Source organism: Blennius ocellaris (genome assembly GCF_963422515.1).
Source record: "Blennius ocellaris genome assembly, chromosome: 18".
Lineage (NCBI taxonomy): Eukaryota > Metazoa > Chordata > Actinopteri > Blenniiformes > Blenniidae > Blennius > Blennius ocellaris.
Genome location: NC_137667.1, coordinates 18,009,685 through 18,153,863, shown reverse-complemented (window position 1 = coordinate 18,153,863; position 144,179 = coordinate 18,009,685). Strand labels below are relative to the sequence as shown.

The 144,179-nt window shown below is 41.8% G+C and overlaps 4 protein-coding genes across 6 annotated transcripts; 3 read left to right on the top strand and 1 right to left on the bottom strand.

Moving 5' to 3' along the window:
- Positions 1 to 12,026: 12,026 nt before the first annotated feature.
- LOC308143574 (uncharacterized protein) lies at positions 12,027 to 16,379 on the top strand (the record flags this gene model as incomplete). Its single annotated transcript, XM_080514436.1, has 3 exons — positions 12,027 to 12,162; positions 14,809 to 15,084; positions 15,745 to 16,379. 3 exons carry the CDS (start codon positions 12,027 to 12,029, stop codon positions 16,377 to 16,379), a joined length of 1,047 nt encoding a protein of 348 aa, XP_080370562.1.
- A 7,394-nt stretch (positions 16,380 to 23,773) lies between these two features.
- Positions 23,774 to 74,091, top strand: pex7 (peroxisomal biogenesis factor 7). Its single transcript, XM_080514195.1, has 11 exons — positions 23,774 to 23,866; positions 24,834 to 25,023; positions 25,723 to 25,780; positions 25,938 to 26,088; positions 26,555 to 26,632; positions 26,720 to 26,828; positions 43,675 to 43,781; positions 44,333 to 44,446; positions 47,059 to 47,114; positions 59,558 to 59,657; positions 72,448 to 74,091. The coding sequence occupies exons 2-11, from the start codon at positions 24,918 to 24,920 to the stop codon at positions 72,529 to 72,531; spliced, it is 963 nt and encodes a 320-aa protein (XP_080370321.1). The 5' UTR covers positions 23,774 to 23,866; positions 24,834 to 24,917; the 3' UTR covers positions 72,532 to 74,091.
- A 10,788-nt stretch (positions 74,092 to 84,879) lies between these two features.
- Positions 84,880 to 97,479, top strand: slc35d3 (solute carrier family 35 member D3; the record flags this gene model as incomplete). The annotated part of the gene is made up of 4 exons (XM_080514094.1): positions 84,880 to 85,104; positions 88,402 to 88,612; positions 96,493 to 96,650; positions 96,736 to 97,479. The coding sequence occupies 4 exons, from the start codon at positions 84,880 to 84,882 to the stop codon at positions 97,477 to 97,479; spliced, it is 1,338 nt and encodes a 445-aa protein (XP_080370220.1).
- Positions 97,480 to 115,482: 18,003 nt separating this feature from the next.
- On the bottom strand, positions 115,483 to 125,342 carry txlnba (taxilin beta a). 3 transcript variants are annotated; one of them, XM_080513703.1, is made up of 9 exons: positions 125,242 to 125,342; positions 121,424 to 121,640; positions 121,159 to 121,341; positions 120,445 to 120,639; positions 120,136 to 120,255; positions 118,940 to 119,014; positions 117,232 to 117,324; positions 116,813 to 116,908; positions 115,483 to 116,696 (listed from the first exon to the last, which is right to left on the bottom strand). In XM_080513703.1, exons 2-9 carry the CDS (start codon positions 121,628 to 121,630, stop codon positions 115,752 to 115,754), a joined length of 1,914 nt encoding a protein of 637 aa, XP_080369829.1. In that variant the 5' UTR covers positions 121,631 to 121,640; positions 125,242 to 125,342; the 3' UTR covers positions 115,483 to 115,751. The 3 variants fall into 3 exon arrangements, with proteins under 3 accessions (XP_080369829.1, XP_080369831.1, XP_080369830.1); XM_080513705.1 differs by lacking the exon at positions 118,940 to 119,014 and adding an exon at positions 118,818 to 118,892; XM_080513704.1 differs by lacking the exon at positions 125,242 to 125,342 and adding an exon at positions 123,150 to 123,286.
- Positions 125,343 to 144,179: the final 18,837 nt, after the last annotated feature.

Sequence of the window (144,179 nt, the reverse complement as noted above, 5' to 3'; positions counted from 1 at the left end):
AAGCCGTCCAGAACCGGATCTCGAATCACTTCAGACTGAAAAGTGGTCCAGAAAGGACTCCAAGAATAGTCCTTAAACCAGCCTAAAATCAATCTCAGAAACATCAAAGCCAGCTGAAAAATTCATGTAGGAATTTCCAGATTAAGTGAAAAACCAGCCCAAAGACGAGTCTAGAAACAGTCTCTATAAAAGCACCGCTGAAACTAGCATAAAACCAAGCTGATCTTAAAACCAGGCCAGAGACCAGTTTAGAACCCATCAGCATGGATATAAATATTGATTTTTATTTCTGTGTTTGCCTCATGTTGCACAGCAACAACATGGCTTGACTAAAAAGGTGAATGATATGATTTTACACATAATGAAGCTTAAACATGTACACCAATTAATCGAGGGCCCAGTTCGTTCCCCTGACGAGTGCCTCTGCTAACTGGAAGCCAACTTGTTCTCTCCCAAACAGTCTCATGTGGTCAAATGGCTCGTAGACTTCAGGGTTAGATGTGACCACGTCGGTACTTCAGTGAAGAAACACGCAATTGTTTGAAATAAAACAGCGAGCCGGAGCGTGTTTGAATCTCAGCCTGAGAATCTGACTTCAGGGACCAAACCAAACAATCGGTGTCGTGCTGCTCGCCTCTTGAGTCAACAAACACACCGACAGCCACACACACACACACACACACACACACACACACACACACACACACACACACACACACACACACACACACACACACACACACACACACACACACACACACACACCGGCTGCTGTGCCCGCTTCCTTGCATTCTGCCCTGAGAGCTGCAGCTCGCCCTGCGTTCCACATCTCTGATTAATTACCACTAAATCACCAGCAGTCACGACACCATTGGCCATTTTTTTTTGAGAGAGTCCTTCACTCTCTTCCTCCTTTTCTCCTACTTCCCTCCTTCTTCTGTGGTATTTCTGATGGCCCTCTCCTCCTCCTCCTCCTCCTCCTCCTCCTCCTCCTCCCATTGTTTTGGTATAAACTGAAAGACTGCTCCTTCACTGGCATTCAACTTGTGCTTCTCAAAATGCATGCTGTCAAGTTAAGAGCATAATTGGATCAATTCAGCCGGAATGACAACCTTGGCTGATGAAAAGCTGCTTTGTGGGCGTGGCCCAGGCGTGCGTGCCTTACGTCATGTTCATGGACACGTACGTACGTGTCTCATCGCTTTAATACCGATGCATGAAATCAGTGTGTGTGCAGTCACTTTTCTCCCTCAGTCACAGAGCACAAGAGGAAGGGTGTGTGGCTGTGAAAAGTCACATCTTTAAAGTCATTCACATTTTTAATGTTCCTGCTAAAATGCTGCAACATTGGTGAAAAGTTAACTTGGAGAAGACCCTTTTTACAGACACAAAATTTAGAGAGACAGAAAACAAAAAAGGATTTTTATTGTCAAAGAAATCTTTCTCTTTTCGGTTCATTTGTGCAGAAATGTTCCATGTTGAAAACAAGAAGGAGGGTATCTATTAAGAGATTCTGAGCTTTTTATTAAAGCTGCTTGGATTTTTATAGGAAGAAAACAAGAAGAGTAGAGTTTTCCTCTTTCATAGTGAAGATACTTCAGCTACTTCAAAATCTACAGAAAGAGGAAACATCAAACAACATGGCAGGAGTATTGAGCGTCTCTGTAAATATACAGAAATGGAACAAAAACACACTTTAACAGAGTATTTTTAGATCATCGTCTATACAAATGTACACAAATTTACCAGAAAGAGTTCAGAGTTTTGGAGTATCTCAATACGTTAGTGAAAAATGCACAGGAAGATAATATGGAAAGAGAACATTTTAAAAGAGTTTAGAGGGTTTCATTTCATCAGCTGCAGGATTTTTCGGGAAAAAAATCGTAAATTCTAATTCTCAAATACATTTTACTGTCTACTCCCGCTTACTTAGGAGAGAAAACGTGAACGTTTCTGGTGAAAGTCAGAGAGTTTAGTGCAGCTGCTTTAAAAATATAAGAGTACATTTTGACGTAGAAGAAGAACTCATCAGAAGGTAAGCCGAGGCAATCGAGGCCAAAGACAGACCATAATATTAAAATATGATGTAAAAACAATGCAGCTAATTAGTGTAGCCTCCTGATTAAATACACTGGTTGTGTGTGTGTGTGTGTGTGTGTGTGTGTGTGTGTGTGTGTGTGTGTGTGTGTGTGTGTGTGTGTGTGTGTGTGTGTGTGTGTGTGTGTGTGTGTGTGTGTGTAACGGAGAGTGACAGGCGTAGGCTCTGCTACAATAAGAGCCTGTGTGTCTGCAGCAGGGGGCAGGAAGCACCCAGCGGGGCAGAAAGAGGGCAGAGAGGGGCACGGAGTCAGGTCAAACACCCTGGGAGAGCCAGCCTGGGAAGAAACATGGGAAAACTAGTGGAGGAGGAGGAGGAGGAGGAGGAATCATCAGTTCCCCCTAAATTTCTGAAGCCATTAAATGCACCGTTATGAAAGAAAGACACATAACTATCTGAAAAACAAGTTTTAGGCCTGAAGATCTTCATGTTGTCCTGAAAGAAATGTGATGTCGCTGAGTTATGAAAAAAAAATTAAAAATTGGAATTAACTGCAGGGACTAAGTCACCTAGTGGTGACCGGTCACTGCAGTCGGTTGTGTTTTTTGTCAAATAAAATTCAATGAGCATACAGGATTATTCACATATTTTTCACTGAAGGTGATTTTTGTCACCTGGGCTTGAAAAGTAGCATCACTTAAGTCTCTGCAGCTGAAAGCCAGTCGGTTTGTCCTGTTGGTTTAAGGCTTGATGAAGTAAAATGAAATATAAATACATGTACACACTGGCATGCAAATGTGCTTATATACAGTACACATGTAAACAAACGTACATACGTAGGTGGATTTCAATGTAGACACACACATGGATGGATGGATGGATTTTACTTTGTGTAAAGTGTGTGTGTGTGTGTGTCTGTGTGTGTGTGTGTCTGTGTGTGTGTGTGTGTGTGTGTGTGTGTGTGTGTGTGTGTGTGTGTGTGTGTGTGTGTGTGTGTGTGTGTGTGTGTGTGCTATGTGTACACACGTTGCAATGAACACAAACCTTTGGCATTCTTTTCAGTTCTTTCTTTCTTTCTTTCTTTCTTTCTTTCTTTGGATTTGTATGACGAATGCCACCATAAACCACGAGGAGCAAAATACTAATTAAACCAATGACATTGTTGTTGTTGTTGTTGTTGTGCATGTTTTCAAGAGTTCAGACATTTGTATCCAGGGTTTGCTGCATCCACCCTCCACCCTGGCCTCCTCCTGTTAACTCTGCAGATCCGCATTCATTTATTTCATGAATCAAACAGGAGGCAGCAGTAACGTGAACACATGGAGAGTTTTAATTCCACTCCTGATACACGTGGAGATGGCATGATGGAGGTCCGTTGCGGCTGCTTGCGGCTGAATCGCGGAGATAATCTTGGGTAAGCCTCCTCCAGAGGCTCGACCAGATCAGATCTGAGGGCGACTATCGTGATGTGTGATCTCTGATGACCGGTCCCACTGGTAAACTCCAGCAACACAATGACCGCCTCTCAAGCGGCTACAAAGAATAACACTCTTTCACAGCGGGAACACACAATTATCCTTTTCTCTCTCCGTCCAGCGTGCTCACTGCCTCTAACGCTCCACGTCTTCCTTTCTTTCATCGGTCAGGATGTTAATTCACTTAAAAGTACAACTTCTTTACACACAAAGAAATCCCCTTCAGTCTCTCTGCGAGTGCTAAACACCATCAAAGCTCGTCTCATGATCCGTATTTATAGAAATGTATGGGAAAGGAAGCAATGGGGCTTTAAGGCTGTAAAAGTCAGATTTTGTGTGCTCTGCGCCCCGCAGTCCTTCCTCAAGGCCTTTTTAACCGACAGCAACCAGAAAGAAGCACTAATCAGCAATTCCTAATGGTTCAAAATTGATCTCCATCACATCACAAGTTCTTTTCTGTTTTTAAAGTGTGTCATGAAGGAAAAGAGCGGAAAAGGTTTCCCATTAAAGGATCACGAGAGGAGACAAAACGATTCCCTGCAATCTGTATATTTATCATTCTTGGGGGTGAAAAAAGTGCCTTACAGTCCAGAAAACACAGTAAACCTAACAGGTTCCTGAAAACTTTAGTATCTGTTATCTCAAATCACACTATAATGAATTATGAGATAAACCTGGTTTGGAAAAGACTGTCTGTGGTGCATCAAATATGAAAGATTTAGTTTATCCGTCATTTAGGCCCGGTGTACGTGACAGGGTTTAAACGGTTTAGAGGGTTCAAGTGTAAAACGTTCCTTACATTTTGGGTTTCCATTTCCATGACAATAAGACTCTGAGCCACTGACAGTAACTTCAAATAAAGTCAGATTAAATGTTGTGTGCCTGCCGCTCGCTGCTATAGCATCCCCTCCGTTTTGTGTTTTTCACCAAAACCCCCTCCATTTTAACTCGACAGTTATTCACAGTTTTTTGCAAATTTTCCAAATAAAAACACTTTGTTCATTCGTTGAGCACACTATTACCACATTTTCTGCACGTTTGGATGTGCTTTTGGTGTTCCCGGTCCTGCTTTCACAAACATGCTGTCGGCTTTGACTGGCAAATTTGTCACCGTTTTTTTTTTTTTGCGATTTTAGCAAAAACGGTTTGCTAAACCTTTAACATAAGTCAAAACACACTGGTCCTGAATTTATGCACATTTTTATGTAATTTTATGTGCAGGAGTAGTTAGAAATTCCCCTCTTAAAAATGCAGATGCACAGAATTATAATATTTTGGGGGAGTCATTTAAAGGGGAAGGGTTGCTTGTAGGCCCATGTCTGGTTTCTCCAGTTCATTTTGTGCAGGTTGTAATTGTCCACCTCAGTCCGGCCTGCAGGTCACTTCCACTAATGTTTCCGAGGCCACCATGTTCTTGGAATGCAGAATCAATCGTAACACCAGTGATTGAATGCACCAGAATTACATTTGCCAACTCAAAAGAAATGTCAAATCCACGAGTCACTGATACAGTTTGGACTCCTCATGGTGTACGTCGGCTTCAGGGTTCTTTGTTTCACACTGACCTTCCGTCTAGATTTGACGACCCTATCTGAGGGGTTAATGATGGGCTCCCGAAAAACATCGGCTGAGAGTCGAACAGATTGTCGCAGATTCGGTTCAGTCGACATCTCTGACTGATCAAAAAACAGTTCTACAAGTTCTCCATTCTGGGAAACTGGAAGAGAAGTAATGCCTTCACTGCAACTATTGGAAGTAAGAGTAGAGATTACACTCGGGTTTCTCTGCAAGTCTAAAAGTGTACATGTGAGGTTAATCGCTGACTTTGAATAGTTCGTATGTGTGAATATGAGAGTCTGCCCACTGTGGTGACTGGAGATGTGTTCAGGGTGTTTCCTGCCTTCACCAATACTCTGCTGTGATCACATACTGCATTTCGTAAGCCCAAGTTAAGTAAAGCCATTTTAGGGCCCCGTTTCCATGACAACGTTTCATGTGAAAACACATCGTTTTCGCATGTTCGTTTCAGAAGTGGCAACATTTTAGAAAAGATGTCCGTTTACACAGAAATGTCAGAAATGCTGAAAAGTATGTCGTCAGCATGCAAGGACACGAGTCGGCGCTGTTGTTTGTTTTGTAATGAAACCACACACACGAGGACACTCGTATGGAGAGACGATGAAGTTGGATCACTATTCTCAACTATATTCTCAGGAGAACGTGGACGAGGAGTCATGACACTCTGGAGACTGACTGCCATTGTTCTTACTGTCCATCGACTGAGCATGTGCAGAACAACTATTTACTATGGCCACAGTGTCCATGTACAGTAGCAGCGTTATTAGAAAAGCTGTAATTTCCCAGTTTCCAAAAATCCACCTTGGGAGCGTTTTTCAAAAAGTTTCAGTGGCTCCAAGCGCCGTTGTCGTGTAAACAGACCCCAAAACTTTCGTAAAGTTTGCCGTTTTCACTGGAACATGTAAACAGGGCCTTATTTGGATCATTACGGTAAATTGGAATCAAGTGTGCACTGACAACATGCTTTCAATTTGAAAATCTCTCCACATTTGAATGTAAGTTCCTGTCTAATCATTCCCAGAATAATTTGATGTTGTTTTGTCCTCCGATTCCAAACATGCTATACCCCCCCCCCCCCTAATTGCTCTGCAGCCACTTAGAAGTCTCTAATACTTTAGTGAATATTTGTGCTGCATTTTTCTAAAGCGACAATATTTTATGCTGCACTGTGTCTTCAACTCTTTTATTACATTTGCTTTAAATTCTGTTATTGTTGATGTTCAGTATTTTTGAATTGTTGCTAAAATGTGATCTACAAAGTAAGTTGTGTTGTGTTGTCTGTACATTAGAAAACTGAAACACACATCTTTCTGGTCATTCACACCACTAAAAATCAAACACATTAAAATCAGAGAAAGAGGAGGCGAAAAAAGAAATGTAATTTTGTGTAATTGTTATAGTTTGATTCATTTAAGTTGATGTTTCAACAATTTTTACTTGAATGTCTTTCAAAACATTTCCTGATTATCCATCAACCTACATACATTTGTAATTAATAATATTCTGATAATACTGATGCTATTTAATCTATCTTCTGCTCAGACTTCAAACTGTTTCTTTAATCACCATAAAGAGGATTCATGTTGACATAAAACATGAAGTGTTGCACTGGTCCTTGTTTCTAAGAATCTGACTTCTGGTCACATTAAAATATTATTGACGCAGAGGGGACTTTCCCAACAGCTAACACACACACACACACACACACACACACACACACACACACACACACACACACACACACACACACCGATAAAGCGCTGGGAGAGCTGGGGGAGTCGGGGATCAGCTGACCATGTGTGTGTGAGTGCGTGAGTCGTTCGTGGACATGGGCGAGCAGGTCTTTCCCACACCCACGTTCTCTCTTTAGAAAGTGCCACAAATGTCAACACACACATACATACGGTCGCACGCACACACAGACGCACAAGCACGCATACACGCAGGCTGCGGCCCCCATCGGAGGAACGTGTGAGGTCGGGGGTCACAATGAGCCGGGTCACGTTCCTGAAGAGGCGAATGTCTGCTGCAGGCAGCAGAACCAGGCGGGTGGACAGATTATTCTGAGCTGCATTAAAGTTCTCGTGTTTCTCTGCGTATTTAACAACATATTCAGACAGAGAAACATGCAAGCGTATCCAAGCGGGGGCGTTTCTCGACCCCCTGGGGGCCCGAGGCAAGAAGGACTATGGGTTCTCTCGGCCCCAGAATAATGATGAATGAAGTCCAGGATGAGAGATCAGTAAAGAAATACTTTATTAAATAATTAACATATAAGATAAATATTTCAAACTTGACACACAATTTTTAAATGCCAGAAAAACAAACAACTGAAATGTGCAAGATTTTAAGTATGATTAAAAATGCAACCAAGCAAAAAAACAACAACAAGGAATTGAAGTGGAAAGTAAGAACTGTGATACCTTGGTCTTATAGCTATAGTCCACTTGTAGTGCAATGTTTTTTCTTAAAACTGCTGTTTACAGGCCTTGGCTTCTGCAAATTCAGCCACAATATCTTCCATATCTCAGGACCTCTGAACATCTGTCTCTATGGAAACCAGTGCTGGTCCTGTGAGCCTCTCCTGGAACAACGGCAAGACTTATCACATAACCGTGGAAGCAAAGCTGGACTTCTTCTTAATATAAAGCTGTTAAAATTGGTGTAAAGTAAGAATAAATATGTGCTCTAAGTTTGTCACACCACAGAGGTGTGTTGTTACTGTCAAATTTGAAAGATTAATATATACATATATACACACTTTATGAATGTGTTTAGAAAAAAAATTCTGAATTCACTTTACACAGATTTAAATGTGTGTGTATGTGTGTGTGTGTGTGTGTGTGTGTGTGTGCGTTCTTGTCATGTGTGTGCCATGTGCCGCTTTATGTCACGGTTTGTGTCTTCTGTGTGCACTTAAACATCAAATGACCTCTCAGGGCTGAAAGATATCGCTTTTTTTACATCACATGCAACCATGTGAATTATTTATCATTTATCTGCAGAATTGTGACGTGAACGCTGCCTCATGAAGTTAGTCGTTAATTTAACGTTGCTACTCTGGCAGTGATGCGTCTGTCGCTGATCACTGTCATTTCTAATATTAATTTCTAGGGTCTTTACATGTGTTTTGTAGCCTTCTCTTTCCAGTTTGCTGCAAGTTGGTGAGGATTTCTTGCTGTCATGCATTCAAATCGCCTTAAATGTTTTGGAACTTTTAAAGAAACTCTTTAAAAAAGGAAGTATCGAAATCAGTTGCTATTTTTCATACAATGCATATCACTACTGCAGAGTGGGCCCCTTAAACTAGAATAATTCTAGTCAAAACCTTTGTGCATCATCAATTCTTCCATTTTTATTGAAATTTAAAGCTTTAAAACATTAATATAATATATACAAATGGTTTAAAAGATTTGAAGATTTCTTTTGCAAAAAAAAATGGTGCAATATCTGCATTTTTTTTTCAAGGTAAAATTAACATATAATGTAATTTCTAAACTGAAAATCCAAACAAAAACGGGTAACATTTTACTATTATTTTACAGGACCAACGGTGATTATTCACTGTGGCGTCCATTCAGAAGCAACACTCTAAACCAAGTTAAATGTAACAAGCAGCCCAGGAGAGGGAGGTCTGTGTGTCTGGGTCCAAGTCAAGAGGGGAGTGTGTAATTTTATCTCTTCTGCCTGGCAGTGACCCATTTCTCAGCCTCGTCTGGGATTCTGTCTGCATATCTGGTGTGTGCGTGCTTGTCTTACTCATGTTGTGTTCACAGACTCACAGATGTGAGGATTTGCCTGCATTTCATGCTCAATTATTACATCTTCAAAGATGTAGACTGACTTTAAATCTCCAGGAAATGACTATAAGTCAATGTACTGTGGTGAAGCGTCCTTGTACTCCCCCGTTTTCAAGACGCTATACTAACAATTTGGGTGTTTCTTGTACATTACTGCAAGTGGTAACTCGGAAACTTGGAAACATGCTTTTGCTGTGAATTTTTCCTTCATCTCTGCAGCAGTTTTCTACCTCACTTCTCTCCAGCTCACAGTGACGTTACTCACCCAACATCTCCAGTTTGTGTGTTTTGGTTTCAAGGATTTCCGGCTGCTGCCCACTTTTTCCTCTCTGACCTCTAAAGACTCTATTTTTAGACTTTTGCAGCCTTTGACCCCCCAGCGGCTTCATTTAGGCCTGTAAACAGTCTGGGAAACTGACAGGGGTTTCCCCCCAACTAGTTGCAGATAGCTCAGAAAATAAAGACGTTAGGGCTATTTTTCTTTTCTTCTTCTCATCAATGCGAAAACTTTTCAAGTAAAGACGACAATATTGTAGCTGTATGTCTGGACAAACAGATAACTGAACATTCTGAATGAATAGCACAAAAACTGAACGCAAAGCTGTGCCACTACACAGTGGAACAAGATGCCCGACGTGTTCCGCCATCAAGGGCTTTAAAACAGACATTAAGAAACATGTGGAACGTGTTGGTTGATCCATGACCCGATGGAACGATTACATCTCTGGCTTGTTCTGGGAGCATCTTCACGTTTACAACAAGTGGAATGCTTAATCAGTCCATAAACAGCGGAACTACAGCAAATTGTGTTTTCTGCATTTAATCCATCCCTAAAAAGCAGTGGGCAGCTTGTCAGTCATTTCATTTTATGGCAGGGATAAGTCAGGGTAATTAAGTTTTTTACTGTTGTTTAATGTCTCAGTATGCGTCTCTCTGTGTTAAACATTGTCCTGTGAATGTCTTGTGTGTAAATTGTCTTCTTCTTGCCACAGGACTGCAGATGTGAATTAGCCTCCAGCTAAATCTGATACAATGTATCAAAAGGCAACATTTATGTTAAATTGTACAAGGTCCCTTTTAAATAAATTAATAAATAAATGAAATGAAATGACTGACAAGCTGCCCACTGCTTTTTAGGGATGGATTAAATGCAGAAAACACAATTTGCTGTAGTTCCGCAGTTTATGGACTGATGAAGCATTCCACTTGTCGTGAACGTGAAGATGCTCCCAGAACAATCCAGAGATGTAATCGCTCCATCGGGTCATGGATTGACCTCTGGGTTTGTCCCGGTTCCTGGTAAACCTCATGGGAAGTGAGCAGAGGGCATCCTAGTTAGAGACCCGAACCATCGCAACGCAATGTAATGTATATATAAAGCTATATAAGCTTTGTCGTGACAATAATGTAATACTGGCCAATAATGGGATAAATGTTTCCGTTTTAAACGTAATAAAGCCAATAATAACTCAAATTTTCATTTGCTTGAGAATTTCCCAGTGACATCATGAGAGCCGGTCAAGCAGAGCAATGAAATCAAGATCTGTGTTATTGTCAAGGATAAAGCTTCAGTCTCAGTATTAATAATGGGCATCAGTAGTCATTTTTACTTTTGTATTAGATTACATTTCAGAACCTGTGCTTTTCAACTTTTACTTTTAATCAGAATCAGAATATTTTCATCATTGTGCTAAAAGAACAACATAATTAACTACCATCCCACTGAGTGTGAAATAAAAACACTAAAGGAAGTGATGAAGAGCATTTGTAGAGTAAATAAAAAAGAAGCAAAAAAAGATAAAAACAAGAAATGTCCAAATGTGTGTTTTTGTGAGTGTGTTTCTAAGAGGACCATAGATTGTACAATTTGAATTATTGCACATTGTAAACATTGCATTGTATGTGTTGCACATATGAGTGAGGGAAGGTCACCCTTCTGTTTATGACGTTGAATCAGTACTTTTACTTCTACTAAAGTCTTTTTTAAATGTAACTCTCCATCTACTCGAATAAATCACGTACATATTTTACAAAGTTTGTGTAAAAAGAGAAGAGCCAGCATGCCAACGAGTTTCTGAGTATCTGAGTTTGAGACTTTGTTGCCTCCTAGAGGATCATCGGCACACTTACATCAGTCACTACTTCAATGTTACTGTAGGTTGATGAGACTCAGGGGTTTAAAATGAGGTAACACACAGTCCATTCAATTTTGTGAGCATACAGCATAACGGGAAGTGGCAGAATCATCCTGGATGTTTTGTCATAGACTCTTTTTTTGTCTCTATTTGCAACCTCATTGCTGCTCTTCCCCATCAAGAAGCCTCAGCGCTTATCTCTGTGTCTCTGCTGTGTACACAGGAGCGGTAAGCAAATTCTTCTGCACCTCTGCTTCATTAAAACAAAAACAAACAATAAAACAACATCTCAAGAAGTCACAAGTTGACACAGCTCTGCGTATTTTTAGGAGATGCTGCTGTCGACTCTTTGTATCAGTAGCTTCTTCAAAACAACGTATTACATCTGCATACATGTGTGCATTACACTGTAATTGCTCCATATAGCTTTAACAAAAATGCACGACAACAAACAACTTCTTATATTTTTGTTGTACAGCAGACAATATATCAAAGACACTCTTGTTTTAAAATCTATAATTTGCAGTTAAAATATATAAGTTAAGTTGAAATTTCAAAACAATGATTTTAAATTACCTGTGTGTTTGTATGTCTTTATTTTTCTAAAACATAAAAGTGAGCTTTGTTCTAAATGTGAGTTTTTCCAAGTCTGTCTTTATTATTGCAGACACAGGTCCATATATAAAAAAACAAAAAAGAACATACTGAAAGTTAATTCATAAACTAGATAACTATTGATGAATAAAGTATCATAAACAGGTTGCAGTAGATATTGTAAACATAAACGCCTATTAAATCTTCATGAGAATCACTTAAAATAAATGATTAAATAAAGCGAACATTAAAACAAAAACAAGAGTGTGGGATTCGTTCTGTTTATTCAAATAAGTTGTGACGCGCCGGAACCGGAAGTCCCCCCAGCTCTCCGTGTTGTCCCCTGTGGTTTATCCGCAATCTGCTGTCAAGCGGCCGTTGCTTCGGCTCCGGGACTGAAACAGCGATGAACATGGAGTATAAACTCATCATGGCCGTGTCCGGCTTCCCGAGCCTGTACGACTCCAACTCGCTGACCTACCGGGACCTGAACATGCGCAGCGACGCGTGGAGGCAAGTGGCGGAGCTGGTGGGGGTCCCCGGTGAGTGCCTCCGGTTCTTACTGAACAAATACCAAACTGTCGCGTTAGGAACCACCGGGAGCTGACCCGAATCACTCACATGGAGCAGATATTGAGAAATATTCGATAAATATAGATTTCCCAACATTTTATCAACAAAGAGAGAAGATCAAAACAGTCCGTCGCTCAATATCTTCCCCAGTGGTCTTCCTCCACGAAGCTTATTGGTTCCACTCTGTGGTTGGATTTGTTTTGGCATCACTCTGGGTCAATTTGTGTCTTTAATGGCTTTTCATTCCTCTATATACTAGTTACTTTTGTGGCCTAGCTTGTGTTGAATTGGTTTATGTCCATATTTTATCGTGTTGTTCATTGTGGTGCTTTACTTTAACTTTGTTATTTTGTCTCAATAAGGTTGTTTTGCATCCATCCATAAATCCATTTGTGTATTTTTGGATTTTTTGTATTTTATCTGGTTATCTGGACGTCTCTCTCCATCACTTTATGGGCTTGTTTGTTAGTTTTGTGTATTTTTCAGTTTTTATATGCACTACTATTTTGTGTGTTATCTGCCTTGATTTATTTATGTTTTAAAATTAAATATCACTTCATTGGCAATTCAAGGCCCTTGTCTACACAACAACATCTTTACTGAAAACAAAACATCGGTTACATTTTGTGGGTCTGTTTACACTGTAATGGTTTTCGGAGTCACTGAAGATTCAGATTCCGTCTCCTTGGAAACGGGGGGGGGGGGGGGGGGGGGGGGGCGCAGGTTTTCTGAAATACTGCACATGTGTACTACATATGTAGTAAATAATTTTTCTGCACATGTGCGGGTAAATGGACAATAACAACAATGTGTTGTCATTTGAAACGTATAAACAGGGTCTTCATTTTTTGTTGTTTTGTGTCTCTAAGTTCTTTTAGTTTTATTTTTGATGCTTCCTGTTTGTTGTTATGGTTACTCTGTATGCTGTTGGATATTTTTCCATTCTCCTCAGCTGTCCTTTCTGTTTTCTGCCTCATCTTTTGGTTTTGAGTTTGGATGCATATATATCAGATACTGGCTCAATACCAGGCATGAGTACTTATAAAACTGCCACAACGCCGGTACCACTTTACGGCAGTGTGCAGTGAGGAGTGCACTGCTTGCCCAAAGTCGTTTAAACTAGGGAAGCACCGATCTATGTTTTTTCACTTCCGATTCGATCATGATACCTGAATTTAGATGTCTGCCAATACCAATACTATTCCGATACCAGAGCTCAATTTGCTTTAATATTATTATTATCATTATTGTTGATTTTATATGAGATAATAAACTCCTCTCTACAGTAAAGTATGGCATGTACCAATGTATGCACGTATTCTCTCTGAAGACAACTTGAGGTTAGTAGAAGGTCAGAAAAGGAAGCAGTACAAACTATTCTTGTTCCATTTGGACAACGTGGGCTGTGCGTGATGTCATCATCTCATGATAAATTTGTTATATCTTTAAAACCTCAGAATCACTTTATTAATCTGGAGAAATTATTTATCAACACAGCACAAACTACAATTTTTCCAGTTCTAACGCAACTTCCTAAAGGTGTGAATTGCCTGCTACCATGAAGGAGCAGCTTTTCATTGTTTTGATGCCGCGGTCAACGCCATTCTGTTTGGCGAGCTGCCGTTTTAAAATGTTGACGTCTGGCGGCAGGGAGCCGCTTGCCTGTACAACAGCTTTGCAAACATTGCACGTTGCTTTGCAGTGTTTTGAGCGTAAAATTCATCCAAACAGCGTGTTTGGATGAATGACATGTCATGAAACGTTGGATAGCACCGTGCTACAATGTTAGCCTGCTCGCTAGCTGCAAACTGTGGAATAGATTTCCTAACTCATTACTCGGCATCTCATTCAGATCCGCCTCCGTTCAGGAAATCCTTTCCACAGTTTGGAGCCAGCGAGCAGAGCAGCCGGCAGGGAAACGCTGTCGAGTCATTTCAGCAACAGTAAAGCAGACGAGGCTTCATGGATCAGAAATCTCTGGGGGTTGGATCGGAAATTTCCGATCCGTGGATGAGGTTGGTAATTCTGGATCAGATTGGCCTCATTGCAAGTCTAAAATGGCTTTGAGCAAACTATGTGCTATTTTTTTGTCCCTCATTTTCGAAAATTGATAGTCTAAGTGACGGTTGGAGACTCGCTGCCTAAAAATGCTCTGAAATGGAGCTGCTGCTACTTAAACTGGCTTTAGCAGCCAAAACACTTCCTGTGTTTAGTCTGTTCCAACGAGGGCATTTCACATTTACACAACATTTTGTCTTTCTAAGCCTCTTATTTTTATCTCTATACATTTCTATTCTGTTAATATCTATCTCCTACACACACTTTCCTGAGCTCTGTGTGTCTCTCTCTACCTTTCTTCATTTTCTTCTACTTGTCTATCGATCTATAAAGAGGTCCTAATATAGCAATAGCCAGGCTTTATTGCAGTCTTTGAAAAGTCAATAGAAAACGGAAATTGTGAGTACATCAACCAATCAGAATGAAAAGGATGGAGAATAGAGGGAGACCCCCTCTGAGGGGGGGGGGGGGGCACATGGTGGCACATAACTCTGAATAAATCTATCCAATCTACTTGAATGACCTGAAGAACATCATTGTGTTGGGTGTCCGCTCAGAATCGGAGTGCAGGAGGAAGTGGAAGACGCTCAGAGACCAGCACCGGCGGGAGCGGCAGCGGGAGAAGGAGAGGCGAGAGAGCGGGATCGGGCTCCTCAACTACCGCCCCTGGAGATACTCGTCCATCCTGGCCTTCCTCAATCCGTTCATCGACGCCCGGGCGGCCGGCACCAACGGCTGGGCGCTGGACGCGCAGCCCTCCCACCTCCACGCCACCGAGCTGGTGGGCTGCAGCACGACCACGGACACGAGGAGCGACGACGACGAGAGCTACGGTGAATCAACGACGCTGAATGTCTGGCTTTAGAAAAAACGACGAATGCAGAGGGGGAACGAAGACAAGACTTTAATTAAAAGTCATATTCCACAGCTTTTCAACACTGTCTCATGGTCTCACTGGTCCTAAAACATTGGATTCAAAGTTTATTTGTCCCAATCCAGGTTTTCCTCCATTTGAATATTGGATCATAGGAGTTGCATTCAGAATCTGCTGTGTCTGTGTGAGCTGCACTGGCTCCGCCCACACATGCCCATCTTGAGAAGAGGAAGTACTTCCTCTCGTGGTGCCATGTGCCAGAGTAGAGACGCCCAATTGTGGGAGGAGTCAAAGGGAGGGCCTACCTTGATTGTGATTGGCTAAACCCCTGATGACACTATATAGGACTTGATTTCTGATTGGCTGGTTGGAGCAACATACTTAAAAAAAAAAAAAAACAAGCCAGGGCGAGAGAGAGGACACACTTTCTTGACTTCTGGGTATCAATCCAGATGTGGGGACAATTACTGTTGGAAAAATAGTAATAGAAAGTAAATTTAGCATAATATGACCTCTTTATTTTCACCAGACGTTTTCAAGTGAAAATAGAAAAAAAAAATAGCTGTTATGAAAAGAAGATGAAATAAGAGCTGACAATGTGAACGTTGTCGTCCTTCAGGCTTCGCAGTGGCAGACGCCACCACAACGTCCTCCGACTTCACCCACAGGAAGCGGTCGTCCTCTGGGCACTTGGACGCGTTCAGACTGAAAGAGGCGAAGCTGGAGGTGAACTCTGACGACAGCACCCCCGCCGACGAGAGCCCGCAGCAGCACGGCAACATGAAGGACCTGCTGGAGACCGTGCTGCACTCCGTCACCTCGCTGGCCTCGTCGCTGGCCTCCTCCCACTCCTCCGGCCAGCCGCCGCAGCAGCAGCAGCCGCCGTCGTCGTCGTCGTGGAACTCGCTGCGGCTGAAGATGGAGCAGCAGGAGGAGGCGAAGCAGGTGGTCCTGTCGGACGAGGAGGAGGACGACGAGGTGGAGGAGGTGATGGAGGCTGAGTGCCGCCCGGACTCCCCGACCCGGCCCAGCTGGGCGAAGAAGAGGGGTGTGGAGGCGCTGCTGGAGGAGTTCCTGCGGCGGGCGGAGGCGCGGGACGCCCAGAGCGTGGAGCAGAGGGACGATGTGACGATGTTCTTGCTCAGCCTGGCGCCGGCCATGAGGCGGCTCGCGCCCGAGAAGCAGTCGTGGCTCCGGACCAAGATGCAGCAGCTCCTGCACGAGGCCCAGTTTGGCAGCAGTGCGGGTTTTTAACCCCTCCTACAACATTTCACGTTTTTATGACATTATTTTGTACAAAAGACTAAAGAATTTCAACCTAGAAGACTCTGGGTCATATTTTAGGTCATACCTGGAGAATATTGTGTGCTAACTTCTTTTTGTGCAGTTTTTAATAAAAACAAACATCCTGGTGCTGAAATTCCTTGTTTTAATGGAGAAGAGGTGCACAGGTCCAGATATACACAATACACACTGGATTCATGAGTGAGAGAATGATTACATTTGAAATAAGCTGTTATAAATCAAATGTAGGCACAGTCCCTTGACAGATATTAAGAATTGTGTATTATGTGTAATCGAATATACCTATAAAGAAGTTATATGAAGAAATATTTATGTTGTTCATTATCAGAATCAGTGGGAGGAAGATGCTCTATAATCTGGATGTTAGCTGACGTTACATCACATGCATGAGCATTTCCAGAAAGGTTGGGACAATCTGTCAAATGTACATAAAGGTAGAAATCCACGTAATCAAAACTCCGTTACCATCTGAAGATATCACAAAGACCACAAATGAAATTGTTGAAAATGCCAACGCATTTGAAAGTCGTTTAATTTCAAAATCACTACCAATAATGTCGAAAACACCCAAGAGAAACAATAACAACATATACTGAACAAAAATATCAACGCAGCACTTTTATTTTTGCTCCCATTTTTGGTGAGCTGAACTCAAAGATGTAAAACATTTTCTCGATACACAAAAGTCCCATTTCTCTCAAGTATTGTTTACAAATCTGTCTAAATCTGTTAGTGAGCATTTCTCCTTTGCCGAGATAATCCACCCCACCTCACAGGTGTGCCACAATAAAAGAATCAATCTCCGAAATGTCAGAAAAAATGTTCAAGTAAGTGTGATTTCGACCTCATTTCAACATTGTAAACTATAGTGTCACGTAAAACACACAAGTATCTGTATTGGAAAATGGAGTTACAAAGAAAATAATTTGCTTAAAGCTGATGTAAAACCTCATGCATCTCATTGGAACCACTTTACACCACAATTGAGATCAGAAGTGATCAGGGCGGAGCTGTTGGCATGTTTTTGGGTCTGTGAGCAGGTTCAACTGTTATAAAGGTGTTTGAAGTTTGAAAACAAAGAGTGGAGCCGTCACCAATCACAGGAAGTTAAAACACAAGGAGCTTTACAGTTTTATTTGACTCATCTGATCAACTCTTGTCACTTTATCTTAATGTGGCTCCATGTTTTCATGAGGTTTTTAAATTATGCTGTAAATTACACTCACATTATTGAGTCGTTTACTTTTCTGCTTTATGTTGCTGTGAAATCATAAATTCAGTCATTTCTGATGTTATCATTATTCTTGTAACATGTTTGGCTTTAAAGTGACTGAACCTTCTAATATTAAACGCTTTTTCCATCTCTAGAATGGACGGTGTTAAATATGAGACGCTGGACCCTTCCCAGATCCTCCAGTTCCTCCGGAGGAGCATGTGTTTACATTGTTGTTTTTAAAACATGTATTATTTAAGTTGCTCTCAGTTTACTAACTCCAGTTTTAATTTCCGAGATGTTTCAATGGTTTAACACAGTAACAACACTGAAACTCCAAATACAATCTAGTTTTAACCAGCAGAGTGGGTAAAGCAACATTTCACACTGTGTTTTCAGAGTTCAATTTGTTGCATGTCACTACATTTTAAACATTAATCTTACACTGAATTATCCTGTAGCATTAGTTGTTGGTCCAGCTATTGAATTGTGGTTTATGTTCATTAGAAATGTTCCCAGTTGTGTTGATATTTACTGCTGTGAAATCATAAATTCAGTCATTTCTGATGTTAACTATTAGTTTCAGTGTTTCTACCAGTATTCTTGTAACATGTTTGTCTTTAAAGTGACTTTACTTCAAGCTCTGAGTCACTGCACAGCTAGAAAACCTGTTTATTGAGTCTCAGTGAGGCCTGAGTGTGAATCACGTTAAGAGTTAACACCATAACATCCTATTACATGTTGATTTGTTTGAAATCTTCCTGAATACTTGCTCTGAACATTTGTTGTTGGTGCCTGCAGAAAATGAAAGCGCTCCCACCAGAATGATGAGGACACCCCCTACATTAAAAAACCAGCCAACACCTTCATGCTATTCTTGAAAGAGCAGAGGCCTGTTGTAGCAGAGGAGCTGGGCCTCACAGGGAGCGCTGCTGTGAACATTTGTTTTTAGTGCCTGCAGAAAACGAAAGCGTGGCACTAACAATGGAGATGTGGGGCCATATATAAAGAAACCTCAGAACGCCAATATGCTTTTCTTGAAAGAGCAGAGGCCCCTCGTAGCAGCAGAGCTGGGCCTGACAGGGAGCGCCACTATAAACACTGAAGTAGGAAAGAGGGCAAGTTGTCTGCTCCTACATGTTGGAGATACAAATTCATTACTCATGTTTAGAAGCTGGCTTGTCTTTGTGTGTGACAATGTGTTGTCATCTGTCCACAGTGGAAGTCATTGTCACGAGAGCAGCAGGAGAAATACTATGAGGCAGCGAGGGCCGAAGCCCAGCTCCACCAATTGCAACATCCGGGCTGGTCGACCTCAAATAACTATGTATGAACTCTCTCCTCACCTTAAACTCATTAATGTTCACAGGACGTCACTAAAACTGCTCAAAAGTTTGTTTAAAAAAAAAAATCAACTTAGTTATTAATGTATTTTCTGTTTTTAGGGGAGGAAGAGGCCACGGAAACGTGGTCAGAGCAGGATCGAGGGGGAAAACGCCTCACAGGCACAAAGCCCAGTCGTTTCCCCCTCCTGTGTTTACATGGACCACTTGGGCCAAGTTCATTTCCTCCAGTTCCCCCAGACATAGTTGCCCGCTTCCGCCTCAGAACAAACACCTGTAAATAAATACAAATTAAAAAAACAAAAATCACTCTCATTCTATCATTTTTTTTAATTGCCATATGAGGAGTAGCATTATTTTATATTTTATTGTGGCGGGCACCTGGACGGAGGTTCTTGCAATGGAGTGGGTGTGTCGGTGACGGGGAGGTGTTAAAAGAGGACGTCCAGTCACGCAGGTGAAAATGTTTGACAGGTGAACTGTCCTGCCGCTGGAGGCAATAAAGGAAAGCAGACTGGACTCCTTCCTTCCTCCTTGTTTCCTCATTTACTTTCCTATTTTCAGAGTCATATTCCACAGCTTTTCAACACTGTCTCATGGTCTCACTGGTCCTAAAACACTGGATTCAAAGTTTATTTGCCCCAATCCAGGTTTTCCTCCATTTGAATATTGGATCATAGGAGTTGCATTCAGAATCTGCTGTCTGTGTGAGCTGCACTGGCTCCGCCCACACATGCCCATCTTTCATCACTAAAACTGCTCAAAAGGTGTTACATTTTTTTTTTTTTTTTTTTTAAATCATCTTGCGTTATTGAAGTATTTTCGTTTTTTAGGTGAAAAAAGACCACGACGGAGAGGTGCCACCAAGAATCAGGCTCTAAACCCTTCACAACTGCCTGTTAACTCCACCTACTACTGGATGAACAACTTTGGACAAATTCACCACGTCCAGCCCTGGTTCACCCCGACAGACTGGACTGCTCCCTGCCGCCCCACAGCAACCATTAGCAAAGAAATAAAAATGGCAAAAAAAACCACCATCATTCTATCATTTGTTTTTATAACCACACGGTGAGTCGCATTAATTTATATTTTATATTCATTGTTTTAACCTGATGATTGTTGATGCTTAGTAGCAGAATAAAACTCAGAAGTCCACAACAGTAGATAAACTTTAGTTTCTGGTTTTGCTTCTAGTGTATTTCTACTAAGAGTCGTCGCTTCAGCTTCACTGAAGAAGTTTTCACTTCTACTTTCCTATTTTAATTTGAATGCAGCATAATTTTGCTTGGTAAACAACCTTCATACATCTGGGATAAACCTTGGGTCAGCAGGAAGTTCATTTGAATTCTTTCAATTTCAGTAGGAATGGTCTAATTTAGAATTGAATGGGAATCACAATAAAGCCATGATGACTCCTGGTATTTGTCCCGGGACGCCAGCCGGCCAGTTGACCACCGGGAACGTCGTATTTCCAGTTAATATTTATATTCATAAAAGTCATTCTCTCTCTCTCTCTCCCACCCACCAGGAGCGCGCTCAGTCCCACTCAGTCCGGTGCAGATGTTGGTGCGTCGCAGCACATGCAGCGTGTCATTCTGTTGAAGTGAAGCGCCTCCATCCTCCTCCCTTCGTCCTCGTCCATCGTCTCTCCATCAACCTCCACCCTTCTCCTCCTCTGGCACTGCGCAGGACTCAATGTCTCCAAGCACCTGCTTGGATCTCATGGACGCGATTTGTCCCCTTTGTTCCTTTTACGCACCGTCTTGGAACATGATGTCCCGGTGTTTTTCCTCCGGAGGCAGTTGAAGTCAGTGGAGGGAAGCCAGGTCGGGAGCAGAAACGTCCCTCTGCGGGAGCACCGGAGGCGAGAGGGAACTCTTATAGGAGGTCACTTATTTGTGCCTTCAAGGAGATATGAGGATCCTTCTGTGAGGAAACGCAGAGAGAAGAGATGGAAGAGCGCTGAAAAAAATACAACAATGTGGCTATATGGTTAGGATTCAACTATTTGCATTACTTAAGCACTGTGAAGTAGGAGAGAACAGGTGTCAGTGGAAAAAACTGAATAAATACCCAACTATTGAGTAAATTATGACTTTCATCGTTATTGTATTTTTTGTAGTTGTTGCAATAAACCAACTTCAACTATATTCAAACTGTGTCTTTCATGGTGAAAGGGAGTATTCTACACTCCAAGGAGTGTCAATTCAATACGATTTACACATAAGAATGAGCAAACGTTCTCCTCAAGACACACAATAGGAAAGTAAACACACTCCCTAATTTTGCCAGATTATTAATATTGAGTGAGGGATCCTCTCTGGGCTGTTTACAGTAAAATCGTGGGGGTGATTATTTAATTACATCAACAGTGGCAAGCTGTTTTGGAAACAATTCTGAGAGTGTTTCATTTTTAATGAGCTTCCAGTTCCAGCCATTATGAGTATTTCTCCCCAAAACTAGGATAACGTCAAGGTTGTGTTTCAGTTAGTCCTACAAGGAAACAAAGAGATTTTCTCTATATTGTGTGATGATAAATGAGCTGAACAATGGTATAACCAGTTATTAATTATTATTTTATTTACGACTTTGACATTTGGATCAATTATCAGATCAAGCTCTGACAAAACATACAAATGTTACTAATTCTGGTCTATGGAGCCGATGTTAAAACAACTGTGTCCGTTGCAGTGGCGTTTCTAGATGTAAATACTTGGTGGAGCAAGATTTTATTTCAGGTTTAGTGACAGCACTGAATTCCAAAGTAAAGTGGGTGCACCACATTTTAGCCACAACATTAAAACAACCATATAGGCACGTATCCAGTAACAATATTGAGCCTTGGAGATCTGATAAAAAAAAAGGAAAAGAAAGGCTTTGACAGGATTTGAACCAGGTCATGCAGTTTCAAAGTAAAGGTTCGACCACTACACCACCACTAGTAAAACTATTGACTTGTGGGAATCTTACAAAGACTGTATCATTGCTTCAGTCAATTCAACCTTCAGTTTCTTAGCTAAATTAAGTGCAACACTCATACTAGTAAATAATCAACCTAATTAATGTGGATTCTAAACTGTTTGTTAGCATGAGCTGCTAACAAGCTGGTGTTTGCGACGACTCGCTCTGGTTCTGTGAAGCAGTGTCTTAATCAGCACCAGCCAATCAGCTCTGAGCTTCTAATGACGTTGTTAGTCGGGCTTCAAGACCCACGAGGCATCAAAATCACGTGATCTGAATGAATGGCGCCACAGCCTGATCATGCGCACTTACACTTTACACGCCACATGGTGAGAGGGGCTAGCGGGAGCTAGCTCCACTCGTTCAACCATCGGTGAGGATCAGGAGAAAACAAAAATCCTGAAGCAGCAAGAAGACACCAATAACCATGCAGTACTGTCCTCACACTAATTATTGGATTATATAGTATTATATGGAAAGTTTCTTTCACGGCCGCTAATCCCTCCTGCAGAGACCGCTGGAGGCTAATTAGCCTGTTACAGCACGTGCGCAACTCTCTCCCTCCTTTCCTCTTCCATCCCTTGCAAACAAACATGGCAACCCGCAGTGCTATGACTCGCGGTCAGTATTCTAGTTTTATTGTCCATATCAGTAGTTTAATAGTTGAGACTCACCCCTGATAGCACCCGATGCGTTATCAGACCACGTAGGTGTCGGGTGCTCTCCATTTTCATGGTCACAGCTCTTCTCTCTGCACACGTCTGTGGGGTTTCATTTATATAATCAAGCAACAGCGCCCTCCCATGGCCCGGCAGACTAACTACATAGTTGTTCCCGTGTCCGCTACTGCAGTGTAAACACGCTCCTTTTTTTTTTTTTTTTTTTAACAGATTAGGTGTTGTCACGTGAAACGTTGTCTTGAACTTTGATTAATTTAAAAGGGTGGGGGCTCATTGCAATTTTAAGGTTTATTGATGACAATGGTCGGTTTCAATTCTTTTGTGTTACCTGAACGCAGGTTGGCCTGTGATTGGCTGAGAGTGGAGAAGGGTGGGGGTCAGGTTTGTGCTTGCTTGCATGCACTGCTGCTTGAGTCTGTCTCAGTTTGGAGGAGAATGGAGGAGCAGTTGGTTCTGTTTAATAATAAAGCAGCTTTGCAGGCAAGAAACTCGTCTTGTGACACTATAACAGTAAATGCAGAGTGACTTGGAGAAGTAACTTTAATCTGATTACTGGTTTGGAAATAGTAATGCGTTAGATTACTCGTTCCTGAAAAAAGTGGTCATGTGAGAGTAATACCTTACTAAGTAACGCGATACCGGCTTCACTGGTTGAAAATGTCAGTGCATTTGAAGGTTGTTTTATTTTGAAATCGGTACCAATGACGTATTTCCCAAAATAGTGGAAAACAACCAATTCATAACAACATATTTGTTATCATTTATTGTACATGACTGGATAAAATGATTGCTGAACCCCTGAATAAATTGAAAATTTAATCTTTAGCTCAAAAAAATAGATCAACCAGTGAATCCTGCTTTTTTTATTGTCATAATTTCTTACAACTAAACGGTAACAAAACAGAACGGAAGTTCTAAAAAAACGATCAAAATAGACCCCTCTTTTGTCCTCTTTGTACACAGCGAATCATTTCTCTTAGAAACACTGCCATCTCGCGGCCACTCTCCATGTTGACTTAACATCCGGGTTCCTGAGTCAGCTGATCAAAACACGGAAGTGAAATGATGTGAAACAGCGTGAGCAGACAGAAGAGACTTATTCGGATAAATATTCACTTTGTGGATCTATAAACACTCTTCCTGCGTCTCTTGACAATTGAAAGGGACGTGGCGCTGTGAAAGTGACTTTCTGCTTCCAGTAATCGTCACATTTTAACCCTTTTCAGTGGAATATTGGTAATTTTTCTTCTCCATTAATATTGAACTTTGTCATATTATCGTTACCATAATGTCTGAATATCTATTTAATCTCCCAGTTCAATAAATGTGGAGAACTTGTATACTTTTAATAGCTTACATTTTTTTTCTAAATGATTCTATCACATCTGTGAGATGAAGTGAAGTCAAAAGTGATTTTAGACATTCCAGACCTTTTACATTTAGGCTAAGATTACAGAAAGAGTAATAATAAGCCAACTAATCATTCATCCTGGTTAGAACTGTAGTGTGAAAATTGTTTAAAAACTTTAAGAATTGTTGAATATTTGGCGTCTTATGCATTTTTCTGCCAGGTATTTGCCAGAAAATACCAGATACATTAAAAACTACTCAAGACAATGTAGTGAAGCTTGATCCAGGTTAGCAGGTGAAGCAGAAAGTCCTTATTTAATAGCTAAAATCAGGAAAAATGGCAGTGTTGCCGTTTATTTAGTCTGTATGCCAGGGCCGTCAGGGTGACTTTTGAAAACATGCATGATGGAAAACTTATAGGAGAAGGTTTTTTTATGGGGATACGTCGCTGTGTTTTGCACCAGAAGGTGTCAATAAAATTGGCTTTATGTTGAGATTGTTGTCATTCTCGATAGTAATTGTTTGCTTTTGTGAAAAGATGTGTGAACTAAAAATATGTTTAACACCTCTGCTGTAGATCTTGTCTGTCTTTTTCCAGAATAACAAAAATACTCAACTGACATTTATTTAATCTGGTTTAAATTATTGTTTTAAAGCTTGATAAAAAAAAGTGTGATCCAATGTATTTTTCCACAATGGAGTTCCAATACTGCTTAAAAACGAAAAAACACGAGAAATCTGGTCAAGCTTGTATGAGCTCCAGTTCCTTGAGTCCTAATCTGAATGAAACTAATGTAGAAGCTGAATGTGTATTTGAAACAAATGTTCTGTTTTTGTGATCTTGCTACTTTAGGACTCTCCTGTCTTGAGGACACAGAAGAGACGGTGCTGCGTTGGTGACCCGGACGGGCTGCAGGTGCTGCTGCAGTTGACCACGATGAAGGTTTTCCGCAGTCCGGCCCGTCATGGTTATGCCGTGGAAGTTTCCCCGTTCCTACCCAACAGATTGGCCTGCGCGGCTTCGCAGTACTACGGGATAACAGGTCAGTGACCGGCCGCAGCTGGACGAGACACGAGAAGAGGTAGATAGATAGATAGATAGATAGATACTTTAATGATCTCCAAGAGAAATTCACAACTACGTCAGAACTACGGTGGCTCAGACGGCTCAGCACAGCGCACGGCTTCTGAAACACGTGTTGTAACTTTGAAGGTTCACGGCAAAATTCACAACAGGCGTTTGATCCATGAATAAATGTCCAGGTTCACTTCGTATTAAACAGTTCTCCTCTTCATGCGGTTCACATTTTGACGTCATGAGTCAACAATGGCGACGTTCTCAGATGGAAGAGTCTGAGCTCAGAGCGTCATCAGCAGGTTGAAAACCTTCCACTCTCGTTGGTCATTCCTTCATTAATTGTTTGAGGAGAGGAACTCATCACTGAGCGCTTCAATTGAAAAGCAATGATGATGGCATATCACTGTGAAATGACATTTTAAAATGTTCCATAAATTTCACCCAAAAGCAAAATGTCCTGAATGTTTGTGAGAATTTGTTCTGCCTTTATTTTTTTTGTTTTTTTTGTGATGTAGTTTTGTCATGGTGTGGACATCACGCTCATTTCTTTGATCAGTGGTTTAACGAATCAGAGTGAAGGAGCTTCATGAGGAACTCTTCCTGTGCGTGTGTGTGTGTGTGTGTGTGTGTGTGTGTGTGTGTGTGTGTGTGTGTGTGTGTGCAGGCTGCGGCACGCTGCTGGTGCTGGATCAGACGGAGACCGGCGTGGAGCCGGTGAGAAGGTAAACGTCTTGAACGTCTGCGGTCTGACCTTCACTTTTTCTTGGAAGATTCTGGATTCAACAAGTCAATCTGCCGTTTTTCTTTTAGTCAAATGTTTGAGAAGAGACAATGTGTGTCGTGACTTTTGCATCCTTGTCTTGCGTTCGCGGTCGTCAGCTGGCAGTGGGGCGACGGTCTGTTCGACGTGGCGTGGAGCGAAGTCAACGAGCACGTGCTGGTGGCCGGCGGCGGCGACGGCAGCCTGCAGCTGTGGGACACGGCCAATCAGGACGCTCCGCTGAGGGTGGCCAAGGAGCACACGCAGGAGGTCACACACACACACACACACACACACACACACACACACACACACACACACTAAATGTTTTTAGGCAATGTAAATCAATTCAGTAGTCATGATTTAGATTTAATTGTTTTTTTTTTTTTGCTGTTGTTAGTTATTTTATCATGTTATTCCTCTTATTGACCTTTTTTTGTATAAAAAAAATGTTTTTCATCTAATTTTAAAATGCTCAGTATTTGTTTAACTATTTTATAAAAAGTAATTTCATATTTTATTCAATTGTTTGCTTTTTTTAAATCATTTTGCTTGTCGCCACAAAAGGATTGAAACTTCACTGCAGTTTTATTTGTTCTGAATTGTAATGCTCTTTATTATTCACTGCGTCTCTTCACTCCTCGTTTTGATCCCGTTTCCTCTCCTGCTGCGTCTCGCCGCCACCCTGCCAGTTGAATCCAGTCTGACTGAACTGACCCGACTCGTTCTGGTGCAGGTGTACGCGGTGGACTGGAGTCAGACCCGAGGAGAAAACCTCATCGTCTCTGGATCGTGGGATCAAACCGCCAAAGTGGTCAGATCCTCTTTCTGTCGCTTTTTATCCGTCCCGTTCGATTCCCTCACATCTCAACAGGGTCTCCTGGTTTCTCTCCCCCCCCAGTGGGAGCCGACGCTCGGCCGGTCGCTGGCCACGCTCAGGGGTCATGAGGGAGTCGTCTACAGCGCCATCTGGTCTCCACATATCCCAGGATGCTTCGCTTCTGCCTCAGGTGAGTCCTCACGTGCTCTTCAGATGGGATTCCATTCACATCTTGAATTATTTTACTCCCCTCTAAGATCTACATCTTGATTTTCAATTCAGACTCATTGAAGTTTTTACTTCGCTGGTGTTTTTTAAAGACATTCCTGCTAATTGGAATTCAACCTATAATCGTCACTTTTGAATCTAATATTGTAATTTATTTCGCAATTATGAAGAAAAGCATTACAAAAAAATCCACTGAAGTCTCATGGCAAGTGAAAAATAATGATAAAAAAAAAACATGGACTTTTGAGGGCCTACTTTAAAATTTGGTTTTAGAAGAGTTTAGATAATTTTTTATTTGTCACATACACATACAAGTAAAGCAGTTGATAGCAGTGACTGTCCACCTGGCTGCATGAAGGTGAAACAATGTCAAACTGTGCACAATAAACAGATTACAGAAGAAAAACACAAACCACCAACAAAACCAGACAAATTCAACTCAACTTTATTTTAAAGCAATTTAAAACAACTACAGCCGAACCAAAGTGCTGCACACAACTAAAGGCAAAGCGACACGTGTTTTAGTTGGTGGAGTATTGAAATATTTTATTGAATGAAAATTTGAGTTGATTCAATTGATGTGATCGTATGAAAACCACGTGGAGCCACCACACTGGGGCTGTGGAGTGTGTTGACATGCTTCTGCCGCAAGGGGGCGGTGTGGCAGTGTTACTGTGGCGCTTCAACCCGTGCAAGTTCCAGTTTAAATCCAAGCCTCAGGTGACCATACTGCATGCAACTTTACTTTCTAAACAGTGAAACTTGGGGGCGAAATCAAATTTTCGTGTTCAAAGTTGTTGAAATGTCATTAATAAATTCTCAATTTTGTTTCCTTTTGACTGCAAGTTTGTGAAGAGTTCTGTAAAAACAATATCCGAAGAAATTTCGGGATGCACAAATTGTGGTAATCAGAATCGGAATCAATTGTGGTAATCGGTAATCGGAATCATCTCCTCTGCCTTTGTTTTTATTTTCTAACTTTATCAGAGGGGGGCGGAGCCGATCAGATTGTCGCTGGACGGGCCCAGCAGCAGCTGTCTTCAGTTTGTGGAGCACACTGCCAACAACTCGCCTAATGACTTTAGGTTAATTGGTTTGCGGGAGCGAGCGGAAATCTCCGATCAGATTTTATAAGCCGGGAAGACGTTAAGCTCCTGTTGCCCTCGGGGGGGCAGTTCTGGTTCTGGCAGTGGGAACCCTGCAGCAAAGAATATTGTCATACATTTGCCCATTTTTAAGGCAATAAACCCAATAACTTGTAATGAAAATGTAAAAAAATACAACCATGATTAAGAGGGTGATCAATACATATAAGAAAATTGCACCAAAATTGCAAAGAAATCTTATATGAATTATATGAATGAATTTCAGAACAAGTAAACAGAAAAAAATACAATCAAATATGTATATCAATGACAAGCTAACGCAACTAAGACAACGACTAAAATATATTGGAAATTAGTTAATAAACAATTCTGATTGAGTTAAATATTTAATGTCATCACTGATTCCTGCAAAGCCTTTACTTTGCTTGTAACTTCCTGGTTTCTTCTGCCCGAGCAGATTGGAACCAGCGACATTCTCACCGTGAGTGTACAAGTTTTTGAACTGTTATAATGACTCAGAAAGAAAACTTCACCTGAATGTTTTCAAGGAATTAAACCTAAAAGTTAGTTTTGATGAATGGGGAAAGACAACATCCTGCATTTGTAGCGTTGCACTGGTTGAAGGTTTTTGTACATAATGTATGCAAATGTTTTCAGGAGATATTTTTTAATGCCGTTGAGCTGCAAATGTTTTCATATTGAAAACTTGAACTCTACAGCAACAGACTCAACATTTATATCAGAGGCATAAACAGCTTGAATTTCTCGTGTGTCGTCATCCTGACATATAAATAGAGGGGAATCTGAAAGACTGAGTTAGTTACTTACTTATTTACTTAGTTAATGATTTATTTACTCATTTACTTACTTAGTGAATTACGTATTTACTTACTGAGTTACTTACAAATTTACTTGCTCACTGATTCACAAACTTACTTCTTGATATACTAGATTATTTAGTTATTTACTTGCTCATCTATTTACTAATTTACTTACTGATTAATTACTCTGATTTACTTTTTTCCCGTCAGTGTAAATAAAGGTTGATTTGAAAGTGGGCTCCTCAGATCCCCGTGCAGATCAGACTCTAAGTGAGCTCCGACACGACACCATTGACCCCTTATATGAGCCCCTTACTTTATTACTTGATTACTTATTCAAACATTTACTTTATTTGTGTAGTTATCGATTTACATATTTACCTATTTGCTTACTTATTTAATTATTTACTTACTTATTTAGGAATTTAGCAATTTACCAGCTTACTGCTTTACTTATTTATTTACTTATTCCATGATTTAATGTCTTATTTACTTTTTTGTTTACTTATTTGCCAATTGACTTATTGACTTATTCATTTACTTGTTTGCATAGTTACTGATTCACAGATTTTTGTATTTACTGACTGATTTAGCTGTTTATGTATTTACTTATTGATTTACTTACTTACTTAGTGATATACTTATTTCCTTACTTATTTCCTTACTGAATTACTGATTAAAACAAAAAGTACCTATTCATTTACTTGTTCCCTTACTTATTTGCATTGTTGATCATTTCTGTATTTCATTATTTACTTACTTGGAGATTTCCTTATTTACCAACTAACTTACTAATTTGCTTATTTACTTGCTGATTTATTCATGTAAGTTCTCCATCAGTGACTCGATTACTAATTTGGTTACCTATTTAATTAGTTACTTATTTACTGAGTGGGTCTATGGTGGTTGTGGTTCCTGACTTAGTGGTTAGTTTATTGGTTAGTGGGTTAGTTAATTGCTCACTTCCCCACGTGTCCCAACTTGTTTGTGCTTGTTTGTTCAGATCCGAGTCGAAATGAGGGAATACTTTTAATAGTAAACTATCTGACTTTTAACGTCTTAATATTACTGATTTCACACGTGAGGAAGTACCACAGCAGCATTGATTTAAGACGCTAAAGTGCATTAATGAGACTGTGCAAAGGCCACATGTTAGTGTTTTTGTCCTGGTCACTGTATTTAGCTTTTTTTAATGACGCGACGCCTCATTACATTTGATTGGTAGATGCAGACAGTGTCAGGCTCATGAGTCAGCCTTTAGTTGTGGTGCAGAAAAACAAGCGGAAAGTAAAGTCTTCCAAACTACTAATCTGTGAAGCGTAGGAAGAGCCGCTCCTGCCGAACGGTTTATTTAAGGTGCTGCTCGTTGCAGCAGCCCGAGGTTCAGGTCTGGAGCGGCTCCGGCTGACCAGAAGTGATGCGACACCAGAACAAAGCCGCCTCGTTGTTTATCTGCCAATCTATCTCCAGGTCCAGGTAGTTAGGCTGAGCACCGTTTGCCTTGTTTTATTTAGCCTCTCAACCCCCCGGGGGCCCAGTCGGACTTTATTTCACCTCAGCGAAAACCTCCTGCAATCGTGTCAAGTGGCAGATCACACGGGAACGAGCAGAAGTCAACTTCTTCGCTTCTGCTTGTGGAAAGCAAGAGTTGAAGGGATGAATCCACAGAAATGGGCAAAAGTCAGCTTTAGTTGAAAACGCAGGAGAAACCTGATTTAGAAAACCATTAAATATTTCCAGTGCACCTGAGCTGATGACTGATGCAGCATCGAGAATAGAATGAAGTAGAAAAGAACTTTAATGATCCTTTACAGGAAATTAGTTTGTGTCAGCAGCTCAAATAACACAAGACACTCAGTAACAACAAAAAAAGACCCCAAAAAAAGCATTGGATTTATGTACTTATATATTTTTAAAGTCATTACAGATCGGAAACAGTCAAGATTTGTAAGAATTATGTTCTTATATAACAAATATTAAAATTTATGGAAGAAATGCCAAATTCTGTCTATGTGTGTGTAAATTCAACAGTGATTTGGACTTATAAGAGTTCGATTTCAAACATCACAGTCTGTCAGATTTTCCACACACGCACGCACACACGCACGCACACACACGCACACACACACCTCAGTTAAATATGTGTTTGTGTTTGTTCCATGGTAGCAGGTAGAGTCTGGTTAAATAATTGATAGCAGCCAGAGACAAAGGCCCAGTGTACACACACACACACACACACACACACACACACACACACACACACACACACACACACACACACACACACACACACACACACACACACACACACACACACACACACACACACACACACACACACACTGCCGACACCATTCTGTTGCTGTCCACCTCGGTGTGAGTTGGTGTCGTTTCCTCGGGGAAAGTTTATTTTGGCCGAAGCAGAACTGTAGCTCCTCCTCTACTTCCAGTCACGACTGACAAACAGCAGCAGGTTTAACCTTGGCGGCACAGAAAGTTCTATTTTCTACTGTTAGACTTTCAAACATATGCCAAAGAACACGTTATATACTGTCAATTATTATGTTATTACACATATTCCATCGTTATTAGCAGAAAGCATCCTACTTTAACACGATGTGATTATACCACAAACTGTTTGCGATCCAAAATATGACATATTTTCATAAAAAAGTAATTCTTAATTTAAAAAATAGCCTTTGGGATTTGGAAGTTTTATAAGCGAATCATCCGTAACAGCAAACCACCTTCATCTTTTCTAATGTCCGTGTGTGGTTTCATTACAAAAGCCACTAGTGGCCCGACATCGTCAACGTTTCCTACGTAGTCTTTTAGAATCTTGCGTATCTGAATGGTGTCTGACTAACATCCTGGTGAAACCCAGTTTATAAGACATGTGACCAAAGGGAATGAAGATGAATCAAGAGCTTTCTCATAACAGTCCACCTTCCATCAAGCTCTCTCTCACTCTTTCTCACACAATCGGAGGTTTTAAAGCGCCCGTGGAGGTGATGGCACCCCGTCTGTGGGGTCGGTGTTGATGGAGGGTCTGGCATCAGAGCGCCGCTGCAGGCTCGGTCCGAGCGGTAATGAGAAGACGGCCAGTGATCGATAGAGAGACGGGAGAGCGGAGCATCCTGTGATAACCACACGGTTTGGGGTTTTTTTCTGAGTCAGTAAACCGTGATGAGTCGCTACGACACGGGTTGTTTCACTTCAGCAAAGAGAATCAAGTACATTGTTGATTTGGCTATTTTGAAAACAAAAACAAATCTTTTTTTTTCCCCGTTCAAACATTAGCTTGTCGTTTTGGATAGGACACAGTCGAGACCGATGACAAGAACAGAGCTGGTTTTTCAATTTGTCGATATGTTGAAATGGAAAGGAAAGACATCAAAATGTAAAAAAATGTGCGAAGATGATTATATTTGCAATTTCATTATATTCCAGTCAATTGTGAGAATTATGAGTATAAGTTGCACTTTCTTTCCATAATGTTAAATGGTAAATGACGCTTTTTTTCCACACGCATCCACACACAAATGAAGGCGTGCCACTGCAAGGAGCTCAGTCCATCCATTTTGGGGTTCGGTGTCTTGCTCATGGACACTTGGACAGTGGGAGATGGGGAATCGCACCAGCAACTGTGTGAATCAGAGATGAGATATAAATAGATTTCAGTGGCTCCGGGCACCTTTGCCGTGTAAACGGACACCCAAAATCCAACAAAGATTTTTCGTCTTCACGGGGCCTCAGATGCGTAGAAATGATTGAAAACGATGTCCGTGATATTATCGCCAGTCGCCTCGGAGAACGATCGAGCTGTAGGATTATGATGCACATCCTCAAACTGCCGGATCATTAATGAGCCGAGCCTCTCGGGGGTTAATTGTTGCATCCCTCTTCGTTTTGTCCATCTCATGTTCTCCGTCAGCACTTAGAAAGCTCCCTGGGACACTAAAGTGGAACTGAGTTGTCATTGATGTTTCTGTTTTAACTGTTTCTACCATGATGAATGTGTGAAACCATGATATGTGTGGAGTGTGGTGTCATCTCCATGTCTCATTTTGAACATTTAGAAGGCAGTTACTTGAGTGGCCGGTGAAAATCTTTGTGGTTGAGTCTTAAATGAACAATGAATATTTATGGCTTTTGTTGTGGGTTTTGACGTCTGCATATTTGTAGTGTGACTCGTGTATTTGTGTTCTGACTTTTATATTTGTGCGGGGATTATTTCAATTTCTGTTGTGGCTTTAGTGTATTCATTTTGTAGGTTTCGTTGTGTTTATGTTGTGGCTTTTTGAATTCCTGTCTTGGCGTTTGCATTTCTGCTGTGGCAAGTGTATTTGAGTTGTGACTTTTCTATTATGTTGGGGCTTTTGTGCATTCATTTAGTGACTTCTGTGTTTTTGCATTGACTTTATTTAAAAATGGATTTTTGTGTATTTGTGTTGTGGCCTTTGTGTATTCATTTAGTGACTTTTGTGTTGTGTTTTGACTTTTTTTAATCTTATTGTGGCTTTTTGTATTTATGTTTTGCTTTTTGTGTGTTCTTGTTGTGTATTTTTGGTTGTTGTGACTTTTACATTCATTTTGTGGCTTTTTATATTTGTGTCATGCCTATTGTACTTTTTTGTTTTGGCTTTTTTTGTATTCTCATTATTTCCTTTGATTTTGCGTTGGGATGTTTGTATTTGTCTATTTTTGTTGTGGCTTTTGCATTTGCAATGTTGCTTTTGTTTTTGTCTTGTTGTCAAATTCTAGTATTTGTATTTATATTTTGTCATTTACAGTGTTGTTGTTACCTTTCACGCTCTTCTTGTGTCGACATGACCCCTCTGGGCCGCCATACTTGAAGGCCCAACGCGACCGTCGCCCCTTCATCCCGACTCTGAACTTTCTTTGCACAACTCTATCCTCTCCACTCACACAACATACAAGCTGAAATGTTGCAGTTTAACAGCAGTGACGAGGCTCCTGTTCACATTGGAGCCGGCGATTAAACAGTTCCATTTCCAGGAAGCAATCAGAGTCCAGCAGTGCTGCTGTGAGGTGGATAGAACAAGATGGTGCCCAATGGCTGAGACTAATCTGAGTCTGGTGCACAAACAGGGAACGCTGCGCACATTGCAGGTTCTTTGAGGTTGAGGTGAAAACACATTATATAAGTGAAATTACTTCCACTGGTTTGAATTTCTACATTATCAAAGACACTAAAATATTTTCTTTAATTCTGAGGCTGTGTTTGCAGCGTTTTGAAGTGAAAACGGAGAACTTTCGTTGCGTTTCGGTTGTCCGTTTTACATGACAAAGGGGCCGGATGCAGTGAAAACGCAGGTTTTTGAATACGGCTCCCGATGTGGAACTTTTCGAAAACACACTGCATGGAAATGGGAGACAACATAACTTTTTGAAAATACTCCGACTCCGTCTCTGTGTAGACGGCAGAAACTCTAAATAGCTCTTCTGCACATGTGTGAGTCGGTGAACAAAAACAAAAAGTGTCATGACTCCCAGTTGACTTGGTGATTTTATAGTTGCGAATCACCAGTAATTGTCAATGTTTATAGCGTATATCTCTACGTGCAGGCAAGTGGTTTCATTACAAAAACAAACCACAGCACCCACTCATGACCCTGTATGAAAACAAAAATTTTTTTCAGTGTTGTTGCAATTTTGTTATAAACATATATCATTGTTTTAAAAACTTTGCGGCGCTAACCTGAAACTTTCTGCGACAAAAGATGCATTTTCACTTGAAACATTTCCATGCAAGCCGACGTTTATGGATTCTTTTTGCACCTCTTGTGGTCGGATAGAACTGAGGTTAATAAGATTTACTTTTTACAACAAATATTCATACATGCATGAATTACTGGACATCCTGGTTCCATTCTGGAAATTGCAATTCTGAAATTGCTTTGTTGCCTGTAATGTCAGCTGTCTTTATGGAGCCGCAGGGTGAACCTGAAGGAGAAGCCGGTTCGACGTTTTCCAGTTAGATAGATAGATAGAAAGATACATTAATGAGACTATTACATGCTTTGTGACTTGTGTTTGTGATGTTGACCTCCATTCAAAGCTTTTAACCTGGCAGAATGAAAAGTTAGTACAAGTTTGGCTGAAATTTTTGCTGAAAATGGTCTCATGAGATTAAAAAAAACCATCATGATTAGTTTTTGGTTCCCCAGCGACCACAGAAAAAGTGTCCCATTTATACACAAAGAAAAAAATCCCAATGTAAAAAACCACGGAACGTCCCAAATGTCATTTGAAGCCTCTTTGAGGTTCAAACACCAGTTTCAGGAAATTACTTTTATGCACTTGTGATTGCTCAGAGTTTGAAGGAGGTTTTCCAATCAAAGCTAAACAAAATGGCTTTCGAAGTCGGGGAACACTTAATCACAGAACAGCAGATCTGCTCCTCTCTCCTTCAGTACATTCATACAGTCGAGGAGCATCCCAAAAACAAATGAGTGTAATTGAAAACTCTGTTGGTTTCTGTTTTTTTTGTTTTGTTTATTTCTTCAGTCATATATTCTGCTCTGGGATATCTCCGAGGCATGTGAATCTCCATCGCTGAGAAACGATTCGATACGCACCTCGACACACTCCCAGCGATACCATACATTAGCGATTCATTGAATCCCCTGGCGATCCGATGCGATCCGATATGAGCCTGTTCCCGATTCGATACGATTTGATAGTTGATATATTTGATATACAATTTGACACAATGCGATTTGGTACAATACGATTCAAAATGATGCAAAGAAATTATACCAGAAATTTTCTGAATAAAAAAAAAAATCGATGCAACTGTGCATTTTACCGATGCAGGCACGCAGTGACCGATGATGTACCTCGATTTCACCCGGAAATTGTACTGATGCACAGTGAAGGAACCGATTGCACTCGCATTGTATCACAATACTGATTCATATCGATTAATCTCCACATGCTTAATATCTACACATCCAGTACACATATTGAAAAGATTGAAAGAAATGCAATAACTTGGAATTTTAAAGTGATGAGAATGAACGAAAACTGCGATTAATGTGGATGAAATAACCAAGATTGTGTGATTAACTGAAAATTCAGATTTGAATTTGTTTATTTGGAAAAACAAATCTCAAACCACAAAAAAAACTTGCCATTATCTGCCAACATGTTGGTGTTTAACACGGATCATTACTGCAATACTTATTTAATATTTTCCTGCGTTCATCTGACATTAAAGTTAAAAGCTTCAGTTTGTGGCTTCATACCATCTGAATCCAGCTTCAGTGCAGCCTGAGCTCCCAAATTGAGGAATTTCATCAAATTCAAAGAAAAAAGAACAGCAATCAAGAAGATCAAGACAAACAGAGCCGTAAACACGAGGTTGTGGATGAATGGAAAGCGGATTCATAGCAAGTAGAAGTAGAAGACACTGAATTGGATCTGCAGGGAGAAGGGACACCGAAACAGACCCACACTGACGTTGGAGGTGGGAACCTCACATGGCGCCGAGCCAAACGGGCGGGGGGGCAAGGAAGCAGCGATGAGGACGAGAAACATGAGAGGACGCGAGGAAGAGAAGCAGCGATGAACGTGGGAAACCCCGATAAGCTTATCAGAATGAAACGTCATCTGCCCTCCTGCTTTTCCCCTTCCTATCTCCGGCTTTCTCACTCTCCCGTGCTTCAAAGTCACAAGTGGCAGTCGCCCCTCATGCTCACTGCTAAATGCCACCAGAGGGGAGGCTTCCGTGTGGAGATAAGCCGGCAGTTTCCCACCGAGAGCTCACACTAGCTTGCGCTGTTTCGCATCTCATTATCGTTCATCCATCTATCTTTAAGACCCACCAGGACTCTTAACGTCACTTTTGAACTGCCCCGACACAATGACAGGACTTTTGTGTGGTGGCGCGTTCCTGGCAGAAAGTAACCGAGGCCGCCGTGGAAGCGATTATGGCATTTAGATCTCAAAGCTCACATGTGTGTTGAAGCTTTTAACAGAAATAATGGGACCAAAAAATGCTGAAATGAGACATTTTACAGAGTAGAACACAGTCAGAGGTTTGCTGGCAATATGTGTCTTGATTTTACCGAAAGAGGCAGTTACTCCACATAGTCCAAGATAACGAGTCTCATCAACAAGTTTCTCCACTTTATTGAAGATAAAGGCTTCAGAGAGTCAACGCAATATGTTGAGTCTGAATACACAGCTCAATTTTTACTGTTGTCGTTCCGTATTTTCCTTTTCTTTTTTCTTTTTTTACACTAGTCGACTCATCTTAAATTGAAATTTGTTGAATATTTGTATTTGTGAGCCCATTCCTGGATATTGTCACCTTCTATCTCCTCTTTATCTTCCTCTATTCCTTAAAGCAGGGGTGTTGAACACGTTTCAGTTCAGGGGCTACGTATGGCGTGTTTCCACAGCACAAAAAGTGCAGGGACGGGACGGAACGATACGGAGCAGTCAGGCAAAGTGTAACCGGAGCCAAATCTGGTGTGCGTTTCCACCGCAGGACGTAGGTTAGAAAGTAGGCGGGGCTTAGAGCTCCTCAGATATGTGATGTTACAACAGTAATCTCAGCCAGGGCCGCAAATCTGGACCTTATGAATCCTCTGTTGTTGTTTACATCCTCCGCTTTGTGCTAGTTCTTTTATTTTTTGCAGCCACAGAGCTGCAGCTGCAATTTCCGTGTTGGTCCTGCATCCCAACATCCCACGGCGCTGACCACCAGAGTGGCTGCTTCAGTGTTTGAGCAGATGCGATACAAAGATAGACACCCGGTGCTCCTCGTAGCGCCTGGTCCCGAGCCCCGGTCTCCCCCTGCCTCACGTCCGCTCTTTCACGACCGACACGACAGTTGCGCAGCAAAGAAAAAAAACCACAAAAAAAACCAACCAGTGCAAAGCTGAATAGCTAACAACAGAGAATTCATCCAGCCGACATGTTAAAATATTGAGGGCGTGTAGAAAAGCACTGACCAATCAGCAGACGCCTCCTCAAACTCAGGCCCGTTCCATAGTCCCGGGTTCCCTGAGGGAGGGGGAGCGGAGAAGCGACCGCCTTTGGAGCGGTTGTTTCCGGAAAATCACAAATTCTTGTGGTGGAAACCCGAACCGTTACGGACTATACCGGTCCATTCCCGCACTAAAACGGGACTATACAGTGTCATTTCATCTTGAGCAGGCCGGTCTGGTAAAATGGTGTCATAATAGCCTTTCATTTTAAACTTTAAAGATTTGCTTAGTTGTGACACAGAGTGTGATGGAAATGTCTATACCCCACCCTCGAAAAAACAAAAAACAAATCCTACCTAAAAATGACTACAATCTCAATAGGAAGCCAATTTTAAAGAAAGCTTCTGTTGTATGTCCAGAAAACTGACTTTGAGGCTGATTCCAGTTTGCTCCCTTTCATGGCAGCATCACCGACATCTCAGCTCGGGTCTCAGTCTCGTGTTGTGTCCACTCCTCTTGAGAAACGTGTCATAAAATCAGTTTGCTTGGAGCATCTGGCCGGCCGGTTTCGGGCCACGGGCCTTATGTTGGACTCCCCTGCTTTTAAACCATTCAGAGAATGTAGCGTAAGCAGCTGCATTGAAAACTAATTTCCGAATAAAAGAAGCTTGGGCGCCTTTCGTCTGCGTGTAATTTGTGTTTCACGACGCGGCGGCTCTGCCAGCTGGCCTCGACGCAGGACGCTGATCCAGCCGTGTGTTTGCAGGCCTGCGATACTGCACCAGTGGCCGTGGTGTTACCGATAAGCCCCGGAGGTGGCTGATCTCGGCTCCGCCATCAGCCAGTAACAACAATCATGTAAATCTTTGTGTATGCAGCTCTCTGGCTTTCATAATTGTTTTTTTTTTTTCCCACCCCGAGGGATTTTTCCGCTGCAGTCACCCACTCGCTTGCTGCGATCACATCCAGCTCAGCAGAGGCAACGTATAGAAACCACATGAATGTGTTCTTTTAATGCAAATATTGGCGTATCAGGAGAAAAATGCATTCCGCCCACAAGGGTAAGATTAGTTGCAAGAGGTTCCATCAGCAGCAGGGACTAATGTGACCCTGCACTGTGAATGAGGAGGCTTGTTTTCTATCTGAGGCAACTCGTTCAACAGCTGCTTGAATATGAGCCATTTTTTTCAATGGTGTGGAAGTCAGAAGTATTTATTTGATGACGACTGAAAGCAGATCTTTCCCTGCTCCTTATCTGAACACCAATTGTTTGGTCCATTTTCACTTTGTCACTACTATTACTTTCTACCTTTCCTAGTGAAAACAAATGAACCAGAATGCATTTGGTTCATCCCATTAGGTGGAGAATCAACTCCACTCACTGAGGCACGGCAAAGTTTCCTGTAAAAATCCATAATTTTTGCATTTTAATTTCACAAGGTTTTTGCGTTTAGTGTTTTGAAAACTATGAGAAATTATGCCGTTTTCATGTTTGGCCACTTGTGGGCGCTGTTGATTGTTTTTGTGATGAAACCACACGTGCTCAGAGAACAATACACTATAAATGTTAACAATGATCAGCACACACACGTTCGTATGGACGATGGAGTTGGATTGCTGTTACACGTGACTCTCAACTATAAAACTAACTAGTTTTCGAAAAGATCCTTCTGGGAAGGTATTTTCAAACATTTTCAGTGGTTCTGAGCAACGTTTTCATCAAAACAGACACCAACGTTTTAGGTTTTTACTTGAAAACGTTTTGTCAATGGGGCCTGAATATTCCAGAAATGTGTGTACACAACTAAATACTTTGTTTGTCCACTAACATGTACTTCTTATGAACCTGGTTTCAAGTTTTGCTTGAATATGAGACATTTTTTTTATCGGCACTTAAATTATTTTTTTGATCAGTAGTGAAGGTACTTTTACCAAAAATATCCCCAAAATGATGCATTTTTAACTGAAGAACAATTATTTGTTCCTCCTCATCTGCCTCACAATGGTTTGGTCCATTTTCCTGCATGTGGATCAGTAAGAAGTGCAGCTCACTGCTCTGTTCTTATTTTCATTCCAGAAACATTTTACCTCAATTTGTTTCATAATTTACAAGAGGGGTATTTACACAATGAAATACTTTATTCTTTAAACTTCCTTTGACTTGTTTCGGGTTGCAAAGGTATTGAGCTGGAGCTCTTTGTTGCATTTTCGCCTGCAGCTACATCACTGCTGGTCTTGCTGGCAGAGGGGCAAAGTAGACGATGATTGTATCACTCGATTAGTCAGAACTGATCAATATGAGACTATTTTCTTCCGGCAGTACAACATCAATATTTGCTTACCATAAGAAATGTTGGACTTTTTGGGGGGAAGGAAGTCTATCTGAGCGAGAGACATTGTTCAGAAACATGAGATAAGATGATTTGTTTTGTTCATTCAGGTTTATTATAGTTACGTGTATTAGTATACAAGAGCATCTACAGTACATAGGACAGTGCATATTATCCACATACTTCCCTAGGCGTACTGTAGGCTGTCTCAAACCAATATGATACGGACCTGATACCTGCTATGAGTATCGGTATCAGTATCGGTGCATCCCTAGGATTTGGCATGCAGTGAGATTCAAAAACTGACACGCAGGAATTAAACAGAAAAACCGAGCACCTCTGTCCAAGTACAGAAATGATGAAGAAAAGTCATGTTAAAGATTTGCTGCATGGCTTTTTATATAAACTATATTGTTATATCTCGTGTAGGTTCGTGGAAGAACGTCGTCAACGTCAAATGACAATGGGTGACAAGCAGGTTACACGCTTTACGGGCCACCAGTTCATCACAGGGCAACTGCAGGTGGACAAGTGAGAGCCTGGAATTGAGCCAGTGAGGCAAATCAAAGATTTTTCGACTAATTCATAGGGCTTGTGTGTGTGTGTGTGTGTGTGTGTGTGTGTGTGTGTGTGTGTGTGTGTGTGTGTGTGTGTGTGTGTGTGTGTGTGTGTGTGTGTGTGTGTGTGTGTGTGTGTGTGTGTGTGGTGTGGTGTGTGTGTGTGTGTGTGTGTGTGTGTGTCTCTGTTTTGTTGCTCAATGGCAGAATTTTAAGCTTGTCACAGATCACTTGCATTAAACGCTGGCAGAAGCTGAAGCTGCTGATACAGCAGAGATACCAGGTGTAATAGAGCGAGACCCTTTTACAGAAGTCAGCCTCTAATGCACTGCAGAACACACACACACACACACACACACACACACACACACACACACACACACACACACACACACACACACACACACACACCCTTTGCTGCTGCTGCAAAAAGAAGCGGCGTTGAGCTGCTCTGCCGCTGTAAACGACGACACGCGGCTGGCGTGTTTCCAACGTGATGCTGGAGGAGGTTCCTCACACGTCTGAGGTTGTGTAAATGAGGAAAGCGGACGGGGGAGGGGTGGGGAGGCCGGAGGGGTTAAAACAGTTTTGAAGGAATCGATGAGGAGCGCAGGAGGAGGCTGGGGGTCTGCGGGAGGCTGCAAGGGAGGGCTTCCATCCACCGCCGGGATTAAAGAGGAGGTGCAGGGCGTGAGAAGGAAAGAAAAAATATTGAATGAGAGAGATGAGAGGGGAGGAAGTACAAGAAGTGGGGGGGATTAATCTGCTGGTCAGCTGGGAAAGAGAAGCTCCCTCAATGTTTCTCTTTTAATCTCTTCACTGCAACAAGCAGCCGGAGGCCGATTATTCAAATTTGTGCAGACGACAAGTTCAGTTCCCCCCCCCAAAAAAAATATGTTTGGGCCAGTTTCCAGCCTCATGTTGGGGCTTCAGGTGCCACTGTATTTCTCTGTACACCCAATTCACATAATCCTATTAAGCAAATTTATTTAGGTTTGCAGCTTCCAGATGGAAGCCCCACTGGTTTATTTTGATCTGTCCTACTTGTTCTTGGTCTGGTCACACAAACAGCATAATAACATTTAAATAAACCTCCGAGCTTTGCAGAAACAAAATGCTGCAAATGTAACTTTTGCTTCCTGGAGGAAAAACAACAACAACAACAAAAACAAATAATCCTGACAGCAGCCCTGAGATCAAACCTGCACTAGTCTGGTGTGTAGTTGTGATGAGAGCAATTTATTGATGAATCAAAAAGTAGAATTTTTTCACCTTTTAGTGTAGGATTTATTTTACTTTTAATAAAAGTTACATTTACTTTAATGTGTTCTTTAACATTAGGGCCCTGTTTACACAGCGTGCTCAAATGAAAAGGGAAAACGTCCATTGCATTTTATGGCAGAAAACAACTGCTATGGACCTCGCCTATGAGACCACACTTTCTGCAGAATTCAACTCTTTTTCTTTTTTTCTTTTTTTTTTCAAGTCCATTAGCTGGATATCCTCCACTGCCTGGAAATTGTGACATTTCCAGCCTCAACTTTGTCTGTGGGGAAAAGAACACAGTGGCCAGAGAGAAAGGAGCATAAAATGAAAATGGTGGTGACGTGGAGAAAGAGCTTGTTTGTTTTCAGGTTATTTGTGCTGAACATTGCACTCAAGTGATTCCTATTGGCCAAATGACCTCATGTACACTTATTACAATCTCTGAATTTGCTGTTCCGGAGCATCAAAGCTCTTTTTGGCATCTCTGCAGTCACGCTTTTTGATTGGGAGTCAGCTGGTGACGCTGCACTCAGAGGTCCCTCTGCAGTGCCCTCGATTTCCACTGAAGTTTCTTTATGACTCTGATATGGAGGAAATTAGCATAAGAGCAGGTGGATGAGTAAGTCTTCTGGCAGCGGACGTGCTCTCGGTTCATGCGAGGCACGCAGGGACCCTCAGTGTCCTGCGGAGTTGGAGAAACTCGGTGGCTGTGAAGTGACCGAGGAGGAGGAGGAGGAGGAGGAGGAGGAGGAGGAGGAGGAAGAGGGAGGAGCGTGAAGGTTCGGCCCGACGAGTGTCGCAGTGTGTTGGCAGAACCTCAATCCTCCGCCCAGAAACACACTCACACGCATATATTTCTGCCTCCAACACTTACGAAATGGCTTTTAACTCCAAACCAGAGCTCATCTGCAAAATGATGGCGTTTGGCCGAACTCCCTTGCTCCTGTGTCGTTCCGTCAGCATTGAGAGCGCTATATACAGTCGTAACTTTAAAGGTATTTTATCTGATCTTCCTCACAATGGTTTGGTCCATTTTTCTGCGTGTTGCATTTCAAGTGATTTCTTTTTTTTTTTTTTTGTTTCAGAAAAGTTTAACTTTTACATGGCAAAGTTTCAAAATATGCCCATGTACAGTCGAAGTGTTTTGCATTTTCTCCTGTTTCCACAGAGACGAAGTCGGTTAGTTTTCAAAAAGTTTTGTTTTCAGTGACTTAGTTCCATTCATCTCTTGAGTCACTCAGGAAACTGCACAACAACATAACATTCAGTTTGTAACCAACAGTTATAAACCAATGTATGAAGAAACTTTTAATTTAACTTCACTGTAATGCACATTTTAGTACTTAATGAGGCAAACCACATTTTTTTAAAAGAGTACTAAAGTTTAGCTACCTGCCAATACAGGTCATTGATATGAGTACTTGTTAAAGGCCATTAAGCTTAAATCTTTTCTCATTATGTAACAATATAGGACGGCTATGCGTTGCCGTGAACCACCTGCGCAGCCTCTGCGTCTTTCACTCTGTAGCCTCTGTTGATTTCACTGCCGGTTGTAATTTATATCACAGTGTTAGTCACCACTCCTGCTGGAAGTACCGTGGGTTGTTGGAACAAGTGTGATGTCCCAGGTTCGATCCAACACAGGATCAATAGTGGAAGAAGCAACCTCTGCCGGTCGATGCTCTGTTAATCAGACGACCTGGACGGGCTGTTAAAGTGCCAGACAGCAGGGCATGCTGGGTAAACACGTCTGTCTCCCTGCTCTCAGGTGACGGGACGCTCAGGGTTTGGGACGTGAAGGCCGCGGCGTGTCGACTGGCCATCCCGGCGCACAAGGCGGAGATCCTCAGCTGTGATTGGTGCAAATATGACAAGGTGCCACATGTGTATCCAGTTTGTTTTGTGTTTGCGTGTTTTTTTTGTTTAGTTCTTTGGTTCTAAAATTGTTCAAAATGGTTCTGATAGCATGAATGTGTGTTCGAGTCAGACGGTGATTTTGTCGTTTTTCACTACTTTTTCTTTTACCTCTATATTTCAACATTAATGACTGTTTAACTTCAATGATTCGTGTCTTTTTTTTATTCCCTGTGTGATTCCACAATTATTTACCCATTTGGGCATACTGGATGAACATACTGGACCGAAAACAAAAAGAAATAATACAACATCTAAGTGTAAAAAGTTTGATTATTTTATATTGAGAGCCAGAAACGTGTAATAAAAAACTAGATAAAAAATACAGGAAACTCCCCGGCGTTTTGGTCCAAAACCAAGCTGGCACAACACCATTCTACCATAACAGTTTGCATTGTTACAGCAGCCAAGACAACAAATCCTGAAAGATGTTTAAAACTGCTCAAGTTTTTCTTGCATATTAGATTCTCTTCTAAATTCAAAACGAAAAGTAAGCAACTTGTGGTCTGCAGAATATCGTGGCCACGGGCTCAGTGGACTGCAGCGTCTCTGTGTGGGACCTGCGGAACGTCCGACAGCCCGTCAATCAACTGCTGGGACACACATACGCCGTCCGCCGAGTCAAGGTACACGCATACACATTTCATTATCCGCCATGGGAAATATATTGTGTTCCTTGAGTTGACATTTCAGTTCAATATGGTTCATTTTTTTATAGCATCAATGACATATTATTCATATCATAGCACCTTTGTTCTGCACATGCTCAGTAGATGGACAGTAACAACAACGTTTTCTTCCAGAGTGTCACGACTTCCAGTTCAGATTCTCCTGGGACTTGGTAGTTTTATAGTTGAGAGTCACCGTAATAATAATCCAACTTGGGATCGTTTTTCCATAACGAATGTTCATGTACTGCCTTTGTTAATGTTTATAGCGTATTGTTCTCTGTGCTGGTGTGTGTGTGGTTTCATTCTAAAAACAAACATTACTCACTGGTGGTCCAACATGTTAACTACATTGTCTTCAGTGTCTCTACGTAAACGTGAAGCTTTTCTCAAAGGATAACACAAAAACAAATGCGTTTTCACTTTAAACCTTGTTCTAAGAAAGACTGCAAGCCTCCTGCCGGAATGCCTTGAAGATGCCAAAAGATGGCACGCAAAAAACACCCACTTTCACAAAGCAAGCAAGCTTTCAAAATATTTCAGAGAAAGTGTCATTTCCAGCTTTTCTTTGACCCGAGGGTCAACCCTTGTGATTTCTGATATTTTGCATCTGGACTTCAGATTGAGAACTATCAAAGATACAACAGCAGAGATAGACTCCTACAATCTGTCCTGACACAACGGTGTGAGGCCTGGCAGCATCACAAGCCCTGCGTAAATGGACCTAATGATATATCTCACACACACACACACACACACTCACACACACCGTATCTTGTATCGTGTGTGAGAACGGACAGATGCAGAGGAGTTCCCAAATCCAAATCCAGCCACGTTACACAGATTAGTCACCACACACGTCACTTCACGCACACACAGACGTCATTGAACGGGCATGCAAGCAAACAGAGTCCTTCCTCACACACACACACACACACACACACACACACACACACACACACACACACACACACACACACACACACACACACACACACACACACACACACACACACACACACACTGTAAAATTCTACATCACTCGCTATTTCAATTTTTATGACATTTTAATTAGATATTAGATTTTCTAATTAAATTAAGGTCAGAATACATTAAAATACTGTAGAAATATTTCAAACGATTTGCACCTGTTAAATATTTGATTCACTTGTTAAATGTATGGTCAAAATACATCAAACATAAAACCTTAAATATGTTTTAACTTCCTCAAATTTGTGTCATAGAACGGATTATCTGAATTTAAGGTCAGAACACATTAAAATACCTTGGAATATCTAAGAAAGCTCCAGTTTGTGTTATCGATCAGACTTCACCCGATTCCAGGTCGTGTCCTCACAAGAAACTAATCCGTGTCCTCACAAAGCGGGTAATACACCTACGCACGACCGCGCGGAGTGAGAAGGGCCTGATTTCGGCCAACTGAGCCGCATCAGTCTGGGTTTTTCCAGGGCAGGTGTCACCGATCGATCCCGACGAGTCTCCCTACAAACTGCTGGTCAGCGTTTGCAAACACGCCTCATTGACTGATTACATTGAGCGGGAACCAGCGAGGGGGAGGAGGGATTAAACAAACAGACTGAGACACTCTCCGACCGGCTGTCAGATGAACTTTACAACCATTTTTCAAAGGAAAAACTAAAAAAAAGTTTGATTATGAATTGGTATTAGACGTAGACTCTGTGCCCCTGTTTCTCTTGTATCATCACAGCTGCCGAGAATTACAAATTGAAGTGGAGGCAGAAAAAGCTGCTTTCAAGAGAAATGTGTTGGATTCTGTTTTGTAAGAAAAGGTGAAGCTGTCGGAAGCAGTGAAGAGGGACAAATGAATAAATAAATAGATTTTTTTTAGAGTTCTCTGCAGACGGTGGCTGCAGCATCTGGGCTGACTCTTTTCAAACTGCCTGCATGGTCCTTCCACTTTGAATTGTGGGAAATCCGCCCGAGGATGTCTTTCACGAGGCACTTCTAGCAGGAGACTTTTAATGAAAAGCTCAAACTGAGCAGATGAAAAGGTTTTATTGTGGTGTTTCCAGGATTGAAACAGAAATGCAGGTTTTTGAATGAAAGAAGAGATGACGTCCTCTCAGGGCTTTTTAAGTTGAATACTTTTTTTAAAGTAAAAATTGTCCACTGTCCTTTACACAACAACGCTTCATGATTTCTGATGGTAATTAGTCTCACCAGAGGACATGAAATTCCTCCCATTTCCCGACATAAACTTCCCTCTCAATGTTGCAGAAAATGTCTCGTCTTTTGTTTTTCCGTATTTCTTAGCACATTAATTGTGTTGCACATTTTTAATTTATTTCATAACATGTTCATATAGCATCATTGAGTTGTGTTTATTTGACAGAATGAAATTAATGAATTAATAAGTTAAAGCTCCAAAAAAGAAATTCAACCAGTTCACATAATACATTGAATTGAAACCTCCCCAAACAGAAAACATGATCTCTCTGAGTTTTGAAATGTTTTTGAAACATTAAAACTGATCAAAAGGTCTTTTTTTCTTTTCTACTTGTAATTTTTCTTTTATTCTTTCCTTCCAGTTTTCCCCGTTCAGTCAGACGGTGTTGGCGTCCTGCTCGTACGACTTCAGCGTCAGGTAAGATCAGCTCCCCCATTTTACCTGTGCAAACCAAAGTTGTGGCGAAGGTTTATTTATTAATTTTTTTCCAAGTGTATTTATGTATTTGTATGACACTACCATTCGCCGTCTGCTTGCACAGTGGTCATTCCACTCCCCGCCCCCTTCTCCACTCTCAGCCAATCACACGCCAACTCACTCCTAACGGTGCGTTCAAGAAGCACGAAAGAATAGGAACCAACAGAACAACATTAACATTACAACAACATGACAAACGATGTAAGGAGTGGTGTGGTAGATCAAATAACCTTGTAATGCATTGGTTTCCATGGTGATAAATATGGCGTTGGTGAAGGTACCTGTTCTGCGGTTCTAGTTTTGCACGTTTCGTTCTGCTGTTTGGCTCAATGGAAGATCCAGAAAATCTGAGCTTTCAAACTCATTTCAACAAGAAGAAATGTTGCTTTTGAGGTTGTTGCTGGTTGACGGAAGCGAAAAACTCAAAATGGTGGACGGCGAGGGGTTTCCCGACGAATTCTGCGACGCTATCCAATCAGAATGCATATTTTCCAGGGAAGACGCAGTGCGCCACTGACCAAAATGCGAATCACCCGTGACTTCGTCAACGAGCAAACTTAGAAAAAAAAAATAAATAAAATAATGGTGCGTGTCGCCCCAATTAATGCCTAAAACATGAGCTCCTCTAAACGTATTGAGAATGTCTTCCTACCATCAGCACCAGTACTGGTATTGGTATTGGTATTGGCAGGTTATTGACAGGTTAGTGCGCTAGTATAACTAGTTGAGTCCAGGGGAGTTTTATGCCTGGCACAGTTATTCCCTCAGCAGCTCTGGTTTTACTCCACTGCAGAAAGGCCAACTTATCTCCTTATCACCCATCACGAGTGAAATGAGAGCACTTCTGTTAAACCTTTGAAATATCCAAGTAACTCATTTATGTGATTTGTAATCACCAAATACAATACAACTGATGATAATAACTGAACATAAATTGTAGTTATCCTGAGCCAAACTGATTGAATAAACATCTGGAATGTAGTTTTTAGTGTCATGGATTTCTCAGCGCCGGGTTGTGAGAAAACGATCCACATTGAAATCACTGAGCCGTGCTGGAAATACGCCTCCTCTCCCTTCATACACAACTAAATCTGAAGTGTGACGTCGGATTGGAACTTTTCCGGAGGATGAAACACCGGAGCGCCGGACGTGCTGCTGCTTTTGATTTCAATTACCAACCAAAGTGCATGGATGGTGTCATCCTCTGAGAGGTAATGAGCTCGGACACTGAGCGATAATGTGTGATAACTGGTGTGTAGCATTGGGGGGTTGGGGGTGGGGGGGGGGGGTGGGGGGGCTGTTCCTTTATTGAGCTGCGGAGGCTGAGTTAATAAAATGTGTAATTTCAAGCTCGACTGCCTCTGTGTTTCTTGTGAGAATATGCTGCCCCTCTCTGTCTTTTTTTTTTGTCAGGAAAATGCAACCTTTCTGAAATGCTTCCAGTCTGTATCCGGGAAACGGAAAAGCTCAACTTTTCTGAAACACTGCTACTGCGCCTGCACACCACGGCCGTAGTGAATAGTTCTTCTGCACATGCACGAGTCGATGGGCAATAACAATCACCCACAATGACTTAGTGGTCTGTCTATCCAAATGTCTGTGTGCTTTCATTGTAAAAACAACCAACAGCACCCACCAGTGGCCCAACATGAAAAATACATCGTTTTCAGCATTTATGCCGTTTCCGTGTAAACGGGAAATTCTTCTGAAACAAATGTAAAAACAATGCGTTTTCACTTGAAATGCTGTCGCATAAATGGGGCTTTAATGAGTCAACAGAAAGTTTATAACTCATTTTAAGGGCAAAAAAAAAAAAATCATTTTACTTCCATGATGAAGAACATCTTAATTTTTGTACCGTTTGTGTGATGAAACAGTGAAATGTTCAAGATTATAAGTATTTAATTCAAATCATCATAACTTTTCTTTTTTTTATTATTTTCCAGTTTTGTAAAATTATTCTGATCCTGTTATTTCTATTGTTTCACAATATTCTATATTGCTGTGATTCATAATTGGGCCATTTTTTGTATTTAATAATTTTATCTAATTGTAATTTAAATCTACTTTTTTATTTAAAATCCATCTTGAGTATTCATATACATTTTTGTCAAAAATCTCCCTTAACATGATCAGATCATTTATTTTATATTACTGATCAATAATAGATGTGCAGCTGTAAATGAACGCAACATTCTCTGATATTTTCTTTTCTTTTTTATAACAATCTAATTTTCAGTTTGCATAATAGGGATTTTTTTAAGTCCTTCGACTACAATTGTGTGAATTTGTTCTTCATATTTAACAGTATTGCAGCTGTTAGCAAAACTAAAATTCCTAAAATTCATGGTTTCATTTTAATCCTTTTCAATGTATTATATTTGCTAAAAGAGATTGCATTGATTCTCTCCTTAATGTGTGTAAAGAACCAACTGTCAGTGAAATATTCCACCGTTGAGTGAAGACCTGTTTTAATTAAGTTAATAGCACATGACATTAGAACAGCCAATGCACACCAAACACCTAATGGACGCCATTTGTTTTATTGGCTATTGAACAGAGGCTGTGCTCCTCTTCGGGACTCGTCCTGTGTGTTTCTTGCACATGATTTATCTCATTTAATGTTGTATTGGCTGGAGTCCACAATATCTCTGACAAGGAATGCCAAAAATTCTGAAAAATCTATTAAACATAAGAAAAAATAAGTATGGAATTGTTGCCTGGTCAAACATGAAAGGAGGCTTTAACCCTTTATGAGGCATATAGAGTTCTCTAAAGCATTGTGTTCAAAAGCAATATAATGACACAAATGACACATATTGCAGCACATTTTTGCATAAAGAACTTAAATTGGAACCATTTCTCACTGGATATTTGTCAGTGGATATTTACATGCCTGGATCTACTATAAAATGCGACTATTTTAAGCCTTTTGTCGTGTTTTAGGTGTTTGTCTCGAGGGCATCGACGCTCAGGGCCACTAAAAATGAAACCTTTTCAAAACTCCTCCCAAGGTTTTGAAAATACTCTGACGCCATCTCTGTAGAAATGGATGAAAACGCAACTTTTGGAAAACACTTTGACTCCATGTCCGCGTAAATGCAAGCTTTCTGTGTGGCTGCTGCGCGTGCGCACCACGGCATAGCAAATCGTTCTTCTGCACATGCTCAGTTGATGGACAACAAGAACGTTTCATCGTTGTTTATTAGTTGCTTACCGTCCTCGACTCCTCAGATTTATTGGTTTCTTTGCAACCTGAATTTGCCTCGATGCGAGTCAATCATCGTTGTGCAACTCGAGATACCGCGGCTACGAACATCTCTTTTAGCCTGCGTGTCGTCTGTGTCTGAGCGATGGCTTTTCCCATCATTTTGATTCACTGGATGTCTTTACATGGCTCGATTCAACTCCAGCTGCAGCTCACAGGACACCCAACAAAAGATGAAAGAGTGATTGGTGGAGAGCTGGAAGAAAGACGACTCTGACATGAAAGCAAGCTTCAGACACGTCAGACAAGAAGGGGTGGGGGGTGGGGGGGTAGATATGGGAAAGAAGGAAGGCTGAAAGATAAATGTGGTAAGAGCTGGCTCTGTGTCAAACCCTGTGTTTTATTGTTGTATTGATCTTGGCTTTCATTGGCTAAAATATCCGATGCTGAGTACTGACTTTATTATAGGCTGCCCTGACACACACACACACACACACACACACACACACACACACACACACACACACACACACACACACACACACACACACACACACACACACACACACACACACACACACACACACACACACACACACACACACGGGCCATCACCACCGACTTGCACCCATAAGAAAACGTCCTCTGCAGCATTAATCCACAGAAATGTATCAGAAATTGACCAAACAAACACCCTTAACATTTTTCTTTTTATGTTTTTCAATAACCCTTGAGGCGGCACACAAGCTGAAATCACTACCAGCATTAGATGAATGCATAAACAATCCTTTATGCCCATGAAAATACTGGATGTCTTTATTTACATGTGAGACATTTCTGTGCATAACAGTGGCAGCTTTCCTGCAGAACCTGTTAGTTCTCCATAGAAGAGAATGAAGGCCCCAATTACGCAACATTTTGAAGTGAAAATAGAAAACTTTGGCCGTCTTTTTTGTGTTCGTTTGGACGACAATGGCGCTCAGAGTCACTGAAAACACAGCTTTTTTATTTATTTTTTTTTTTTTTTAAAGGCTTCGATTGGGCAAAACACAGCTTTTCTGAAACGCTGTTTCAGAAAAGTGCACCACGGTCCTCAGAGACAAACATATTGCCTTTAGTGTGGAGAAGATCCATGTTACTGACGCTCCGCTCAGGCTACGGTGTTTTTATTGGGGAAAAGGGAAAACTTTCGTTAGGCTTTGTGTCCGTTCGGCTTTCAAAGTGGACATTTTCAAAATGCTCCGTCTCTGGGAAGACAGGGTAAAATGCAACTTTTTAAAAATGCCCTCAAATCTGTGTCCATGGAAACACAGGAAAACGCAACTTTTCTGAAATGCTGCTACTACACATGTGCACCACGGCGATAGTAAATATATCTTCTGCACGTGCTCAGTAGATAAACAATAACAATAATGACTCCCAGTCCATAGTCTCTCAGGACTGAAAGCTGAATTATGTTCATTTTGTCATTTCTAACCTGGATATCTTTAAATTAGTTTTCTAATTTGTCGCTTGAAAACAAAGTATCCTATTCGTAGTTTTATAGTTGATAGCAATACAACTTGATTGTCTGTCCAGCTCTGTGTACTCCCATTGTAAATGTTAAGAGTGTATTATTCTCTATAGCATGTGTGTGTTTCCATAAAAAAACAAAACAACCAACAGCACCCACTAGTGGTCCTAGTGGTGAATGTAAAACCTTTGTTAAGACCATATGAAGAAGCAGAGATTGACAGAACGGTGGTAAAGCGTTTCATTAGTTGGGTAAAACAACTCTTACTTTAGTGGTGGAGACCAAAATCAGTGCTACAAAAGTAATTGTTGTACATCGGCTACTGTCATACCATGATAATGTTGCCTTCTGTCAGGTAACGGTTATTAACCCTCAGTAGTAGACTTCAGCACTTGCACACGTTTAATTTGCTGCTCTTTAAATTGATTGAAGTGAAAAGTGAAGTTGAGATTTCCCCAGACGACTCTGAGAGTTTGAGCAGAAAACGTCCGACTATAAATATCCTCAATCTGCTCAGTCTTCTTATATTAACCCACACCGTGTTCATTCTCTGAGTTAATCCTTTATCCAGTTATTACTGCTGAGATAACTCACCTTCGTCTGATATGTTATCTCATTAAGTGGTCGAAGCAAGAAGCACAAATTACCGACTGTTCGCTCATCGGGCTGAACAGTTGGAAAGACACTATAATTGTATGGTTCAAACACATAATTTTTTTAAAATTTAGATGTATTTAAAGAGATGTAGTGTTGGTTTAGGGGAAGGAGGATTGAGCAACATTTTTATGGGTCCCATATTAGAGCCCATATTACTACAGAAACGGCTCATTCGCATTTAAAGGGACAGACACAGAAACAGCCTGAGCTTCCAGGAGGACATTTAGACTGGCTGACATTCCCAAAAAACATGTTAAGAAAAACGCTATTTAATATGGCCGTGGTGTGCCGAGCATCATAGCGACGTCGCTTTTTGATCCTTCGATGTCGGCTCTTCCTATCATCGTGAAGCAGAATGCACCAAGCGTCGGATCGTTCAGCCACTCGTAGGGAACGTGAGCTGGGATCAGACGTCGTGAGACGGGTTAGTTTTACCCTGCTGATGATGTGTTGCAATTTCGGGAAAATCTGTGTGGTCTCCTGTTTCCATAGAGACAGATTGATGACGTTTTCCAAAAGCTCCACCTTGGGAGTCGTTTTTGGAAAGTTGTGCAAACGGAACCTCGATCTCCTCCGACTGCTTGATATTAACAACATAGTGTGTTTGCATTCCTCCTTTGGAACAGCAGTTTGTTTTTGTGTTGAAACCATGTGGACAATGAAGATGATTGTGTTTTATTAGATGTTTTAGGATTGTGAAGTGTGACAAAAAAAATTTTTTATCGATTACTGATGAAAAACATACAATTAATAGTTTTCGAACATTGACTTTTCTCCTCATTCAAAGAAAAAAAAAAAGCCTGAAATGAACATTTATTGATAATTTCACTTATTTTCAAGGTAACTAACAAAATTCTTCAGGTAATTTAGGATTCCCTTAAAAACAGTAGTCCAAAACAAAAACAAAAAATCTGACATTGGACAGCCTTTGGTACGTGATCTTCCTCACGGACTTGCTGAAACGTGTCTGTCAGTCATTCAAAGGATTAAATTCTAAATCTGAGCGTCGTCGCTGCATTGAGCTGGTCACACCTCCTGCTGAGCAAACACACCTGCATGTGGGCCACGCTGTGCGCTCAGACACCCGTCTAATCCACCTGCACACACAAAGGAGAGCGACACATGAATGCACACGCGCTGCACTCATATGCAAATACTCCCTTCTATTACATATACGTCCATGTGTACTCAGACTTCTCACAATCGCTTTTCATCCGGTGTTTCCGCTCTTCGGTTTTCACCTCTGGTTTGCTAATCTTAGAGGTTGGTTTTTTTTTTTTTTTTATTATTATTGCTGTCAGTCAGCACATCCCATCCGTGATATTGTTTGCATGTTACTGTACATGAGAGGGAAATAAACAAGTCCTTTTACTTTCAGGGCTTAGTCTGTAACAATAGATCACTTGGTGCCAAAGCTTCAGATTAAAAGCAGGTTTAGGAGGCTCCAATCCCGTCAAACCACCAAGGAAATTGTCCCAAAAAATTTTTTTTGATTAATTCATTTCAGGCATGTGGCATTCGAACATTTTGTGCATTCATATACATAACCATATACATACATACACACATATCCAACAATATATACACCATTTGATGATAATAAATAGTTAAATTCTAGCTTATGAAAGTATATGCATATAAAATATGTAATTATATTTTTAAATACACACACACACACACACACACACACACACACACACACACACACACACACACACACACACACACACACACACACACACACACACACACACACACACACACACACACACACACACACCTCATATATCTGGTTTTCATGCCTGAAAAGGGGTAGGAAATAGACTTATCAAGTTCCACCCCAATAGTTAGATAATACAGATTTCAAAACAAACAGATTAAAAAAAAAACAAGAATTCTTGAGAACAGTGGACAAAACACCAGACTGAGACCCAAGTTGAGATATCGATGCTGCAATGACAGATAACAAACTAGAATTATTCATGCTGTCAGGCTGAGTCTGTAAAAACACCCATCATGCAATAGGAGGAGAAGTTGTTTTTGTACATTTCAATGTATTTTGCACCAGAAGGTCTCATTAAAATTGGCTTTATATTGACAATCTTAAAATAAAGTCGGCGTTTTCACGTTCTGGTCAGAATAACTTGTCAAAGTCAAAATGATCTTCAATGTCAACACATTTCTACGTGTGTAGTAATCCTGATCACCTGAATGATTCACCACATGTACAGATGAAAGTGCGTCCCTGGTGGTCAAATAAATACATTAAAGTTCATGTCGTAATTCTTCACAGCTGGAACGTTTCATCTCGCAGGCTGGATTGGAGTCTCTGGTGGGCCAGTTTGGGCCCAGAGGCACATTTGAATTAAATATATTTAACATTAAATGTTTTCATTGCCTCATGTAGCTCTTTGTATGTAATGTTTTTAATCTTTATTAGAGTTAGTTTAACGTTAATTTTTACCTTGGAAACTGATACAAACTCCCCATGTTTGTTTTAGATAACATGTTCTTTCCTGTGTTTGTGCAACTCTTGAGATTAATTTCCTGTTGAAATTAAAAGCCTGAGTGACATCAGATCGCCCGCTTTACATTTCTGCCCTCGTTTTTGCTCGTCTTCTCTCTCTTCATCCTCTTATCTTAAACGCTTTGTGTACACGCGCCCTTATTTTCCCGGCCTCTTGTTTCAGCCCTCTTTTTTTTTTTTTTCTGCCTCTGTCCTGTGACTTAATGAGTTTCATAGTAATGCACCGAGCTGACAGGTGAATGGACGCTTGTACAGAAGGGAACACAAAAGAAGCTAAATAATTACCAACCATGGAAACTGCAGACAAAAGACAGTGCGAGCCTCATTTGTACAAATAACACGCTGTGTTTGTCTTGCCGGGACAGTCATCTGGTACACACACACACACACACACACACACACACACACACACACACACACACACACACACACACACACACACACACACACACACACACACACACACACACACACACACACACACACACACACACACACACACACACACACACACACACACACACACTCTAAACCTGTAATCTGGATGTGTCACATGCTTTGGTTGAAAATACCCCGTTAAGGCAGATCCAGCTTCTGCGCAGCTTTTACCTTTCAAACTGCAGGAAACGATCACAAGAGTGTCAGTGAATCTTTGTCTGTTGTGTTTTCTTGTCTCGAGACGATGTTAACTCTGCAACGCTGTGAAATACACATGAGCAAACCTCCTTCTTCTTCTTCTTCTTCTTCTTCTTCTTCTTCTTCTTCTTCTTCTTCTTCTTCTTCTTCTTCTTCTTCTTCTTCTTCTTCTTCTTCTTCTTCTTCTTCTTCTTCTTCTTCTTCTTCTTCTTCTTCTTCTTCTTCTTCTTCTTCTTCTTCACCGTCTTTGTTTTTGTCATCTTCATCTTCTTTGACTTCTTCTTCGTCGTCTTCGTCTTCTTCTTTCTCTGTCTTCTTCTTTCTCTGTCTTCTTCTTTCTCTGTCTCCATCTTCTGCTCCATCTATGTCTTCACCTTCATCTTCATTTTCTTCTTCGACTTCTTCATCTTCTTCGTCTCTGTGTTCTTCTTCAACTTCTTTGCCTTCTTCATCTGCATCTTCTTTTCATCTTCTTCTTCGTCTTCGTCTTCGTCCTGCAGTCAGGCAGTAAATCATTGCTGTTGTTGGGTTCATGAAGTCAGTCAGACGCTGCGGCGACTCTTAGCAGCAGAATTATTACAGTCGCTCTTAGTGCACCGACCGAGTTCTCTGTGGCAGTAATGCATTCATTTCATTTGAGGGTTTTTTTTTTTTATTGCTGCTGCACTTCATTAGGTTTCAGACATGTTGCGCTGCACTATAGGAGATGAATGAAGGAGTGAACACATAAATACCCCCCAGTCTTTGCGATTATGCATACTTAACGGAATGAAAGATTGGTAAATGTGTTCATAAGGGCAGTAACCGTGAGAAAAAGTTTCCACAGAAGCAATGACATCAAAAAAGATTCAGAGAGAATCCCCCAAAAAGGCAAAATAGCGACATTTAAACAACAGGCTATTGCGATGACTTTAAAGCAAACAGTAATTAAAAAAGATACCACAAGTACAACAAAACTTACCTGAATGACACCACTGATGGACAACAGTTGACCCAAAACAATAAAAAAGAGCCAGAATTTGGTGCAAACCTTGTTAAAAAAGAATCAGAAAGGAGGCAAAGGGGTTTCAAAACAAGCAACATGTGAACAGAGCAATCATAAGAATTGATTAAAGAGAACAGCAAAAAACACAAAATTTAGGAACGCAACAAAATGTGTGCTTTTTTGGTGGCCACAAAATCAAAGACAAGAAACAACCACAAAGGAGCAAAAAAAAAACCTTGCACATAATAATTTGACCACCATTGACAGGAATAGTTGACAATAACATAAAAGATGCAGAAATGGGTAAAAATAGACAAAAAATCTGCTGCAATCAGGTTTAAAACAACAATGAATGTGTAGAAAAAGCAAGTTTTATCACAGTTACTGTTTCTGTTTCTTTGCAGTTGCTTTTGTTGTTTTGTTTTTATTTTTACACATTCACAGCTGGTTTGGAACTTTTTGCACTTAATTTTTGTCTGGTTGGTTTTTTTTTTTAACCTATTTGACGGCTAGTTTTTGTCGTCTGCTTTAACTTTCTCAGTCACAGGGGCTTTAAGTGTTCGGCCCCAGTTCGTTTTTTGTTGCCACTTTGTGATTGAATTTTTTTTGTGTGTGTAAACAATCCTGCCCCAACCACTTTAATTGCAATCTCTCGCTTTGCGGTGTCTCTTTGGCTTCACTGTGGGAAATCCTCTCATTCCTAGAACATCGTAATACAAATTTATTGACGAGTTTTCTTGTTTTTCGTTTTTTTTACGAGGAAAAACTTTGGGCTAACGTTCGGTCCAGGAATAAACCGGCTCTGCTCGTTGGGAGTGAAGCGGCCTTTACTGCTGTAATAAAGTTTCCACATAAATAGATACACACACACACACACACACACACACACACACACACACACACACACACACACACACACACACACACACACACACACACACACACACACACACACACCAGAGGCCGGGCGTGAGGAGTGATTTACGCTAACAACTTGCTCACTCAATATATGATATCTCTCAATGCCCAGCTCTCCCTGGACACCCATCGCTCAGTGTGTGTGTGTGTGTGTGTGTGTGTGTGTGTGTGTGTGTGTGTGTGTGTGTGTGTGTGTGTGTGTGTGTGTGTGTGTGGTATTAATGTGGACCTAATGGAGCCCAATGGGAGCTGCAGTGTTCCCTCTGAAAATGATTTAATTACATTTGCAAAGTGGATGAGTCTGGAGGGAGGTTTGCTGCGTCAGGGCCACACACACACACACACACACACACACACACACACACACACACACACACACACACACACATACGAATGCCAGTCCGTCAACGACTAAGAAGAGAAACAGTCTTTCAATTAGTCTGATTGGCCGCTGCTGCTTGAGGTCTGGAGGCAGTGTTTTATTCTCTCTCTCTCTCTCTCTCTCTCTCTCTCTCCCCCGTCTTTAGTTTTCATAACCTAATTTTGCTTATTGCCGTCTTTCCTGCATCCCGTCCTCTTGATGTCTTTTACCTGCCTCCTCTCTTGGCTCTCACTCACCGTCCTCATGCTCTGATCACAGTCTGTATTTGTGTGACGGTGTAATGAAGTGGTTAACTTTTTAGTGGTTATGCGCAGACATGAGTCTCCTCTCATTAATCACACACTCATCAGATAGTCCACAATGAGTTCTGACAGTTTATGGATATTCTAATGGTACAAGACGGTAATCTTTTAACTATATTACTTGAGAGAAGGCATGATGGGAATGGGAAAACTTTCAGTCTCTGTTTGCATGACAATGCTTCAAGTGAAAATGCATCATTTTGGGGTTGTTGTTTCAGAAAAGCTTTGCATTTGCACGACATTGTTTTGAAAATGATGTCCGTTTACATGGAAACAGCAGAATTATTGAATTTTATGTCATTTTCATGTTAAGCCACTAGTCGCCGCTTTTTGCAATGAAACCACACACGTGAGAGCCGAGAACATGACGCTATAAACATTAACAATGTGAGTTCACGCACATTCTAGTAGACCGACGACCAAGTTGGATTGTTCTTACGGTGACTGTCAAAATAAAACTACCAGGTCCCAGGAAAATATGGACTGGGAGTCATGGCACTGGAGGAAAACGTTGTCATTGTCTACTGAGCATGTGCAGAAGAACTATTTCCTCCTGCTGTGGTGCGCATGCACAGTACCAGCGTTTCAGAAAAGTTGCATTTTCCTGTTTCCACGCAGACGGAGTTGTGGCGTTTTCATAAAGTTGCATCCATACACCATTTCCACAGAGATGGGGTCTTTTCAAACAGTTAAGCTTTTTTGCAGTTTCCACGGACATGGCATTTTCTAAAAGTTGCATTTTCCATTATTTCATCAGGGATGGTGTCCGAGTTGGAACAGTTCCTATTTCGAGAGAGCCAGAGTTGTAGCGTTTTCAAAAAGTTGCATTCTCCCCTGTTCCCCACTTTGAGAGCCGAACCGACACCCAAAACATTTTCAAAATGTTGTGTATGCGGGGCCTCAGTAACATGAATCCTCTCCACACCATATTTCAGTATTGTTCATATTAAATAGACACATTGTGGGAGCATGTTGCCTTTTAAATCCCTTTCCTAATCTCACTGTTGTTCACATTAACTCTTATTTAAAAACTGTTGTACTGATCATTTTATATAGCCATGTTTTTAGTGCTTATCTGTCACCTCATCGTGAAAGAGCAGTTTTGCAAAACAGTATTGAATGTGACAGCAACAAATCTGAGTTTAGATAACGAACTGTACTTTTTTTTTTACCTTTCTTTTCTTTTTTTTTAATGATTCGTGTGTAAAAATTGAGTATTATGAAAGATAGTAAGAAAATGTGTGTTTGTGTTTAGGTTCTGGGATTACAGTAGTAATCAGCCTCTCCTGGACACCGTGGAGCATCATACTGAGTTTGTCTGCGGACTGGACTTCAACCTACACGTACCTAATCAGGTAACACGGGTGTGCAAACACACACACACACTCATGATGTAAACATTTTAATTCCATTTGTGTGAATCCATGTCATATTTCTAAGAAATCTGTCACAAAAGGTTTTCAGTACTCAATTTTACGATCGAGTTTGGTATAAATACAAGAACAACTGTAGATAAATCTTTTGACTGCGATTACAAAGGGTGAATGCGTCTGTGTCTTCATATGTCTGCTGGATTATGGAGGTGTTTTGTATATGTGCGCCTCCTCTCGTAATTTAGCGTCCCTGGATACGGTCTATCATGGAGCTCTGAGATTCATCGCCAATTTTAAATGTCTGACACATCATTATCAGCTGTGTTCTCGTGTTGGAAGGTCTTCTTTATGAGTTTGGAGACTCACTGGAGTGTTTTTTTTTTTTTAATCTATAAGGGTATTTTACGTCACAAAAGCATGGACTCTTATAGATTACGAGCAAAGATCAGAATCTTTCAGGATCTCCTTTTAGTGTCTGTTCATAAAGTCAGCACTGAACTGGGGGGAAAAAAAGGCCTTCAGGTTTGCAGCAGTTTTTTTTTTTTTTTTTTGCTGGTACAATAAAATAACAAATAAAATGTAGGAGTTGGCCAGAAGTTATTAAAGCCAACCCACTACTTACAGATCCCGAAGCAGGACCTTTGACCCCCAGCTGCTCCCCGGTCAAAACGTTGTGGCAGCAAACCGCTCTGAGCATGTATCTTACAGTTAACTAAGAATAGGATTGGTGGTGCAGAAGTATTTCCATCGGATCAATAACGTACACATTGTTCTTATTTCTTCTTCTATATGCAGCAAGTTGTATCTTGAAGTTGGTTTTCCATTGGAAGATGTGGTTGCCTTTGACCCAGACTTCAACACTGGAACCGACCGCGGTTGTACAGTCAAATGTGTCTCTGCTAACATTCATTTAAGAGGAGAAACGTTGGTCGTTCATATGTCCCCCCCCCCCTTTTTTCCCCTTGATGAGTGAGGAGAATACTGTGAAGGTACAGACCATGATAAGTGTTGAAGCGTTTGCACGTACCTTCTTGCACGTGCCGCCTAAATAATGTGGAGGAGACGCCGTGGACGAGGAGGCTGTACAGAGGTGGTTTGCAGCAACGCCAAGCATTCGCCTGTCATTTCTGTATCAAGTATGGATTAGGCTGGAGTCGTCTGTAAGCACTGTGTTTGTTCTTTATTCACCACAACAAATTTACATTTTTAAAATCTAATTTTATGCTTCAGTGACCCAGTTAAAGTGCTCACGACTGGCTTCAGGTAGTTTCATGCATCGACATCTCATTAAGCTCTGTTTATTGTAAACAAAACAGAAAGAAGTCAGGAGATTAATGTTTGGTCGAGTATTTCCTTGTATCTTCTGCCACCTTTGTAAGAAGCATACATTTGTGAGGTGAGCGGCAGAGCTGAGGATGTGGGCTGTTTCCATGAAACATTTGCAAACTCGCCTCCACTAACTTTCCATTGATTGGAGACACACCGGGCTGAGCTGTAACTCGGGTAGTTGGCGCAGACGTACAACTCTGAGGTGATAATTGTAATAATTTCCGGCTCCAGGAGCAGAGATCTGTAATCAGGAAGCTTGCTGTGAAACTGTGAGCCCTGATCTTTTATGTAGGACTCTGTAAATAAATCCATTAGGATTAAACCGCAGGAAACTTTCGTCTCGTTAAGACAATGCTCAACTTTGTCACATAAGAAATGATTTAATGCATCGCAGCTTTGTTGCAGCCGCTATGAACTTCACTGGTTTAGAAGTGTTATTAGCGTCACTAAGGCGGTAAATGTTAGAAAAAGTAGTGGAATAGCTGTAAATTGTTATTGATTATTTAAAACTAACCAGGTGGAAAATTACCCTCAAGACCTTCACATAAAATCTTGCTAATACTCTTGAACATGTGTCTTCGAGGTAGGGACGGGGCAGATCCGATCCAGTATCAGTATCAGGTTCTGATATCAACGTAATTCACAGATCGGAAATTTCCGATCCAACCTGCAGAGATTTCCGACCCATGAAGCCTGGTCTGTGCTTTACTGTTGCTGAAATGACTCCACAACTGTTTGCCCGTCTCTGCTCTGCTCGCTGGCTGCAAAATGTGGAATGGAACAGTAAAGCACAGACAAGGCTTCATGGCTCGGGAATCTTTGCAGCTTAGCGTAGCAGCACTGTGCTCTCCACTCAAAACTCAGTGAAAATAGCCCCAATGGTTGATGCTGCCTTAGTGCTGGAAAAAATACCGTTTGGGCTGCTTTGATAAAGAATTTCTCCTGAGGTTTTAAAGACAGAACTAGTTTATTATGAGATGATGATGTCACACAGACCCCTACATTGTCCAAAGTGAACAAAAATACTTTGTACTGCTTCCTTTTCTGACCTTCTACTAACCTCAAGTTGTCTTTAGAGAGAATACATGCAAACAATCCTACATCATTTTATACATGCCTGTAGAGAGGAGTTTATTGCAGCCTCATATACAATGTATAAAATCAACAATAATGATAATAATAATATTAAGACAAACAAAGCTCTGGTATCGGAATAGTATCGGTATCGGCAGTTATCCAAATTCAGGTATCCGTATCGGGTTGGAAGTCAAAAAATGTGGATCTGTGCATCCCTACTTCAAGGTGCATGTTTTAGATTTTTGGATCATCACTTTCACTCTTTCCCTGTGTGGATTGGTGCAGTAAGTCCACACCCAGTCTGTTTCTCTGGTTTCTGGACCTCGTGAAATGGGGTCATCCATCAATCTGTCCCTACACGAGCGGGTTCACCCTCACACACAGTGACACACACCAACAGCAGACTGTCGGGCCGCTGTGCGCTCTGGTGTGTCGGGGTAAGGAAGCAGCGGATTGAAAAGGCCAACAGTGTCAGATGCAGTTTTCAGCTCATTCAGACACGTGTGGGGTTGTAGATGGGGTCTGTCCTGCACCGACGAGGTTCTCTGGAGAAAGCGATCTAAAGCAGAGTTCAGCCGGATGTCACTGTGTGGGAAGTACTGTCAGAAACTAGAAACTCTAGGATCGCTGTCCTGATTGTTAAATTAGTGTCAAAAACAGCTGAGTCACTTGTCATTTTGGAAGTCTGCTTTGTTTTAGCTCTTAAAATGCCTTTAAGCAAGTTTGCTTTGCCATGTCTCAATCTGGTCGTGCACCTTTAAAGAACAAAGGGAGTTTGAAGATCATTAAATGGAGACGGTGCTCAGTTCCATTCGCTTTCAGATTAATTCTCTACCTTCCGGGGAGTCAGCCAGACTCATTTCAGTTCTTTTCACTGGAGAAAAATGCTGAGAAGCTCCGGAGTCCAACATCAAAGATATGACTGACCATCCATCCATCTCGCCATCGTTCATACAGATTTTTACAGTAATCCAATAGTAACTTCATAAATGCAGTAATAATTAGTTGTTTTGTCGTTAGCAATCTGTTAGCATGAGTTGATGATGTTGTCTGGACGTCCCACAAAATCGCTGTTTTTTTTACCCTCAGCGATGAAGGTTATAAAATCATCCGCGTTTATTTGTCTGTACAAACAGACAAATAAACTAAAAAACTCACGAGCCGATCTTCAGAACAATTGGTACACGAGAGCATTTTGATCAAAGGAAGAACCCGTAAAATTTTGGTTGCGATCCAGATCAAAATAATTGTTACAATAGAGCATTTTCATTTTGCAATATAGTGTCTTATCTCAAATTATGAAACAAAATCTCGTGATCACCAAACTAAATAAATGAATAAAGGCAGTCGATCTGGATGTGCAATATGTGTCATGTCCGTGTGTCCATGTCGACCCTTGGTGGAGGTCAGAAATCTCTGATTACCCTCGTTTCCAAATTATTTTTGGCTGCTTTTCCTCAATGTTTATAAATCTGAGTCTTCAAGCAGTGCTGGGATGTTGTCTTCATTTTTAGAATTCACTTAATTTATCGTCACGACGAAAGTGTTTGTTAGTTCCTGTTAAACCTATAGGAGGCCGTTGTAATATGGATTTTAATTTCACCCAAAGTTGTGATTGAGTTCCTAAAGCCTGGAGTGCCGGTGTCCTGCATGTTAGAGTTTTCTGTCAGTTGCAACACACCTGAATGCAATAAGGGGCTCGTTATTGGGATTTTTTTATACAAGCTTGATGATGACGTCAACATTAGATTTGAGGACGCCTGTCCGAAAGTCTCCCAACATTTTTTCTGCAATTACGTGTCGAAACAATAACTTTATAAAACCTACTTGTAGACTGTCAGATGAAATTATTCAGTGCTTTGTGGCGAGAGAGAATGGCGTTCAGGCCCCAAAGTGAAAACGTAAACCTTTTTTTGTGTTTTGGGTGCCCGTTTACACAACAACGGTGCTCGGAGCAGCTGAAAACACCACTTTTGGAAACTGCTACGACTCCATCTCCATGGAAACGGGGAGAAAACGCAACTTTTTGGAAATGCTTGTGCTCCGCCTCCATGTAGACGGCGGAAACGCTGCTCCTGTACATGTGCAGCACGGCCATAAGCAACAATTCTTCTTCTCAGTAGATGGACTATAACAAAGTTTTTACTCTCAGTCGATGTTCTCCTGGGACTTGGTAGTTTTATAGTTGACGTTCACCGTAATAATGATCCAACTTCATCGCCTGTCCATACGAATGGAAACCTGGAAATACTTTTTAAATACATTTTATTTTTCAACTTCTTTGTCCATAAATGATAATTCCACTTACATTTTCTGACAATTGTTTGATTTTTCTAAACTTCAAAAATAGAAAACTACAGATTACACTAAAACATCATTTATCATCAGTTTGTTTTCCCGACAATTGACTGATCACTGGTCAGGTACAATCCTGCGTCTCCTGTCAGTTCGTGGCAGATTTAATAACCACAATATCAGTGAGTCTGTTTGCAACAATGAAAAGAGCCGCCCTCGGTAAACAGATTTATTGAAATGACGCAGAGCTGTCCAATTATTCCATCATTGCGAAGGTAAATTAGATTAATGATGGAAACATTTGGTTATTATGACCTCTGGTTGCCATGCGTGGGCTTTCTGTGATGGACCGTCTCGGTTGTACCCACAGCCAGCTGGGATCAGCTGCAGCCTCTCACGATGATTGAAGACGGATGGGCGGACTTCTGGATGTGATTTTTTTCTTTTTAATTAATTATATCTACATTTACAGTCCTCGTTCCTTGGGTTTTGTCAGCATATCGGCAAACGGAGCACAGCTTCGCTCCAGCTTGTGTTTGTCGATGACAGCTGTGATCTACAGTTCCGTCCTCATCACTGTGGCTGGCCGACTCAGCTCTTTGTTCAGTGGAAACACAACGAGAATATCCCGCATCTCCGCGAGAAGTCACAATTCGGCGTTCAGCTTTTTAGCTGTACACGAGCTCACTAAAGCTTTAGTAATGAAACTATTTCACAATAGTTACTTCCTAAACTCGTGCAATAATAGTGTTGTGTAATGTGACACCCCCAGTCCCCCCTCTGATTTACAACCATGAGTCGGAGCAAGTTATAACCTTGTATTTTATTGAAAATCAGCATCTTTAGTCGAATGTGTTCAGTGAATACTGAGAGAAAAAAGTTTTTATTGCATTACGTGCAGCAGCAGAAAAGCATGATAGTTTTCACTGCTTTTGTTCAAATAAATCAAATTCAGGCTTCAATTCCAGCCTCAGTTCCCTCTCAGCTGCGTGAAATACTCATAAAACACTGTCTACATTGCTGCTGTCATAATTCATATGGCCACTAGAGGGTCTGTCCTTTCTCTCAAGTAGATGTTTGAGGACCTCACAAGAAAATTAACAATTTTTTTTCATAACTTCAAAGTCTAGTATTGGAAGCCTTATTTTTACATGCAAATCCAAAAATATCGCGTTTAAGATGAAAATATAGAATAAATACTGCTTGTTGAGATTTCTGAAAAACATGATACAAGTGATTCTTGTTCCATTCAAGGTTCAGTTTCCTCCACCATGCTGCTGTCGGAAGGAATACATCCACTAGAGGTCGCCACAAATCCAGTTGGTTCTTACTTTGAGAAATTTTCCGTTTTTTTTCCATAAAAGCTGGAGTAAATTTAACACAAAAAAAATCGTTCATAAAATTTTCCAATGATTTTTAGATAGCTAAAATTGCTGTACTGGAAAACAGATCAGGAGGCATGAGAGTCAAGCTGTACAGCGACAGAAAATGAGATTTAAACTGTTGCGCTACATCGAATTTTAGCACAAGAACTCCAAATGAACTCACACATCATTTCCATAAACACTCGCTCTCAGTCCAGTAATCCTGACATCAGGCTAGTCTACTAAAACTCCTCAACACCACAGCATCCGTCCCACTCCGAGATATCCCACTCCTCCCCATTTTCTTCGATTTTCCCAAATGTCTCCTCCCACCTCCTTTTTCTCCATCTCGTTTTTGTCCCGTTTGCACTCTTTGTGCGCTTGTGTTTTAATTTATTTCCCTGATAGTAGGGCCAACCCACTCTTATCACTGCTTGTTTTTAATCAGTTTTGGTTTTAATCACTTCCTTTTCTTCCCACTTACTATCTCCCTCCCTTACTCACTGGTGTGGTCTTATCCAGGCGTAGCCACTAGTCTCTGATGGATCACCCTCTTTGCTCCGCGAGCACAGGCTCACACACCCAATAACACACAACCAAGCTGCAGGAAGCGTTGTGCCCTGTGGGTGGGTATTGTGTGCGTTAGAAAGAGACAGGATGAGGTGATAGATCATGTTGGGATGTATAGTGACAAAGAGTCGCAGGTCTGTAGGTCGCTCGCTGCATAAAACTTCCGTCTTGTAAATGCCATGTTCACGGTTTCCGCTGCTATAACAAAACATGATTAATGTCCAGATTCCTTTAATGATCAGTTTGGGGTTGGAATGTGCTTTTCTTGGTCAATGAAAAAGAGGAAAGTTGATCCTATATAAAGCTACATTGCAAGAGATTTTCACAACAGAGTAAACGAGATCTGACTTGGGGTTGGGTGGTAGAAATGATCTACAGTAGAAATGATATGAATTCGGCCCACAATACAGGTTTTGACTATACCGGCCTACCGCGATAGTGCATGTTGATGATGTCATCAAGCAGTGCCTGTTTTGGTCAAAAGCATGGCAGCTCACGGGCACGGGGCTCACATAAGAGCGGGGCTACGTGATTAAAATATGACTGATACAGTCAATATCTATAAATACTGGCTTATTGTAATAGCAAAGAGAGGGAATATGATAATTACTTTGCTAATCTCTAAACAAAGCAGGGCATTCAGATGCAGCATTGGGTCTTGGTGTTACATCATAGGTGATTTTAGAAAGCTGTCAGAGCCCAGTAAACTCTTGACTGATGTCGTGTATGCAGAGCAAAGCTAAATAATGTACTTTGAATTACAAGACACGGATCACATTCAGGTACGACAATCATCTGCATGTTGTTGCTAAAGGCAGACTTTTAGGTTCCAAGTTATAGTATTTTGCTGTGTTTTATAGCTACGGACTTTATTAATGGAGTCACTTGATAAATAAAGATATTTGTTGTCATGCTAATGAAAACCCATCTTCATGATGCTCTCAGATCAAAAACCTCACTCAGAGCGCCGTTACCTTGACAAATCAGCAGCGATGATGTTGTAGAATGTGACCAGCTTATTAGTGTTTTAATTACTGCTTCTTCGTTTGCTCATCTTCTCCTTATGACTTGAAATTCAAAAAGACATTTGAGAAAACATTAAACAACCCTCAGACTTTGAACCTTTTCCTTTAAGTCTCGTTGCCTTTTTTCTTCATTAGCGATCTCGTCATTTCTCCCCCTCTCTCTACTTTTTCCGTGCTGTGCTGCAGTCCTGGCAGCCTTTGTGCTACGACTGGCGCTTAAAGTTAATTAAAGAAGGGCATTCCTCTTCTCGGTGGCTGAGTCACCGCACGTCCACTTTGCTTACTCATTGTCCTGAAAGGCCGTTCGACTGGTTAACGCACTGATTTGAAGATTCAACGGGGCAAAAGGGGAACGCCTGATGAGGAGGAGGGAGGAGGAGGTTTCAGACATTCAAATTGGACGTTAAAGTATAAGTGCTTCAGTCTATTAGGATTTATTATTTTTAGCCTCCTCACTATTTCAGACCGTGTTTGTGTTTTTGGCGCCGTGTCAGAACAGGAAGGGCGGGTGCAACTGCCTTTCGTCATTGCGCTGCTGCTGTACTTTGACGATTAACGCTTGGGCGACTCTGTGTGATGAAGAGAACCGTGGAAATGTGAGGAAGAACTATCAAACACGCCAGAAGCCAGATGTGGTAGCAAAGATCTTTATTAACGAGCAATCCAAGTGGGGCAGCGTGGGTCGTCTGAGTGTTTACGTGTGAGAATGATACATGAATATGTAAAGTCCTTGTGATTCCAGTTTGTTATGCACAACTTCCAACTTTGCTTATGCCATAAATGCCCAGTGGAAAGAAATAACCATGTGAAAATGCAAGAAGATATGAGAAATCAAGATTTAACAAAAAAAAAATGGATCTAGAAGTTTTCACTTTCATGTAGGAAGACATTATGTAAAAATGTATAAATGAAATAAAATAAATTGAATTAAAACATTGGCTATATCAGAAAAATAAAAGGATAATGATCAAGTAATTAAAGGTGATATTAAACAGTTGGGTGCCTGCTTTTAAAAACACCGATAGTCTCTGCAGCCCTGAGGCCCTCCGGCCCTCCGGCAGGCTGTTCCACAGGCGTGGGCCATAGTGACAGAACCTGGCCTCACCATAGGTCCTGGTCCTGACACCAGGAACCCTGAACAGGCCGGAGCCAGAGGACCTCAGTGACCGCGAGGGCTCATAATGTAAAAGCAGGTCAGAAAGACAAGAAGGCCCAAGACCATTAAGACATTTAAAAACTAAGAACATCTTAAAATCAATCCTGAAACACATGAGGAGCCAATGCAGTGATTTCAAAACAAGTGCAGTGTCCCGTCAGATGGTTTCCTTGTTCAGACCAGATGCTTTCTGGGCACTGCAATAATCTAAACGACTCTAAACAACGTGCATCAGCACCTCCGTGCTGGCCAGAGAGGCCAGAGGTTTTTAACACACTGCGAGGTTTTCCAGCCCTGCAATGGTGCTAAAAGCTTCGCTCCCTGGCCGTCTCTTAGTCAAACACATTTCAGTTCAGTGGCCACATCCAAGTTTACTCAACTGCTAAAATGAAATGCATGATAGCCTATAAGTACCAACATCTACAGTGTTTTTTCAACAATATGGGTTGAACTTGACACATTTAATGCTTTTATAAATCTTTTAGAAATAGCCCAAATTTCCTTCAGACAGTAAAAGGTTATCTGAAAGTAGAGCTGCAGCAGTGTTTCTTTTTGGGACAAAAAACTTTTGCACCCATAGACTCAGTCAAAGACTCAGCCTCATATTATTAATTGTGTGTGCCTGCCTCTTTAAGAGGTAAGGCACAAAGATTACTATTATCCAGTCGCGTGTGGTAGTGATTCAGTCAGGGCCAGCAGTAACCCCCCCCCACCACCCCCACCCTTCCCAAAAAAAATTGGCCGACACAGCCAATGCAGCAGCTGCACATTATGTCCTACAGTAAAAACACAATGCAAATCCAATGCAAGGCCACTATTATGCATCAGTATTTAATCCACACCAACATGACAGCTGATGAACAACCACAACATGTCCGACGGGGGGTTGGGGGGGGGGGGGTTCGGACCGTGCGAGTCTCGCCAGTGCTCGCCTTGCTGCCCCTGACTGCACACCACTGCTATTATTGAATCTCCTTATTTTTACAGCTGCTTTTTTGTTTTTATTTCTGTCTATTTAGTTTCACATCATTATGAGCACACACGCAAAAAAACACATCACAATGTGTGCAAAAGTTCAGTAATGTGGCGGCTTTACAGACGAGAAACCCGGATCACTAAAATAGTAACACAGTGACTTGGATAAGTTACTGTACTTTTATCTGATGACTGGTTTGGAAATAGTAAAGTAGTAGAGTTACTGGCATCACTGGTTATAATGTAGCTCACCTTCACTGCTGCGTCACTGATCTCTTGGCTGTAAGCCTCGCTGCAATCCGCTGTTCCGCTGTTCAGATTTACTCTACTTGTGCTCGTAGTGAGCCGGGATGAGCTGGAGTTACTTCCCCCAGTTGGATGTTAGAGGGTTGGATGGATGCTGTGACTGTCCACGGTCACTTTTCATCAATCCTCTGTGTAATATTCCCACTCCTCGCTGAGCGGGCGGCAGCTTCTCTTCTCTGTTAAATCAAATGCGAAGCCACTTCTGAAGTGAATGGTTGAAAGTGAAGCAGAACCACTTCGAAACTGGAAGCTCATCAGCTGGTTTGTGTTCTGCAGCCAGGAGAGATGGCAGAGAGAAACCGTGTCATTTCACACCGTGTCCCGACCCATTAAAGATACAGCTGGACGTTCGCCTCCACTGCAGAAACTGCTTCCTCACAGCTCGAACCTCAAATCCTGACTTTTACATGCTCTGTTACCTGGTCAGAAGAAAGCTTCTTCAAAGGACTGAACGCAGAGATCAGAGGTCCAGAAATTAAAATTAGATGGTGATAATTGGGGCCCGACCGACTAAAGTTACTCCACAAGAATCCACACGGTAAAGCCGGTTTTAGTTGTTGATATACACCTCAAACACCTTATGCCTTGTATCTCCAGCATTTACATTTCTCAGAAAATCCCCCAGTGTGTTGACATCTTATACCGTCACGGAAAACGCCTGAACTTTCCCGAGGCAAGATAGGCAAGATCCCGTTTGTACACTCGATCTCACCAGATCTCGATTGGCACTGGAAAAACGATCAACGATCAGTTTCACAGCACTTCACACTATCTTGGCTTCAAGATGTTTTTCGGTCTGAATCGGCCAAATGTTGGTGTTTCGGCTTGAGCTGCCGCTACGCCCTCTCTGATATCCCAGAAAGCCTTGCGGCAGGTTTCCCGAGATGGCGTCAGTCAGAGAAACATTCACCAACGTTTGATGGCTCCAAATTCTGATTTGTTTGGAAACATTTGGACTTTGGTGTGATGGATTTGGGAAATTTGGGTGGAAATTAGTGGCAATGAGTGGTAATGATCTTGGTTTTAGTGTGTTGGTTTATTCTCTGCGCAGAAGTGAGACCTTTTATGGGAAGTATGCTTTAAAGAGTAACTTTAATCAGCCAGCCAATTTAATTAGTTGATTATAGCTGTTAGAGAATTATTGGTAATTGGCCAAAAGTTGGCCAATTGGTGCCGATGTTCCCATTTATTTTTCCACTAATAAAATGCAGGGATGTGGTGTTTTTCTGACATTTTTTCCCATAATGTTGGTATCAGCATTAGCCTTCTGATATATGATGTTCAAACTTCCACCGAATTTAAATATAACCGGTAACATTGGTGGCGAACCACTGGTCTAGATATTTTAGATCCCAAATCCTGTCAGCAGTGACGGGATCCGACTTAGCAGCTTCAATCATTTTCCTTATTAGGTACCTTCAATGGAAATGAGCCGGGGTAAACTCAAGTTTACCTCTTAAGAGATCAATTCCAGACGTCAGAGTGCACCTCCTGATCATTTCCCTTCCTTATTGAGGGTCGTTTGTGTGTCTGGCAGAACAAACTGAAGTCCAAACCCGTTGACGCAAACCTTTGTCTTCCTCTGTGTCCGTGGACTTGATTGTGGCTCGTGGGGAAGCTTTAATGCTCAGCAATTAGAGGTAAAACAGAAAAATAAAGGGGGAAAAAAACAGAATGAGAGAAGCTTTCAGGAACATGTGGACTGAATGTTCCCTGCTGGCAACACAGAACCAATCTGCGGTGGAAAACAGGCCAGATCCCTCACAAGTGCACTGCAGAAACGCACAACCTGAATTACTTTAGTGTTTGTCATGTGTGTTTGTTGATACAGACCAAATGAATGCATCAATAAGAACTGGATTAAAGGTTTCATTTACGTGAAATAAGTGGATAGTGATGAAAGCAAGAGGATGGATTAGAGGGAATGGAGGGATGAGGCGGATCTTCTTTATGTGTGTGGTTGCTGGTGGAAGAAAGACAGATTTGACTCTCGAGAGGAAACCTGCAAGCAGTGGAGCGTTTCTCTGAGCGCCGTCGCCCCTGACAGGCCAATAAAAGCTAATTCAGCTACAACAACTCAGATTCAAGCGATCCCGATAGGACCCAGAGAGGCTGATTTCCCGTCTTTTTGGTGACTCGCTGCAGACAACAGACTCATCGTGGTGATTTTCGCTTCTCATCGAGATCACAGAGTGCGTTTTTACTTCAGGTTCTCCTCCAGCTGAGAACACCCAGTCCGAATCAGTGATCCCCTACTGGGGAGGATAAAGTTAAAAAATAAATGTGTGTTGTGGTTCAGGGGTTTATTCTTCTCGGTTCGTCTTTGTGACTCACGAATCCCCTCAATGTTTACTGACTCTATCCTCTGGCTCCAGGAGAGCTTACGCCTCATTTTTTGATCGTTTTAAATCAAGAAAACATGTATTTCAAGGCAGTCTTACAAAATTAAGTGGGACATTAACATTTTTTTCTTCTGATATTAGAAAACCTGGCCTGAACTGAAGCATGAAAGTGGAGAAATAGGAAAGCCAGGTGAAGGTCGCTCGGTCTTCTGTCTTGAATACGAGTTTACTGAAGCGTAGTGCTTTCGCACACGTGGCGTTAATAAAACAGTACCACGCTATAGTGTGAAGATGGATCATGACGCTTTCGTTGTGCGTCCGTGTCGTCCGCAGGTCGTCGACTGTTCCTGGGACGAGACGGTGAAGATCTACACGCCTGCCTGTCTGGCCGCTGGACCTCACGGTGCGACACCGTGAAAACACATGGAAACTCACACTGCTACGCCTCCGAGGATCCTGCCGTCCCTCTGAAGCCATGATGGATCGCCTCCATCTGTGTCGTACGGATGGTTGGTGGTTGCTGCAGAGCTTCCCCGGCCCACCCACTGACCGTTCATTAATGAAGAAGGATGGAAATAAAGACTATCACAATAACTTTATTGATACGACTGAGGAAACATGACACACTCGTGCTCTTTTTGTTCACTCTTTCATCCATCCAAACATTTCTCTTCTATGGGCAGCGTTGTCTCCACTGGTACAGTCAATCAGAGTGCTGCAGGTTTGATTCCCCCATCTCCCTCTGTCCATATACCCGAGTGTCCTTGAGCAAGACGATGAACTTCAAATTGTGCCCAGTGAGTTGGATTGAGTACCCAGCATGATGGCGCTCAGTATCGATGTGGAGGGTGTGAATGAGTCCGTCCATCTTCTAGACCGCTTATATCCTGTGTCTCCTGTAGGGCCGTAGGGCGCTGGAGCCAATCAAAACATAGACACAGACCACACACACTTTCACACATTCACGCCTTGAGGCAATTCAGGGTCACCGATTAGCCAATTAACGTCGAATACGCGACTGTCTCAGTATACTCTGGGACAATAAACCCCAGTTAGCACAAGGAAGACATGCAAACCACCGAGAAAGCGTCAAACACCAAGTCTGGAGTCGACGTTCTACTTCTGAGACCAAAGCAACCAAATTAATTCAGTGACATTTATGTCCTCCAGAGTCTATATCTTCTACGTCTGCCGAAATGAAATGATCCAGAGGTTGTATGTGATGTGAGTCAGATGATCGGTTCAGTGCTCCATAGGTTTTATTTAAGGTCTTTTAATTAGGACCGTGATGGATTTGCATGTTCTCGTTGAGCCTTTTGTTTTTGTCTCTAAATTAAGAATACGCTGAGTTTGCAAATCTTTAGGCGAGTTGATGAGTTAAACTGGATATTAAACTGGCCTTCTTGGATCTTTTCTGCCCTTTTTGGTTCTCTGTGTATTTTTCTATTATTTTTATCATCCACTCTCCAAAAAGTACCTGGAAAACAAACACATTCCATATCAAGTTGCTCTTTGAATCCTGAGGGTCAGCAGCCTTTTTATTCAACATTAAAAGGATTCAAGCCGTCCGACGTGGCGCCCTGAGAACCCAAACACATGTTTCCCAGGAAGCGATAAAGTCAACTTGTGTGAGTTTCTGTGAACAAAGGTCAGACCAAGTTTAAGATCTTCCATTTTCCTGGTATGATGTTCTGTTAGATGCTCATACATGGGAGGAACCTATGAATGGAGTCAGTGTCAGAGCTGGATATCTCAGTGGTGATGCCTTCAGGACTCAACGTATCTCATCAGTTTAATTCTTTTTTGTGTGACTGAGGTGATGCTTTCATTGTACACGGGACTCTGCGTGTTTTACAGTGAGCCGAACATTCATGTGATCTGATGCGTTTCTCTGTTATCTCTGTGACATTCACTTCATCTTCAATGGAAATGTCAGCTGTGACTAATTTTAGTTGTTTTTAAATGTCACCAGTGTGAATGTACTGGTCAATGATGATGATGATGATGATGCAGTGCCTTTAATAAAAGCAGTGAGTATCACTGTTATACTGTACTCTCGTTTTATTCCTGAGCACAAAGTCTTGCCTCAAAATAAAGGAATTTTCGCTAAAACATTTCTGTGAAGCTAAAAAATGTTTTTTTTTAAACAGTTTTAAATTCAACATTATTATTACAATACAGTCTTTATTGATCTCTTTGCAGTAAAAAAACACACACGGAAAACTTGTTCTGAATTTTTTTTAACCATTAATTTGAAAGCCTCACAATAAATATGAAAAAAGACAATGATTTATGCCCGAAGAACAGAAAAAACACTAGACTACATAAATCATTTATTACTTGCATCCATATAGTTTAACCAAAATAAACTATGTATTTCAGTATAGATTAGATCAAAATAAATGCATCAGTTATCTAATGTAATATATAAAATGATAAATGAAAGAAATCTAAATATAATGTATAGATTTATCAATGCTGTTTTAATAATAATACCTTAACACCACGTCGTGACGCTGTCACATCCCTACTTTTCCTTCCGACATGCAGACCTGTGAATGTCATTATCTTTGGCAGCTTATGAACACAAAATCATTGAAGGGTTACGGTTGAAGCACGACACGAGTGGAGATGGCGGTTAATTGCACTTATTGTGTGCTGAACATTTATTTGGAAAGACGCAATCAGAATGAATTCTGAGCCTAATCTATATTACCTATAGTGTAACAATGGCGGTCTGCCCTCCCCTCCCCCTCGTGCAGGGAGGGTCCTGGTCTAAATCCTCCTCCTGGTCCTAATCTGCCCACATTGGAGCGTCTCCTCCTTCAGCCTCGGCGTGTTAATTGGAAGCTAATGGCCTGCGCTCGATAAGGCCGGATCTCCCTCCCTCTTGGCCTGGAAACTGATTTCATGATGAAATATTTCAATTAAAATATTGTCCCAGTCATTTCCACACTTGTTAAGGGCTGATGATGATGATGTCTCTGTGTTTTTGATAAGGAGGAAGAGGAGGAGGAGGAAGAGGAGAAGGAGGCACACAGAAATATAAATACAAACTAACAGATGTCTTCTTCTGGCATCCAGATATTTCAATTAAATGTATTATTTTTTTTTATCAACAGAGGCTGCAGGAATTCTCAGGTCGAGCTGGTGGCTGGTGTGCGCGTGTGTGTGTGTGTGTCTGTGGGTGTGTGTGGGGGGGGGGTGGCTGGAAGCGGCTGCCGGTTGTGTTAACGTTTATAGCGTATTGTTCTCTGTACACATGCATGTGTGGTTTCAAATCCAAACCCCCCCCCCAATAAATAGCGTCACCTCGTGGTGTGATATGCTGACGACATAATATTAAGCGTCTCTGCTTTCGCCATGTGAACACAAATCTTTTCTGAAACTAACAAGGCGTTGCCACTTGGAACGTTGCTGCGTAAACAAGGACTTATTGACAATAAAACAACCACTGGGATGTTTTATCCATTATCTTCAGTTCAGCAATTAACATTTTACTCACAATTTGTTCTCGTCGGGATTTGAGAGAATAACTCCAAAATAATTTTTATCCTACAAATGTGTTCATTCATAGCAGCCGAGTCACTGACTGACTCCCGTCAGCTGTTTAGCACAGACTGACGGCGCGTCACTGCCCCGACTTCAGGCTGGACGCTTGTACGTTTCAGTTGTTTGTGGACGAGGCTACGAGACTGAGACGTCACAGAGAAGGTCTTGGCCTCTCTATAATATTTAATATATAAAGATTCTCCAAACCAGTGATGTCGCTCATCCCTTCTTGTCTTCCTGCTGCTGATCTTCACGCCGCACGGTATCATATCCCTGACCCTGCAGCCCAATATACTTTCTTTTTTTTAATGTCTTTTTGAATCCATGCGTTATTTTGTCTTTCTGAAGTCATGTGGTTCTTTTTGTTGCATTTTTATTTATTTAGGAGTTATTGTCTTTTTTATATGTGTTTGCATCCTTTTGTTTCTCATTAATCTTTTCAGACTGATTACATCTCTGTATATTTATCTCAATAGCACAGGGCCAGATTGTGATCGAATTCATCGAATTCCTCTATTTTCACCCGCCACGGCTCATTAAACAGGTCAAAAACAGTTTACATCTCGTGTGAGTTACTATTTAAATATCACCAAAGTACATCGACCTCCAAGATGCATATCTCATTTATTTTGTGAGAATTTACACTGTTTGGAAACACTTCTGAAAATAACCATGTTTATATTTCTTGCATTTTAAAGATTAATGATTCATATGTTAAAACTGCGGATTAATAAGGTGTGTGTGTGTGTGTGTGTGTGTGTGTGTGTGTGTGTCTGAACGCTTCATCTCGTTAACGTGCTTAACATCTGCTGATTATTTCATCTGGTATCTAGTGTGTGTGTGCGTGTGTGAGAGAGAGAGAAAGAGAGTGTGTGTGTGTGTGTGTGTGTGTGTGTGTGTGTGTAGGTTTTCTAAACATGGATGTCTTTCATGCGTCACACTGATGAAGACGATTTAAACTGAACTGGAATAAACTGAGAAGCAGAGAAGAAGAGAAGCTTTTCTTAACAGACTGAACATTCTCCCACTGACTCTTCGCCTTCAGTGTTTGTGTCTCGGCTCTGAAATGGAACTTTTTGAAAATGGCTCCCAAGCTGAAACTTTTTGAAAACGCAGAGGCTCCGCCGCCGTGGAAACGGAGTTAAATGCAGCTTTTCTGAAACTCCACGGCCATAGTAACTAACTGCACTTCTTCTGCACATGCTCAGTAGATGAATGACAAGAACAATGTTTCTGTGGAAACAGTGTAAAGTTGTTGTATAATGCCGAACTAATCTGAAACGAAAACATTGTCATGTAAACAGAGCCTTAAATCTCTGTTGTACTTTTGTCACTTTGCAGCATTCCCACTTGTTTTTGGCGTCTTTGTTTGTTTTCTTGAGGTTGAATCTTTTATTTACTTTACATGTCTTTGTGGTGATTCTGTCTTTTAAGAGGTTAAGCATCTTTATGTTATATATTGTTTGCTTTAGTTTCGGTTCTGCATATCTTAGTTTTTTTTGTGATAATTTTTCATTTCTTTGTAATAATTTTTTCATCTGATTGTTGATAATTGTGCATCTGTGTGCCGTTATCTTACGTCTCTGCACTTGTCTTTGTCACGGTTCCCTCTCAGAGACTTAGGTGTGGACAGAAACACTGTAACCAGGGATACTCTCAGAGCACTTTATTAAATGACGTGGCAATGAACACAAACCAGAAACACAAACAAGCAGAACTCCAAGAGCCAGAATTATGGACTTTACCCAGAAACAACAAACTAAACCCATCCAAACAGAACTCCAGAATAAATGACACAAAAACACTACGCAGACAAAGGATCCACCCTAAACAAACTATAAGGACCCAGCGGGAGACTGAGGGAGCACAAAGCCTGGTATGAAGCGGAGCGGGATGGATGGCGTGGTCGACACTGGAGACCACAGGAGGTGGTGTATGCTGCAGCCTGAAGGACGGTTGTCGGGGAGTCTTGTGCTGAAGCCGTAGGAATGGCCCAACGAGCAGTCACATATAGGAGCTTGGTGCAGCAGGGTGGGTCCAGAACTGCAGCAGAGGAGAGACAGACTTAACGCAGGACAAAACAGACTGAGGCGAGGTAAGGCAGAGTAGAGTACAGCTAACTAGATAGTTGTACAGTCTAGCTCCGAGTCTTCATCTGATGCCAGCTTCATAGGGAGAGAGGTGCATTGTTGAGTGAAACCACACCCTTCCACCGGTGAGAGCACTCAGGTAATCAGCACTGCACTCCTCCACACCTCACACAGCATGCAGGACACGCCCACCTAGGAAAAAGAAAAGGAGGGAGAGGGAAGGGAAAAAATGCTGCCACTAGGCAGAGCCAGAGGTGGAGGTCATGACAGTACCCCCCCCCCCCCCCCCCCCCCCATGTGCACCTCCAGGTGCACAAGTGAAGTGGTCTGGCCGTTGTCTTCTCAGGTCGCGGATCAGCTCGGGGTCCAGAAATTGGCGACAGGGTACCCAGCTGCATTCTTCAGGGCCATACCCCTCCCAATCCACCAGAAACTGAAGTCCGCGACCCCATTGGCGCTCATCCAACAGGCGTTTTACCGTGTGCGCTGGTGCGTCAGCCACCATCCTGGGTGGTGGAGGGGGATGGACAGGAGGGGCCAGAGTGCTCTCTCTGACAGGTTTGACTTGGGACACATGAAAGGTCGGATGGATCTTCATGGAGGCAGGAAGTTTGAGCCGTACATAACTAGGGCTAACAATCTTTTCTACCTCAAACGGTCCAACAAACCGTGGTGCCAGCTTCCGAGACTCCACCTTCAGGGGAAGATCTTTGGCCCGGATCCAAACTTTTGGCCTGGCGTATACACTGGAGCGGGAGTGCGTCTGCGATTCGCCTGCTGTTCCATCCTCTGGTTTGACTGGGTTAGGGAGGCCCTGGCCTTCTTTCGCATCTCTTGATGAAGCTCTGAACGGATGGGACGGCAATCTCCTCCTCCTGAGATGGGAACAGTGGTGGCTGGTACCCGAGGGAGCACTGGAAGGGCGATAAGCCAGAGGAAGAGTTAGGCAGCGAGTTGTGAGCGTACTCTACCCATGGAAGCTGAGAACTACAGGCTGTGGGGTTTTCTGCTGTGACACATCTCAGCAGGGTCTGCAGGGACTGGTTCGCCCATTCCGTCTGACCATTTGACTGTGGATGAAACCCAGAAGTTAGACTGACTGTGGCACCCAGAGCCTTGCAAAACAGCTTCCACACCTCCGACGTAAACTGAGGTCCACGGTCTGACACAATATCCGCTGGTATGCCATGGATCCTGAAAACTTGTGTCACCAATGTTTCAGCAGTCTATTTAGCAAAGGGGAGTTCATGTAGAGTGATAAAATGTGCCGCCTTAGAAAACCGATCAACCACAGTTAAAATTGTAGTGTTGTCGTCGGAAGGAGGCAATCCCGTAACGACGTCCACTGCAATGTGTGACCAGGGCCAATGTGGGACAGGTAAAGGCTGCAGTAGACCAGAACTGGGCTTTGTCAAGGACTTTTGACGGGCACAGACAGAGCAGGCAGCAACAAACTCCTTGGTGTCTTTCTCCATGGTGTCCCACCAAACCTCTGCCTCAGGACACCAAGGGTATGGGCAGCTCCAGGATGGCAGGACAAACGAGACGAATGAGCCCATTGGAGAACCTGTGAGCGAAAGAGTTAGGGACAAATAGGGTCCTGGGTGGACCAGTACCTGGATTGTCTAACTGGTCCGGCACACTCTGTACCAGGTTCTCGATCTCCCATGTCAGAGAGGCAACTCCGCAGGTCTTGGGCAGGATGGTCTCAGGTTCTCCAGAGTGCTCCTCCCTGGAATGCAGGCGGGACAGGGCATCAGGCTTCACATTCCTTGATCCGGGGCGATACATGAGGGTGAACTTGAATCGACCAAAAAATAATGCCCAGCGAGCCTGTCTCAAATTGAGCCTCCTGGCGGAGCGGACATACTCCAGGTTCTTGTGGTCCGTCCACACCACAAATGGCTGTTCCGCCCCCTCCACCCAATGTCGCCACTCCTCCAGGGCCATCTTCACTGCAAGCAACTCCCGGTTTCCAACATCGTAGTTCCGTTCCGCTGGGGAGAGACGACGGGAAAAGAAGGCACATGGATGCAGCTTACCATCACTCGGTCTGTGCTGAGATAATATTGCTCCCACACCAGTATCAGATGCATCCACTTCGACGATGAACTGCAGAGTTGGATCGGGTTGAACTAATATTGGCGCCGAGGTAAACCGGTCCTTCAATGACTGGAAGGCTTGGGCTGCTTCAGTGGTCCAGGGAAAGGTTCGAGAGGTGGAGGTCAGAGTGGTAAGGGGTGCAGCCACTTTGCTGAAGTCCCTTATAAACTTACCTTAAAAGTTGGCAAACCCTAAAAATCGCTGAAGTTGTTTCCGGTTTTCAGGTTCTGGCCAATCCTTTACTGCGGACAGCTTCTGAGGATCCATCCTTATCTCCCCCCGTGAGATAACATATCTGAGGAAGGACGTAGTAGAGGTGTGAAATTCACATTTCTCTGACTTCACAAACAACCGGTTCTTGAGGAGTCGTTCTAGGACTTGTCGGACATGCAGGGTGTGCTCCTCCGGGGTCTGGGAGTAGATAAAGATATCGTCTAGGTAAACAAAAACAAACCGGTTTATCATATCCCGAAGGACATCATTGAGGAGGCTTTGGAAGACCGCTGGGGCATTAGTGAGCCCAAAGGGCATTACCAGGTATTCAAAGTGTCCCAGAGAAGTGTTGAAAGCAGTCTTCCATTCGTCCCCCTGGCGGATCCGGATGAGGTGGTAGGCATTTCTGAGGTCGAGTTTGGTGAAGATGTTGGCACCATGTAACGAGGAAAAGGCCAAGTTGATCAGAGGTAGGGGATATGGATTCTTTACAGTGATACCATTCAGGCCATGAAAGTCTATTCAGGGATCGAGGGTGCCATCCTTCTTGTCCACGAAGAAAAACCCTGCACCCACCGGAGAGGAGGATGGTCTGGTGATCCCAGCAGCCTGCGAATAGTGGATGTAATCCTCCATGGTGGTCTGTTCGGGCTTGGACAAGTTATACAGGCGGCTCTTGGGAAGGGTCGCACCCGGAAGGAGCTCTATAGCACAGTCAAAAGGGCGATGTGGTGGAAGAGAGAGGGCAATTTCCTTACAAAACACCGGTGCCAGGTCATGATACTCTGGAGGAACCTTGGACAGGTCCATGGGAACAGGTGACGGGTGAAGGTCAGCGGCCGCAGGTGTCAGGGCAGATCGAAGGCAGCTGGCATGGCACTGGGGGCTCCAAAATGAAACCTTATCTCTGCTCCAATCTATCTGGGGATTGTGCAGCTTCAACCAGGTCTACAGGAGGGTTGGAGTGATCGATAATATGACACCTCAGACTTTCACGATGATTGCCAGCCAACAGCAACCTTACAGGGACAGATCAGAACCAAACTTGGGCTAACGGAAGACCATTTAGTGCTCGTGATTCAACAGGAACTTCGAGAGGCTCAATTGGGATCTGGAGCTGCTCAGCGAGTTTGCTGTCCAGGAAGTTTTCTTCGGCACCAGAGTCAATTAACACATTCACTGGGACAGGCTGAACTCGCCAGCAGAGAGAAGCGGCCAGCTGGAGATTTATTACTGGTGAGCCACCCCTTTTGCCGGACGGGTGGGGCAGGTGGCAATGTAATGGCCAGTCTTGCCACAGTACAGACAAGCGTTCGTGGCTTGGGATCGTTTCCTCTCTTGAGGTGTGAGTTGCGCCCACCCAATTTGCATTGGCGCCGGTTCAGTTTCAGACGACAGAGAGTTCATTGGACTTGCCCGAACCAGGTTTGAGAAGTGGGTTGCAGTAGGGTAGAATTGCTGGCTGCCTTCTCGTCTGCGTTCCCGTAGTCGATTATCCAGATTAATCGTCAATGTGATGAGGGTATCCAGGTTGGCAGCCTCCTCTCGTGTGGCGAGTTGTTCCTTCAATTCCTCGTTGAGGCCTCGATAGAAGACATTCTGCAAGGCTGTATCATTGAATCCACTCTCCACGGCAGTGGTACGAAATTCCACGGCAAATTCTGCTGCACTCCTGGCCCCCTGCCGCAAGGTGGTAAGGCAGTTTCCGGCATCCCGGCTCCGAACTGGGTGGTCAAATATCTTCTTCATCTCATTGGTGAAGGCTGAATATGAGCAGCATATTTCGCCTTGCCTCGCCCAAACAGATGCTCCCCAATCCCTCGCCGGGCCCTTCAACAACCCCACCAAATAAGCTATTTTAGACCTATCAGAGGCATAAGACATAGGCTGTAACTCAAAAACCAAGGAAACCTGAGTGAGAAACGCTTGACAGGAACCCAAGTCTCCAGCATAACGCTCCGGCATGGGCACAGCGGGTTCACGAGGAAAAGGGAGTGGTGAAGGATTTGTGTCGGGAGACATCAAACTCGGAGTGGGAACAGTAACTATCGGGGCAGCTGAGGAAGCAGTCATAACTGTGGCTAACAATTTAACTTTGCAGATTAGCTGAGAGACTTGATTTAATAAAACACGGTTACTCTCTACCAAAGTGCGTAGTAGCGCGTCGTGACGAACCAACATGGCGCCATGACTGGCCATAGCCAGGATTGGTGCCTGAGAGGCCTGATCAGCGCCGGTCACATTGTCCCCTGAGTTCATCATGGTCGGACCGTACTGTCACGGTTCACTCTCAGAGACTCGGGTGCGGACAGAAACATGGCAACCAGGGATACTTTCAGAGCACTTTATTAAACGACATGGCAATGAACACAAACCAGAAACACAAACAAGCAGAACTCCAAGAGCCAGAATTACGGACTTTACCCAGAAACCACAAACTAAACCCATCCAAACAGAACTCCAGAATAAGCAACACAGAAACACTATGCAGACTAAGGATCCACCCTAAACAAACTATAAGGACCCAGCGGGAGACTGAGGGAGCACACAGGCTGGTATGAAGCGGAGCGGGATGGATGGCGTGGTCGACACTGGAGACCACAGGAGGTGGTGTATGCTGCAGCCTGAAGGACGGTTGTCGGGGAGTCTTGTGCTGAAGCCGTAGGAATGGCCCAACGAGCAGAGTCACATATAGGAGCTTGGTGCAGCAGGGTGGGTCCAGAACTGCAGCAGAGGAGAGACAGACTTAACGCAGGACAAAACAGACTGAGGCGAGGTAAGGCAGAGTAGAGTACAGCTAACTGTAGATAGTGCCGAGTCTTCATCTGATGCCAGCTTCATAGGGAGAGAGGTGCATTGTTGAGTGAAACCACGCCCTTCTGCAGGTGAGTGCACTCAGGTAATCAGCACTGCACTCCTCCACACCTCACACAGCAGGCAGCACACGCCCACCGAGGAAAAGGGAAAGGAGGGAGAGGGAAGGGAAAAAATGCTGCCACTAGGCAGAGCCAGAGGTGGAGGTCATGACAGTCTTTCATCCTGTCATGTTCATGAGCAGCATTTCAAAGTTCTTTTAAGTTTTTATTTTTATTTATTTATTTATGTATGTATGTATGTATGTATGTATGTATGTATGTATGTATGTATGTATGTATGTATGTATGTATGTATGTATGTATGTATGTATTTATTTATTTATTTATTTATTGTGTTTGTGTGGTTTCTTTTATTTTGATATAATTTTGTGGCGTTTTTCTGCTTTTGCATCAATCTGCAGTTTGATTTAATGATCATTTTGCATTATTTATAGTTAGTTTTTTTTCCCATTGGTATGCAGCTAGTTGTGGTGGTCTTGGGTCTTTTTGCTTGAATTGGTTATTAATTATTAAGAAACTGTGTTGCGTTTTTGTGAGTTTTGCATTTCTTTCTGGTCATCGTTGTATCTGTTGTGGTTGTTTTCCTCTCTCAGTCCTTGTGTCGTTTTGTGATCGCAGAAGTCAGTGGATTTCTTGCTTTTATTCTGCTCCAGAAGCTAAACCTGTTGCTCTCCGTCTCTGCCCTGCACTTTTCTCTCTTCCTGTCCTCTGACCGAACAGCAGAAAGTTTCTTCCTCCGAACCTGGTGCTGCAGGTTTCTTCCTGTTAAAAGGGACTTTTTCCTTCCCACCGTCTGATGCACTTGCTCGTGTGGGTTTGTTTGTGTGTTTGTTTTTTCTCAGAAGGACTGCAAGATGACTGGGAACTGGGAAGACTTCAATTGGGTTAGGGTTGCAAAACAAATGAAACAAAAAACACACAACTCTGCAGAATCACCGAGTTTTACATGAATGGTTCCAAAGAAAAGGCAGATAGTTTGTCCACTCCTCTAACTCTATCATTCACTCCTCTCTTTGTGTATTTCACAGTATCTCTCTCCTTCTATCCCCATCTCTATTTCTTCTTTGTTCTTCTTTCTCCTTCTCTCTCCCCACCTCTCTCTCTCTCTTCATCCCTTCATTTATTTTTTCTCTTTCTATTTCGCTCTTCACCTATTTGCATACCCCCCTTCTCTCTCTCTCTCTCTCTCTCTCTCTCTCTCTCTCTCTCTCTCTCTCTCTCTCTCTCTCTCTCTCTCTCTCTCTCTCTCTCTCTCTCTCTCTCCCTCCCCCGGTGCCAAGAGGCTCTGCGGCAAAATGTCATATTTCACCGGCTGCGCTCTCAGAGGACGAGCTCCCCTCTACTGTACACCTCCTGCACATCCGCTCCTCCTGTCCTCCACTGCAGCCTCCATCCATCCATCCATCCATCCTGGGATCCACTTCTTCTCCTCCTGCGCACCGCTGATGTATATAGTTTTCATTCTTTTCGCAGGTGCAGAAGCGCAAAGAGGAAAGAACAAACTTGTGCAGATCCTCTGAAACATGAGCGAGAGGGGAGTAAAGCCACAAACGACTGACTTTGAAAGAGTTTTAGAAGCTTTGAGGAGAGAAAAAATTATCCTGAGCTGCTGTTTAAGCCAAAAGGGAAACTGAAGAGTCGCGTCCTCGCATCTCCTCTCACTACTTTTCCATTTATTCTAATTAGAAAAAGAAAATTCTCCTGAATGCAGATTCACCCCCGCGGCACAGTGGGCTTCTCACGGTGGGATCCTCACAGCCTCGCGTCCTCCAGCGTCTCCCTCACAGCGGCAGTGCGTCGCGGCTGTGCGTAAAATCCCCCCCAAACGGCGCATTTGGCGGTGCGCACCGGAGCCTGAGCCTGACCTCACCCCCGCCTCATCCCCCCTCCTCCTCCTCCTCCTCCCCCTCCTCCCCCGTCCCTTCTTCACCATGGACGTGTTCAAGAGCCGCATGCTGGGGATCTCCGTGGCCGTGGCGCACGGCGTGTTCTCCGGATCCCTCAACATCCTGCTGAAGTTCCTCATCACCAGCTACCACTTCGGCTTCCTGACGCTCATCCAGTTCCTGACCAGCAGCACCGCGGCGCTCACGCTGGAGACGCTCCGGAGGCTGGGGAAGGTCAACATCCCCCCCTTCAGTGTCCAGCTCTCCAAGGTACACAGACAAAACAAAAAGAAATTACAGATCTGGTAGTTCTATGCTGTGTTTTTTGTTTTCTCTCTTGAAATCTTGATATTGTCTAACTCTTAAATAGATAGTGTTCCAATGAAGGCTGATGTATCTTAAAGTGGAATAACCTGAAATTTCACATAATTATTGGGGAATGTATGGATACTTTTTATCCCTATATTTGAAGATATGAGGCGTATTTCCTCATGCGTAATCTCTAGATCATATTTTGTCATAAAAAAAATACTTTACTGGGAATGATTCACATTTATAGGAAAAATATCAAACATGCAGATTCTGCATTTAAAAGTGATCAAGGCACATCGATAATGGCCATGTTTTCCTTTTCCAAAATGAAAGTTTTAAATGGAATCCATAGTCAATCATCACAATACGAACTGGAAATTCACATAATTTCATATAAAGTACAGTCAAGTTCTTACCTGCTTGCTATTTTAATTAGAAAATATACAATTGATACAATTAGGATTATTGTTAACAATTAAGCTTGGGTGTATTCATGCTGACTGACAAGAAAATGGTCCAAATTTACAATAATATTGTCTTTATGTTGAAGGTGTAGCAATTTCTGGCAGCGTTGGTCTGTTTTGTGATGAAAGTATAGACATTTTCTTCACATATACTCTGCCCCACAGCAAAGAAAAACTTTAAAGTTTAAATGTAAAAGTTATTATGACACTATTTTACCTGTCTAATGCATTCAAGATGAAGTTGGTCTGAAAGTTCATTGTGGGAATTTTTTTTTATGCCATGTTATATTGTTTAAAATGAGATTAAAGAAAAGGCTAGAGGCAGTCAGTTGTTTTGTGAGCAAAGAAAAGGTGTTGTGCATATCAATAGTGTCAGAAATGACATCAGTCATTTAATTTTGGATGAAATCTGGTCACGTGTTGTCAAAGGGTTCAGGGGACATCATCATTTAAAGCTATGTAACACTAAAAACCACAGGAGGCTGCCAATCTGTATCAGGGGTGTCAAACTCAGATCCTCGAGGGCCAAAGCTCTGCACGTTTTCCACGTCTCCCTCCACTGAATGTCCTGATGCTTCATCACCACGTTCAGCACAAAGCCAGGTAACCAGCTGCTCATTGCAATCAGCTGTGTGGAAGCAGGGAGACGTGCGAATCGTGCAGGGCTGCGGCCCTCGAGGACTGGAGTCCGACACGTGTGATCTGTATGGATCAAGACTGGACGACTCCATGGCGAATAAGAGTAAAAGTGACCTATATCATATTTATAGTTTTTTTTTTTTAATTGTCATACTCTTTCCTTCTTCAGGAGGGAAATTGGACTGCAAATGTAGTCAGAGTGGAGAATCCAGGTTACTGTTGAAAGTTTTTCTGCTGACGAGGCTCCATAGTTAGTGATTTTAATTCAGAGAGTGCTTTAAAGTAGTTTTTTTTGGCACGAGTCCCCCCCCCCCCCACACACACACACACACACCATCGCATCCTGGTGCTGCTGAGGCTGCTGAGGCTGCCTCCTGCTCTTTGCTGGCTGGATGATGAGCTGATTGACGGACTGATTGACTGACTGGATAATTGAGCGAGCCGCAGATCGAGCAGCTGACTGACCGATGGGCTCATTAACAATATTGGCAGGACTGTTTGTCAAAATCACTGCGGCCCCAATAAAAACAAACAAATCTGAAAGTCTCAAACTGCATTTCTTCAATGTCTTATTAGAAGAAAACAGAAGATGTATTCTGATTGGTGCAAGTGTTTGTGTGGGTGGGTCAATCTACCAAACATCCAGTGAAACAACTGCAGTTTGTTAAGAATTATTCAAAAAGATCAGACTGTCCTTGTTGGCTAATTGCCCCCGTGGTATATATATATATACATATACCACCATGAAAATGTTTTCAAGTGCAAAGAAACATTTTTTGCATTTTGGGGTTCCGTTTACACAACGACAAGGTTTGGAGCCACTGAAAATGCAACTTTTTCAAAAGTTTGCCAGCTTTTCAAAAATGCTCCAACTCCATCGAATGTTGAAAACACAACTTTTTGGAAACATGGCTACTCTGTATGCTGCTAAAGCAGCTGGACGATAAGAAGAATGTTTCCTCCAGGATGTCATGACTCTCACTCCACATTCTCCTGGACTTGGTAGTTTTATTTTGACAGTCACTGTAATAACAGTCCAACTTGGTCATCTATTGACAATACAAGAATGTTCACGTGCTCCTATTGTTAATGTTTATAGCACGTTGTTCTCTGTGCCCATTTATGTGGTTTAATTCCCAAAACAACTCGCAGCACCCGCTAGAGGCTGAACATCAAACTACATTGTTTTTAGCATTTCTGCTGTTTTTACGTAAACAGACAACCGTTATCAAAACATTTTTGCATAAACATGAAACATTTCTGAAACAAAAACACAAAAAGATGCGTTTTCACTTGAAACCCAGTGTAAACGGGGCATTGCTCTGTTTTTCTGTTTTTAATGGAATCCGTTTAATTCTTTCATTTTTCTTTGGTCTGTTTTTTTAATTTTTTATTAAGGCTGCATGACATCTACAGTATTTGCAGTGGTTTTGTGCCTGTTTCTTTGCTTTTAATTTGACTGTTCATTTTTCTGTTGCTTCTCATTCACCGAGCAGCTTTTTGCATATTGCACCATGCAATATGAATTTATGTTTTATTTCTTGGTCATTTTGCATGTGTTTGAAATCATTTTGACTTTCTCTCACTGTTTTGTGGGCTTCGGTAGCATCTTTATTTCCATCCAGCAGGTTTGTTTTTTAATTTTTTCACATATTCTTACAGTCCTTTGGTTTTGTCTTTGCATTTTTCATTTCAGAACTTCTTGCAGTGATATATTTTTGTTCCCTCCTCCTTTGTTTCAAACTGTTTTGTGCCTTTACATTTTTTTGTCCATGCTTTGCTTTTCTCTTTGGATTCAACAAGTTTCTTTGTGATTGTTTTGCATGTCTCAGCTCATTTGCCATTTTTTTGAAGTTTGATATAACCCAGTGAGAATCTCAGCATCTTTTCCTCGTGCAGCTCAGCTTCCTGTCACCAAACATCATAGCAGGTCCTACTATTGTCTTGTAAACCTTGCTGCTATTGTTCTGCCACACATCAGCCCTGACACGTGTCTCCACCCACTCCACCCTGTTCTCTTCGTGATGTGGTGGAGAAAAGTGCTACGGCGTTTCAGTGCTGTTGGGATGGTGACTACATATTGAGATTTGCTTTGACTTGACATCATTTTGAGGGATAAATCGAATATTGGCGTGTGTCTGTGTCCCTGCAGGAGTTTGCGTCGGTGTGCATCCTCTCCACGCTGCAGTCCACCCTCACCCTGTGGTCCCTGCGCGGCCTCAGCCTGCCCATGTACGTGGTGTTCAAGCGCTGCCTGCCGCTCTTCACGCTCAGCATCGGCGTGTGCGTGCTCAGGAACGGCGTGCCGTCCGTTGGCGTGGCCATCGCCGTGCTCATCACCACCGGAGGAGCTGCACTGGCTGGTAAACATCATCATTAATATGGAAAACGTCAAGTATCTGACATGAATGCTTAACAATTTACACACACGCATCCCTATATACGTACCGTATATATATAAGCTGTGAGCAAATTTATATAATCTGTATAAGCTGTGTATCCTGGTTTTAAAGCTGAAACATGTTTCATCATACAGTTTATGTGGTGGAAAAACGACTTTCTTTGGTCATTAAAGTTGCAGATGTCCAACTTACAGTAGGAGTATGTAAAAATAATACATTTCTCATTGTTTATGACCAAACAAACAAGTTCATAGGTGAAAAATCCATTCTAAACAGGTGGGTTTAAGACATGACGGATTTGTGAAGAAAGTTTGAGGGAAGGAAGGTCCATCCATCCAATTATCCAGCACTTCGTACTCAGAGGATCAGTTTGCCTTAAATGCATGTTTATGGGTGGCTGTGTGATTCCCAATCGCGCCCTGTCCACATATTCAAATGTCCTTGAGCAAGACACCAAACCTCAATTTGCTTCAGATGGATGCACTGAGCACCTTGCATGGCAGCCGCCAGCTTGGGTGTGTGAATTGGTGAATGTCTTCCTTAATACAACAATATTTATAGATGAAATCCATTCACGTTTATGGACTGTGTGAGGAAACCGGAGAAAGAACCAGAACTCAACACAAACAGCCTCAATCCAGACTCGAACTGGGGGTCTTCTTGCTCATCAGCAAGACTCTAAACACCGCCATACTGCCATGCAGCCGCAGGAAGGAAGGTGGCAACAAAAAGACATCTGGTCAGCCCTGCAGGGAGGCAAGAGGATCAGCTCAACAGAGGCAGTGGGAACAAACGAAGAGATGGAGGGGATCAGAGCGGTTGTGCAGTGCATTGTGGGTAGTAAAGGTGTGGGACAGGGAGCCCGGGGAGGATCTGCAGCTCCATGTGATCTTAAGAATGGGAACAGCTGAGTGGACAAGCAGCAAATTCCCTGTATGTGTTTAATGTTTATTGGGGACTTGGGTTGATGAGGCGGAACAGATGCTGCTGCAGTGGATTCTGGAGGTAATGAAGGTGAGAACCAGGCTTCACCTGCAGAGCAGGAGAGTAATGAGTCGGGATGGGAAAAAGACATTTCAGCAACTTGTTATCAACCATATTACAAAGATTACAGAGGCTTGAGGATTGAAGGAATATCCTGGAGCTCATCACAAATCCACGTCCAATAACCTTGTTCTTGCGTTGGCTCTTTCTCCGTATGATTAAAAACATTATGACACACAAGAACGCTCTGGCACGGGTTAGTAGAATAGGTTAAAACACTTCAAAGTTCAGAAGTGTGGTGGAATAGTGGTTAACCCTCTCGACTCAAAGTCCTGAGTTTAAGTTCACACATTTTTTTGCAAAGTTTTCTTGTTTGAGAAGATCCCCGTTTATTTTTTCCAAAGTACTGCAAATTTCCTCTACAGTCTAAAAACATGTGCTTGAGGCTAACTGGTGAGTCTGAATTTCCCGTACATGTGAATGTAAATGTGTGTGACCGTCTGTGTGATGAACCGGTGACGTGTTCATGGTGTCGTCATTTGCCTTTACCTAAAAGGAGCTAAGGTCTCGTTTACATGACAACACTTCAAGTGGAAACGCATTTTCATTTCGGAAAAGCTTTGTGTTCATACGCCAACAATCTGAAAACAATGCCGTTCGCATGTGCGGCCACTAGTAGATGCTGTTGTTTGATTTTGTAATGAAACCACACAAACGCACACAGAACAATGCGCTATAATCATTAACAATGAGAGAACATGAAAATTCGTACATTCTAGTGGACAAACAGCAAAGTTGGATTGTTATTTCAGTGACTGTCAATTATAAAACTACCAAGTCCAGGAGAATGTGGACTGGGAGTCACGACCCTCTGGAGGAAAACATTATTGTTATTGTCAATCTACTGCACATGTGCAGAACAAGTGTTGACTATGGCCGTGGTGCACATGTGCAGTAGCAGCGTATCAGAAAAGTTGCTTTTTCCTCCCGTTTCCATGGAGACGGGTTCTAGCACTTTGAAAAAGTTGCGTTTTCAGTGTCTCGGAGTACACGAATAAACGCAATGAAGATTTTCCGTTTTCACTTGAAAACGTTGGGTAACTGGAGCCACAGATTGTCTCCAGCATCCTAAAATGGTTAAACTGGTTTAGAGAATGTTTAGAAAAGAGCAGAGGTTTAAACATAAATGCAGCTGTTGTCAAAGCATCATTTTTGGGAAATGCATGCCGCATACTGTATGTAGTAAACTAGACCACACTGAGTGCTCACTTCTATTAATTTTTAGGAAAGCTATGAGAAAATTAAAGTTTCAGGCTCAATGTGTGGTTCAAGGAATCAATATTAATATTACGCTGACACACTTCCACTGATCGACAGTTCAGTTCAGGGCAAATCAGCATTTTCAACAACGAATGCATTCTTTGTAGAAAAGGTGAAAAGGCGTCCACAAGCCTCCCTCCCAAAGGGCTTCAGGGAGCTCCTCACATCTCGACATGAGGTCGTCACTCGCTTCAGAAGAAAAGAAAACACCAGAGCCGGCAGGCTGGAGATGAAATTACTTTTTGACAGCATTTTTTTCCCTCATTCAATTAAATTATATTGAATCACATGTTCAAGAATATTGCCTTGAACAGTAAGTGACTGTTTGGCAGCAAGTAAAATGTTTATGGTCTGAATCTCTTAAAAAAAACAATCAGTGGAAGTAGTGGCTTTTGTACAATATGCATTTCCTTGCTTAAACTACACTTTTATGGAAAAATACAGAATGATCCTTTTCAGTAAAGTGCATCATTTTTTGGGGTCAATGTTCCTGCCTGTGGATCAAGTGGAAGTGTGTCAGTTAACTGACCACACAAGAAATTTGGTGAAATGGTGTCATTTTTCTAACGGATATACTTGGATTATGTAAAGCAGTCAATTGTCATAGATTAATTTATTTTCTTGTACCGCCTCGCTGGGCAAAAAGTGGTCCAAAACACATCATCTCCAGACATCTGGAAGACTTGAAGTCTTTCTTGGATGTTGTATTTATGTTTTGTCTTGACGTAAATGAAAATGTATTTAAAGGCAGAATGAGCATGCGTTGTTTAGGAATGTGGGAGGAAACCAGAGAACCCAGGCACACACAAGCAAATTCCACAAACACCTCCAGTGGGATTTAAACCCACAACAATCTCTCTGTGAGGCGAGACGGCTAACCACTGCACCTGATGATGACAATTGACTACTAAATCCTAAAACATTTACTCATGTACACGGTTGTATTCACCAGATGAAAGGTTATCAAAGTGGTGACCAAAATAATAAATGGTCAAAACTCAGACACATGTTTTTTGTGTCATTTGTTAACTGGTTATACTTCATATATGTAGATGTAAAATATAATTTGAATCAAAAATAGACATTCCTTGTGCTCATACACCAAATAGTGACACTACATACACCAATGTAGACTTTAGAACAGGGGAGTCGAATTAAAAATTTAAAACATTTTGATCTTAAAAACAAACAAACAGATTACATTTTTTATAAAACACATTTCCTAAAAGTATCAGACACAACAGAACATTGAAACATGAGCTGAGATATCAGCGATGCTGCCATGAAACCTAGCGACCTCATTGTTATCAAACTGGCCTCAAAGTCATGCCGTCGGGGTGAGTTTGTGAAAGCACCCATAATGCAACAGCTGTAGGAGAAGTTTTATTGGACATTTCATTGCATTTTACGCCAGAATTTCTCGTCAAAAATGGCTTTGTATTGAGACTGTAGGCATTTTCATCACGTGTACTCTGCATCACAACTAAGAAAACGTGATAATTTGAATTTAAAGGTTATTATGGCAGTAGTTGACCGGTCTGATCGCTCAAGATAAAACTAGATTGAATGTGGCCACTGAACTGAAATGTTCTTGACGCCCCTGTGTATCACACATTTTCTTGTTCTGTGTTAATGTGTTTTAGTCCTCGAAACAGAAGTAAATTAAAGAATTTAATGTCTATTGTTTTAAAAATATGGTTTGCCAAACTCATCACACTTCCACTGATCCACAGGCAGGAAAATGGACCAAATTATATTCTTTGTGAGGAATTTGTTTATTAAGCCCCCAAGAATGGAATTAAATTCCTGCCTTTGCCGTCAGCGTTCGGGTTGAAGCACAATAAAACCACAAGAACAAACATTCGGAAGATTTTAAGTACGACATTAATTTCTTCAATCTTCTTTCTCTGCAGTTAATTTAACAGTTTTATTGTGTTTAATGATCCCAAAGTCATAAACAGCTAAATATTGGAATAAATAGTAGAGATGATTTATTTCCTGCTCAGGAGTTTGTGGGATTTGACAGACGGCCAGCGAGACGTGTAATGGACAGATTCATCATTCTGGGTCTAATACTGGCTAATGATTGCCACCTCTCCCTTTAAAAGAGCGAATATTTGTATCTTCCAGGCGTCTGTCAGTTTAATCATCTGCGATAATGCTGCTGTCAGTATTTTAAATGCTCAAAAAAGGTGGATCGTGAGTGAGATGAGAAAATAAAAGCCTATTTGCTCCCCTATGTGCTTTACAGGGGAGGTGAGGATGAACTGTTTCCTGCTGTTTCTGGTAATTTAACTTCATAGTCTGGATTTTAGTTTTAATGAAATTACCAGAGGTAATCGACTTTAAGTAGCCTTGAAGCCTTTGTAGCGACAGTTCGGATGCTGCTCGGGAAACATCCCATTTTTGTCTTTCTTGAGTTTCACGGTAATCCAGAGCTAACCGTCCACATATTCATGGGCTCATTACGAGCTGGCGGTGCTAATGGAAAATTCTGCTGCTTTCAGTGGCTCCAATCCGACTAAATGTTCCTACACTATTGAGCACATTAATGAGCTTACTGGGTGCAGCTCTCCTGATTTTTTTTTTTATTAAATTTTTTTTAATTTAACACATTCACTGGTTTGCCAAATACAACGTGTTTCCATCAGATTGGCAAAAACACTTCCTCCATTTTCCACACAAAAGCAGGATTTCACAGCGAGCTGATGATATGCAGAAGAAGATGAAGTTAAAAAAAAAGAAACTATAAAAAAAACAACAAAAACAAACAAACACTTTCAATCTGGGGACACGGCCCCTGATAGGATTTTAAAATAGCAGCTGTGTTGTTTTTTTTTCTTCCCCAGCTCAGTAAGGAGGGTGTGAAAAATCACTGGATTAAAATCACTGATCTGAGCAGGTAATATTAAAACACTCCCCACAGAATTAAATACCATGACACTGAAGCTTTTACATATGCAAATTGTGCAAGCAGCTGCTGTGATGATGAGAGCTTGCGCTGCGCCGTCTGCAGCAGCGTGAGACAAACTCTGACCTTTAGAACTTCTCGTGGGGAGCCGGTGTGGAAGATGAGTCGGTTAGAAGCAGGCAGCTTCGCAGCATCACATACTTTTTCATTCTGAAACGACTAAACAGATTCAAATATGACATATATTATCGTATGCAGCCTCCGAAAGAGCAGCAAGCATCTCATTACTTTGCACTTGGAAATGGTTCCGTCTCAATCAGCTGGAGTTGCTTGATTCTAAAATGATAAATGCAAACATGATGGTAAATGCAAACAGTAATGTTTTCCTCCAGAGGGTCTTGACTCTCAGTCCAGATTCTCCTGGACTTGACAGTTTTACAGTTGACAGTCACTTCTCTGCTGCGTGTGTGTTTGGTTTTCATGACATAAACAACCAACAGCGCCAACTCGTGGCCTTCCATCAAAACTGCATTGTTTCCAGTGTTTCTGACATATTGTGTACGCGTATGGTACAGTCGCTGCGCAGTAACTTTAAATCACTGGGAGAACTGCACAACTGCAAATAAGGCGCACAAGGTCATGCGCTCTGTGTGAACTGCTGCCGTCAGCTAGAAAATACAGAGCATTAAAAACTAAGACAACCAGATTTCAAAACTGTTTTTGCTCACAAACAACACAGAAAAAACACATTTGAATGTGCAATATGTTTTCGAAGAGATCAGTGTAATGAATGACAGAATGCATGCATGTGAGTGATGGGCGTCTTCTTGTGTTTACTTTTACTCCTGGCTTTTAAGAGAGTTTTACAGTATTTTTTTTAATGTATGATATTGTTACGCCCCAGCCTAGGAGCTACTGGAGCCCAACATCAAGTTGTCACCAAGCCATTTGTCCAATCAGCCACAAACTACATCTCAGTGCAAAAGTGAATTTATTTACAATGTGCTCTAGTGTTCAACAAACAAATCAGGAACCCTTGAGCTCTACTATAAAAAACAACAAACCAAAAATCACCCTATTCTGTCAGGGGTAAAACTTATCCAACAAGCAAAAGGAAAACAAAAACAATGTCTTTTCTTCCCATCTCGATAAACAAGAGAAAACGATTTTACTCAAAAGTTACAGCTCACTCAATAAACACACACTGCGTGTAAATGTGGAACTTTTTGAAAAGGAAAATGCCAAAACGATACAGACAGGGAAGCCCAACATAAGCTGCAGGTTTAGGGATTGTCTGATTCAGTCACACATTTCCCTACATATAGTCCATCCATCAGTGTATATCAAACATTGGCATCTGGGGTCTATGGGCCAAAAAAAATACTTTACAAAAAGGAAAATGCAAAGAGTCGTTAAACAACATTGGAACCGAGTACCAAATGCAACTATTTTCTTAATAACGCATTTTAATGTGGACATGACCCTGATTTGAGTCGTGATCCCGAAGGTCCCTGAGTGACCAACTGCATCAATATAATTTCATTTAGAAAATCTCTTGGATCAGCAAGTCGATATGAAAGACTTTTATAGGAATGAATTTATCGGGCTGCAAAAGTCACTCATGCATGTATGAGGTGACCTCTAGTTGATTATAACTGAACAAAGGAGGTGATAAGAAAAGAAGGGACTCATAACAAAACTTCTCCCTAAAATGCTATGAAAGTTGAGAGTTTTCACTTGAAAACGTTGTTTAAATGGGGCTTTATGGATGCAGGTGGTTAAATGGAGGCCCGGCTTTAAAGACTGAAAGAATCTGACTCTTTGCACCAGATACTTGTCTTCAGCAGTCCAGCGCAGTCTTGGCCTTGATAGGTCATGACCTCCACAGCATTAGGCAGATGGTCATAATGTTATGGGTGGCCTCGAATCCAACTTTAGAAGTAATTTTCTCTACCGGGCAAACTTGACTAAAATTGGAAGGTCATTTCAACTTTCTCCCAAGTTCGGAAAGAAATAGCTCTCCGCCCAGTTACTGCATGTAAATCTTCCATGTGTGACTTATCATGGCCATAAATCCTGCAGCGGACAGAGTTTCATTGACGGCCACCGTCTTCATCACAACGATATTTCTCATGTGACTGATTTCACGGCTCCTGTTTGAGTTGTCGTTAAAATGATGGATCTCGGTTTGATTTGGAACAGACTTAACATATCCATATTTTAAGCCCCCTTCATTTTTCCTGGAGCTTTACGGCCGAGTCGGAGGCAAATTCACCCAGCCAAGGTAAGAATAAATAACATTGACATTTACACAATCAATACGGTTTTATTCTGAGCACTATTCAATCGGACTCCAGCCAACAGGCAGATTCTGGTTCTGCTCTAAAGAAGGTTTAAAGAGTCCATGTTAGAGTCCTCAGATTTTGACGGATGGATGGATGGATGTTGTAGTTATGTAAAAAAAAAGGGTGCCGTTTGGATTCATGAGGTTCTTGCTTAGGTTGCCGACAGGAACTGAACAAATCAGAAAAACTTGGGATGAATCAATGCACAGCTGTACAGACACGAGTGACAGTTCCATGAAAAATGCTCCTCAGACGTCTTCCCTCTTTCCTGTCGCCTTCAGGTGCGGGAGATCTCACAGGCGATCCCTTCGGTTACGTCACTGGTGTCCTGGCGGTGATCATCCACGCCTCCTACCTGGTTATAATCCAGAAAACCAGCCATGACAGCGAGTATGGTCCGCTCACAGCGCAGTACGCCATCGCCATCATGGCCACACCGGTCTGGACTCCTTTTCTTCCACCTCGTATTTGGTTCTTTCACCTGTTTTGGGCTTTGATTTGATGCTGGTTTCCTCTCCGTTCAGGTGCTGCTCGTGTGCTCCCTCATCTCCATGGACGCCGTCAACATGTGGTCGTACGAGGGCTGGAAGGACCCCCACATCACCGTCATCTTCGTCTGCTGCATCTTCATCGGCTGCGCCATGAACTTCACCACGTTGCACTGCACCTACATCAACTCGGCCGTCACCACCAGCTTTGTGGGCGTGGTCAAGAGCATCGCCACCATCACGGTGGGCATGCTGGCGTTCAGCGACGTCGCGCCGACGGGGCTGTTCATCGGCGGGGTGGTGGTGAACACGGTCGGCTCTATAACCTACTGCGTCGTCAAGTACTTTGAGACCAAGAAGAAGAGCACGTACGAGGATCTGGAGGAGGCGGGAAAAGACGGCGGGCTGCCCGGGGAGCCGTACCGGGAGAAGCCTCCGCTGAACGGGAACGGACCCGGCGCCGGAAATGATTCGGGACTATCGGAGGTTGAAGGACGGTCGACTGAAGAGACGCAGGAGGATCTGGAGGAGTCTCAATTGACTAACGGAGGGTTGTGGACGGGAGACGGCGGGCAGGGAGACGTAGAGGGAGGAGTGGATTCCCGCGTCATGACGGAAAAGGAGGCGATGGAGATGCAAAGGGAGCACCTCCACAAAGAGGGCGCCCCCGCCGGCCAGTCGGCCAGTGACAGCTACGTGGGCGTGTGGAGGTCCATCAGGCATCTGCAGTTCATGAAGAAGGACCCTTTAATCGATAACATGGAGCAGGAGAGTCCATGAGGGCGGCACAGAGACCTGAACAGACTCTGGAGAAGAAGACCAAACGCTGAAGAACCCAGAGAAGAAATAAAAAGGACAGACTGATCTTCCACCGGGAACCTCTTTCAAAAGCAATGCTTAACAAATGCTTGTTGGTCACGTTGGCTGCTGCTGCTGCTGCTGCTGCTGCTGCTGCTGCTGCGATACCTCAGTGAAAGCCTTCGTGCTCACGACTCAGTTTAATCACCCTGACTAAAAGAACAAGTTAAAAAAGCCGGAAACAGAAAGTAATTTTCTTTTATTTAATGCGTGGAAAGAGATTCCCGGTGGAGGAAAGCCGGTTTCAGGAGAAGCTGCCCGTCGATGATAAATTCTGTTTCTCGTCTATTCCAGCTCGGTGGAGCGAAGTGAAGACCGGACGGGGTGGCCGCCGAGGCAAAAGCATGATTCTTGTTTACAAAAAAACTAACAAAAAAACAGACTCCCTCAAACCCAAGTCCACCTCCCCTCCCCCGCTGATCAGCCAGCACCTCGCCATACACAAAAAGAAAAGCAGGTCTTTGCAGGAAAAAAAAAACAAAAAACGGCATCTCTTGTGTGGAATATCCTGTCGAGTCAAGGATCAGCAGAACAGCACTGAGAGTTTGTGTCATGTGTGTTTAAAGCTTGGGTGAGTTCTCGTTTCTGATTGGCCAGCAGCTTGTGTTTGTTCGCTCTGGTTTTTGGTCGTCCCCTCCAAGCTTTGAATTAGGGCCCTCCGATATCTGCCCAACAGAAAACACACAGTATCAAAGACTGAAAAATATGGAATTGTTTTTTCCTCATTTGCCATGCTTTAAATAGTCTTAAATCGATTGTTTAAATCAGGGGTGTCAAACATGAGGCCCGTAGGCCAAAACCGGCCCGGAAGAGGCCCGAATCCAACTGAACCATAAAGAAAATTGTAAAAAAAAAATTATTTCTTGAGAATAGTGGAAGAAATACAACACTGAAACTCTGAGATCATTGCTTAGCAAACTAACATTAGGCTCAAAGCCATGCTGTCAGGGTGAGTGTATGAAAACATGCAGAATTCAACAGTTCTTTTTAGGACATTTCACTGAATTTTGCACCAGATGGTTTAATTAAAATTGGCTTTATATTGAGATTGTAGTAATTTTCGGTAGTCACTATTTGGTTTTGTGAAAATATTGAGATTTTTATCACAAAACACTCTGCGCCACAACAAAGAAACACTTTAAAGTTTAAATTTAAAGGTTATTATGACACTAATTTACCGGTCCGGGCCACTCAAGATGAAAATGGGCTGAATGTGGCACCTGAACTAAAATGTGTTTGACATCCCTGGTTTAAATAGCGTGAAATGCTCCAACAGCAGACAAAGAATGGTTAACATGAAAGACCGTGCCACAGCCAAATCAAACATTTTACTTAATAACCATCTCAAATCTACACGAGTTCACCTCAGACAGCCTCCGGGAGTCCACGCCGTCTAAAAGGTTAACAAACACACTGCTGAATGTGTCTGCTGTTCAAATGATAAAAAATCCTAAGTGGCATGCTGTGAAAGTTTTTCTTCAGTTAGCATTTTCAAGTAAATCTGGTTAAAAAAAAATTATATATATATATATATGTAATTGATGCGGCTCAAAGTGAATTAAATGAAAATGACAGAGATTTCATGGGGCCCTATTTACTGTTGGTTTTTCATTGATATGTTGATCATGTGGAAATTTATTTTGATGGTAAATGAAGTGGAAATAATAACAATAATAATAATGATGATGTGGCATCACGCTGGAGTTAAGTGTCATTTTCTGCTCGTATGTTATTTTATTCGCTTGTCGCGTTCACGCAGCGAGGAGTGTGCACACACACAGATTTCACACACTCCTTATTAGACAGCACAAAAAACAAAAGAAATTTCAGTACAAAACATACTTTCATTGTAACACTGGTTTTTGGTAATAAATCTCACACACACACACGCACGCACGCGCGCGCGCGCACGCACACACACGCACGCACGCACACACACACACACACACACACACACACACGCACACACACACACACACACACACGGCCGAGCCACAGAAAGTTCAGCTCATGTTCTTGATTTGTCACCACGAAAACAAACCTTGTGAAAGTTGAGCATTTATTGTCCAGAAATAGTCGTCTACCAAACACAGACGACCCTTTTTGTGTTTTATCTAATGATAATGTGGCACCAGAATCTTTGTATGGCAGCGAGAACGAGTTGCTCTGGGAGGAGCAACCGGAGCGTGAGAGAGACGGTCGCTGGAGGCAAACATCCCTGTTAGTTATAGGCCGAGGACACCGGAGACTGTATATCGATCCCTCCTAACCCAACGATCCAGGTCAATGAATTTTGGACCAAAATGAATTTTTGGCCCAGGGCAGCTCCTGATGATACTGACCACCTCTACTGAAACAGGTGAACAAATGATGTTGAAGAGCCACGGTATAACAACCTATGTCAATTTGGATCAGTACAGTATTTAAGTGATGTACAATCTTTTGACATCTTGAGATGATATTCACTCAGACTTTGATGTGGCAACTTCATGTCTGGCTTGAGCTTCTCTGCAAACCTTGATTTCACCCTGAGTGAGCGATGGGCAGTGGTCGGAGAGGAGCGCTTGGGTCTGTATTCTTCGAACAAGGCTCTTGGCCTCAATGTAAAGTGAGACGAGTTAAATATGGAGAAAATGCACTGACAGAATCAATACGGGATGTGCTACAGTCCACCTGTGACACAGTGAATTGATGCCAACTCGTGGGAGTTGTTGATCTCCTCCCAGATTTTCCCTCTCGTTTCTCCTTTAATCTCACTCACTCGTACACGGAGGAGACATCCGGGACGGCAGGCCTCTTTTGGATTCAGTCTTTTTGGAGCGCGTCGCTCTCATCGTGGTGAGATATTTACAATACGTCGTGCAGCCCGAGTGGGAAGACGCCCCGTTCCACACTAAAGGAGGCTGCGTGAGGAAAGTGGGCGGCTGCTGGTCGTTGTTACCTCCGCTCATACATCAGGTCCGCTCTGTCAGCTGAGTTTCAGCTGCAGTCTTGACTGATGAGGCGCTCTGTCCACCTCCGGGTGACGCAGCGACACTTTCTAATGAAATCAGTCAAAATCAGCCTCTCGCAGGGATGTGTGTGGGCCGGCAGGCAAACCAAACGTCTGAGGGAATTATTCACATCAGTGGAATGAAGTCCTCCACGTGTGGGCTGAACCGTCATGGACAGACATTTTAGATTAGGGCTTTGTGCTGGCTTCATCTTTCTCCCTGTCCCAGGATCAGGGAAATCTTTTAGAATAATGCTTCTACTATTTGGCTCCCCCTCCTCTCTCTCTCTTTTATATTAGTCCCAGATGTTTGGGTTCAAGGAAGTGCCAGGAAACGGTCGACTCCGCTTAACAAAATGACAGAAAGCAGGCGAAAATGGCTCGCTTTGCTCCAGTGAGCAAATTAATGAATAAATAAACAGCCTTGACGTACGCTAAAATATTTGTGGTTTTTGAGGGAAATACTAACTATGATCTGTCAAGAAATTCTACTAAAAAACAATGAATTTGAAGGACTATTGTCTTCATATCTTTCATTATGTGAGTTTGATGGTAAAATACAAGAAATCCAATAATAAACAGGATGCAACAGAAAGAGAAATCTTCAATGCTTCTGTTTTATCCATACAAATGTATATCTGGGTCTGTCTCCTCATACTAAATATCCCTACTACTACAAAATACACATAACACAATACATTTGCATGTGTAAAACTCGTTGAAATGTAATGATTTAACTATATTTGATCATATTACAGCCCTAGTTCCAAAATGTGTTTGGGTTGTTAAACTACATAAAGGTCCACAATAATAAATAAGCCTGAAGTTACTGAAGTCACACTGCTTCTTGTCTCAAAGAGACATTATTCCAGGTAAATTCGACATGATAACCCCTTAAATTTAAACTTTAAAGTTTGTCTTTGTTGTGATGAAGAGTATTCGTGATGAAAATGTTTATATTTTCACAAAACCAAACAATTACTATGGAAAATTACTATAATCTTAATATAAAGCCAATTTTAATTAATACCTCTGGTGAAATGTCCAGAAAACGTCTCCTATAGCTGTTGCATTATGAGTGTTTTTACAAAGTCCTGTCTTTGAGGCTAATGCTACTTGGCTAGCTTTCATGGCAGCATCACCGATATCTCCCCTCAGGTCTCAGTATTGTGTTGTGCTGCTACTCTTTGCAAATGTGTTTGACATTTTTTGGGGAAACTGACCATCACTTGTTTGTACGTAAGTCCAAATCGTTGTGTCTCCCAGTGTTTGTCTTCACTGTAATGTCTTGAATCTGAGATTGGTGGGACGGGGCTGCAGAGTGGGAACAACTGCTCTGAATTAAAGTATAAATATACAGTATTGCCACGTAGTGCTCTATTGTTTTCAACACAGGCAGGAATTCATGTTCAGACACTGTGTGTGACCCGACTCCTCTCTTTTAGCTTTTATCTCTTGCACATAGTTTCTTACACAAAGATGCGAGCCGCAGGCGCCTTGAGAGAGAAACAGGGAAAGGGAGAGAAAGCTGTCAACCGCTGATATCGATCAGTATCGATTTTTCTCCTCACACTCCCCAAACTTCATTTAGCGGTACGGGAGATGTGACATCCCCCCCGAGCCACGGAGAGCCGGGTGTGCAGGCCTCGCACCTTCACCATCAAACACTTTGAGAAATGATGAATGTAGCGTGTCGAAGCAAGACGTGGGATTGGTTTGGTGCCTCCGATGTGTTTTTCGGTGATAATGGGTGAATCGGCAGGACGACAGGAGCCGCGTGATGGCGTGACTGACGAGAAACCTCCTCCAAGGCAAAACGCAACAAACTCCGGAGAGACCGGGGGCTGTCGCAACATTTTGAACATTTCTGTTATTAAATCAGAGTCACACCGCTTTTAGTCCCAGACCGTTAAAACCTGAGAGAGACCATATTAATTTGCTCATCTAACAAATAAACTAGTCAAAAGTAACCCAGAATCTAATTGTTATTAATCCAGCCTCAGTTGTGAAAACTAATCCAGACTGTAGTTACAAATAACCCTGGTTAGTTATAACTAATTCCAGCTCTAATTGAAATTAATCTACACTCTTTTTACAACCAACCAATTAGCAACAACAACTAGTATAAACCAATAGACTAGATTTTAAGTTTAAGTACAAAGGAGGAAACACTATTTTGAGATTAGAACGCATTTTTCAGTTTTCTCAGTGTCTGACATGGGTCGTGCAGGATTGCGATTACTTTGAGCACGCTCGGAGTGGAGGGTCACTGTGGAAAGAAACCCCCTCTGTTCTGAGTTTTTTCTCAGTATTCTGACTTTAAACTCAGAATTGTGACTTTTCAACTCAGAATTATGACTTTTAAACTCGGAATTATGACTTTAAAGTCAGAATTATGACTTTAAACACATAATTCTGAATTTTTTCTCTGAAATCCGACTTTAAAATCACAATTCTGACTTTTAAACTCAGAATTCCAACTTAAAAGTCTCACAATTCTGAGTTTAAAGTCAGAATTTTGATTTTAAAGTCGTATTTCAGAGAAAAAAAATTCAGAATTGACTTTTTTCCCCCATAGTTGCCCTATCATCTTCCGTATGCATGAATGTATTTTAAGTGCTTACGTTTTTCTTGACATATTCATTTGTGAATCCTGAGAATCGCTTTAAAAATCTGCTGAAAATCAAATTTAGGTGCTAAAATATCTTATTGGGGCAACAGTGTTACATCAACCACAGTATTAAAACAGTAGTAAAACATATAAAACATGTAAAACAAGTATATATTTCTAACAACTTTGGATTTCCTGGTGAGTTTCGAGGAAATGTAGCGTGTAACTTACCACTTATATAGGGGAGAGTGAGAAAATGGAGAGCTCAGCCGGTACGTTGCCAATTAATTCCAGTTAATAGCTTCCATAGCGGATTTTCTTTTCAATCAGTGCATAGGAGGTTGTCCAAGCATGTGCAAATGTGAATTTTGTTTAAAGGCAATTGAATATATGTGGAGACAAAAAGACTGAAATAATGAGAAATAATAATGAAAATGTGTTTTTGGGCTGTTCTGTATAATTACGGCTTACAGTCTTTTGAGGAAATGCTCTAAAAATGATTTTGGAAATTGAGTTGATGCAGTGAAATTACATTGGAAAAGCTGTGTGTTGGCCTGTATTTACCTATTGTCTTTGTTTGTCTATATGTAAAATGCATTGGGTCTTCACTGAATGTATTGTACACAAAGTGTAAATAATAGATGGATTCTGGACGTCTGTATACTTCAATGGAAAAGATACAAACAGCAACAGAAACACTCGAAAACACAATGACAAAAGAGCTCAAAACAAAATATAACTTAGTGTAGAGGCACAAAATTGAACAACATGACTCCTCAAAAGACATAAAACAAAATTTACAACAAGAACACACAGAAAAAAGACAAAACAAAAGAGACTCAATATGACCACAAACACCCAAAGAGACGACAAAATAAAATCCTTGAAAAAGACAACAATGAATAAATATTGTTGCACAAAAATGCAAAAAACAAAACGGAAAGTGAATTAAAGTGGACAGTAAATCTAAAATGTATAAAAACAGCATGAAAGACTGGTATGCTTTAGATGCACATTGTTCCATTTCTCTTTTACTGGTAGTTTCTCCTCGTTATTTTTCTGAATACAGTTTTTATATATTAAGCGGATTTGAGCCCATTCTTTTTTGTGAGTCTGTTTAGTTATCAGTTCTCTCTGCAGTATGGACCGGCTGTCTTGTTTTCGCTTTCTTCTTGGTTCACACAGTCCAAAGAAAACAAACTAAAAACTAAACCCAAAATTGGTGGCCATTTTTACCAAATGTACACAACATAAAGCTGATGACTGAAATTTTGATTAGGATAGCTGACCCAGTAGCCCTGCGTATCGCCACTGTGTGAATCAATTTCATTTACAAGAAGTTATCAATGATCATGTACAAGACGTAACAAGCCGTCACAAATAAGGAAGTGCACGCTGGATGTCAAACGAACCTCCGGGAGTCTGTGAGAAGAAGACAAACTGGGAAACACCTTGTGTTTTGTCTTGGCACGTGAACCCGAATGTCTGTATTGTCCCCGTGTGATGAAGTCAATGGACCATCTGCTCCTTCATTTGCACCTTCACAGCAAGGTAAATTGTAAATCTGAGCAGCGGCATGTTCATTGTCATCGAAGGGGGGAAGCCCTGTTGACGGACATGTTTCCATGGCGACTCTGATGGTGTTTTCCAGCAGGAGACACCAGATGTGGAGTATTTTCTGGGACAGCTCCAGGACACCATTACACTACTGTGTGTGTGTGTGTGTGTGTGTGTGTGTGTGTGTGTGTGTGTGTGTGTGTGTGTGTGTGTGTGTGTGTGTGTGTGTGTGTGTGTGTGTGTGTGTGTGATGTGGCTCATTATGTCACATGAGCATCAGTGCAGTCATTTGTGCAAATAAAAAAAAAAAAGGAAAGAGGAAGCATCGTGGCTCTCTGACGCCAAGTGTGTCGTCAGCGCGGCGTTGAAGAGCGACGTTGTCCTGCAGGGATACAAACAACTAATGTCTCTTCTCCTGTGTGTCTGACAGTTTATGTAATCCCAGCTCTCAAGCTTTGAGGTTAGTGTTGATGATGTTCAGATATCTTGAAAGCCAGCGGTTTGTTTCCTGGCGTCGAGGACGCTCTGTCATGACCTCCATCTCTGGCTCTGCCTCGTGGCAGCATTTGTTCCCTTCCCCCTCCCTCCTTTCCTTTTTTCCTAGGTGGGCGTGTGCTGCATGCTGTGTGAGGTGTGGAGGAGTGCAGTGCTGATTACTTAAGTGCTCTCACCTGTGGCAGGGCGTGGCTTCACCAAACATTGCACCTCTCTCCCTATAAAGCTGGCATCAGATTCAGACTCGGCGCTAGACTGTAAAACTCCCTACAGTTAGCTGTACTCTACTCTGCCTCGCCTCGCATCAGTCTGTGTTACTTTGGGTTAAATCTGTCTCTCCTCTGCTGCAGTACCAGAGTACTAAGCTACTGACTCTGTTCCTTGTCCCACTCCAACGGCCTCAGCACGACGAGACTCCCTGACAACCTCTGGCCGACCACGCCATTCAGCAGTTGCCACTTCATACCAGGCAGCGTGCTCCTTTAGTCTCCCGCTGGGTCCTATTAGTTTTATTTGGGTGGTTCGTAGCTGTAGTAGTGTGCCTGTGTTGGTACCTCTGTGACTTCAGTTTTTCTAGTTTGAAGTACCTTGGTTAGTCTTTAGTTCTGTCTTGTTAAGAGTTCTGCCTTCTTGTGTATTTGGTTGAGTTCTCTGCCACGGTGCTTTTTAATAAAGTGTTCTGAGTGTATTCCTGATTGCCGCGTTTCTGTCCGCACCCGAGTCTCTGAGTGTGAACCGCGACACGCTCAGATAAGACGACATGTAATATATTACCTGAGTGCACCGAGTGGACTGAGTTATAGTTTTGAATTTGACGCTCTATTAACTGTTAAAATTGTTTTATGCATCTCCTTTTTCTGATCTCCCCTCGCTGTAATGGGCTGTTTGGGCCTGTCAAAGTAAAACCGGCTCACAGTGGGAGATATTTCTTCAGAGTGTGTTGGATCTTGGGAAATAGTCTTTGAGTGATGGGAAAGTAACAGACCAGTTTTTTGCTTTGAATAAAGTGTCTGTTTATGATATAAAAACAATTCATCATTCTGTACTGAGCTGACATCGGTTTCACACTGCATTACTGTTGCATTTCTCAGTAAATTCAATGGCTGGGAGCTTGGAGCCACTGAAAGCGCAACTTTTTAGAACCATGGTTGTAGTAAATAGCTGTTCTGCACATTGTTAAGGTTTAATAGCAGATCTTTTATAGCTCATGTCTGTGTGGTTTCATTACAAAACAAAACAGCATCAACTCGTGGCCCAACATGGAAACTACATTGTTTATACCATTTCTATGTAAACAGATATTGTTTTCAAAATGTTGCTCTGAAACGGAAAACTGTTACTGATACGAAAACAAAGAAAAGTGATGTGTTTTCACTTGGAATGTTTAAACGGAGCATCACAGTCGCTAGATAGAACCCCGGACCCGTAACATGCAAACTCCATGACCTTCTCGCTATGAGGCGAGAGTGCTGAGCACTACGGGATGGTGCCATCCTCCCCACCCCCCCCAAATCCCCACCCCCCCATGCGCTGGAGTGAAACATAATGCAGGGTTTGAAGGAGGAAGAGGAAGAGTGGGAATTGGTGAGGAATAAAGGGAAAATCATGTCGCCAAGAGGCCCAGTCAGCACTTTACAGCTGGAAAACCCATCTGAGAACTGTCCTTCAAAACGCTTCAGTACACACACACACACACACACACACACACACACACACACACACACACACACACACACACACACACACACACACACACACACACCTGGCTATAATGGCACAATTTGCAGGATGTCTCCGCGGCGATAACGATCCACTTACAGCAAAAGAACTCATTTGTCCGGTTGAGGAGTTTAAACAGGAGAATGACAAGAAAGAAGAGGGAGCAGATGTGGAGGAGTAAAAAGAGGGGGGGAGCGGGATGGAAGAGGAGGAGGAGGAGGAAGAGGAGGGAGACGCGTCTGACACCCTGCTTTTATCTTCTCAGTGAAATTGAATTGACTTTGGCTCACGTTCAGACGGAAAGCGAGCAGGCCGTGATTTTTATTCCCAGCCTCATTTTTGGAATGACTCTTTTGGCCGTGTTCTCGCTGCCCCACCGGAATAAATGGACAGGGTTTGTTTTTTTTTGTTTGTTTTAATTCTTATACTGTGGTTTGTCGTAAAATACACACAAGCACTCTCGCTCATATGAGAAAAAACAAACAGAACAAAAGCATAAAAAAGCAGTGTTTTTTTTTATATGTTTAAAGGAACAATGAAATCCTGCAAATGATGCGTGTTTGCAGTGCAGGGTTTTTTTTTCGTTTTTTTTTCTCAGAGGATAAACTCAAAACCTCTCAAAATGAGAAATGTCCCACTTCAGACCTGATTTCAGTCGTCACGCCGCAGCAGGAAGAAAAGGACCTTGAGCATTGTTTGTTTTTGGGTTCTTAGAGAAAGAGAGTAATGGCAAAATTGATGCAATGTGGCTTTTGAAAGGTTTATATTTAGCTGTAACCCCAAAAAATCCCCTTGAAAAAAATGACAGAATGGAGAGAGACAAATAAGAATACAACGCTGAAAGACAGCAAATACACAGCATATTTTACATATGGTTTCGTTTTTCATTTTATTCTTTTTTTTTTTGTTTAGTTATTATTCACTCATTTGTATTTCTTCAACACAGTAATCCAGTCCATCTCTATTCATCTATCTTCCAGTGTTTTTGGTTAGGGATGCAATTAATAAGTACCCTGTAACTAAAGTAGCTGTAAAAAGCAGACATTTAGACAGAGAAGTAGGGAAATCAGTCGTGACAAAGAGAAGAGGTGAGAAAGCACAAAGCAGAAAACACGAGTTCCGACGATGAAATGTGCGTTTCTCCAGCAGGTGCAGCTCCAGTGATCAAGTGTTCAAAGTCAAAAGTGAAAACACATAATGTTTCCCGGGCGGTAGCGGAGCGACGGCAGCAGTCTTCACACTGAGCGGTTTCACACAGCCAGCTAAACGTTTTCATGTCCAAACAACAAAGACAAGAACGAGTGTCACACTGTCCAGGTCACACTCGTCTGGAGGTAGAATAATATCTGATGATAGAAGATGAATAGATGTACCAAAGTGTGAGGACTTTTGAAAAAGTTTATATTACATTTATATAGACCGTTGTCACAAAGTCACAGTAGTTATGTTTACATGATGACTTTTTGTCACGAAACCTTTTGGGAAAAAAGTTTTCAGTTCTTTAAATGGAGCATTAGTCTAATTCTTTGTTTGTAATGGGCTCAGTTAATGTCTGTTTTTCCACTCATTTGTCTCTTTTGATTATCTTATCATTTCTCTGAAGTAATTCTGATCCTTTCTCTATTTCTTTCTTTGTGTCTTTGGTGCTTTTTACACCTTCAACTGTATTTTTTTTGGTTATATTTTCAAGTTTATTAGATATTCCTTTCGTTGCTTGACATCTATTTCCTACATTTGTGTTTTCAGCTGAAACATCATGTAAACAGGACCTAGTTGACCGCAGTGATTAGTTAGTAATTTCATCGCGAAAACACTAGGCTACAAAGTTTTACTTTGAAAACGTACATTTAAATTTCTGTTAGTCCGCATTGAGTTTTATGTTGAAAAATATGTCACTTCTCCAGCGCTTCTTTCCTGTTTAACTCCTTCAGCTTAGAAATGTTATGTTACTTTAAACCCATTTTCTCAAAGCCGATCACTGCTCGAGACTGTCAGGAGAAAATGGGAATGAAATCCCTCCGACCGGAACGGCGCACAACCTCTCAGGCTAACGTGATGTCGTTTACCCACAGACAGTGTGGCGCTGTTTGTTCTAACGCAGCTCGTCGTGACGACCTCACAACATCTGCTTCCACTGTGTCGAAGGTGAAATGAACTTCAGCGACTCCACTGACCATAAAAGTCTCGTGGCACAAAGCGACGAGCCTTAATTGAAGTTTTGATTGGCTGAAGAACAAATCAGTCAGCAGGAACATGGTCAACAGAGGGTTGACAATCAAAGTGGGAGACCAGTCCACTGAGGAGAATCACGTCTGTGTGGCATGTCAGGCCGTCCCGTTCTGACGACCTGACAGGCAGAAATTACAACCGCGCTTCGCTGTCCGACCACATCGCCTCCAATTCACAGAGTAATGTCTGCTATCGACATCAGCGGCTGCACGACGAGGCGAGTGTCTTTGTGTTCATTACATGCATTCAGCAGATAGCGTCTCCATCAGTGCGGACACACATCATCGGCTGCTCGCTGAGCTGGGAGCGTTATTACACACTGCGTCGATAATGACGGGACTCGCTGATATGGCGACTCGCTAACAGGAAACACCGCTGAGGTCCCACACCCAGCAAACGCCACGGTGCAGCGTTCAACGCCCATGATTCCTCGCCATGAGGAGCCCACACATCACATTACCACCAGAAATTAAATAAATTAGCTTCACTCCATTAGTATTTTGATTTTATGTTGAGTCGTGTCTGTTTTCTAGTATCTGTTGACACATCTTGTTTTCCTGTTTCTGGTATTTTTTGTTGTTCTCATGTTTTGGGATTTGTTTTAATATTATTTCTATTCATTTTAAGATTTTGTAACAATTTAAAAAATATATATTTTTCCACTTATTTCTGTGCTTCTGATCATTTTGAAATGTCACATTTTGTCAATTTTACAGTATCTTTTTACTTTACAAGATTTGTTTCACATCTAATTCTTCTCTTTTTGTGTCTTTTTATGGAGATCTATGGCATTTTTTTATTCCATCATTTTTTTAAATGTTTTTTGTAATGTTTGTGACGGATTCTTCTTTAGACTAAAAAATACAACTTGGTGGTGAGTCATGAAAAAAGAAAAAAACCTTACATTGTAACATTATCAGTATTGTCAATATTACACGTGTAACATTTATTTTGGTTGTTGAATTCCAAAATAATTAATTTGCGTGCACTAATGTTTATAGTGTATTGTTCTCTCTATGTGTGTGGTTTCATTACTTAAACAACCAACATCCCCAACTTGTGGTCTGGCATGCTAACGACATCATTTTTAGCATTTCTTCCCTTTTTTTGTAAAATGAACACTGTTCTCAAAACAATTTTTGCCTGTGTACACATTTGTCTTTTGGACCTTTTTCACAATTTCATGTTTCACAATATATTGTGTTTATTTTTAGCACTTCATTCTATCAATTTGCTTTTCTATATCCGTTTTGCATGCATGGGCACAGTTCAAAAAACAAGCGTTTGCAGTTATTTTTGATCCTAAAGTCAGTTTTTTCCCCTCAATGATTAAGCAGAAACCTAGAAACCAGTCTACGGTGTAACATACCTTTGCTCAAAGTATGATCATCTCAGCAACCCTGAACTGGACGAAGGTGTATAGACGTATAGAAGCACTGTGGTGAACTCGCACTGAATCAACCAAGTTTCTGTTAAACATTATGCATCATCCACATACAACAAGCAGCAGTCTTCGCCATCGGGCCTCAGTGACGATGTTCACCGTCAGACTGGACTTCAATCAAGGACAGGAACGGGAGGAGGGAGGAGAGAGGAGAGAGGAGGGAGGAGGGAGGAGGGAGGAGGGGGCGTGTCGATTCACTGCTCCCTCGCTGCGATGGGGATTTCCTCACAGAGCTGCGTCTGCCAGACGGAAACATGAATCTGACAGAGGTGAACGGCGACGTTAACCGGCGCTAATCTCCCCGTTGACACACACATCAAACACTTGGCTGCGCTCTCATCCACACTGAGCCGCTGCACAGAAACGCAGATTAACATGAAGCGCAGGCAGATGAAACAGATTAGTGCATGAATTCGAGCGGAGACAGTCAAACCTCCGAGATGAAGACCAGTGGCGGTGATTTGATTGATTACCGATAAGTGTGAGTGGCCGACTCACTCATTAAGTTCATCTAGTGGGAGGAAGATGCTCTAAAACCTGTGTGCCAGTGCTTCGTTAAACAAACGCCTTCATGAACTAATGAGAAGCGGCAACAAACCTCTGCTCCTCTGACAAGCATTAAACATGTTTATAAATAATCTGAAGCAAACTTCTTCAGATAATGTGTCTTAATATAATAGCTTTGACATGAATTGATTCATCGTCATAGCATTTATGGAGATGGAGAATAGCTGGGATTTGCTGGGTTATACTTGGTCCCTCTCCTTTTCAGACATGCAATATGATTAAATTGATCTGCTTTGCTTATTTTACCAAACAAACAGTGAGTATCTTTGAGTGATTGATGTGCACTGTTGACTATGTCCGAAATAAAAAAAAAAGAAAAGAAATTAAATGAACTTAAATTAATTATGCTCCAAAGTTGACCTGGCGTCATTGTCTTCACTGTGGGAGAGAAACCAATGGACAGCAGCTCCATGTCAGTTTCCAAGCCATTTTACTTTGATTCACACTTTTTGCTTCGGAAATGTTATTTCCTGAGTTTAGCATCGAACCTTTGCTCCATGTGGTGGGACTTGTTATCCTGTCTGAATTGGTGAGTTTGAATGTGATTTTGTTGTTTGACTGTTAGCATTAGCCACCATGCTTGCAGGTAATGTGCTAGCTCATGCTATCATGAGGACTCATATAACTTTGTCAATGTCAATTGTCCATGTGATATGGAAACATTTTGCAAACTTGTTAAGATGTATTTTTGTTGAGACTTTTTTAATTTGATTTTGGACATGTCTGCTGTTTTTGATCCCTGCAATAGGCCAGGTCTGGTAGGAGGCTATGCAGCCTGTCATTTTCCTCCCACCTTCTCGGACTGAGTGTTACTATAATACACAATGAACTCTGAGCAGGTTGCGCTCTTGGACCTCTCCTTTCAAAACAAGAACCCACTGGGACATCAGTGGAACAACTAAGGTTCCATGCTCACCTTAGTTGTTGCTGATGACTTGCCAGTTTGTGAAACACCCACTGTTGTAGCAGTTGCTGCCTTTTAAGGCTTTATTCTGGAGTAAAGAAACCGCAGTAAAAAAGTTTGTTTCATCAAAAGAAAGAGGAGCTATAAAGAAAGGACAGTCTTCAGGAGAGTGAGACACTAAAGACTCGGGCAGTGATTGAGATCTGAGGTGTGACGGTGACACTCGTGCACAAGCTCGTGTTTTAAAGCTGCACTTCACGGCGAAAAAGACCTCAGTGCTGCAGAAATCATCAGAGTGCTTGTTTTTACACAGTTCTGTAGATACAGGTTCAGCTCAGACTGCACGTGAGCTCAGGGTGATGAGCAAACTGCTGACCTGAGGTCAGTCACAAGTCACACCTCTTATCTTTTCTTCTTTAAAACAAACTTCACGTTAACATAAACACATTCAAAGGAAAGGTTCACTTTCCCTTTTTACTCTCTGTTGATCAGGTGGTGCAAATCAAAACGTCCACTGTGGAGTTCAGGCCCCGGGGCTTCTGCTGATCCTATCACACATGTATTACGACTCTCCATCGTCACAAGATACATTATACCTCCGGTCCGGTGAAAGAGGTTTTTTTCTTCTCCTTTGATGGTTTCATAACCTGGGTTTTAACGTGAGCTCCTGTAGCTCCAACTGCTGAAGAAGTTTCAGCGGTCAAAATACACAGGATGTCCACGGTGACGTCCGTGCAGCATCCAAAGCATCAACAATAGTCAGTGAGTCAGATCAAAAGGAAACGCTGGAGATCCTTTCAGCTTTGAAGTTGAACAATGTCAGTTGGTAAGTGGAGAAGGTGAAGCAGCGCACACACACACACACACACACACACACACACACACACACACACACACACACACACACACACACACACACACACACACACACACACACACACACACACACACACACACACACACACACACACACACACACACACACTGTGACAGTTTGAGGCTTGCCTATCTCTAGGAAACATGCGAGACGCCTGCCTCATGCAGGAGGCGACTTTCTCCTTGTGTGGGTGATTAAACTAAGCCGAGCTGTGTTTTCAGTATCGTGAGCCTGAAACACCGAAACGTGTGAAATTACACTGACAGACAGAGGAGAAGGAGACTTTAATGTTCTACCTGCTGACCTCACGATAATCCACTCTTACATCAAAGCCTCACATTAAACGAACCATCTCCCTGGGACCGGCACGTCTCACACCCAGCGACGTTCTAGCAGTTATTAGCATGAGCTGCAGGCTCACAGACACACAAAACCTTCACGTGTGCCGACGTACTTTAACTTTACCTCTCAAGTAGACGAGTGCTTCTCAATCTGAGGTCCACTACCTCCTTTGGGGATGCCAGAGACTAAAGGGGGGGGGGGGGGGGGGGGGGGGCTTGGAGTTTCACTTGCTCTGAGAATAGATAGTACACAGATTTGTGTGTAGACAGACAACAAAGTTTAATTGAAACTTTAGAAGTTGGGTTCGCCGCATTTTTAAGGTTAAACATGTTTTGAGGCTTTGATTTGGTGGAAAATTGCAAAATTGACTCTTTTGGTCGGCTTTTCTATTCACCATTATGATGTAAATCTAAAAAGATCTGGGCTCCACTCCAAATGCACAATCCGATGCAATGAACTCTCAGCTGAGACGACGGCTACACAATCAGCCAGCGACAACTGAAGCAATCCCTCAAAATGGAAGATGACGACTTACAATTTGGCTCCATAGTCAACAAACCGTAAAGTTAATAAATGAAAAGATGGCTGCCCAAAATTGACTCCGGGCATTTGATCCAGTTGTGTGAACTGAACGCTCCATCAAATGCACACATGACAACTTCTACACCCTGAAATCCGTGGCCGACGTTGATTACACTCCTTCCCTCAATGACTCGTTGAACTTCAATGTAAGGACAAGATTATTTCTTAACTAAGCTTTAATGTAATAATGAGAGCCTCAGATCTTCCTTAGTGTCACACCACCTCATTAATTTAAGCTCTTATCTTCTGTCATAAGGTCAGAAATCTTCAATGAAAACCTGCTGCACGTCTGCCTCAAATCAAATCTTTCGCCTTTCCCGTATCGACATCCTCTTCTCCTCCCCTCTCCATTAGGCTCCTATCTTCAAATTTCTATACAGTCCTTTGGTCTTGTATTTCAGTTCTTTCTGATTTTTTTTTCTATTAATTTTGTGACACAAAATGTGTCACCAACCTAATAAAATACACCATCTCCTCTTATCTGGTCTACTAATTTTCTTTCTTGATATTCACGCTGTTTCAGAGTCTCTGACATGTGTTGTTACATTAACCTCTCAGTCATGCACCCTTTTATTATTAAGATATGGAGATTATTCAACAATGAAACTCATTTTCGAGCCACTTTGGGTCAAAGCAGAAACTCAGAATGAAGATTTGACGTGATGATAATGGAATAATGTTCAGTGAGTTTTATCCACAGAAGACCGATCAATCAATTCAATATGCTCCTATATGTCATATGCAGCCCCCACAAGTATGTGAAGTATATTTCATGGATGATTGTGTTCCACATTTTCAAATTGAAGAAGATGAATGCACAACTGTGTGTGAGTATTTTGCACATTACATACAGTAGAGTACCTGAGCAATTCATGTGGCTTGAGGGAAGTAAAATGAAGAACTCTGTCCCCATCTTGTGATTCTATACTGAAATTACATTTCCCAGTCGCCAAATCAGAGGCCCAGAGAAACGTTTTTGTTCAAGTAGGCCTGCAAAGAGGGAAATCCAAAAAATCCCTTATCGTGACGAGGCCAACAAATGTGCAGTTAAGTTGTTAAACACAAAGCTGCAAGCCTTTTTGCATGTTTATATCCGGTATAGTTGATGTATTATTCATACATAAATAATATTTCTGAAGCAAAACAAACTGACCTGGGAAATCTTTGAAATTCAGTAAGTGGTGTCGATTGCATGAAACTAAGCTACATTCAGGCCCCATTTATGCATCAATGTTTCAAGTGAAAACGTGTCATTTTGGCGTTTTTGTTTCAGGAAAAATTATCATTTACGTGGGAAAATTTTTATAATGATGTTTGTTCGCATGAAAATGACAGAAAAGCTGAAAAACAATGGTTAGCATGACGGGCCACCAGTGGGTGGTGTTTGTTTTTTGTGCACATTCACGCAGAGAACAATGCATTTTAAACATTAACAATGGCGACTCCACGGCAAACATCATTTACAAAATGTTGCTGTGTGAACACAAAACGGTGCGTTTTCACTTGACATCGTCAGGTAAACGAGGCCTTAAAGAAAAGAATATATAACTTTATACCAGTGTGAACATGTTGTACAAATGAAAGTCAAATCAGCTAAAACCACAAGTTTAGTCAAAAAACACTTTATTAGAGTTTTTGCGTGACATAAGGCACAGACTTTTTTTGCTTCATGAACATTTTTGTGGGTATTCTGGTCAATAAGATTTAATCTCGATTCGATGGGAAAAGCTTCAGCTGCACCAGCCGGGACAAACCAAAGAGCTTAAACTTTCTGAGATGAAGCCGCAGAGGCACAGTATGGTTCCATATACACTCACACAAACACACAATCCTCAAAAAAAAAAAAAAAATCACACCCACGACTCATCTAGAGGTTTAGCTAGCGCTCTTGCCGCTCCTCTTCTTCTTTTTCTTTGGAGCCTGTTTCTTGGAGGCGTCGGGATTGGAGGAGGCGGCTGCTGCTGTGGGTGTGTTTTCAGTGGGCGGAGCCAATACGGGAGGTTCTGCTGGTTGTTTTACCGGCTGCTGCTGCTGCTGAGGCTTCTCGTCCTCCAGCGGCTTCACCTCACCAGTCTCCTCCACGATCTCCTCGGCAGGTTCCTGGTTGGTCGGTGGATTAACCTCGACGTGCTCCACCGCTGGTGGAGGTAACGGTTCGGTCGACTGGCTCTCCTCGATCCGTTTCTCGGGTTCCGGTGTTGGTACCGACGTAGTCGACTGGCCATCCTCGACGGGTTTCACCTGCTGCACCTCTCGGACCTCAATGTGTGCCTGATTTTCTTCTGGTTTTTGGTCTGCGTGGATCATTTCATTTGTGGGAGCTTCGGTCTGCTTCTCCTCGGCTGGTAGCAGCTCGTCAGGTTTGGTTGTGTGCTCGGGGACTGAATCCACATCCTTTTTCACTTGAGTTTTGCTCGTGAACTGGACGAAAGCAGAGGCAACCACATCGTCAACAAGGTCTCTTTCTTCTTCGTCCTCGTTGTCAAAAGGTGTTGCCAGGAGGGATTCGGCGAACTCCTGCAGCTTGGCCTGCTCCATCCTCAGACGGTTCATGTCCTCCGTCAGAACTTCGTCCTTTTCTTGCATTTCCAGGATCTCTTTGGGAGTCAAGAGGGCAGATTTGTCATCGTGGCTGAAGTCGGGGATCTCATCGAGGTTTGAAGCACAAAGGAACTTGGATGAGATGTTGGAGTTGGACAAGCGGACTTCCTTGATCTTGCTGTAGAGGCCTTTCCTCTCTTCCTGTAAGGCCCGGCACAGATTCTCCAACTTCTGAATCTTCAGGACAAACAGTTCGTACTCTTTTCCTTTCTCGCTTCTCTGGAAGAAGAGGAATTAAGATCATCCAAAGAAAAAAATTGGTGACATCTTGAAAGTGTAGAACCTCAGATTTCTCCTTTCAAATGTTTTAGACAATAACTTTAAAATCAACATACCTCTTCAATCATATCGTTCAGAGCCTTGTTGCAGTTCTCAAACCTTGTCTTCCACACGTTTGACTCCTTCTCCACTTTTTTCATCTTCTCCGACATCTTCAAGAAATAACAAAACAAGATATATGTCGATTTTCCTGATTTACTTCTTTAAGCAGTCCCTCCATTAAATTGTTATCTGGCAATCAGAAAGATTAATGCAAATGAAAGAGAATCCTGGAATATTTTACAAGGCCACGATACGTGACTCTACACCTCATCACGCCGTACCACTTGCTCAACGCTCACGGTTTTTGAAGAAAATTGGCTTAAGATATTTTTACCCACAATTTTCAGAAAGAAAGGCTGCGAGATCCTGGAGGGACTGTCTCAGTTTCAGAACCTCATTCACACCAACAAAACCTTCACTCGTCACCACCTACGTTGTCCATGTCCTTTTTGAAGCGGATGTAGATTTCGTTGCTTTTGGCGAGCGTCTCCTGGAACTCGTCAAACTTCTGAGCGTAGAGGGTTAACTGTGATCCGAACAAAACAAAAAAAAAAGGCAAAGCATATGAAGTTAATATTGCAAAAGGTCAAAAGCAGATCTTCAGTATTCAACTGTAGAACAGAGGCCCAGGTGGGAATTAATATGGTGCCCACTGACATTGGCGATTTATATACAGTCATAAAAGAAATTGAGTAGCATTGTTTTTAATTTATAAGATAACACGTGACCCAAATGACATGCTCAAAAAAGCAAGAAAAATCTACTAAAAAATTATGATTCTCAGAAAAAACCCCCAAAACAAAACATAGTAGATACATGTTATCTATGCATATTGAAATACATACAACTTTATTGTCATTACAGTGAAATGTTCATTTGCAGATGCACAAAGCAGGAAACCACAAATGAATAAGTGTGGTAATCCCAAGGTGAATATTAAAAATAATATTATGCCCTTTCACAATGACAGAGTTAACAAAATTAAACATTTTTGACACATCGAACCAATAGGGTTAAAAATGTCACATATAAAGGGGTCAAAAGGGAACAGCATATTGATTAACTATTAAAGCAGGAAAAACCCTCGCCAGATGTCCAAAAGATGAATGATGAACGTGTGTATTAGGCCAAAGTAACACCTGAGTAGGTTTTATCTTTACTAATGATCCACAACAGTAAAGACGCCTCCACACATTTGCTATAAACATTTCTATGAATATTGATTGTCCATTGCTTTACATTTGAATCAGTGAACCTTTCCATTTTAAAAGTAAATAGTAATTACAAGTTTCAATAGAATTATTCTTTGAAGGTGAACTTTATTCCAGATGTTTTTGTGGCGCCCCCTGGAGGCCACTCTCCCCATAGCCTTTGCCTAATGGGCCGACAGGCTCTGCTTCAGAAATAGAATACCAACTGAGACCTTTTAACTTGCTGCTGCAGTCGACATTGAAGAACAAACTCAGAACTCTCTGACAAGCTGTTAAATAGTTCTAGATTCCTGTTGAATGTAATTCATTAAAAAAAAACATTCCATTCAATACCTCCTATGTGAAAATATATAAGAATAAATCATATAAAATAAAAAGATGTTACCGTCAATGGTACATTATAACTTCAACAATAACATTGAGTGGTTTTAGTTAGTAGAGTTAGTGTATAGTAACACATTGAAACAAACTGTGTATGTGACTCCTTTACAAAAACAAACGCCTACGCCAAATCATGTCCCAACATGCTAACTAAATTGTTTTCAAAGTTTCTTCCAGTTTCCATTTAAATAGTCATAGTTGTGTCAACGTGAACATTTTCTGAAGCAAAAACTGAAGGATTATGCTTTTTCTCTTAAAACGGGGCCTAAATATATGATGTTTGTGTGAAAAATGACCATTAATGCCAATTAGTGTTGTCGTCAGTTTTGTTTGTGATGAAGCTGCATTTGGACCTCCCACCTTGCTTCCTGCCTTGGCTGCAGACCTGTTGATGTCGGAGGTGTTAGTTTTGTCAGTGAATAGTCACCTGTGCCTGCATGACAGTCCCCTGCTCTTTGAGTGTTTGAGCCTGCAGTTTCCACTCAGCAGCCTGAACCAGTAACTGGTTAGAAGAGAACAGACAGAGACACATTACAGGCGTTTCTTTACCTTCTTCTTCATGGCCAGCTCCTGCTCCTTCATAGTGCAGCATTTCTTTGTTTTGTCAATAGCCTCCCTAAGCAACTACGGTGACAGAGACAATACACGGTCAATCTAAGACGACCGCACACACAGTCACATCACATGTAGGTACAGTACAGGCTTGTCAAACTGCCGCCAGCAATACATATAATGCGAATGTATCGAAAATACAATGAATAACAGCAGGTAGAGAGCAGCAAAGCACAAATGAAATGTGAATCAGGTGCAACCAGTGGCCATGCAGGAAAAAAAAAGTGTAAATCAGCTATAAAAGGACCAAATAATACAAATGATTCTTCAATATCTGAGTATTTGACTCTGGGATTACAGAGTATTTATATTCTATCCATTAATATTCTATCTCTCTCAGATCAGAGGTGTCAGGCACAGTTTAGTTCAGGATTCATGCGCAGCTCAATTTCATGAAGACTGAGCTGTAAAATAGAACCATAATAACATTTCAATTCAAACTTTTAAGTTTTCTTTGTTGTGGCGCTGAGCGTACGTGATGAAAATGTTTATTTTTTTACAAAACCAAATAATTCCTACACCGAAAATGACTACAATTTCAACATGAATCCATTTTTAGTGAAAACTTCTGGTGCAAAATACAGTGAAATATGCAAAAAACTTCTATGGCTGTTGCATTATGGGAGTTTTTACAAATTCACTTTCATGGCGGGATCACCGATTTTTCAGCTCTGGTCTCACTGTTATGTTTCTGATTTTGATAAATGATAGCAGACACATACTGTATATACCTTATAGCAATATTCATGATCACAATATTTACTATTAATTCAGTAATATTCAATAACATATAAAAAAAATGCTTATCCATTTACTGAAGCTTTGCTTGACATTTAGGGGTTTATATTTTAGGGTCTTTGCTGAGGTTTCACCTCCATGTGAAGGTAAACTAAAAGGTTTTAGAGAAGGAAACGTAATTTTTCCGATTAAATTAAATGTCTCCAATTTTGTTGATTTAGACTATTAAATTTAGTTTGTCTAGTATATTTAGTAGAAAAATAAACTATTTCAAATGTACCCAATGTTATCTGCAGCAGAGGGTTATGAGTAGAGTAGCAGACTAAGGAATTCCTACTTCTTGATCTTGATCAAACCTTTTGTATTTTTCAACATAAATGAGTACCGGTACTCACATATTCTTTCTCTCTCTTGTGTTTCTGCTCGGCCTCCGTCAGCAGAGCGTTGGCCTGCAGCAGTTTGGCTTCGGTCAGTTTGTGCTGCAGGTCACGGTGTTTGTTGATTTTCTCCAAGCCCTGCAAGAAAACTTCAAATAATCAGCTGGAATCACATGGTTATTGATTCATCCGCTCTGAGAGTCACAGTTATTTGGATTTCCATGACAACAGTGGTAGGTTTGTCTTATGTGGCACATTTCCAGCCGACTGAACACACTTTAAATGATCGACACACTCAGCGTGTTGAACAAGCCCTCTTCGGCTCACCTCCTCCCTCGTCTCACACTGGGACATGAGGCTCTCCAGCTTGTCGGTCAGGTTGGCGTTTTCGTGACACAGCTTGTCGTTGCGGGCGCTGTGCTGCTCGATTTGACTCTGGATCTCCTTCAGCATGCTCTGAAAGTGCAAGGTGATGTCCGACCTCTTCTCCTCTTCCTCCTTGCAGCGCTGAAGAGTTTCCTCCTGCATGGATTGAAAAGAAGAAAAAAAAACGTTCGCTCGCGGCTTCAATCCTAATCCAACTTCATAGTGTCACGTTCTCATTTTATAAACATTGTATTCACTTTAGTATGCAAGAATCACAATGAAACAGCTGAGATAGACCATCAACATGCTTTCTTTTAAGGGTTCCAATGCTAATCATAGATAAAGGCTAATGCTAAAAGTACTCTGATTTCTGTAATGTTGCTGTCTGAGGTGTTTAGAGTATCTGTTTATGCAAGTTTTCGAAAACGGCCCCTAAAGGGAAAAGCGCAGGCTTTTGAAAATGCTCAGGCTCCACCTCCATGTAGTCTGCTGAAATGCAGGAATTTAAGGAAATAGTTACCACTGATACCAAAATGAGTCGAATTCCTGGGATTTTTTTTTTTTTTGTATTAATCAAACATAACAGTGGCCGTATTAATTCATCATTCATCATCAAATGTCACACACAGATGAGCGTCTACCGGGCGCCAGCCGTCCACAGCCATTCAAACGTACCCTCAGCAGGTTGTAGTGGGACTGCAGCTCTTTGCACAGCGTCTCCAGCTTGCAGCGGGCTGCGATGCTGCTGCGCCGCTCGGCGTGCAGCTGCTGCCGCTCCTCCAGCAGGACGGCCATCCTCTGCTGCAGGACGCTTGGCTCCTCCTTCTTCATCTTTTCCACTTCGGCCTCCATCGCGCCCTGAAACAAAGACACCCCCACTTAACGACATCCAGGTACCGCTGTGTGCGAAGTGTGAGAGTCGGCAGGGTTCTCGAGCTACCTGTTTGTCCATTAGGCCGGCTGCAGAGCCGTGCGTGCGGATTATGTCCTCCAGCCGTCGGCCGAACACCTCCATGGTGTCAAAGGCATTAGACGAGGAGGCCACGCTGGCGCCAGTCGCCACCTCACCCTCATTGGCCTTGGAGCCCAGGGAAGGGGACACTTTGTCCGTCTGAGGAGGCACCAACACCTTCGCTGCTTTCTCCATCCTCAGTGTTCTGGTATAACAGAGAACATCAATACTTCAGTAATCCCAACCAATCATGTGAAAATGGCTTCACAGTGAAACAGACTATTGAGAAGCGCTCGAGTTTGATGCCCACTGGAAGGATCTCGTCGGAAATGATGCTACAAGCAACCTAGCCTTTCAGAAGTCGTGTATCACGGAACCTGTAGCCGGATTACTGCACACACTGTGCAAACTTGGAGATCTGAAAGAAACATGCCAGGGATGCCACACTCCTTCTGCAACATATGCTATTTTTCATATCTTGCACCATGTGTATGATGGTGAAATGGCGGTAAGCAGGAGACAGACGTATAATGGATTTGGAAGTCTGTGTGAGGGAGTGAGGGGGTTAGGGGGGTTAGGGGGCATCCAAAGTCACGGTGTTATGTGAAAACTAAAGCAGCGTTTACACGACAATGTAAAACTTTCATTTTGGGTGTCATTTACACAACAACGGCGCTTGGAACCATTGACAATGCAACTTTTTGAAAATGCTGCTACTGTGCTTTCGCACCAGCGCTCAACTAAATAGTTCTTGTGCACTTGCATGAGCAGATGGTCAATAAGAACAATGTTTCCTCCAGAGTGTCAAGACTCCCAGTCCATGTTCTCCTGGGACTTGGTAGTTTTGTAGTTGACTGTCAGCGTAATAACAATTCAACTTAATTGTCTGTCAGTACAAATGTCTGTTTACTTCCAAGTGTATTGTTCTCTGCCTGCATGTGTTTCATTAAGAAACAACCAAGAGCACCCACTAGTGGCCCATCATGACATCTTTCGCAAAATGTTGCCAAGAAAATGCAAAACTTTTCTGAAACAAAAATGCAGAAAACAATGTGTTTTCACTTGAAACACCATGTAAACAACCTTTATCAAATGCAGAGGGTTGTTATTGTTTTCAGTAAGGTCACTGATGTGGCAAACCACATATATTTTGTCCCTGATGGTTTGACAAGCATCCGTGTTACGACCTGTTCTTTGTTTCTGTGATTACAAATGTCTAACGCAGCTGTTGCAGGCTCTCGACAGAGGTCAGGTTACATATTGTTGTGAGGTTCAGTCAACTGATGCAAAGCGGTCAAAATGCTCAGATGCTGTTTTGGGAATCAGAATGGAGGCAACATTAAAGATCCTTGTGCGTTGCCAGGCTCCATTTAGCTCGCTGCTGCTTCCTTTGGCCGTCTGAGCGTATATAAAGCAGAGACGACACTACTTACTTTACCTGTGAGAGCTGATCAAAATGAAGAACATCACAGTTTCTGCCAAGTCATTAATGGTTCAAGATGTGGATTTAGGGTTAGGTTGTTTCTTTAATGTCCTTTATTATCTTTTCATAAAGGCACAGATCCTCCATGTTTAGGGTTAAGGTTGGAGTTAGGGTAAGAGCCATTCTGTTTCTAGGGTGTGGTGGCAGCCATATTACAGTGCTCCAAGGAGCTGATGAGGGTCAAGGGTCTTGCTCAGGGAGCCACAGTCGTGATCTGTCTGAGGATCGAACCTGTGAACCTCCGATCATCTGATCCAAATTCCACCTCTGACCTCAAGGCAACCCTAAACCGATGGATGTGGAGCTACATCCATCCAATGGAAGCAGTTTGAGATGAGGAATCCAACCAGCAACCTTCCAAATAAGAGATAACCACTCTGCCAATGAGCCACAGCTGTCTCGAACAGGCTATAGGTTAAACCTGTAGTCTGACAAAGAGAAACGATTGAGTTTAGAGTAAGTCCGGAGGAAATTTTACATTAGTACATGTATCTCAATATATATCTCTGTTAACATATGTTGCATCCAAGAGTTTGTAGGTGGTTGTGCGTGTGCATGTATGAATAAGATGTTATGGAAACTTTCTATCCCTGCACTGACTGATGTAAAACATGTCTTTTCCTGGACATTTCACTTCTGAGTCAGAATAAAGTAAAACCAATGCAACAAGTAATTAGAGTTGAATTTAGAGTGAATCTGTAGGAAATGAATGTATGTGGGTGAAATGTCCCCAGAAAGTATGTAAACATCTTATATGTGTGGAAACGTTGTGTTACAGACTTTGTGGAGTCTGATTGATCAAAATGTTTTCCATCCTACAATAGTTTTTTCTTTTTCTTTCCTTTTTTTTTTTTTTAGATTCAAGATAAATATAGTTACAATCTGGTAAAGTTTAAGTAAAGAGGAGAAAGGTGTGTGTGTGTGTGTGCGTGTGTGTGTGCGCGCGCGCGCGTGTGTGTGTCTGTGTGTGTGTGTGTGTGTGTGTGGGGGGGGGGGGGTGTGTGTCTGCTATCAATCCTCACCACTCTGTTGCAACATGATGGCTGCCACCATTATTATATCTCACAGGGCTAAATTTAGCTATTTCAACCCCCTCCCCCGACTGTGTCCACTTCTACACACAGACAGACACACACACACACACACACACACACACACACACACACACACACACACACACACACACACACACACACACACACACACACACACACACACACACACACACACCTGTCATCTATTCTGAGAGCTTCCAAATATGGCCATCCCTCCTTACAGCCCCATACACTGTACATACAGTGACATGGGAATTTGTGTTTGTGTCCAATAACATTTTCTTCTTCATTATTTTGCCCCCCTGGTGGTTTGACCACCCCTGCCCCCACCAAAAGGCCACATTAGGCTCCGCCCACTCCTCTGCCACAGCCACTCACTGTGACTTGGATGACAAGTTGTTGGCCACAATATAAACAGTTGATTATATTTCATTTCTTCAATTTAAAAAACAACAACACGGGAAATGGTTTGTGACAGTTCAGTGATTTAGTGGATAATAATTCGGTTTAAGGTCAATAAAACCTAAAGAATAATTTTTTTTTAAAGCAAACAAAGACAAACACAACTTTGTAACCTCAGATACAAACATTCCTCATTTTAAGTAGAGTAGAAACTATTTAACTAGTTTGAAATAAGTAGTTTTTTTTAGTATGACTGGAATATCCTAATAGAGTTTACAACACAGAAACATTAAGTTTTACAGGAAGAGGATTAATGTAGAGTTTAAATACCATAAAATTACCTATTTTTTCTATTATGTGGTCTTAAATGTTCTGCATGGCATTTGTTATAGTCTAATACATTATTAATGTGACATTTGTAAAACAATGTGATTATCTGTTTTTAAAAAAACAGTTTCCAAGCAAAGAAATATTGAGAAGAGGTAGAAGTGACATTTAAGCTGTGATTTTTCAGTCTAAATACATGTGATTACCACAGTGACTTGAAGTTGCAGCAGGTTATTTACAGACAAACAGCAACAGTGACGAGTGAAGTCCGCGAGCCACGGCGGCCATGATGATCCCTCCTTGTGACTTAGTTTTGAATCTATCATCAAGTTTTGATCCAATAAACGACACGAGTACAAGGACATTTCAGATGTAGCTAATAGCATTAAAGAGACTGTAAAATCGTGTAAAATAGGTAAAAAAAAATTCAATCAAGTTCTCTCCCTTAACCATTCTAAATGGAAACATGAGGGAACATGAAGGTTGGCAATATGAAGGGAGTATTTCTGAAAAAGCGGAAAATAAATGAAGAGTCTTACCAGAAGCAGTGGAGGAGAAGAGGTGAAGGAAAGACAGCAGCAGGCGGAGGGGGAAGAGGAGGAGGAGGAGGAGGAGGGTCCTGTTGACGGGACAGATGACAGCTGACCCCCAAAATAACCCGAGAGGCTCTCGGCTCAGGCCCACATGAGTGTTTGTACTCTTACATGTTTGCTTGGAAGGGAACAGAAAATCCCCGAGAGCCGTTTCACTCAACAGGTCGGTTCAGTTCAGTCAGATAATATACAAGCAGGAAAAAAGAGGTTGGATTAAACATTTCTAATTAAAAAAAAAGCCCACAACCATATAACCATTGTTACATTTAAAGTATAGTAGTTTCATCATTAAGTCTATTTACAATGTCTAATGTGTATACATATAAAGGATTGAAAAGAAAATCAATATAAAGAAACAATTTTAAAATCACAACAATTAGCAACCATTAGCACAAAGCATCTTGCTTCAGCTTCAGTCTCCACATTTTAGCCCTTAAACAGGTTTTCTGCTAAACTTCTGGCACATTAGTTATTGACTACACCAACTTTTATTAAAAAAAAATTTCTAATTAATTTAAATCAAAGGGCACGTTCAGATGCCCTTGAAAATTTCATACAGACAGTTTGAACATCCTCATTAGAATCTTTTATAATACCATGACTATTACATTTTGGGTAATGAGATCCAATATAACCATGAAGTCAGCCAGGTGCAAGTATGTGGGTGACCAGCAGGTGGCAGCAGTGAGCCGTCAGTCGCTCCAACATTTGAGAGCGTGTGCTTGTGTGTATGCGTGTGTGTGTGTGTGTGTGTGTGTGTGTGTGTGTGTGTGTGTGTGTGTGTGTGCGTGGGGGGGGGGGGGGGGGGGTTACTACGAAGATATCCCCCACACACACACACATTTCAATTCAATTCAACTTTATTTACATGGCATCAAATACAACACACACGTTGTTTTGTCACATTTACATCCTGCACTCATGTGTCACCTTCAATAAAGCCTTAATTAAAGAAGCTCACTCGAATATCTTTAAGATCAATTAAGGCAAACAGACACAAGAGGCCCGGTAAGCCGCAGTCACACCCTGAAGACCACTCTGTCTCCTAGTAACCGTTGTTTCTGTAATCAATACCCACTCTGATATGTATTCCGCCGAGCACCTCCGTTGGTGAGACAGAATGTGTACGTGCAAGATCATTTTGACCTTTGGATTCAAAACATTTAAATTGTAAAAGAATAACAAAGCTGAATGGACGTTTGAGCTTTTCACCCCTGTGTGCTGCGATGCCTCATTTCTCTGAATTTTCTCAGTGAGGCTAGAAGTCAGTCCGACCCACACAAACATTAGTAGTTCTTCGACTTCACTCATATAGGTTGTTTCACATTAAAACTACAAAGTAATGCCACTCCTGTGTTGGTGGGGCTGTTCTGTTACTGCTTATGCATTAGTGGATTAATGCAGGTGTTATCAGCTATGCTAATGTGGCACCGTAGCAGCACATTAAATGAGCATCAACTTACTTTTTGTTTTCGGCTACAAAAAAAAAAAAATTGTTCAGAGGACACATTTCATCCTGAGTGGGCCAGACTGCTAAATAGTGACATAATAACCTTTAAGTTTAAACTTTGAGGCTTTTCCTTGTTGTGGTGCAGAGTATACATGATGCAAGTGTCGCAAAGATCAAACAATTACCACCAAAATTTACTACAATCTCAACATAAATACAATTTTAAAATTGTGAAACCTCCACAAAACTTCTCCTGTGCACTAACGTAGCCACCGGAGCGTGAAACTTTTCTCAAACGGAAACACAAAAACGTTTTTCACTTGAAGCGTCGTCGTGGAAACGCTGCGGTCGATGCACCGGCAGCTCGGCGACAGGGCCTTCGGCTCTGATCTCACCTCAAAGCTGAAGTCCCGCGACTGTTCTGCATCTCAGGCGACTGTCAGCTGCTTCCTGCATGAAAGTGTCCGGAGCCGACCGCTCGCTGTCAGCAGCTCCCTTCATATTCATGAACTTTATTCTCATGTTCTTCTTTTCTTCTGTCTCGTCATTGTTCAACACTGAAAAAACTGCTGAGTCGGCACGAGGCGAACAGAAGCAGAATGACGTGTGTGCGTGTGTGTCCACTGCTGAACATTTGTGTGTAGAGATGTGACCACAATTTAATTTGTGCCATGATTGTGTGCAAGAAGAAGAAAATGGTTGTATGTGCACATTTCGATTTGTGTGTGTCATGATCTTGTGTGTGTATTGATGTCTTTCAGTAGGCTCAGATAACGTCATGATTAGACAATTCTTAATCAGCTCATTGCACACACACACACACACACACACACACACACACACACACACACACACACACACACACACACACACACACACACACACACACACACACACACACACACACACACACACACACACACACACACACACACACACACACACACACACACACACACACACACACAGAAAGCTGCAAGACTAATTGAGACATGCAGCAAAATGACTCCCAAGTTAATACAGACTAAATAATCGAGAGATTTGATTAAAGATGACTGCTCGAATCCACATCCATTTTCCTTTCATAAAAGCAAACCATCCCTTTATGATCCCCCTTTTTCTCAAAAGACTAATTTGATGAGTGGCTACTTAAAAGTTTAAATGTAATTAAGGATTACAGCCAAATTTAAGATCTTTTTTTTTTTTTAATGAGGACGAAAGTTCATGCAGAATTAGCTGTAAAATACATCTTTTTTCATCGCCACTACTCTTTATTCTCCCTTTAATATCTCACTTTTCTTATTTCCATCTTGTATTCATATTCAATTTGTCTTTTTATTCTGTTCTGCTGATTTAAATTAGATCTTTTCAATCCCTGCTTGTTCTCTCTGTCCTCTTTCTTCCTCACTCAAACTTCCCTGCTCTCTCTTCGCCTGCCTCGCTCGTCCTCGCAGAGACTAATAAGAGGATCTGTTATCAGTTGGCGGCACATGTGTGTGTGTCTTACGTACATACGTGCAAGGCATCTGAATGGATCAGTTTGCTGGTATAAGGATGGAGAAATGAGAAGTACTGTGGCACAGCAGATATGAAACACCCAGTGAGAGCCGCCTCGTAGCGAAGATCAGGACGTGGAAAGACGAGGGAGGAAAAGATTAGAAAAGAAATAGAATCACACACAAAAAAAAAGATACATTCGGTAATGCACAGTGAACTAATCTATAGTTGTCAAGACGGATCAAAATGCTAAATAATATAGTTCACATAGTCCACATTTCATTTTCATCCGCAAACTGGTCTGATTCACAACCTGATATGAGTTTCTTTAGGAATAAATGACCATTTCTTTTAACTGTTTGACTGCTTCTTTTTTAACTGCCTGCTAAAATGTTATTCTTAAGGACTTGTTCGGGTGCTTTAGCCAATTATTGGTGCCAGTTTATAATTTTCTCTCACATGCATACTCACCTTCAGGCCACTAAGATCCCATTTACACAACGTTTCAAGTGAAAATCCAACGTTTCATGTTTACATGGCAATGTTTAAAAAAAAAAAAAAAAAAAAAAACTGCATTTGAAATGATTTACTATGGGTACATGTGAAATAAAGAAATTATAGATTTTATATTGCTTATTTTATTATAATACATACGTGACATAGTTTAGTATATTTCTGCATTATGGCTGTAAATCCTGATAAAAGCCACTCGCGGTACAATCATGCACTCGGGACACACTGCTAGACAACCTCCTCGTCAGCCTCCACCTCCAACTCTGGAGTGACGGAGGATTGAACCTCGCCACCGTCCCTGTTCAAATATTTAATTCATACATTTAATAAACAGATAAAACTGAACTTTATCGCTCTGCTCTGTCTCAGATACCAAAGCAAAAGTCTTGCAGATCTGGTAAAGATGCTCCTTGTCAACCAACCAGCAGTAACTTCTACATTCAGTGAAGTTTGCACCGCCCTCCTTTTACTTTTGACTCTTGCCGTCACCGTCGCAACCTCTGACCTCATTCTCCAAGTTAAAACTCATTAAAAACCACTTGAGGAGCTCAGTGGGACAAGAGACACTGAGTGGACTTGTCATGTTGTCCATAGAGAATGAGAGAGCAAAGAAAATGGACATGGAGCATCGTGGACGAGTTCGCGGAGCACAAGGCTCATCCTCTGCCCTTCAAATAGGGGTGAGTCGGCCTGGAGTACTTCATATTAAAATTGTGTTTGTTGGTGAACATGTGGGCCGCTGGGCCAGTTGTACTAAACTTTATAACTATTGATACAGGCCAGCAGCCTGCTGTGCTCTCATTAGTTGAACTAGTTAAAGTGGATGTCAAAAGGATGTGGTCGCTGTCCGTGGTGCTGAACTGCTTTGAATTTGTCTTGTTTGTTTTATTATTAGAGGCCATGAGGCCTCATGTTTTTGTTCTTCTCTTGGTTTGTTATACTTCATGTCCATTTGATGGACTTCAAAGTGACATAGTTGCTCTCCGTCTGGTCATGTGCCCCGCCCCCGGCCCGGCTCTGGTTTATTCCGCGAGTGGCTGCAGTTCTGCACAAAGCCTGATAACAAGCCTCCCTTTACAGTCAGGCCACAAGTCCTATCTCTGCATTAAAGTAGAAGCTTCCCCTGGTGGCTTGACCTTGTTTAAATCTCAGTTGTTGCACCAAAGACATTGATGGTTGTTATCCAAGAAGCCCATCCTGCAAGTAACAATGACCTGCTGTGGCAAACCCCGTCTGTTAAAAAAAAAAAGAAAATTAACTAAAGGAGCAGTCGAATGGACTGACATCATCTCACGTCTGGAATCTAATTTCCAAAAAGGTTTGGATGAAATCTATGTGATGCAAATTGCCAGATGCATGATTTGTACGATTTTCTTAAAGACACAGTTCATTAAAAAAACAAACATTGGGAGACGAATGGCCTTATCGCTTGGAAATAAATCAATAATAAAGTACCTGGGAAAGTACTTTTTCATTACTTAATCAATTGATCAGTCTCCAGGGGGATGCTGCAGGCTGGGGATGGCGGGGTGGGGGGGTAGGGTGGGCAAGGCTTTGGCTGCTTGGTCGCTACTGAATTTAAAGTTGCACATGTTTCATGACATGTTTCACTCCTTAATATACTACATTGATTAGACTCAGCTGCTGCGCATTTCCAACAAAGCATCCATCAATCTTCATGTACTTTGCACAGAGAGCCACTGAGACTGGTATTGAACCACGGTATTCTTTCTATGAGGCAAGAGCGCCTCCCCGACCCCACCGTGCCGCCCCATCAATATAACAAGGTCCAGTTTATACAACATTTTTAGGTGAAAACAATTCTCATTGTGTTTTGGCGTCCGTTTACGCAACAACCGTGCTCAAAGAGACTGAAAACGTAGCTTTTTGACAATGACCCAACTCTGTCTCCATGGAAACATGGGAATATGTTGTTTTCAGAAATCCAGTTCTCCTGGGACTTGGTAGTTTCTATAATTGACAGTCACAGTAATAACAGTCCAACTTGGTCGTCTGTCTGTACTGCTCTGTATTTAGACCTACTAGAGTTGCCGTCAAGATGGGTACAAGGCATTGTGGGTATTGGGTGTGTATGTAGAGTCATCCTCCAGACTGCAGCTGCTCAGTGTATTTAAGAACTTGGTGGAGGCCAAGGGCTGATTTGGTTCTACGTTAAATATGTTCGGGTTGTTCCAGGTTCCATATAAGTTCCCAGCAGATGCTTGGAACAAGAATCCAAAACAGTGGCCTGACTTTACCTCCCCTGACCCGTACATTTACATTTGAAGTGCTGAGAGCACACATAAGTCTGGCAAGACTGCCTTATTTTCACCCGGCCAAGAAAAGACGGCCACGTTTCTGGCAATCCGGCTCCTTTGGAACTTTGAAAAACATCAGGTCTGCATTCTCAATGGCATTTGCTGAACACCCATAAATGCAACAGCTCCTTGGCATACTGATGAAAGTAAAAGAATTCAATTTTTCCCAGAGAGCTGAGAGAGTCGAGAGCTCTTCATTTCCCTCAAACAAATATGGCAGCCACCTTTGATAGAGAGCATCATCACCGAGTCCCCAGATATCTGAGATCCCGAATGTTTGGTGTGAGCATAAATAAAGGGTTAACCCAGTGGTTCTCAATTATTTTCTGTCACGCCCCCCCTAGAGGACAGAAGTTTTTTCAGCCCCCCCCCCCCGAATTGTACTACCATCGAGAACTTGATAATATTTATTTATTTATCTGTATAAACCACTGTATGAGTTGCTGGCACCAGCATTCTGCATACAATCGCCTGATTATCAAAATAAATCTGCTATGGTGTGAGGGTTTTATGCACCTTGCGATGTGGTGGGCAACTTTGTAAGAGGCTAACAGGGCTTTTTTGTTTACTGATGCCGCGCTGACAAAATGACCGGCTTGTTGGCGATACTCATGGAGTTTACGATGAAAAAACTCCAGTGCCTTACTGACAAAACGGGTGTATGGTCTCCAGGTGTATGGTCTCCAGGTGTATGGTGTATGGTCTCCAGGTGTATGGTCTACAGGTGTATGGTGTATGGTCTCCAGGTGTATGGTCTCCAGGTGTATGGTCTCCAGGTGTATGGTGTATGGTCTCCAGGTGTATGGTCTCCAGGTGCCGTCTTCATTTATTTGGTTTCATGCTCCGCTGCCAGAGTTTTTAGGCATAAAACACAAACGGGTGTTTCCTGGTTTCCGACGTGTTCACGGTAAACCCAAGGGCTATGTAGGCATCGTCATATCTCCTGCTCTGACTAGGTTTATGTTTACTCTCACCTGTTTTCTTTTCCTCTGACGCCTCATCCTTTTTTCTTTTCACTCCTGTCAGAAACTTCTCCACCTCTCCTCCTCCTCCTCCTCCTCCGCCAGCTCTGTACACCGGTGTTGGTGTGTAGTACTTCTTCTTCTCTACTGGGTTGAACAGGCAGTCTGTTGATTAGTTTGAGCACTGCTGCCACCTAGTGGCTGGAGGGCCTTTTTTAATCCTTCAAGCATGAATAAAAACACTAATACTGAAAGTCGCGCCCGCCTCACACCCCCCCTGACACCCCACCACGCCCCCCCAGGGGGGCGCGCCCCACCATTTGAGAAGCACTGGGTTAACCGGTTACCGACGTCTGTATCCTTCTTATGTTGGGAAGGCACAGTGAAAGACCTCACACATACGAATGTCCTTGTCCTCCAGACAGGTATAGGCACTAAACCACAGGCGACTCTTACATTCAATTCAATGAAATTCAACGTCAGAAGTATGAAATTTATTCTATATAGTGTAAATAACAACATAGTTGTCTCAAGGCACTTGAAGAGAACAATCCAGATATTTCCATGTGTTCAAGCATAGGTGATGGTGGAAAGGATAAATAAGCTTTTCACAGCAGGAAACCATATGAAAGTTCAGATGAACTTGGCCTTGACAGAAACCAGGAATTAGATGGTAGTTTTTTTTTCTCTCCTTTTGTCACATATCTTCTATGTGAAGTCGTTTCGGTACCATCAATACAATGTATATTTTTTCTAATAACTATGGTCAAAATAATGAATAACATAAAACTCTAAGGATCTGATTTAGTGAGATTATCAAAAATCATGCTAAATTGCAGGCTCACACAGAACTTGATCGTGTTTTCCTCTTTTGGTTTCTCACTTTATATCAATAGATGAAGCCGTTCTCTTGCTTCAACCACGACATGTGCTGCCCTCATGATTACTGCTACTGCTGGAGGTCATCGTAAATCTTTCATTCTGGCACGAAGCTCAGCTCTGCTTACTCAGGTATTACTCATGAGCCATTCAATTGGGCTGAGTTTGCTTTAAGTTTCAGCGGCAAAGCCAAAACTGCATCGGAACTTCAGTTGTGCCGAAAGAAAATGACAAACGAAGGTGAAATACGCAGATCTATTGCTTAAGAAGCCATAGAGTAAGAATGAGAAAAAAAACAAAACCAAAACAATAAAGACGATGAGTAAAAACCTGGACTAAAGCAAAAGGGAGGATTTGGGAGAGAAAAACCTGTGAAAACAGAGGTGAAATAAGATGGAGGACATGTCGTCTTTACAGAGTCGAGCCAGAGCCATCTCATCAGCAGTCATGCCAGTTGACCCGTTCAGCGGTTTGATTAAGGGGCTATTTGCTGAGGCAATCAAAGAAAAGTGACATGGAGGCTGTTCCTCCATAACCGCCCTGACTCCACTTCAGAGATGGATTATTATCAACGTCGGCCATTCGGTTGACGGTCTCATCAAAAGGAATGTCCTGGAGGCCAATCAGAATACAGGCCGGAACAGAAAGTGTCTCGCACTTCACCAAGTACAAATCGACCCTCTGCTGGTTTCAGCTAATTGTTTGGTGGTGTAAGAATACTGCTTGGTGAAGAAAGAGGGTCAGTGTGACTACTTGTTATTACTTTTTTATTAACATTATCATGTTTATTGTGTCATCATAGAAAAAGATTAGTTATAACTGGAGTCGATGTTTACCATATAAATACTACTGGATTCCACCCCCACGTAATGAAAACAGCGTAACTCATCTGATTTGACTGCGCCTGAGGACAAGGTCACTTTCAATGTGAGCACTGTGACATGACCCACAGCCAGTGGCACCGGCACAATAGGAAGACGGCGCTTGTTAAATCCAATCCAGTTTTATTTTGAAAACAGCCACCTCAAGGTGCCAAAAATTAACAATAGGAAATGGAGAGAGAGAAAAAAAAAAATAAATCTCACAAGCGAGTACAAAGAGACAGAGTTGGAGGCCTTATTTTCTTTTAGCAGATAGCAGTCTCCAGCAGAGCCAGAGCTGAACAGCATGTACTGTGACTGCATCGGGTTAGGACAAAGAGAAAATTACAGTAGACAGCAGATAGCACATGGCCGACGCAAAACAACTTAAAAAAGTAAAGAGAAATGGCAGAGGAAAGAGCCCAGAGGGAGAGTGAGCAGTAAATGACATATATGTTGATGAAGAAATGTAAATGTAAACCTATAGCAGCATAAATAAGACCCCGTTTACAACAACAAAGTTTCAAGTGAAAAGTGTTTTTGTATTTTCGTTTGAGAAAAGTATTGAGATTACATGGCAACTTTGTGAAAGTTACTTTACACAGAAACGGAAATGTGGAAAATGACGCAGTTGGCAGGGAAAGTTGTGTTTTCAGTGGCTCCATCTGTTGTGTAAACAGACGACCATGAAGCAATAAAACATTGGTTTTATATTTTCGGGGAAGAACTTCAAGTTCAGTTTTGGATTTCACCAGGAAGTCAATGACGACAAACAAGCATATCTTCCTGCAAGTTCCTTTCAGTGATCCTGACAGGAACTTGCCAGCAGTTTGGAACAGCTGGAAGCTTTTTAAAGTGTGATGGTGCCATTGTAGGCAGGGAGAAGAAGCTGCACACTAAACAGACCAGTGGAATCAGTGGAACCAGCGAGTGGTAGCTAATTGGAGGCAGAGTAGGGCAAGTTGCTGCATTTGGATTTGGAAGTGGGCGTTTGCAATATTGGCCGGAAAATATAAAAGCAACCCCGAGAGACAGGAAGTGCTCTGTGGGCTTTACTGAGAAAACTTGGCTTTAACGTGACATTCTTATCAAAACAACAAAAGTCTTTGATAGCAGTAAGAAAACACAAGGCATTGAAACATAGAATGATTAAAATCAATATGTCAAAAGGAGAGTTTACATTAAGATTTAATCAAACATAGAATCTAATATTGAGTGAAAGAGCTGCCCACTCCCCTTTATCAACATTCCTCCCTTGAGCCTCCCCAAACGCCCTCTTTGAGTTCTGAATCATTAAATCAAAGACTGACTTCTCTTGTCAATCGGACCCATTCTAAGCTTTCATCCAGTCCACTTTCGCATCAGGCATCAAAATATTTTATAAGGATGACAATTCTCAGGTCGCCATGTTGGTTTGTGCTGATTTAAGCTCTCGTTGAGATTGAAGAACGCTTCACAAGCACATACCTTCATTTCCCAAAGAACTGTTTATTCCATCTGAACACCTTCCTTGACTTCAGTAGAGCTTTGAGGATCATCGATTGTAGAACCAGTTCCCACTTTCAGTTTAGGACACTAATGCATTGCTTACTTTAAAAAAAAAAAACAGCCTTAAAACCTTCCTATTTGATAAGACTTCAAGTTAAACCTTTCTTATTTACGCTGCTAAGAATAGACGCAGAGTTTTCAGCCATCAGGCTCCTCTCATGTGGAACAAACACCCGGCTTCAGTTCGGGAGGCTGACAGTCTCTACTTTTAAGATCAGGCTCAACAACCTCATATTTGATGAGGCTTATAGCTTCTTACTGCTGCTGCTTTATGTTTAGACTGCCAGAGTGTCGTATTTCATTCATATTAAAGTGCTGCTAGTTCGCTATAACAGCAGCAGTATGTTCTATTCTGTGTCGCTAACCAGAGTTTGTTTATTGACTGATTTGTAGAACAGGTGGCAGATGTTTGAGCTCTTGTGTTTAGGGGCCAAACACTACTTTTTTTTTTTTTTTTGGAGCCAGATTTATAGTTTGTTCTGCAGCTTTGGATAGCTTCTAAATTAAAAACGTTTGGAGGTTTTTATCTGTCATCTCTTCATATCCTCGTACAGTCTGTGTCGCCCCTGAATGTGGTAAACTTTGTCTCTAACCTGTAACCTGTGCTTTGGAGTTCATCACCTTCCAGCGGTGGTGTGGTTTCTGCCCCCGTCATGTCGGATTTTTATGTCTTATGCTCCATCCTCTTCTATTCCATCTTCACCAGACCAAAGGCAGATATCCTCTACCTCTGAATGTTATTTTTGTTTTTTGCTGGAGGTGTCTTCCTGTATTAAAGGGAGATTTTCCCCTCCTCCTTCAATTCCGCTCACTCAAGAGGGGAATGGATGCTTTCTCGAATACATTTTACTGTGATGTTAAGGGCTGTGAGGCGACTGTGCTGGAACTGGCGACGTATAAATTAAACTGCAATCAATCGAAACAAAGTAAGCCATTAAAGGATATCATACACTGAGAAAACCAACAACCATGACAGCAAGAAGATCTGCTGGATACTCACATTGAAAAAAAAAAATCAAACAAGTGTTGGGAATGTAATCAAAGTCTTGGCAGGAGACAACAAGCAGTTCTCCAATGTCCCAGAATGTTGCCCAGAACTCCTAATTAATCATCTAAATCTTGCCACACAATATTCGGTAAGTCCCTTGATATGCCCCTCCATAAGAGTTCAAGTTAATCGTTAAACGTTCCAGAAAAACATTCTAACTTGTGCTTGGGGAAAGTTTTTCAGCTCGTGTAAAGTTTCTGATGAACAGTGGCTCCTAAGAGGCAGCTCATGACGTCTGACTGTGGAGATTCAGTTAATCTACATTCAGTTTATTGTCTCGCTTTGATGAAAAACAATACTCACAAGCTAATTCGGGATTGAAAAGGCCACAAGTGAGGGCGCGTCTCAGTGTCGCACCGCAGCTGTAGAATGGAGGTTTACTGGAGAGAACAAGTGCTTCCTGCATATTTCATTGTCTTTCAGATTTTGGCTGTAAAAATACAGTAAAAAGCCATAATTAAATAAAGTAAAACTCAGCAAGCTTGACGAGCGGACGCAGCTTTTTAATTAAAGACAATCACATCCAATCACTGAGGCAGAACTGCAGGAATATCTTGTGTGCAACAAACATGGCATTATGTATGCATCACAAATGGAAGGACCTGCCAGCAGCTCCTCAAGGCTGTAAAAGTAGTAATAAGGGGCTTATGTTGAATAGATAATGCAACTATTAAATTTGCACGGGTTGCTGCTTTTTTGTTGAATCGAGATATTGTGAGTGACAGAAACCTGGCAAAATGTGCAGTCATTGTCCCAAAAGACCTGTGGAAGCTGTCAAGGAATTGTTAACAGTATCCATATAGCATTCAATGTGAGAGTTTCTCTCTTAAAGCTCCTTTTTCAATTTAACTTGCAGAACTGACGTAAAGCCCACTGGCTAATTTCTAGAGGGGCGCCATCGGTGGGCCTGAGGATTATGCTGTTCAGAGGTTGTTATAATTAGATTTGCACATAAGTAAGGAAGACACTTTGTAGAATCTCAGGTAGACCTGGAAACTTCCCAGTGAGTGGATGCGTCCGCTCGTATTGGGCTTTTTGCAGCGGGAAGAGGGTCTTTGGGGGTTCCCAAGGAAACAAGACCCGGAACTACTAAGGCCACAATTACACAACGTTTGTGTTGAAAATGCATAGTTTTTGTGTTTTCTTTTCTGCAAAGTTTTGCATTTAAATGGCAACATTTTGAAAATAATGTTGTTTTTCTTGCAGAGCCATTAGTGGGTGCTGTTGCTCATTATTGTAATGAAACCACACACACATGCCCACATAGAACAATAGGTTATAAACATTAACAACGGTGAGAACACGGATATTCATATGGACAAACGACAGAGTCAGATTGTTATTACAGGTGAGTCCAAAACTATAAAACTACCAAGTCCCAGGAGAATATTGACTAGAGCCACGACACTCTGGAGGCAAACGTTGTTGTTAATGTCCATCTATGAACAATTTAATCCAGCCGTAGTGGGCATGCACAGCAGGTTCAGAAAAGTTGAATTTTCTGCTATTTCAATGGAGACGGAGTGGAAGCATTTTCAAAAAGTTGCGTATCGGCCCGTTCCCATGGAGACAGGGCATTTTTGAAAAGTTCCACATTCCGAGCATTTTTCAAAATGTGTTTTAAGTGCCTGTCCAAGGGCAACGAAAGCTTCCATTTTCACTTGAAAAACCTTATTCCTATTGCCGATTGTAACTCCAAACAGTCAAAAAAAACATCACATATTTCTCAGATGGTAAGTGCATTATCATTAGTTTCTTTTGTAAGATTCTTGAACGGAATATTTGCGAAGCTATAAAGTTTTGCTTCCACAGCAGTTCCAATAATCTGTTCTGATAGCGACACCTCAATCTCCTTGGCAGCAGAACCCGGGGCTGCCCTCGGGCCGCCCCCGTCATATCTGACATCCGGACCGCAGGTTGGGAACCACTGGAGTTTTCCATCAGAAGGACTTGACTGATAAGCCATGCTGTGTATACAGTACATCCATCTTCAACACCCAATTTATACCGATTAGTATCAGGCTGGAGACTGTCCCTGCTGACAGAGAAGACCCTCAACAGATGGTGAGTAAGTGTCAACACTTTTTCACATATTGGTTTTTTTTTTAAGTGTTTTTTTTTGTTTTTTTGTTTGTTTGTTTTTGCTGACTTAAGTTAGTGAAAGCAATATTTTACAGTGTTTTTGTGTGTTTCTAAAGGTGTGGGCAACATTAAATGCACCATTGAGTCATCACTAAAATGAAGTGTTAATATATATAAATGGAAAGGTTTAAAGGAGGTTGTCAGGGTCATCTGTCTTTTGTGTGGCGACTCTTCATTTCGCCATGTTTCTCTCCCGTCTCTCCGAAGCATCTCTGTCACTACTTTTTCACATCTTCCTCCAAACTTGGTAAAGTTTTCTCCTGTTGCAATTTCTTATATGAAAACTTCTCCTCTGTGTCTTCGGGTGGAGGTTTTTGACATTCGACCAGCTGACAGACTGCAATTCTGTAAGTCCTATGAATAAAAGATGGCTGCAGACAGTGAGGGTTATTTAAATGTAGAAGCATGGAAGCAGGGCTGCAGAGAATAATGCAACAGTTCATAGAGGTCATGTCCTATAACTACACGTACCTCTGTTGCTTAATTGCGTAGGTATTTCTCTGAAAAGACTTGCAGTGTTTGAATGTCAATTAAAAAGTAGTATTAAATTATTATGTGACAACTCACTTCTGAAGTGAAGTTTTGATACCACAGAAACCAAAAGATTGTAATTCAGACCCTGTGTACACGACTATGTTAGCAAATTAAAACTAAAATCTTTTACTCCACTTTTGTTGTCTGTTTACATTCCAACGGTGCTCAGAGCCATGTATGCAGAGAACAATACACTATAAACATTAACAATGTAAGAACACGGACATTCGAGTTGAAGGACGACCAAGTTGGATTGTTATTACAGTGACTGTCAAAATAAAACTGCCAAGTCCAATATGGACTGGGAGTCATGACACTCTGGAAAACATTGTTCTTATTGTCCAGCTACTGAGCATGTGCAGAAGAACTATTTCCTACAGCCGTGGCGTGCATGACCAATAGCAGCGCTTCAATAACATTGCGTTTTCCATTGTTTCCACAGAGACACGTGGGGGCGTTTTCAAAAAAGATGTGTTTTCAGTGACTCTGAGCACCATAAACACGCACCCAAAATGCAGGTCTCTGTTTGTGTTGTATCTTTTTTTTGTGTATGATGGCTTTTATATTCATGTTGTGGATTTTTTATTCATCGTGGAGCTTTGTTATTGTTGTGGCTATTTGTATTTATGTTTTTGTATTTGTTTTGTCGCTTTTGTCTTTTTTTCATCTAAGTTGTGGCTTTTTTAAAATTTGGGCTGCACCTTTCTTTTATGTGCCGTTATTTATTTATTTTTGTTAATGTTTTCTCTTTTTGAATGGTGTTGTCAACTGAGTTTTAACTTTTGTATTGAGATTTTGACTTTTCTGATCCATATTTAAATTCACATTGTGACTTAAATTTTTGTTTTACTTTTATATTCATGTGTTTAAAAAACAAACCTATATTTCTGTTATCATTTTATTCACATTGTGACTTTTGTTTTCACCTGATTCAACCTTTGTATTTCTGTAGTGACGTTTAAAGTGAACGTTAATGTGGTTACTTGTTTGGTCACCATGTTCTTGTCAATTACTCAAAACACCTGTTTCAAAAGCAAGAAGACGAACAAGAAACAAACTTGGATTCAAAACGAATAAGAAACAACAAAGATGTTTTGAAGTACAAGTCATTCACTTATTGATTCTACTGTACACTTTTTAGGGCAGGATCAATGAACATAAAGAGTTATAAGAGGGGTGAAATGATGGGTGAATACATGAGGATGAAAGAGTAAGGATAATTCGGTGACCTCTCACGCAGGGGCCCAGTGGAACAAGGGTTAAATAGAAACCTGGTGATTACTACTGAGGCTCTAAGTAGTCTAGAGTACAAGAGGGCTGAGCACAAAGAAAAGAGGGAGAGCTGGAGTGGTGGAGTGGTTTAATGACTCTCACTCAGGCACAGGGGCCTCAATGTGTGTTATTTTTTTAATCCAACCCCTCCAGGATGCCAATCTACATGCACTAAAAGAGACAGAGACCTGGAAACGTGCTCAGAAAACCTATATATACCTACCGAAGGAGGTAAGAAAACACTTGAGCATGTCTTCCTGCTAAATAAAAGGCTGTTACGATCCAGTGAATGATGAAAGGTTGCACTTTCACAAAGTGAATACGGTGAACATTTGGCTTAATCAAAGACAGAATTCATTTCTGAATCTGTCAACAATCAACAACACAAAGAAAAGTCGGTTGAAATGCAACTGATATTTTCTTGACGGAGGCCACAGGGCGGCTTCTATCTTAAGTAAGGGGTGTGGTTGCAATCAGAAACCCTGCGCAGGTCAATTGTTTCCACATTGTCTGGTTTTGATTGTCACATTGAAAGTACCAAAATGTCATTACTTGACAATTTCCTCACTTCCTCCATCTGGAGGGTTAAATTCTGAATTGGACCGCATGTCACTTTGAAATTACAGGCATTTGTCTTTAATCTAAAGATCAGCCACTCGTATAACAAAGGAGGTACGTTTGAACTTAACATCAAGGCATTTATTGAACCTTTCTTTCACAGAAAAGAGCTTATTTCCAAAAGACACTTTATGGACAAGTACTACTGAATTATCCCAACCAACTCAAAGAGTTCTGACCAATGAGATGTCCAGTTTGTTGAGTAGTGGTGTAGAAATACCACTGCAAACCAGATGCAGATCAAAATGTAATGTCCACCAGAACAGAAGAAAACTCAATCATATGGCACTTTTGAACAGGATGGGGTCTGAGACCATCTAGACCGGGGTGTCCAACATAAGGCCCGTGGGCCAAAACCGGCCGGTAAGAGGCTCCAATCATCCAAATCACCAAGTACATTTTTTAACTTTCAAGGAAAATATAGGTTTAAAAAAAATTTCTTAAGACTTGTGACACAAAACAGCACTGAGACTCCAGCTGAGATTTCAGTGATGCTGCAAAGAAAGCTAGCAAAGTAGCATCTGCCTCAAAGTCATGCTGTCAGTGTGAGTTTGTCAAAAACACCCATAATGCAACAGCTATAGGAGAAGTTCTTTTCGTTTTATACATTTTACTGTATTTTGTACCAGAAGGTTAATTATAATTTTATTCATATTGATATTGTAGTAATTTTCGGTAGTAATTGTTTGGACTTGTGAAAATATTTGATGTATATAATGGAAATGGCACCCAAGTGACCATTTTTTGAGGGTTGGTATTTGTAGTGTTTCCAATTTTGCATGAGCAATTCTTATCTTGGAGTGTTTCACAACTTCTCAGTCAGGTATTGTTTTGATTGCAATCACAGAAATGTAAAACATTGACTGATAAAGAGCTAAGTACTTCATACAGCAGCTGGAGCACCGCCACTGCCTTCACTCATATATTGGGACAAGCCCAAGGCCTCTGCGGAGGAAGAAACACAAATCAGCTCGAGCAGTGCTGTGCTTATGTGTTGTTCTGATTATGCATTTATTCAAAACCTACAAAAATGTAAAAAAAAAAAAAAAAGAAGAAGAAAAAATGACAAACTCTGAGAATAAATGTTCCCAGAAACAGTGTGTATTTCCACACTTTGCCTGGAGGAGAAAGTCAGCTGGTGATGTCAACAGCGACGATTGTTTGAGCTGGAGGGGCAGCGTGACAGCCGAGTCTCAGCATGGATATCAGGTCTCAAGTGGCTGCGGATATCGAGGCTCTACTCCTTCATGCACTCCAAACATGGGGACTATTTCTCCTTGTCTCCCTGCGACAAGTGTCATCTGCACAAAACTAATAAGACATGAAATAAATTAACATCACACCGAAACGCCGTGGCAGAGCAATCCAGAAATGAGAACCCTTGAGCGCGACAAAGTCCTACGGCATTGCAAGAAGTCCATTGATCTGAGTGTTTGGCAAATGATCACATTGTCGTGATGTTTCAAATTGAAGGCACATGCCGTGGTTACTTCACTACAATAGGAACGAGGAAAGAGTGCAGGACATGTGCAGGGAGAATTCACTCTGTCCACATTCACTACAATGGAACCAGCTTCTGGTTTGAGTTAGGGATGCTGATGCAGTCTTAAAAAGTTTCTACTATAAATTAGGCTTGCTCATGTGGAAATGATGAGATTTTTTTGCACAGTAAAACTGCCTGAAGGCGACGATTGTGTTTGGTGGTGTAGAATTAAAATTGGATCCCATCGAGGTCAGGGGTTGGTTATCTTAATGACCAAAAGAGGCTTTTTTTGTGATTTTCCACCAAATCAAATTTAACTTGAGCCACTTGTTAAACATGTTAAACTTTTCAAATGAGGCTGACCTAGCTTATAGGGGTTCATAAATAGTTTTGGTAGGTGTAATTAATTTATGAAGTGTCAATTAAAATTCAGGATGGTGAACATTTCATTACATTTGACCTGTTTTGTACCGTATTTTAGTAGTTTCACTCTTTATCAGCATTTTTTTCATAGACAATTTTGACATATTCGGCTTTTTTCACCATGTTGGATCTTTTTAACCATGTTTGCATGTTTTTTCCCCCATTTATAATATTTCTTTGTTAGAAATTCTAGTCATTTCAGTTTTTTAAGCCGATTTACCTTTTTTCCCCCTTTTGCTTTTGGTTCTCCTTTTTCCCCCACTTCACTCGTAACCTTTTTTTTTTTTTTAAATCCTGTCATGATCCTGCTCTCACTCCCCCCTACCTTCCTGAGAGTTTTCACTCCTCCCCTCAGCTCCGCCCCTGTGCTCTCCTGCTTCCTCCTCCTGGTCACAGCTGTTTGTAATCGTCATCAGTGTGTGTATTTAGTTCCCCTCTCTTGTAGCTCTGGTTGCCAGTTCGTCTGCGTTCTCACACCAGTCATACCTGACATTTTTCCTTGTGTTGCCTTTGTGTTCTGACCTCTTGCCTGCCTGACTTCTCCTCCTGGATTTCCTTTCCAATCACAAATTGCTGGTTGTGACCTTGGACTGCCTGACTTCACTTCTGCCGTGGTTTTGATTAACACTTTTGCACTGAGCTCCTTGTCCGCCATGCAATTGAGTTCCACGAACCCTGACAAATCCCTTTTTAGTCAAAAGATAAGTCTTTTTGAAAATGTTTCTTGCTTGTAAATATAATTTTATAAAAGTAAAATGTTTATTTGCATGTAATTGAAAACTTCTGGGAGCCACTACAGAGGGGCTAAAGAGTCACATGTGGCTCCAGAGCCACAGGTTGCAGACTTCTGACCTAGGTGCTACCTCATACCTTTCAATCTATCTGAAACTTTCTCTTCTCTTGACAAAGTTCATGCCTCAGGTTGGTCCTGAACCCTTTCTTTTTGCTGTCTGTCCCACTGTGCATGAGTTTATATCCAGATGCGCTTCGCCGTATTTCCCTTCCATGTGGTTAAGGTGCAACTACCCTGTAAATCAATGACACTTAAGCCTTATTTGTTTTTTGTTTTTTTACGTTTTATCATACTATATTGGTAAACTTTTACCCTGGATTTTGTATTTTCTCACTCCACTCATCGTAGATCCTGTACAGCCGTTTAGTATCCCGGGGCTCTCGTAAAGTCGTTGTTTGTATCGTTGTGGCTCGGTTAGTAGAGCGGGTCGTCTCTCAATCAGAATGTTTCAAGGTTTGATTCCCTATCTGTCAACATGGTGAAGTGTCCTTGAGCAAGACACTGAACAGCAAACTGCTCCCAGTGGGGGGACTGAGCACCTTGC

What these genes read in the sequence shown, in the direction of transcription:
- pex7 (XM_080514195.1), top strand. Translation starts at nt 24,918, where the DNA reads ATGAAGGTTTTCCGCAGTCCGGCCCGTCATGGTTATGCCGTGGAAGTT. An exon ending in GCAGTACTACGGGATAACAG is followed by an intron (nt 25,024 to 25,722) that starts GTCAGTGACCGG and finishes GTGTGTGTGCAG; the next exon opens with GCTGCGGCACGCTGCTGGTG. An exon ending in GGCGTGGAGCCGGTGAGAAG is followed by an intron (nt 25,781 to 25,937) that starts GTAAACGTCTTG and finishes CGCGGTCGTCAG; the next exon opens with CTGGCAGTGGGGCGACGGTC.
- txlnba (XM_080513703.1), bottom strand. Translation starts at nt 121,630, where the DNA reads ATGGAGAAAGCAGCGAAGGTGTTGGTGCCTCCTCAGACGGACAAAGTG. An exon ending in AGTGTGAGACGAGGGAGGAG is followed by an intron (nt 120,256 to 120,444) that starts GTGAGCCGAAGA and finishes GTTTTCTTGCAG; the next exon opens with GGCTTGGAGAAAATCAACAA. An exon ending in TGAACGATATGATTGAAGAG is followed by an intron (nt 116,697 to 116,812) that starts GTATGTTGATTT and finishes CTCTTCTTCCAG; the next exon opens with AGAAGCGAGAAAGGAAAAGA.